This window comes from Rhipicephalus microplus, chromosome 3, assembly GCF_043290135.1.
Source record: "Rhipicephalus microplus isolate Deutch F79 chromosome 3, USDA_Rmic, whole genome shotgun sequence".
Taxonomy (NCBI): domain Eukaryota; kingdom Metazoa; phylum Arthropoda; class Arachnida; order Ixodida; family Ixodidae; genus Rhipicephalus; species Rhipicephalus microplus.
In genome coordinates this window covers 73,911,295-74,024,556 of record NC_134702.1, presented here as the reverse complement: position 1 = coordinate 74,024,556, position 113,262 = coordinate 73,911,295, and the positions used below count along the sequence as shown (strand labels likewise).

General features: G+C 45.8%; 4 protein-coding genes and 1 non-coding gene across 7 annotated transcripts in view; 4 read left to right on the top strand and 1 right to left on the bottom strand.

The window, feature by feature from the left end:
* The first annotated feature begins 21,622 nt into the window (after positions 1-21,622).
* On the top strand, positions 21,623-72,055 carry LOC119160881 (solute carrier family 13 member 2-like). The gene is made up of 11 exons (XM_075887889.1): positions 21,623-21,737; positions 22,072-22,217; positions 25,885-25,981; positions 29,489-29,617; positions 33,115-33,234; positions 36,449-36,529; positions 37,226-37,333; positions 38,202-38,379; positions 44,395-44,556; positions 54,371-54,508; positions 69,790-72,055. The coding sequence occupies exons 1-11, from the start codon at positions 21,655-21,657 to the stop codon at positions 70,000-70,002; spliced, it is 1,455 nt and encodes a 484-aa protein (XP_075744004.1). The 5' UTR covers positions 21,623-21,654; the 3' UTR covers positions 70,003-72,055.
* Positions 65,659-69,009, bottom strand: LOC119184739 (uncharacterized). The gene is made up of 3 exons (XM_075889830.1): positions 68,623-69,009; positions 67,616-67,816; positions 65,659-66,772 (listed from the first exon to the last, which is right to left on the bottom strand). Exons 1-3 carry the CDS (start codon positions 68,936-68,938, stop codon positions 66,621-66,623), a joined length of 669 nt encoding a protein of 222 aa, XP_075745945.1. The 5' UTR covers positions 68,939-69,009; the 3' UTR covers positions 65,659-66,620.
* Positions 72,056-80,454: 8,399 nt separating the features above from the next.
* Positions 80,455-106,868, top strand: LOC119160890 (Na(+)/citrate cotransporter-like). Of its 3 annotated transcripts, none has more exons than XM_075889828.1 (14): positions 80,455-80,575; positions 82,077-82,226; positions 83,364-83,479; positions 83,941-84,071; positions 88,206-88,299; positions 90,182-90,313; positions 90,403-90,522; positions 91,357-91,437; positions 92,513-92,620; positions 93,418-93,598; positions 95,542-95,703; positions 96,230-96,367; positions 99,856-99,993; positions 105,303-106,868. In XM_075889828.1, the coding sequence occupies exons 1-14, from the start codon at positions 80,477-80,479 to the stop codon at positions 105,522-105,524; spliced, it is 1,872 nt and encodes a 623-aa protein (XP_075745943.1). In that variant the 5' UTR covers positions 80,455-80,476; the 3' UTR covers positions 105,525-106,868. The 3 variants fall into 3 exon arrangements, with proteins under 3 accessions (XP_075745943.1, XP_075745942.1, XP_075745944.1); XM_075889827.1 differs by having other exon boundaries at positions 93,415-93,598; XM_075889829.1 differs by lacking the exon at positions 95,542-95,703 and having other exon boundaries at positions 93,415-93,598.
* TRNAV-AAC (transfer RNA valine (anticodon AAC)) lies at positions 85,856-85,929 on the top strand. Its single transcript has one exon. It is a non-coding gene; the product is annotated as a tRNA-Val (tRNA).
* Positions 106,869-111,072: 4,204 nt separating the features above from the next.
* The window catches only part of LOC119160901 (uncharacterized), a 7,455-nt gene continuing 5,265 nt past the window's right edge, over positions 111,073-113,262 (top strand). Inside the window, exons 1-2 of the mRNA XM_075888346.1 lie at positions 111,073-111,160; positions 113,139-113,262. The exon at positions 113,139-113,262 is cut by the window's right edge and continues 788 nt beyond it. Coding sequence (XP_075744461.1) covers positions 111,128-111,160; positions 113,139-113,262 — 157 coding nt within the window. The 5' untranslated portion in view covers positions 111,073-111,127. The remainder of the gene's footprint in view (positions 111,161-113,138) is intronic.

Here is a 113,262-nt window from a genome sequence, read left to right as displayed (position 1 = left end):
AGTAGCGTGGATCCTATCCTCTTTAGCAGCACTGCCCTGCTGGTGCAGTGTATTCACATAGCGGTGCCTTGAAAAAAAAAACATCATCAACTTCATGACGTGACATAACTATAGCTCCAACATCACCGATTCAACGCATTCCAGATGCATGGAGAGGAAAATGTGTTGGAGCTGGAGCATCCAGTGCTATACTTAATGATAGATGATCAAGTAAGCCATTCTTCTGCATGGTGAAGTCACGACAATTTTGAAAGATCTTCCTTCACTGCGCTTTCTCGGCAAACTTCAGTGCGCAGGCTTGCTTGTGATCTTTGTCAAGCGCTCATCTTCAAAGGTTTTAAAGTCGGCACAAAATTGTTCTTTAACGTCTAGTATAACCAACCAGCGCGTTCTCTAGGTCATCACCTTACAGCGATTAAATCCGCTTTCCACCAATTTATGTTACATGCGAGTTGTATTGCGGTATATAGAGTACGATCAGATATTTGTGAAAGACCTGTTCCTTGCAATACACTAAACAAATTTGCCATAAATCGGTGACACAAAAAAATCACATAACTCACATGAGAGCTAGCACGTTTATGCAAGAAAAGAGGAAATAAAACCGCTGCAGTATTGGTGCAATGCTTCCTATCAAACATTCGTGTTAAATTCTCCCCGGGAAGTGGAGTGTGAAATGTTTTTTTTTTTGTCTTCGACCAATCATACATCCCACTTAACGTGATTTTTGCTTTGTGGACAGGGACCTGAATAAGTATTCATGTCGCATGATGTGAGCCGAGTAGTTCAGCATCTGCCACTGCCTTTTGGTGTGAACTTGTGTATATACCTGTATTAAGGCACATACCAACTCAGTCCTACTGACTACTGAGTACACGAGCATCAACAGGTTTTCTCAGATACACTAACCGTAATGAATGGCTCAAGCTGTAACATATATACCGGTTGATAGGAGCAAACACCTTTGAAGTGATGCGGTGCCAACAGCGAGTTGTCAATGTCTGCCAGCAAATATTTTGTGGGCCATTTACATAGGAAAACTTCAAGTGCCTTTTTTTTTAACAAATATGCATTTGCATTAAACAACGGTAGGCGCCGTCGATATATGTTGGTTTGTTGTAGCGACCTCGCAGCGCGTGTATAGGTTTCGCCCAGCCACCCCAGCCAAAAGCGCCCTGCCCCCCTCGTATAATGACGTGACTACTGGCGCTGCAGATGCAAAAGCTGCCTCCGAGCCCGGAACATCTGGACGCCTTCCTACGGCCGCAACCAAGAAAGTTGCAACGAACATACGAGCCATGTTGACGTGTATAGCTCTAGCTTTGAGAACATTATCAAAGCATGAGATATCGTAATGGTGATGACATTTCCGAAATGTCATCGTCGTTGCGGCAGCCAACGTCAGGCCACACCTGTACGTTTTAATTCGTTCACTAACGCAAGAAGGGCAGTCCCCGTCGAGCAAGAAGGTCTTGAGTACGATATGCAAATGCGCGGTGTAAAAATTTATACCCACGAATTGCTACGGTAAATTTTTGCGTATAGCAAATGTGCGGGAGAAGTTATTCATGCAGGCGACAAGGGCGACATCAGTGACGTTCATCTTCAATACGCTTGCAAAATATTTCTACTGCATGCTGTGGATAATGTAGTTACGTGCCTCGCAGGTCCATGGCTATATTCGTACGCTCAAGTGGAGGTCGCAAAATGCGTACAGACCGTAAACAGACTCTGCAAGTTTCCCAATAATTTATTTCTGTGAATTCTCGCAGAGGTGTGCACCACAGCCAGAACAACAATGCCCGACACACTTGTGTTAGGTGTGTCATCGCAGCCGCGTATAAAGATGAGAAGCAGAGTCCAAGTCAATACCGTGGCTAGCTGCTGCTGCTTTATTGACTTGTTGATTGATATATAAGGTTTAACGCCCCAGAACTTTCATTTGATTATGAGAGATGCCATAGTGGAGGGATCCGGAAATTTCGACCACCTGATGTTCTTTAACGAGCACCCAAATCTGAGCACACGGGTTTACAGCACTTTTGCCTCCATCGAAAATGCAGCCGCCACAGCCAGAATTTGATCCCGCGACCTGCGGGTAAACAGCCGAGTACCTTAGCCACTAGACCGCGGCGGAGCCTTTAATGAATTGTGTCCATGCAGAAATAAGCACATGCTTCGTTGCCGAGTGACCTATTTAGTTCACGCGAGTATAATGAAGTTCTTTTGACGCGTCTAAGACTTCTGCAGTTAATGGCAACTGTGAAACATTCCTCGCATATCATCACCTACGACAGTGCTATTCACAACGTTAACATGGTTTGAGGTGAACATTCTCAATACGCCTCCACACAAGGTTTATTTAAAAAAATGCGGTGTGCCACATTAAAAGACAAACGCTTGGCAGAGCTAGTCGTTTTTGCTGGGTTAGCCGCTCCAAAAAAAGAACCGGGGAAGCGGTGTCGAAGGCTAGTATATTGTTGCGATGGCTTTAATAAACAGAAAACTAAAAAAAAAAGACCGAGCCTATCTTTGTTGTGCCCTCCAACGCAAATAACTGTGACAGCTCGTCAGTACACAGTTTTTTTCTTCTTTGCACGTGACAGACAGTGCACGCAGCAGTGAAAACAAAGCAGAAACATTAGTAGGCACGGCTTCTTTTGCCTATACAACGCCACTCTAAACTCTTGGCGACAGCAACACCAAATTTTCGTGATGTATGTGTCCAGTCCAATTTGTCCATGCAAATCCGCTTAAGAATAAGAAGCCTACCTCGCTTTGACATTATAATGTGAAAGTAAAGCCAGTCTTATGAAATAATGTTTTGGATATGCTTCTGAAAAACGTACAATAGAAGATGCCTACAGGCATTTCTATTCTTCTCATTCACGCTATTGTACCATGTATATGTGCATGCTTTAAAACTTGTGTGTGCACGTACTCGACATGTATGTAGAACCCTTTGTATATGCGATAAAGCTTCAAATTTATTCATGTAATAAATATTGACATTTGTGCGATATTTTGTTTTCCAAGTATGTCATTTCAAAGAGCGATTTAAAAAGTGATGCTTTAATGTGTTTGACAAATGTCCTGTACATACATTGTAAAAAAGTGTTCGAATAAAAAGCAACTATAATTTCCATAGATACATGTGTCATAATACCACTTCACCATATAAACACTGAACAGTGCCACTGAAAGTGTTAATATAGGTCTTGAGCGCGTCAAAAAAAAAGCATTTATATACAGGAAGTACCAATGGTGTCGGGTGGCTTGCTTTCCATAAGTCATATCGCAAAATTTTTCTATTATCCTAGTTTCCCATATCACTTGCGTCCACAACGTGGGCTTACCATGGCCATCGATTACTGTGGCACCCGAAAGACAGTTTCCTTGGTTAGGCTCTAAGGTAGCGGTTGGCCTCACGTTCGATCACAGATATGCTCGCGTTATTAAAACCGGGTGTACGCTACAGTTCGCTGACGTGAGTATATTCAAAAGCTTTGGCTGCCATGTTGCTACGGAGACGAACAATTATTCGCCATAGTTGTACGAGCCATAGGGCTAAGTGGGGGCTATTTATTGCATTATGTTGACAACAGATACATAACATTATAAACACAAGGGGCGGGAGACAGGCTTTACCAACACAGTGTACGATAGGCAACCGCTACCCCAACTGCTTATGTAATACGTTCAATTACAATATTATCATGATCGCTTGTTTTGTTATTCTTAGTTAACAGTCTGTAGCACGTATAACAACTGCATAAAGTAAACCACGTCACAAATTTTGATAAGCTTTTCGAATGCATGGGATCATTGTGTTAAGAGAATGCGCAGGACGGGAACAGTTAATTTCATTGCACAGCCTATATATAGCGCAGGCACCAGTAAAAACGCTGTGAGGTTTGCCTTCCGTCTTATGAAATATGGCGCTCTCCGCCTATTATCAAATTATCAATGGCTGATGATTTGTTGACCGCTGTAGCGTGCAGCAGTATTGCTTCAAATTTAAATTTCTGGTTCTCGAGCGCAAGTTCACCCCAATTTGAGTTTCGCCTGGAACACGCCGACTGCAATACCTTCGACAACATCACAGTCACATTACAATATGTGCCGCATGGTTGCTGTATGAGGGTTCATTGAATAAGGTTTGTCGACATTTGCATTCTATATTCAAATCACCAACTGCAATGAATCACATGCCCTTTTTTTTCAGACGTCCCACAACGTCTTTTAAAAATTAAAGGGTTTGCTTTCGCAGCTCTTGTGTTTCGCCTGCAACAAGCCTCGCCGTGGTGATCTAGTGGCTAAGATACTCGGCTGCTGACCCGCAGGTCACGGGATCGAATCTCGGCTACGGCGGGTGCATTTCCGATGGAGGCGGAAATGTTGTAGGCCAGTGTGCTCAGATTTGGGCGCACGTTAAAGAACCCCAGGTGAACAAAATTTCCGGAGCCCTCCACTACAGCGTCTCTCACAATCTTATCTTGGTTTTGAGACGTTAAACCCCACATATCTATCTATCACCTGCAACAAATACCCGCCGCCCGTGGCTGGGCTATGCCAGAATGTATCTAAGTTTCATGACGGGAAGAGTTTCATGACGTATCCGACAGCCATGTGTTGTTCTCCGTAGTATTTTGATACGTTACTCATGTTACTTGTCAGTCACGCTCCTCGTACACTGACGTCCTTCAGTACTGATTTCGTTGTACACCAAGTGAAAGAGATCACCTCGGGTGCTTCTAGATGTACCGCGATAGATAGATAGATATTAACAATCACTGCTTTCTATTTGTTAGAAATGATGGGAAAATAAAAAAATCAAGGGCTTGTTTTTGTTATTAGAAACAGCATTAATGATAAGTAATAAAAAGTGACGCCAAGTAGTACTGGGACTGTTGACAGGGGTTATTGTGGGATGGAATGGAATGGAATGAAAAAAACTTTATTTCAGTCTTGCAGGACGCGCTTAGCGCGTAGCGGGCATCTCCCACGTAGGGAACGACAGGGAGTACCTGGCGGCCGCTTCGTGGGCCTGCTGGACGGCCCATTGCTGGTCGGCGAGAAGTGCGCTCCTGAGGGACCTCTCCCACTTGCTTGAAGTAGAGTCGGGAGGAGTTGTTCCACACTCCCAGAGCATGTGTGCGAGTGTCGCTGTGTGTCCACATGATGGGCATGTGTCGCTGGGGTATGCATCGGGATAACAAACGTGAAGCGTGGCAAGGTTTGGGTACGTGTGTGTCTGTAATAGGCGTAGGGTTAATGCCTGTGGTCGGTTAAGTTTCGGATGTGGGGGTGGAAAAATGCGGCGTTACAGATAAAAGTGCTTTGTAATTTCATTGTACGTAAGTGGTGCATCCCGATTGGTATCTAACCCAGCAAGATGAGGTTGCCCTGTGGCAGAGCGGTCGGTAAGTGCGCGCGCTGCATCATAGGCGATCTTGTTGAGGTTGGATAGGGCACCTGGCACCTGGCCGAGATGGGCGGGGAACCAGATGACAGTGTGGTGCTTCAGGGCACTCGGGTTCGCATTGCGCAGGATACGTAACGCCTGGTCGGAGATGACTCTGCGTTCGAATGCTTTGATGGCCGGCCTGGAGTCGCTGTAGATGAATTCCCATTTGCTGTCGAGCATAGCTATAGCTATAGCTACTTGTTCCGCTACTTCGGGGTTTCGGGTGAGGATTGTGGCTGAGTTAAAAGTCCGCTGTGCGGATGATACTGCGACCGCGGCGAAGGCTTGGTTGTTGCGATAGGCAGCGGTGTCCACGAACAAGACGTTGTCCGCTTCCATGTCTATGGGCTTGAGAATGGTGGTCGCCCGCGCAAGGCACCTGCCTCTGTTGTATTCGGGGTGTAAATTTCGTGGTATGGGAGTGATCGTGATAAGGTCGCGGATTTCCCGGGGAATTAGAGTCAACTCTTGGGGGTCCCTGGCCCTCTAGGAGAAGAAGCCGAGCTCGCGCAGAATATGGCGGCCCGCCTTGGTGGCAGTGAGTCGGGTCTATTTCACGCGTTCCTGAGCTTCGGCGATCTCTTCTAGCGTGTTATGTACGCCAAGATCGAGGAGTTTGTACGTTGGATTGGTGATAGGGAGGACAAGGGCTCGTTTGACCACCTTGCGAATAAGCGCATGGAGTTGATCGCGCTCAGCACGTAGCCATTTGCGTATAGCGGCAACGTAGGCGAAATGGGACAAAACAAACGCGTGTACGAGACGCAGCAGGTTGTCTTCTTTGAGGCCATGGTGCCTGTTGGCTACTCTACGTACGAGTCGTATGGCATTTTCCGTCTTAGTCCTGAGCTTGTGTACTGTTTGGGTGTTGGTTCCGCGGGACTCGATGATCATGCCGAGGACCTTGATGGTGTCTACCCTGGGTACAGTACGACCATCTCTGGTGTGGAGGGTGATGTTGCGTTCCGCCGGAGGTTTCCACCCTTTGGGCATGGCACCCCGGCGTTTGGGCAAATATATCAACAGCTCCAACTTCGCAAGTGAGCACCTGAGACCGGTGTGGTCGAGGTAAGACTCGGTGGTGTCGATAGCCTCTTGCAGGGCGGACTCAATGAAGCCATCCGACCCTGTGGAGCACCATATGGTTACATCATCCGCATAGATAGTGGGATTTACCCCGTCGATTTTTGAAAGTCGTTCAGAAAGTCCGATCATCACGAGGTTGAAGAGCGTGGGCGAGAGGACGGATCCCTGAGGAGTGCCCCGCTGTCCAAGCTCCACTTCTTCCGACACTAGGTCTCCTACGCGGAGGACGGCTCTGCTTCGAGTGAGAAAAGAGCGGATAAAGTAGTAAAATCGATGACCTAGGCCGGGGGCTGCGATCACTTTCAAGATTGACGAGTGCGTTATTGTATCGAAGGCCTTTTCTAAATCGAGACCGAGTATTGCACGAGTGTCCCGAGTGTTTCCGCCATCTAGAATTTGATGCTTTAGGAGTAACATGGCGTCTTGAGTGGATAACCCTGCTCGGAAGCCAATCTTGTGGTGCGGGATGCAGTCGTTATCTTCGAGGTATTGACCAACCCTGTTGAGGACGACGTGCTCAGCCATTTTGCCCACGCACGACGTGAGAGATATGGGGCGTAGGTTATCTAGGCTCGGCGCCTTTCCCGGTTTGGGTATGAGAACCGTGTGAGCTAGTTTCTAAGCATAGGGTATCTCACTTTTTTTCCATATCTCGTTGATAGTGTCGGTGAGGTAAGTGATGGAGGAATCGTCCAGGTTGCGTAGGAGCTTGTTTGTGATGCCATCGGGGCCAGGGGCTGAGCGGCCATTGAGCTCATGGAGAGCTCGGCGCACATCTTCAATAGAGAAGTCGGCGTCTAAGTTAGTGTTGTCGCTGCCAGAATAATCAGGGTGAGGGTCACAGGGCCCGTGGGAAGCGGGAGATATTTTTCCACGAGGTTCTTGACAATATCTTCTGGTGACACTGTTCGTTTAGCCTGATGAAGTATCTTCACGATCAAATGACGTTGATTTGTGCGGGTGTTGGTTTCATTGAGGAGGTGTTTGAGTAAGTTCCACGTTTTGTCATTTCGAATCTGACCATCAATCGAATTACAAATTTCGTCCCATTGCTGTTTTGAAAGGATGCGGCAGTGATCCATCATGGTCTCGTTCAGCTGAGATATGCGTTTGCGTAACCTCCGATTAAGGCGCTGGCCCTTCCACCGGGCCAATAGAGACTGTTCGGCCTCTAGTAGGTGGGCGAGACGACTGTCCATCTTTCGGGTTGGAAGGTCTGTGCTGGTAGTTTTGGTTGCCTTGTTTACATCAGCTTTGAGCTGGGCCGTCCACGTCTCGAGGCTCCATGGGGTATCGGGAGGAGGTCGTTCTGCGCGGGTCCTACGAAGGAGGTCCCAGTCGACCCACGTGTACGATTTGGTCTTCCTGCTTACTGTGGGGAGGTGCACAGCCAATATGAAGTGGTCGCTACCGAGATCTACCACGAGGTTGGACCAGCGGGCGTCGGAGATATTCTTGACGAAGCATAAATCCAGCGTAGTATCTCTTTGCGTGGACGTACCAGTGCGAGTGGGGAAGGCCTTGTCCGTAATGAGAATAAGGCCCATGCCATTCGCATTTTTCCAAAGCTCGTTACCTTTGGGTGTGTCGTACGTGTAGCCCCAGGCGCTGTGCGCGGCGTTAAAATCGCCTGCAATCACTAGCGGGTTAGGCCCCGCGAGACGGACAGCTGTCTGGAACAAGCGTGTGAATCTTTGTCTATGGTGGCTGGGACTACTGTTTACATTGAGCATGTATACGGTTTGTTGTGATATGTTGTCAGGGAGAATTTCGACCATAACGTGTTCAATTTCGGGCACATTGAGACTGTGCGCTGTGCAGGTAATCTTGTTAGCGACCAGGGTGGTGATACCGCGTCCTCCCGAGGGGCCGGGCAACCACTGGTATCCGGAAAACGTGGCGGTTGGTACTACAGTCTCTTGTTATAGCATGATGTTAGGTTCGGCTTCGTGGCTACGGAGGTACTGCTGCAGGAAAGCTTTCTTGTGGGGGAAGCTCCTGCAGTTCCATTGCCAGATTCGCAACTCGTCAATTGGCCTGGCCATCTTGAAGCATTTAGTAGACGGCCTGAGCGCCCGGCGGGTGCATAAGAACCGCTTGATGCGGTGGACTGGGCACGGCTGTACGTTGCGACAATGGCTTACTCGCGGCAACGGCAGGGGCGACGACGTGATCAAGATATTCCTCCACTTGGCCCAAACAATTACCGTGTACCGCGAGAGTAGACGGCACGAGAGCCATGCTTTCGCCAAGAAAGCGAAGGCTTTCCTTAATCGCCGACAGCGTGCTTTTAATGGCGTCTAACTCTGCCTTTAAAGCTGGCTGGTCGTAGGCGACCACACGTTTCTTGGGTGCACTCTCGCCGTCATCGATACCGGCACCTACGGGTTGCGGCTGCAACGGGGTGACTGCATTGTCGTCGTTGTCGGTTGTGGGCGTAGCAGTGCGTGCGTTTCTTTCAGTTTTTAGTTCGGCAATTGCGACTGTGAGTTTGCGTATCGTTTTTTTCATCATCGCATTTTCGTGCTTCAAGATCGCTATCTCAGATGTGGTGTGTGTATCATGCTCTGGGAGTGAACCCGACCCTACCTGTGATGTAGTGTTTCCTTTTCTCCGGATGGCGTCCGCCCAAGTGAGAGGTCCCCGCTTATTCTTGTTGGCATTGCCTGGCGATGGTGGTGCCGATGGGCTAGGCGATCGTTGACGCGAGACCCCGGTGAGACTGGGGTGAGGCCTGGAACCGGCGTGAGGCGCGGAACCAGATTGGGAGCCGGAGCGTGACCCGGGCCGGGAACCTGAACAGGAACCGTGACGTGAACCAGAACGAGACCTGGAGTAGCCTCGCGATATAGATCTGGTTGGGGTCTCACTTCGCGCGCTGCGGGAATGGGTCCGAGGATGGCTCCGGAACCTCGATACATGCATGGTGCGGTTTCTGGGACGACTCCGGGATCGGGATCGGGATCGGCAGCCATCGGATCGACCATCTGTAGAAAGCTTCAAGGCCTGGTCGTCGTCAGCGGTTGTGTTGAACTCGTTCATTGCTTCGTAACTGTTGTGTCACGTCGAGTGTGCTCGCTCCCATTGTCGTCGGCGCACCACGTATGGAATGTGGTAGCGTTCTTTACGTTCCCTGTCAGCAGTGAGGTGGGCTCCTCCGCAAAGCTTGCATGTTGGTCTGCAGCGGTGTTCTTTTTTGAGGTTCGGCACGCTGCAGCCTCTGCAGATAACGTCTCCAGGGTTCGGGCACTCGTTTGGTCGATGGCCGAGCCGACCGCAGGCGTAGCAAATATCTATCTGTCTACGGTATAGTGTACACTGAAGTAGCACCGATCCGTATCGCACAAAATTGGGCACACGATGTCCATCGAAGGCAACGATCACTGCAGTGGTACTTCCGATGCGCTTGGCAGCCAAAGCTAGTGGACTGCGGTCGTTGACAATCTTCGCATCAATGTCCGCCGAACCGTCTTGCACGGGAATCCCTCGAATGACGCCTTTGCATGTAGAATGTGGTGCCGCTTCGTAGGCACTAACTTCATAGGTCTTGTCAGCGATGCGGATTTCTTTAACGCGCACGTAGCGATTAGCATTTTCTCTCTTCGGCGTGCCCCGCCGCGGTGGTCTAGTGGCTAAGGTACTCGGCTGCTGACCCGCAGGGCGCGGGTTCGAATCCCGGCTGCGGCGGCTGCATTTCCGATGGAGGCGGAAATGTTGTAGGCCCGTGTGCTCAGATTTGGGTGCACGTTAAAGAACCCCAGGTGGTCTAAATTTCCGGAGCCCTCCACTACGGCGTCCCTCATAATCATATAGTGGTTTTGGGACGTTAAACCCCACATATCAATCAATCAATCTCTTCGGCGTGCTTGCTACTAAGATATCCTGTTTAATGTTGGGGCAGAGCGTGTCTGCTTGCTGCTCCGATGGGCTGATACCTGCCGAAGCCGAAATGGCTTCAGCGATTGTCGTTGGGCCAACCCTAGCGATGTTAAGACCCCCTCTGGGCCTAATGATAATGCGGATGTCGTTCTTTGGTAGGTGAGGCATTCGGCTTGCTCGAATAATTTTGCTCTTTACATTTTCTCGGTTGCAGGGCTTGTGCTCGTTGCGTTTCAAAGTGCTATATTGTGGGATAAATGTGAAGAAAAAAAAGTAACTTAAACATGACTTGCACCTATAAGAGTGACCAAACCTGCGACCTTCGAAAACGCGTCCTATGCTCTACTAACTGAGCTACAAAACGGCGCACATGCCAACAGTACCCACGACGTACGCGTAGCTCATGTACCCATGTGCAAGATAAAGCACCCTCTCCTTGTCGTGAAAGGCAAACTACGAAAAGATTGCTTTCCTGGTGTTGTTTTACGAGGTTCCGTGCGCGAAATACGAATGTGTGTACATCGGTGTATCCGGAAACATCGAAGTACGGCTGAAACAGAACAGCAAGGATGTAAAAAATAATATGATGTCATCGAACGCCCTCGTCGAGCATGCGCATGCCGCAAATCATGAGATAAACTGGGGCAAGGCACGTGTCGTCGCTACCGAGAAGGAATTGACTTCTAGATTACATCTGAAATCGCTAACAATACAGACAAGGAAGAGCACGCTCAACCACACGGATGGCAATCTGCCCCCCGCATGCGCAAAATGTTTAGGCCACATGTTGATTGATTGATTTGTGGGGTTTAAAGTTCCAAAATCACCACATAATTATGCGAGACGCCGTAGTGGAGGGCTCCGGAAATTTCAACCACCTGGGGTTCTTTAACGTGCACCCATATCTCAGTTCACGGGCCTACAACATTTCCGCCTCCATCGGAAATGCCGCCGCCAAAGCCGGGATTTGATGCCATGACCTGCGGGTCAGTAGCCGAGTACTTTAGCTAGCCACTAGACCACCGTGGCCGGGCAAGACCAAGTGCTGTTGACTATTGAAACGCTTCGATTCCGTCTTTTGCTCTCATTGTGAACAAGGCTCCCGTTCTAGGTGCCCAAACGTCATTACATTTTTCTTTGGAGATCGCCGTTTTTGCCTTTTTATTCAGCATCTGTATTGTTTCAAGAAGCCTACACATGCTCTTGCGACACAGTCTGCAAGAGGTTCAAGGCCACCTACTGGTACCAGGTATATATATATATATATATATATATATATATATATATATATATATATATATATATATATATATATATATATATATATATATATATATATATATATATATATATATATATATATATATATATATATACATATATATATATTATGTGTGTGTGTGTGAGAGAGAGAGAGAGAGCAGATGAAGCGTAATTTATAGTATGCCATGGTGCATCAGTAGTTCCACGTTAAGCGGTGCTATAGCTGCCACAAATTGATAGGCATTGTGAAAGTTCTCTTATATCAAGGTATACTAAACATTGAACTGCTTCTATAAGGACGCGTTTTGTTTTCGTATTACATCGATTAGTATGGCAGAAATACCAACCATGATTTTTTTCACTAATGGCAATTCCCTGATGAGGCATCGTATGATACATAGCACTTGGTACATTTCAGGGCAGTTGCTTGGTAGTATTCCACATTGAGTGGCTCTGTGCAGCGGGAGAAAAAGGCTCGTTCATGCAAAATCTGCTCACATTACCATTTTTTTAACGTTTACTGCCTTTGATTGGACTTGCTGGAGACGGAAGGGCCACGTGACGAAAGCGTCCCACCTCCACGTGGGATGGCAATATGTCGCTTTTGAAGACAGCCTTTACGCAATGTGAGTTGCCGAGACGTGAGACTTTCACAAGGACGTGACGTTAGGGTGTAATAAACGGTGCCGACGTCTGCGTTCATTTTGGCGAGTATCCAGGTCTCATCAAGGAACGTTTCAGGAAGTTATAGTTGCAATGATGACCCACTCGTCACCTGATACACTTGGACTTTGGGACCAGATATGTCCCATTGATAAAGTCGACGCGGAATTCTTTGTAGTTCCGATAAGAGAGGAAGTGTGAAGGAGCCTGTGTAAAAAGGATGACTTCTGAAAAGAAATTGGCCACGAAGAGAGAGATGCACTTATCATTGTGACGCAATAGAGGTCATCTGCCTGTATGCTTTTTTTTTACGTGGTTATCTCATTTCATCTGCTTATCTGCTTCTAGGCAATTTTACTGCTTATCTCATCTGCTCTAGCGAGCAGGTCGGGTGTCGGTGTCAGTCAGCTGTACAAAATTCGGGGGAAAAAAGCCATGTGGGTCGACTCATGACAGAAGTAGCCGCTTCACTCTCAAAGGTAAGAGGCCCGGACATTTCCTTTTTGCCAGTTCGCCAGCCTGGTCGGCTGTTCGGTTCCAGAATTACAGTAGGTGCTGCGAAAACGCGATTGGGCGGAATTTAAACCGGATTGAGTCAAGCGTTCAGACTTGTATTGAGTTGTGGAGCCAAAGCGTAAGAGTGAAATAACTGGAAGAACAAGAATGGGGTGGGGTGCATATGACATACTCAAACTATGAATGAAAGTTTGCCACTATCGCTCAAGAGAAAGGTTCACAGACTGTGTAAGTCATAACGCAGGATGATGTAAAAAGAAAGAATACGGGGTTTAGGCGAACCAAACCTAGTGCATACTGTTCCCAGCATACTGTAAAAGTAACTGCTATTTTTTTCATTATTTACAATGAACCATTTTTCATTATTACATTTATAACTCACAAAGTGCTAACTTATTTATCAAAATGACAATGCGGCAAATGTGCGCATGCCTAAACGACGTCCGTTTGTGCTACCTTCAAGAGCATACTAATTGCGTACTCATTTTATTTTGTTATTATAGAAAGTCCGCGAAATATGAAAAGTAACACGTGACTGCACTGCCAGCCCCAAAGAAAGCAGCGCCTTACTGCAAGGAACCACTTTCGCTCCTTTCTGTTGCCAGAGACAGCGTTCCAGGGGCACAGGTTGGGCGTCGAACATGTGTCGCAATTTTTCAGAATTTTTTTTCGCTTGATTTTACGTCACAATTATTATCCATATTTCAAGCTCAGAGAGAGAGAAATGAGAAAAAAGGAAGGCAGGGAGGTTAACCAGATGCTAGTATAAAAGTTGCCATCAGTCTCAAGCTCACCTGTTCTCATTGATAACGTGCCCACTTTGAGCACTGTTCTCATTGCAGCTTGACTGTAAGATCAAACTGTTGCGTTTTTTTTTTCAGACAAGAAGTGGTCAATTTAGCGTGATCTGTATGTTTAGCGCGATAGCGATAAAGAACTTGGTTCGTGCAAGTTTCGGCGTTTGCGGCGGTGTCGACGTCTTTGGTTGTGAACGAAAAATTATCATATTATGTGTGACCAAAAAAAATGAGAACGATGCAAATAAGATAATAAAAAATCTGCGTCAGAGTGAGGATCGAATCCGGACCACTGGTGTGACAAGAGGGTCTTCTACCGCACGTTCATGAGGCTGCTTGTGAATACAGTGAAAATAGCTTGCTCTGCTTAGAAATGCAGTGAAAGTAACACAGGCTTTACAAATAGACGCATCTTGTATACATGCTTCACAATACAGCATGAAATATTGCAGTAATAATGCGTGGTGTGAGCGGCCATCGCCAGCGGGAATCAGAACATGCGATTATGATAATAACTTCGTGGTTCAGAGCCGGTAACCCACTATAATTAGCGCAAACGTTGTTGCGCCTGTTATTTTAAGGCCAAGCATTCGGTACATAGAAAATTTGAAAAAAAAAGTTTTATACACCAAGTGCTTGATTTATGCACTATGAACAGAACATCGCTATTGCGTTCAACTCCGAAAGGCAAGGCTTGAAGAACCCCTATTTTTTTTCCTTTTTACATTCCTTTCATTGATACTGGCTACCTCAAAGTGAGCCTGTTTGCGGACGCCGCTTTACGATGCGGGCTAATACGAGCAGCAGTCTAGTCTATGTCAACAGGAAGAAATGAGCATGCAATTAGTACGTTGTTGAAAGCAATGCCGTGGAATATAGTGTATATAACTCACCAACACTTATATTTTTTCCAGAATTACTCTCAATCACGTATAATTACGCTAAGGCACTTCTTATTTCACATCGTAGTGCTTTAGTGGACGTTAGGTGTGTTTTATGACACACGTAACCACAAGAAGCGCTGGTTTCTCATTTTCTAACCAGTGGTGCTGCCTCTGATGCCGACGGTCGATTCCCGAGCTTAATGAGGCTTCAACGAAATATGACCCGCAACGGCGCTATAGCGGTTATGTTGCATGATTGCTGCGCTGACAGTCGTACGTTTGAGTTTCGGCCACGCGGCCGCATTTTCAATGGAGGCGAGAATGCCGCAGACCCGCGTACTTCGTTTTAGGTGCCGAGTAAAGAGCCAAAGGTGGCTGACGATTTCGGTTTCCTCCCCTACGGTGCCCTGATGACCATATTGTGGTTTTTGAATGTCAAATCCTAACAATAAATAAACAAAGTACCAATCCCCAACGTGACGGCCGGGTACTAAACATAGCTCACATGCTCTTTCGACCTCCAAATTTTCAGGAAAGCATTATAATCTGCAAGATTTCGAACTTGAGCTACTGTCGCTGCTTGAGTGGCACCCCCTATTCGAGACGTAATTCTTCACTGGGTAGTTTTCATTTCAGCCACCACAGGCCGAAAAATGCAGGGACTGTTCGGGTTCCTCAAACAGTTCTGGCGCCTTATGTACATCCTGTGTGTTCCACTTCTCCTCCTTCCAGTGGCAGCATGCATCGGAGGAAAGGTACGTGCAACTTGTGTTCTCCGTATAATAAAAACCAGACTACGACACGTCTTTTTTAGCACGCAAGTATTTTATACCGGAGTCCATCATAGCTCCGCTGACGTACTTCCGGGAGGGATATGACGTTATAAAATGTATATTAACAGATTGCGAGTGAAAAATTCGGCAGATACCACGTACCTTGGGAATTGATATCAGGCGAAGCATGCGGATGAAAGGTGAACGTGTTTCATTTTTTTTTTATTTGGCAAGACGGTATATGCATGAAGTGGCGCTAAATAATGTGCTAAATACAAATGATATCAGCGAGCGATTTATATACACCATATACCGTTGGCAGCCCACAGAGCTCAGGAATTGTAGCGCGTTTTCATCATCAGTAGTGAAAGATGCACTTTAAGTGCGCTCTAAAGGTCGACACCTCACGCGTCACCTCGTCAGTAATGATATTCGCCGCTACAGAGGTTGCGGTCTCAAGCATAGAGTTTCCTAAAAATTAACTAGAGGGGACTCTGTCGCTGCGATCGTTCAGCGACCACGATGGGTGGTACATACATTTGCCTAGTCTTCGTACTTGTGGGCGGCGAATCGTACTTGCGGCTTCGTTTATTGCCGTGTTTCAGTATTGTTTTGAAAGAAAGATTCAACCCTTTGGAACTTCAGGACCTGATTTTGAAAGGTAAGTCTAAAACAATAAGCTGGTGAAGCGCAGTCGCTGAACATTTGCTGATTTTTGTTTCGTGAGAAAACAGCTCCAAGCCACACGAACTACGCTCGCTGAAGCACCGTGTGTTGCAGCTCCCACAGGCACTAGCGCCAGAGTTTCCTCCAGTGTATATAAGGAAACTATGGTCTCATGAGCGTGCGCTTATCTGATTCTGGCGCTTTGTACGTCTCCTGCTTCCACCATGCTTCTATCACTAGTTTGCCTTAAACTTACAGTGGTTAAAGAGAGAACGAAGGTCAATTCACTTGAGGCCGCAGCCACGTTTACGAAAGGAGCGCGCTGCTAGTGCAAGAAGTAATAACTCAAGCTATGAGAGTGAGCCTGCACTTGTTCTGTGCATGCTTCTTTCGTGCGTGCATTCTGCTTGAAGTGTGCACTGCAAGTTTTAAGCTCCTTGCCGCTCTTCGCGTGGCATTACAATTTGTTGCTGTAGCATTCATTCCTTCGCGCTTGTTGCGAAACAAGGCACAATGAATGCTCAGCTGTCTCTGTGAAGACACGTATCACTTTTGTGGTAAAGCGATTCCTAGACAGAGAGATCAGCCATGTTTTTATCTTCTGATATACTTTTTGTAACCCTTAGTGAAAACGTCCTTGCATGCATTGCGTAGGACTGTCCTACGCAATAGGTTAGACAAATGTGTGTACTACTAATCGCAAGACAACGAATGCTTACATTTGAACTCTTTTTGTCTATGTTATAGCTTCTTTTGTTTGCCCGACTGTATGCGCAATGATTCCCACGGCAGACTAGTTCCTCCCTACTAATAAACTGCATTTTCCAGATCGCCATTTAGTAGCAAGGTTGGTTCTTAGTTTGGGCATCTATTGGTGGAAGGAAAATTTACTTTGCCACAACAAACAAATCAGTTTTGTTACTGTTCTCTGTTAACTATGTACAGTGCTTCATTGTGTTTATCTTTTGTGATTTTCCATCTGCGGATAGCCCTTTTAACTCGGCTTACTTGCTAGTAGGCCCGTCTGTCTTATGCTTTTGTTCTAATGTATACATGTAGATGTCTTAAAATTCATACGGCAAAGCGTCTTTAAAATATTTGGTAGGTATATACATGAAGACTTCACCTAAAGCAAAAGAAGTGCCATTGCGTTCGTTAATTTCAAGAGCGGATGCAGGTTCATTGATCTCCATTCTTTATTGAAGGGTTACCAACATTGCCTGAAGTCGTCATACAGGGGGGTTGCAGGCGGGAAACGAACAATGCCTCATTAGAATAGCACTCTTGCTCTTTCCGCAGCCGGTTCTATTGAACAATAATATGGGAGGGGGGGAGCACGAGTTTTCTGTATAAATTGGTAGTTCAGATTTTATGATGACCTTGTAGGTAACTTATTGGAGGTATATATTCACAAATTAGGAATAAGCGGAGGGCAATCAAGACATTCGAGCTCCCTCTAGTTCCGTCATTGCCTAAGCGCATTCATTCACAGGTTCAAGAAACTTTTCTGGGGAACTAATATATGCTATAGAAGGATGTGAGGTAACCCCAAGTATTTATGTCTTAATGCCAGCTATGGGCTCCCTGAAGTGCCAATGACTGATAGGAATATGTTTTCGCAATAAGTAATGTTTTCTCTCTCTCTCTCTCTCTCTCTCTCTCTCTATATATATATATATATATATATATATATATACATGTATGTATGTATGTATGTGTATGTGTATGTATGTGTGTGTCTGCGTGTGTGTGCGTGTGCGTGTGTGTGTGTGTGTGTGTGTGTGTGTGTTCATTCATATTTGTAGCATGCATGCTAAACCGGAAGCTTTTCACCGTAGTGCATTGAAAATGTGAGCGTAGACGTGGGTGTAAACGCGGCCTTGCTGAATGCATACTCTTTTTGATAGCATGGCCTCATTTTCACTTTCATTTCCGAGGTGTGCCCACATTATGCGTTTAAAAGCTTACCGAGAATGTGGCACTAGATGACGGGAATGGAAGCACAGAACATTATCTCAATATGCTATGTAGCAGGAGAGGTCCTTACATTTGATAACATAATAAGAAATTGACGGTTATTCTCGGCACTCACATACCCGCTAAACAGGGTTGGCGAGTGTTCGAAGCTAGATAAATATGGCCTAGGGACATAATTTTGATGCCATCTCTAACTCTATTTCATCATTGTTGTCGTTGTCATCATCGCCATAATCATCACCACTATGACTTTGCTCTCTGCAGGGCATAGGCCTCTCCCACGTTAGGCTAATCAATCCGGTCATGTGCCTAACGCGGCCATGTTATACCCCATACTTCTTAATCACACCTTCCCATCCAACGTTCCGTCTTCGCCATGCTCTTTTGCCTTATCTGGGAATCAAGTTACATTAAGGGCTTGTTTAACCGTTGATCATTGACGTTGGTTCTAGTGTGGCGATGCACCTCCAAGCATAAACGTGGGTGCTTCTGCTTCAAACAGTGACATAGCTTCCACACACCAATAGGCGTTCGTGGAACCTCTCATGCCAATGTACGCTGAACGTTCAACTACTGGCGTAAGGGCCGATTTTACTTTGGCGTTATACCAATCTCCATGAAAGAGGGATCAACTATAGTTCTTAATTACACTCAAAATCTAATCATACCGAGGTTCTTGCATCTCTCTCCTGCCGAAATGCTGCCAACATTGCCGGGAATCAAATCCGCATTTTCGAGTTTCTACAGCATCGCGAATACTCACGTGATAGCTAACCATGGCACTTGTTTTGTTTCCTTCACCAAATGTTACATGCGGGCTTTTCTCTAAAAGCGACGACCGTATAAATTGGGTGATCGGCTGAGAAGTTCCTTAGAATAAGTGAAATAATAACGTTCGTAATTAAAAAAGTTAACGTTACCTAAATTCTCGACTTATAACACTCGAAAACCGGTGTTCGTAAGCCTTGGGGCTTTTCATGCTTTAATTTTTGTTTCTTTGCTCTGGCGAAGCGAATCTGGGAGGCCACGTAGAAAAAGCGCGTGGTTGAGATTTGCTCCGCCAGACGGCGCAACAATCCCCGCTCCTCGCTAGAAAATCGTGCTCTTCCAATGAACTCGCACAAATAATTTTTCTTGATCAACTCAATAATCAATTCATCTAAAATAAGCGTATTCTTCCATACCAAGTGTGTTCACTCTGAACTTAAGCCAGTATAACGTCGATTTCAATGTTTTTAAACGAGTCTTTTTTTTCAATATTTAAAATCGCAATAGTTGGTGTGCAAGTGGAACTGCTCAAAAAATAAACAATTGAAAGTGTCCCTCTGCACTCGTGCAGCTATGTTCCACCCAAATAAGTCACGTGCACAAGTGTGCGTACTTGCAATCTATACGCCCTTGAGCGCAAAAGAAAAGTGGAGGCGTTGATAATAACAGTTTGCTTATCTCTTTCCCTTTTCCTACACTCAGGCAGGCTGGTGCGCCTACATACTTCTCTGGATGGCCTGCTACTGGTCGGCGGAAGTCGTGCCTTTGGCTGCCACTTCGATGATGCCGCTGTTCCTATTCCCGTTTTTTGGGATCATGCCGTCCAGTAAAGTGACCACCTTTTACTTGAATGTGAGTGATGTCTGTCACCTGACGCGAACTTTCCTTCTATTTGTCTATTAAGTGTGTCAACCCTTAGGGGAGAATAAGAAACTCTACTTTGTACCACAAGCTGTTCCCAGTATGGTGGAAGGCACACAATTGGTCTCAGACAATTATGACAGAGCACACCACTTAGTATTTTATTGCCCCTGCGCTAACGTGGCTTCCGTGAATTCTACAAGTGACGCCGCTTGTGAGGAAAAGTTTGTACCACACTAACTAAGTTATTAATTTTTGTAGCAGGTGGCGCTTGGCACATTTATCGTCCGTTCTTGCTATTTTTGGACAGGCCCACTTCCGTTCCAAAAGAAATGACCCAGAATTTTTTATTTATGTTAGTGCCACCTGTTCCAATAAGTCTTTGTCGCATCAGAGCTTTTAGTGTTGGGTATAGAAAGTCATGGATAAAGAAAAACATGTTTTTAAAATCATCCAATCAATGAAGTGCAGTGAATCGTTTAGTCAATTAACGAACGAATCATTTTTCTGCACTGCCAAGAGCTTGTAAATCAGATTATTCCTTTTCAGAAGCTGTTGGCAGCCCAGGCAAAGGTAGAGCTCTGTCGTCCAATTAAGGCCGTGTAAGCACAGCAAATAGTCCCTGCCCTATCTTAGCAATCTGTAAATATTTGCGCATTACAATCACATGAAGTGCGGCTATTGTTAGGATTGATATTTTGAAGCACTCAAACGGTTTTAATATTTGATGAAATTAATAGAAAAAGACCACATAGATGAAGCTGGGCGGAAGTTTGTGGCGAGGTGGTGATGCGCCGTTTTTTTTTTTTTTTGGAACATGGCATGACCCGAGTTGGTCTTGTGTCGACAAGGCGTCGCACAAACTTTCGCTGGTGAGCCATCTAATGAGAGTCTGTGATCTACCCAAGCTGGTCAAGCAAAAAGACCTTCGTGCCGAGTGCGGGCAGACTGCCAGTGTGGATTCACTGACCAAAGCGATGGAAGAACCTACCCAGTTAATCATGACGGGGTGCATGCAGAAAGAAATCAATAACTGCTATTGCATTGATAGCAGCAAAGATGAAATCCAATAACCATGCTCTATTATGTCAAAAAATACTGCTTCAAAATGACTGATTCTATGATTACTTCGTTGACCGACTCAGTGATATATTTAAATGGACTTATTCTATGATTTATGTAAATATTTTTTGTAGGCCCGTTGAAATAACACCTGAAGAAGACTGTTGTGTGACGAGAACTGATAAAAACAGGTAAAAGCAATATAAAAAGGCAATGTCAGGCCAGTTTTTTTTTTTTTTAAGAGGACGTTGACGCGTTTGAAAAATAAGACATACGGATCAAGAAGGTGCCAAGCGCCACATGCTACAAATTTTAAGAAGCTAATTAATCTGAAACACACTTGTCTAAGTAGATGGTGCCTCCTGTGCGATTCACGCAAGCGACATTCACGTGGGAGCACAATTATGTAATGCGCTCTGCCATGGTTGGCTGAGCTCGCCCGTACTTTCCCCAACACATCCAACAGCATGTGGAACGGCGTATAGTGTTTCGAAAATTTCACAGTACAGTGTTCGTCATTGAGCAGTTTTTTCCAAGAATTAAGAAATCACATTTGCAACATAAATATTTGAGGTTCAACTAAATCAAATAGTTTAGAACAGTAGCTAGAAAGTATGGAATGTTACCGCTTTTCGTCTGGGCTGACTACCAAGTATCATATTGGAAAAAAAAACTTGTTTATTCTTAAATGAAGGAAAGAAAAAAAGATAGAAAGACATAAACACGGCCAAGCGTTAAGAGCTCATGTTTTTGATCAGATCTGAGCACACCATCCCTTGTTACGAAGGACACTTACAGGCGCTAAGTATTCCGCAGCACTCAACACCTATTGAATTTTGGGGTATTTGACATGATCAGCTTGACTATTTTATATGACATACGTTAATGTGCACCTATACACACACACGTGTGTGATGCACGATGTGAGTTGTCTCTGTGGTGATATTTACTTCGTGCAGGATATAGCGTTTGTGCTGCTTTGTTCTCTAGTCATGGCCGGAGCTGTTGAAGTAAGCAACCTGCTCAAGAGGATAGCCCTCCGGTCTTTACTCGCCATTGGAACAAGTAATCTCAGGTATGAATTCTCTAGACAGAAAGCTCGCTAAATGTGATGATTACGAGCCAAAATTATATTCTTTCCAGCAAAGATGGCTTCAGGAAATGCTGTAGCATACAAAAAGCATCAAAATGTTTTTTAATTTTCTTAGTACCCGTAACACGTGGCCTTTGCCCAAATTTCACCGTAAAAAGTACATAGCATGTTGACTGGTTTGACCAAATTAAACAATAAATGCTAATACGTCATTGCGTACCTTGCGTAATAATGTAGCAATGTAACAGTAGGGTGAAAATAGGTCACATTTACTACATTTACTATGACACGTAATTTCCTTGTATCTGCTTTTCAGGCTTTTGCTTGGCTTTATGCTAGTCACCATGGTACTATCCATGTGGATTCCGAACACTGCATCAACGTCCATCATGGCACCCATTGCCATGGCGGTGGTAGACCAGATGCACACCTCCACGAAATCTCATTTTAAGGACGTTGAAAGTAAGTGATATACCACGAATAACTCCATTGCGTACTTCATTCTAAGCGAGATAACATCCCCGGAGTAAAATGAGTACAAGCACTGAAATAGTTGATCGTGAACATTAAGAACGCAGACTTTTGGGTGTGTTGGTATGTCATACTCTAGTTCTTCAACGCACGAAAAAAGACGTGACACGTGCGCATCTCGTGTTTCTCGGTCCCTGTTTCATCCCGTACTAAAACTACAGTGAACATTGGGACGATATTTCTAATGGCAGACTGAAGTTGCATCAACGAGTTCTGAAGCCACTGTAAACGTGTTGGCTATAGTGAGAACCTAAAACGCTCGTGCGATGCACAATCAGTCCTCGGCTTTCCTTTGGTTTTGAAGTCTAGCTTTATACTCTTTATTGCAGCGCTGGCTGTACAAGAGCTTTTTCGGCGGACATTCAAGCAGCATGCTGTAAGCTCCTGTCGTCATATTGGAAAATGAGAATGTCCCGTCGAAAGAAAAGAAGCTTGAGACGTCAAACGGCATAAGTTATCACGAAAGAAGAGGAGTAAATGTGTATGTCTATAGCCAGTAATCTGAGACGGACACATGCAGATCCTAAGTAACAACACATATTAAGATGCACAAGGCCTGGCATACTTTACGTATTCAGCACACGAATACATCGGAACTCCAAATGTTCGTATGGTAGTATGGTATTTCTAGATTCGTGATGTAACTTATGCAACTTTTATACAGTGTGATGCTGCCAGAGATAGCCTTGAAGCCAGGTTCTATGCAGAAATTTTTAGCGTGGTAGGGGGGCACCTATCCCTTTAAGATGTAGGGAGGGGGGGGGGGGAGTCAAGGAAATGGTCATTCTGTCCTATGCATACCTGGCGAAAAAGGCAAAACTATTGTAACGTGATAATCGTGAAACGCAAAGGGTGGAGCGTCGAAGAGAGGCGGATTTGATGCAGCCAGAATCCGGGATAGAGTAAGCTTTTGTTTCATGGCTGTCATTGACACTGAGGCTTGTTTGCTCGTGCGCTGTATCACCGTCTTCTCTTCACTATATTGTAGATATGCCTTGAAGTAATAGGTGGTGCCTTACTAGGAAGTTGGAAGTGCGTTTCATGAAATTTTGATGCCGGAATTCCGGCGCCTAATAGGTATTTATACAGGTCTGGTCAGGTGCCATTTCCTATTGGCTTTTACTGTCAAGAGCCGGAAAACATGAACCATTTTTTTTAACCTATTTGCCGACGTTTCACAAGCCAGAAGATTAAAAAAAAGACATTTGGCAAATTATTAAGAGAATAAGCACTATTCCTAATTCTGAAATTACTCTTTTCCTTGGGGTTCTCCTTTGAGCCACAGCAGCAGGAACGTCAGCAGAGCAGTTTGCGAATTTCTTAGAGACACAAGAAGATTTACTTGTTAGGTTATTCTAATGAAATTCTCATTCTTCGGAATTCTCATTTTTTCATTAATTTCAATTAGGAGTTCTGTACCTATTTCATTCGTACGTAACGCTATGATTGTCCACTTTTATATGTCCTTGATGGCTGAATAATTCTTTATGCTTCAGCAAAGTTTTAGGTACCTTTTTTTTTATTATATAAACCGCCAGTTTAAAAGCCGATCCCGCGCAGTGGGTACATAGGCTCCATCTAGCAACCAAGCTGCACACATAGTAATCATGCATAATTCGTTACATTGTTCTTCTTTAAGCTGAGGCGTGGTCTTTTCAAAAAAAAGACTACACCCTTTACGTCTTTTCTATTTTCCTTGCTGTCTCCTCGCAACAGGTCATTGCACCGGATCATTGCATTGCTTTGAAAGGCACACTTCAGAAAAACAATAACCATGACGTCACATGAAGTTATGTATAACATTCAAATAGGGACTGATTTCGCAACAAACCAGTGAGACCAACGTTTTTTTTCAATTTCTGTGCTACCCTCAAGACATTCGTTCAACACAATTTCACCTCAAAAGTGTCTAGCGTCAATTCCTGGTGGTGTAAACATAAAAAAAAACTTTTGTGGTGAACAACATTCATGAAGGAAAGCATTAAAAAAAATATCGGGCCCTCGGAACGATAATACTTGTATAACATTCTCGTAGATTTTTCGCCATCAAAAGTGCACACTACAATATATCATTTATTCATTTTATTTATTCTTTACAATGACGCAGTCAACATTATTGACAAATAATTCTGTCTGAATTATTGAGACAGAAGGTGTGGATACAAATGTTCAACACAGTGAAAAATGCAGTTAAACAAAATACATGATTACGCAACTTTTTTTTTTCAAATTGCTAAACATCGAGCGTGCGCAGAGACCTGTCAAGCTCATTCATATACTTCAAGTATTAGGACTACCTCTAAAGGGCGTAATATACAAGGGATCAAGTCGTCAGGTACGCCGTACGGAAGCTGCAACGAAAGAAATGGGAGTTAAAAGATTGGCCCCGTATATGCATGTTTCTGCAAATGTCGACGAAATACGATAGTCTTGCGTGTGGAGAGAGTGAACAAGAAATTTATTGGATGTTCTGCGCAAGAAAATCGGTCAGTGGTATTCTAGAGGCGCTGCGTTAGAGTGCCTCGAGCGCGCAGCGGAGGCAAACGAGCGCATCAACTCACGTCACACGTGATACATGAGTGCCATCTGGCAGTTTTATTAGAAAACAAACGCGTGGCTTTGAGACGGGTGTGCTCGCCCATCTCAGAAGTGACAAGGTGTAGAACGCAAGGCGACGGGTAGGTGCCACCACCGTCTCGTCTTAGCAAAGCGTTGGAAACACTCCCCGTTCCGTGCAAGCGTTGCATGGTCAGCGCACTGTGATAAGCGCTACGGTCCTTGAAATTACTTATGTATGCTTTTTCTAGCAAAATAATATATACGTATTGTTATGGTGCCCCAGACATGCGCAATGATTGCTTTTTTAATTGTCAATTGCACAAGCATGAATGCTCAACCTTGAGCAACATTAGAGGGTGCTGCGGATGGGGTCAGCCGTTTCAAGTACCCGTTAAGAGCAGACAAACAGACAAATGTACAGACAAACAGACAGACAGACAGACAGACAGACAGACAGACAGACAGACAGACAAAACAAAATTATTGCGTTGAAGGTCCCTAAGAAAAAAATTAAAATTCAAGCTGCTGTGGAGTATCTTATGCAAGGAGATGACACGATCGCAAGTAGCCGTTGATCGAGAGACTGTAGCGATAAAACATGCGCATGTGAACTAGACGAGAACCGCCCATCATATCGACAAAACATAAACCTTATTCATTTTTTTTTTTGAACAGATTCTAACATAGCCATCTCAGGGAGGGGGGGGGAAGGGGGATATGGTGAGGTGACCAAACAACCGATGCATTGCATATTCGAGTAGGACTGACGTATTGTAGCCCTGACTTTCGGCATTAGGAAATACGGAACAACAAGCAATAGGCAGCGCTGTCAACTGCTTGGGCTGCTTAAAGTATCAGAAGTTTTAGTTTCCTATGGTATATCAAACGAGCCCCATCTTTAGGTGTGACGTGTCTTTCTGGATAGTGGCTATTAGACAAATGATAGTTCAGAGCTCTAGTTGCACTTCTCAGTCAATTTTCTTCTTTTTTTTGCTTATGTGAATGAAGAGTGAAGTAATGAGTCACTTGTATGTTGCAGGTTCGGACTTCGAATTTCTAATGAAGCAACAGGAGCCAATTCACAAATATAACAAGATCTCAAGCAGAAAAGATTCATCTAACGCTGCTGATTCTCAGTAAGCTTACACTTAAATGTATGATTTTTTTCGTTCCTCGAGTATACAGGTCTATCAATACCGTGTGACATTACCGAGCAAAATTTGTCCCTTCATCCATCATAATATGTGGTACATTATTGAAGGCAGACAATAATGTGTACATGTGCATTGTATTTATGTCGCGAGTTTGCCTTGCTATATCCCTGCCCTACCTCTTTCGTCTTACGTACGTGCCTTTAGCGCTTACATAAGTTATGGATCAATACCAACTGGCGCGAACCATGTGACTTCTTTCTGGAAGATACCTTTCGCCTGCCATGGTACCTTAGCAGGTAAGCGTCACTCTTCAAGGCTCGGAGGTGTGAATTTTGTTCTTCGCCACGTCGACTTCATAGCGAGAACGACCACACACCCTATTTAGATAGACAAAACTATTCCAGCGGCCCTCATACGGCGTGGCTACTTATCATGTCATGGTTTTAGTATAGGCCAACCAACATAATGCGTTCTTATTATCCGAAGAATTTTTTTCTAGACATTAATCGGAAGGCGGCAATTACTCATGGCTATTTCATGGCATCCCGAAATTGAACCGCTGCTGTTACGTTGAAAAAATATTTTAAGAGTGTGTTCCAAATGAACTAGGAGATAAAATCCCTCTAAAATTCCAACTTCCTGAAATGAGTGAAAAAATCAACATGTGTGTGCATACTATTTGCTGTTCAACTCTAATGAACCATAATGCCGCACCGAGTGCATAAGAACATAAGCAATATGTGTACTGTGACCTATATTTCTAATGCTGGCATAGTAATGGAAGCATAAAATTTTGCTACCGTGTTTTGTTAGGGAGGAGATAGTCATGGTTGCAGCTGACGGTTTAAGTATTCATTAGGCGGAATAATGCAGTGTATGTGCGTCCAGAAAAAAGAGCGATTCAGAATAATATTCGTCCTCGGCAATTTGAAGCCAATTTAGGGAACTGTCTATTTAACTGAAAGGGAGCGTTAAATGACCACAAATGTTTCAGAAACAGGCGTGTTTAGAAAAAAGAAAAGGGCGAATGATTCAGATAATCTTGTTCTCCTATTCCTGGACACATGTACTGTGCACGAGAAAAGCTTGTTGAACATTGCTTTCAGCTGAGTATATCCTAAAGAAGAATGCTCTGGGGTTTTTAGAGCACTGAAGAGGCGTTAGACGCCTTAATGTGGTCACAGTCTATCTGTTACTTGAACTGATGGGGCATGATTTGTATAATATCACGCCCTAATAAACTGGAGGTGATCAGTAGAGGGCCCCTCTAACTATGTAGAAACACCTATCTAGCGTATTGTTAATTCGTGATGAACTGAGGCCCGACTTCTTAAACTTTACTATGAAAGAGCGAACGCCTACTGCATGCATGTTAATACTTCGCACCAATTCTAAGTCACCAAAATTGTTTCAAAACCAACATAAATACCAAAACTTCAGTGAAAAGGGTTATGTAGCGCATAAACATTGTAATGAATATCAGATTTCATATGCCACTACGTTGACTGTATGCCTTCACACACTGTCTTCACCCGCAGCAGTCATGTGTTACTATAAATTGAACCTTGCTCATAATGGTGACATTGCAATAATGGTGACATTACATGGCAGCATTACATATAGAATGGCCGTGGTTATAGCATGTGCTGGCCTACCTAGCCAGGTATACCACCCTGCCAAATAGCTAACTAACCTGCCTCACGTGCTCGGGTACTAGCGGATGAAGACGACAAAGAAGACACACACCGGCCGAGAAGCGCACTAGATTGTTCAGGCTGACCGCGGTGACGTGCCCTCAGGTTTTCGCACGGTCGTGATGTCGTGAGGCTCTCGGCCGGAATGAATCTCAGAGACCACCATGCTTATTATTCTAAAGCAGACTTATTCCCCGCCGCAGTGGTCTAGCGCCTAAGGTACTGGGCTGCTGACCCGCATGTCGTGGCGGCTGCATTTCCGATGGAAGCGAAAATGTTGTAGGCCCGTGTGCTCAGATTTGGGCGCGTTAAAAGAACCCCATGGAGGTGGTCGAAATTTCCGGAGCTCTTCACTTCTCTCATGATCAGATGGTGGTTTTGGGACGTTAAACTCTACATATCAATCAATCAATTAAAGCAGATTTAGTGCAGGCATTCGAAGCTTCAAAATGAATATAAACAGCTCGTGCCTTTAGAAAACATCATCAGAAGAAGCTTCTGACAAATTTATAGCATGGGTGCACTTTTGCACTCAGTGGAACGAAAAAATAAATGAAAGAACATGCCTCTGGTTTCACAACACCGCCCAACTTTGTCGATCGTCCTTGACGTGATGCCGGGTTCCATCATAACCAATGAAACGCAGCGCGCTTAGGGGTGAATTTGACTTTTTCACACTGTCAGCTCGTTCAAAAAGGGGTGTCAACAGAGCTCGGCAAGAACCTGCGTTTCGCCAAGCTCGGACGATCCTGCATAGTGCCCCTAAATGTATCGCCCACTTGCGTGGAAATGATGCCTTGTAAATGTGCTCAGACCAAGACAGTTAAATGCGTGATAGCACTTATTGGCCTTCAAGTGTCACTAAAGAGATCTTGATAAAATGCAGGAAAAATTCTAAGGCCCGGTTCAGAAGCTGAAGCAGGCTGGCTACTTGCCAATGGTCATGTGTTTTGTGGCAGAATTATTAACATCCTAAACAAAGATAAGACCCGTTATAATACTTTACAACGGGCCTAATGTGGCTGTGAAGTGCATTGTTCTGGTTGTATTTTCTGCTCACAAGAAACTGTCTTCTTTGTGCGGAAAAATCGATCCAACGAAGCGAAAAATAGAACAGTGCGAGAGAAGAAAAAGCATAAAAATTACCGTTGAATGTTTAGTAGGTGTTGTTTATAAAATTACACTGAAATTTGGGACGTAATACATCGGCCAAACTGGCCGATGCATAAATGATCGTGTTCGTGCTAATAAACGTGTGTTATGACATGGCTTGGTCACTCTCATTCCACGTCATTGCAAAGTCTGCGCGGTGAATGAAAAAAAAATTGAAGCAATACTCAAACAAAGATCTTAAACAAAAGCAAACACAACACAGCTCGTTCACTGATTGAAGTTTTTTATAATGATAGACGTGGGATTGGTTGTATGGGTGAAATCTCGGTTCCTCTCGGTTCCTACTTATAAAAATGAATGTGCATTTGTACGTGCATTGTGCTCAGACACAACATTTAATTCTCTATCTTCTTTTTTCAGATTAATTTGCTCAATAAGGGGTCCCTCCTTTCTCATTTTTCGTCCTCTCACAGCTACATATATTCACTCGCCTTAGCTGTGAATAAAACAGTTGCAAGATTGCGAAGGAGTCATCGCCTTTTTTTTTTTTTTAGGGCGTTGTGTTCCTGCGCAGTCCTTCCTTTGTGATAGGCTCATTAAGTAACACTATTTACTTGTCTCACTTGATGTTTTCTTCAAAGTTTCAATTTGAGCTGAATATAACCACAACTCATCTTTTCAGGGGGCATTCAAGGCAGAAAAAACTCCGTACAGTTATGCTACTCTCCGTGGCATATGCGGCTAACATCGGAGGAACTGGATCTCTCATTGGCACGGGCTCTAATCTTGTACTCAAGGGTCTTATGGATGAGTGAGTGATGCATGACAAAATTTATGCATTCAAGATTATCCCCACTGCGAATAAGAGGAAACGTGAACACTGTTCTTTTCGCAATCAATCAATCAATCAATCAGTAAATCAATCAATCAATCAATCAAAATCAAGTGTAGCAATGATGCTACACTTGTAGACAACTTTACTTGGCGATAGGTATGTTTCAATACTCGCCGTAAATGGCTAATTAGGCAGCTAAATAGACGGCGGCCATCTTAAACCCTATCTCAATTATCACGTAGCTGGCTAAATAGACAGCTCCTACGAGACCACATCGTATGCAAACAAATACGATGCAGGCTACTTTGCTGTTCAAACAAGATGGCGACTCAGCAAATCTCTCAGATAGATCAGATCTCGCTGGAATTGTCGTCTGCACACAAGCTGATGCTACTTCAGACACTCAATGTGAGTGACGTTTAATTTTTTTTAGATTTTAAGACAAAATAAGCCAGAAAACGCAAGATTTACCTCTATTTATTTTACCTCTCTCTTCTCGACGTGAGGTGGCGCATCGTCGCGTAGAAGCCGTCCAGACATGTTCAATTTCTCCGACAGCATGGGCTCAGTGCTGTCTTTTATGTTGTCTTCGTAGAGTATCGACGTGCTGTCTGAGAATTGCAACAGAGCCAATGAAGGGAAAGCTACAGGCGCAGAGACACTGCACATGTACTTCTCCGATATGTAGTCCGGTTCGGCTGGCGTTTCAAAAGACGTCCGCGTTCGGATAACACTGTCGCATACAATTAGTTACGTCTGCTCAGTCAGCCATTAGTTAGTGAAGTTTGTCACAACCTCCTTTGGCAAGTCATCCGAATAGCTGGTGGGCGACGAGCGCTCATCTAAAGATGAAGACGCCTTTTTCACTGTGAGGTTCACATGAATCGTCCCACGTATTCACTCGTGCAGGAACGCGAAATGGCACCGCATAATGTGGAACCACTAAATATAGCTCCTTGGTGCGTGCTGCGTCTCCACAAGCAGCATCCCGTAAAAAATAAAGCAATGTTGTTTATGATTTTCGCACCAAAAACACGGACGCAATTGTGGGTCTATATTCTTCATCGGTGGCACACGCCCACTTTGGCTGTGTAGCCTTGGCTTTATTGCGAGGAAACGCTGTCCGTGAGCATAGATGAGCGAGTTGTTACAAGGTAGATATAACTGGTAGCCGAAGTTCTGTAGAAACCCATACGGTCAAAAATGGCGACTGATGAACTCCTCATGGGGCTCAGCGCCATCTCTGTGGGGAGATAGAACAAAAAATAAAGTGGGTGTGACGCAAAAGCTCTTAAATAAGAGACGTCATTTAGTTGTCTCTAGCGCCAAATGTTATCTCAAATTACTTTTCATAGGCCTTTCTCGCTAAGGACTCGTGCTAAGGCGATTGCCGGCCATACCTGAATAAGTGCGCTCCAAGACAGCGCCTGCTTATCTAATATCGATTCATCAATAGATAGTGATGTTTGAGTGTACTACACTCAAGTTTGCCGCGGTTTTACAAGAAAACTTATTCTTGGAACTGTTATTCGGTGCTTGTGGCATTTTCCGCCGAAGGATTAAAGAAACCAAGAGCGTACCTTTTATATCTTCAGCGTTGCTTATTTGCTACGCGCATGTGCAGGTTCTTTAGCGTGAACAAGGCTTGTGAAAAATGACGCCTTGTCACAGCAAAATTATGAAATCTAAATTTTATTCATTGGTCACAATAACTCAAGCCTATAACGCTGTACAGAGTGGTAATAAGCCCAAAAACTCTGTGGACAAAACCAGCGCTTTGTTTTGAATTATGCTCCAGTATAACACCACTGCACATACGCGAATGCAGGCATGTGAATTGTAGTGCGATAGACATACTTGGCGATCAGCGCACTGATAACACGAATAATACCAGTCACTGCGTGTTCAAAAAGGAAACCGCGCCGCAGGCATACTGATGCATGAAAGTGTAGCGAGCACAGTATTCCGAACCGTTGCCCTTGTTTCTTACTTAGAAGACATGGGTCGCCAGGCATACGTTCGTTGCTACTGCATCCTTGCACAGCACATCGTTTCGGCAGGTACCGACGCAAGCAGTCGGCGTTAAATGTAATCTGCATCATTACGCTACCCGTTTAACACTGCTTAAAAGATGTTCACCAAAGATAAAACGCACCTCACAACTTCGTGCACAGCAGAAACTGCAAGCAAGTGCGGGACAGTAATGCACAAAAGGGGGTGTGGCGTCGCAGACAAATTTTATGAGCGTGACTATCCACGCAGAGCAAGGGCTGCTCCGAGAAATAATGGCGTGAGAAGAAGAAGCTAGAAAAACATTTTTTTATAATGAAACTGTCACAAATTTCTTGCTCATTACACGTATACATAGTATTGTTGGGGGGAAATGTCACTTGTAAAACATAAACATTGCTTCGCCTTTAATAAATCTTGGTTGTTCACTATCAGTGTTTGTTCCCTCAAAACATAGTCGCACTTCAATCACCGCAGCCATAGATCCGCATGCTGATGTCCCTGGCAAAAGCTTCTGAACCGCTTTTCGCCCGAATGTTCGCGGCCCATTTCAATAGACCTTGGTCGTTATCTTAACAGAACTTTGACTCTAAGTTCAGTGTTCGTCATGTCTAGGTCGTGCGTCTTTCTTTTTTGTGCTCGTGTTTTTCAGTTACTTTTAACCCAATATTAACCATCGAGTTCATTTGCTTTCTATAGGTAGTCGCGATGAAAAATTCGCGCTATCTTCCTAGGAGCTCGAGCAAATACTCTAATGCGGTAACATGTTGATGCGATGAAGTGATCAATCAGTGAAAAACAAAAATTACTAGAAAGTTAGGTGTAATATAAGGCTCCACTTTGATTGCTTTAGTTTGGTGGAGAGAGGGAGAATAAAGTGAGGTAAAATCAGGGAGATGAACCAGTAATTGGAGTATTCGGTTTCCTACCCTACACTGAGGGAAGGAATAATGGGTAATGAAGATGGGAAAGAAAGCGAAGAGCGAAATTTAGACGCGCGAGAAAGAAGAAAAAAATGAGTGGGGGCTTATTGAATAGGCCACTACCACGCAAAAAGTTCAATAAGCCTTCACAGATTTTCTGTGCGAAAACAAATCTTGTGGCCTTTCAGTTTGGTGTATGGACCATCTTTCCAGAGGAATGCAAGGTAATAGCCTGAATGCATTTTAAATCGTACCAATAAAAAATAGACATTCACTGGCGTCTCATCATAGATTTAGTTCTGACGAGATGTCGGAGACCTGTACACTAATAATTATGATTTTTACATGAAGCCCCCGATATTGAAATTTATTATCGGTATCATTGATGATGGGATACCCAAGCCGCAAATGGAACCATGGATGTCAAATTACGTAAAATAAATTACCCAGAGCAGATGCATGTTGGCGAATGTCTGTGCTCGCGCTATCCCTTAATACACTTTGGAAAGCCTGAAATATGGTTTTGTCGCTGAATTGCAGCATGTTTCCCGAGTCTACTGAGTTGACCTTCACCACGTGGATGCTCTACAATGCTCCGACCATGCTGATTTGCGTACTCATTGGATGGGCCTGCCTACTGGTCTTCGCGAGGAAAGAAATGTGAGATTTCAAATGCTTTCCCGTCTTGTTTTTTGTTTGTATCAGAGTAGTCTACATTAGGACGTGCGTGAGAAAGAAGTGTTCGTATTTTTTTATTATCTGAACACGCTTTCATGTTCCAATGAAGCACTAGAAGAGACAGCGCCCGAAGATAGACGAGGTGCTGCGCAAAATCGACTGTGAGTAAAAATGTTGATAGATTGTCGACAAAATCTTCAAAAACATGTACACTACCCTGTGACTGACAAGATGAGCGACATGAATCTAGGTTTCATGTAATACTGATGTGTGAGAGAGACGCCGCCTGAGAACAAGTACAGTTATATCTGAAGTACTTCCAAGAAAGAGGATGTTCTGAGCGGTCAAAACAAAACAAAAAAAATTGAATGACCCAAGTTAACCAGCCTTACACGATAACCATAATATAAGAATGCCACGCAATTGCTGTTCGGTATCGCATTGAAGAAAACAAAAAAAAATGTTAGAGCGTCAGTTAAACTAAAGAAAACAAGAAGTTCCAAAATATTGAGCCTAATGCGTATAGTACATTGTGCTACAAGGAGTTTAGTAGAGAAATTCCCACCATAATGGCATTGCCTCCTTAAAACTTATGCCATTTACGTTTAGCGGTAGCGGATGATTATGCATCCGTTGCTATAAAGAGGAAATGCGAAGGCTGAAACGAATTCGGCGGATCCTACGTACCATGGGAATCGATGTTACGTGAAGCATGTGGGGGGAAGGGAACTGTGGCGTAATTTATTTCATTTAGCGAAACTTTACAAAATAACGCCAAGTACAAATGTCGTACATACAAATTTCGTACGCCCAAACATATGTTTAGCCCCTCCGCAGGGGTTTAGTGGCTAAGGTACTCGACTGCTGACCCGTAGGTCGCGGGATCGAATCCAGGTGCTGCGGCTGCATTTTCGATGGAGGAGAAAATGCTGTAGGCCTGCGTTCTCAGATATAGATGCACGTTACAGAACCCTAGGCGGTCGAAATTTCCGAAGCCCTCCACTACGGCGTCTCTCATAATCATATGGTCGTTTCGGGACGTTAAACTCCACATATCAATCAATCAAACATAAGTTTAATAGCCGCATGTGTTTTATATAACCAGTTTTTTTTACATTTACGTGAACTGGAATAACACATTCCGAGTTAGTTTGCTGTTTACACCGAGGCGAAACCAGCGCGTATTGATGATAACGAAGACACAAGGAAAGATATAGACACAGGCACTGGTTAACAACTGAAGTTTTGATGCTCATACGGCATGAAAATAAATAGCCTGCATCAACCCAGAAACTAAAAAGAAGAGAGGCACATCAAAAGACGCAAGACTTGGGAGAGCATTCAAATCAGTTGACCAAGTAGGACCGGCATTATCTAGCGCCCGATTGGAAGGCTGTCTCTTCATCTAAAAAAATCAGAGCATATCCTGGGAGTGCATGAGGAAGGGTGGGGCGAAGCATCCGTCAATATGTCTGGGCTGCCGGCCGTCCGTTCGTTTCGTTCGTTCTTGCTTCCAACCATCTATGCGTCCAACTGTGCGATCATCCGTCCATCCGTCCGTGCATCGGTTCTGGGCTTTTCTGGCTATGCACGGCAGAGTTTTAAGCGCCTCCTTTCAAGATTGCATTGTCAGGCGAGTACTCAGATTTGTCGATTATTACCTTGTATTCCTCGAGTGCCGACTGGAAGTCATTCATTTGGATGCTACAAGTATTATTTCTGAGTTTTGTAGTGTTTCAAAACCTTTGATTATCACCCACAATCTGTCATGCAATGGTTTCATACGATTTTTAGAATTAGCTTTATACTTCAGCAGAAATCATGTGTGTTGAGCCTTAGATGATCCGGCAAACAAACCACTTCTTCCCTTCAAATCAGTCCAATCTATGTTGGTTAGGAGGAGCATTGTATACCCTCGTGGTTCTCCAGTGCTATCAGACAGACAGACAGACAGACAGACAGACAGACAGACAGACAGACAGACAGACAGACAGACAGACAGACAGACAGACAGACAGACAGACAGACAGACAGATAGACAGATAGATAGATAGATAGATAGATAGATAGATAGATAGATAGATAGATAGATAGATAGATAGATAGATAGACAGACAGATAGATAGATAGATAGATAGATAGATAGATAGATAGATAGATAGATAGACAGACAGACAGACAGACAGACAGACAGACAGACAGACAGACAGACAGACAGACAGACAGATAGATAGATAGATAGATAGATAGATAGATAGATAGATAGATAGATAGATAGATAGATAGATAGATAGATAGATAGATAGATAGATAGATAGATAGATAGATAGATAGATAGATAGATAGATAGATAGATAGATAGATAGATAGATGTGCTATATGAGCCTGCAGTCCGCTAAGTTATCCTTCGCATTTAATACATAAGCTGGTGTCAAAGGGCCCTGCAACACTTTTCGAGCAGGGTCAGAAAACGCTGCCGATCGGTAGTAGAGGCTCCGGACAACACGCGAGCCGAATATTATAGTGCAGCACCCGGCCTGGAATTCACAATAAATTATCAATGTCAGCTAAAATTGCTTTCTTTTCTCTCGACACATCACAGAATATGCTCAAAAATCACACGTAGCAAACCCATCTATCAGCCATTGGCTGATTTGAGCATGGCGCGCTCGCTCGTTACAGACATCGCCGTGGGAGGCCTCTACTTGTCCACACGTGTGCACGCGATCACGCTGAAGAAGCCGCGCATTCGAGGAAAATAAAAAAAAAATATTCTCAAGGTTGCGAGGCCCACGTGACGTTTTCTGCCTTTTTTTGTGTGGCCTTGCCATTTTCCTTTGTTTAGCTTCCAGCGCCTTCGTCGGGACGAGAAAAGGGAGAATGCAAATGCAGCATGCGACAAACCTTTGTAACTCCCCTCGCAGTGGACGGATTCTTAAAATTTTTGCGGCGTTGAGTTCGTGAGCCAATAAGCTCTTCCAGTTAATTCCATGGTTACGTGAAAAAGTGTTTCGGGGTCTCTTTAAAGACAAACGAACCAGTGAGATTAGATTCACCCTACTGCGTGGTTGGGCGCGCTAAAACCACCGTGCAAAACACACCGTCATTTCTTTTCCTGTATGGTGGATATTATTTATACCTCTTGAGATCCATTTGATAGGGCCCTCTAACACGGTAAACTGCAAATTTATTGCAGGAGAATGCCCTTGTCAGATGCAGCGGCAGAAAAAGTTCACGCGGAAATCACTGGACAATACCGGAACTTAGGTCCTATCAGGCAAGTATTGATGTCGCTGACACTGCCGGTTATTCGCATCATAATGTTTTACTGGCTATGTACACATTGTGTTTACACACAATTTCTCAATTTTCAGACAGCACGTATACACGCACAACGTGGTTTGTGTCAATGTGCGCGCGCGTGCGTTTTGCAATTGTCATTGCGACTGTCACAGCTAAAACTACTTATTACAACACATGTTACTATAGAAAGGCACAGAGTAAAGAAGGAAAGCGCAAGTTGGCAACACCGCGTTATAGAATAGTTGTCGCTGTTTCTGTAAAGAATTTTGATGTGCCAGGTTGATTTCAATGAATAAGAAAAGTGAGGTCTTATGCTGGGTGAAAACGAACACATACACTCATGAGAAGAGGCACCTTCATGGGCATGCTTCTATATAGGTGAAACTGAATTTTTTCTTCGTATAAGGCCCTGCATTGTCGATTAAAGGTACGTTTAAATGAGCATTAACTACTCCTTTCCCTTGATAGTTTCATTCATTCTCATAGTTCGCTGATCACCAAAACGATCGAGTTGCTGCAAGTTAGCTTACTTATGTCACCCACCGTTATGTCCCGTGTTGGAAAATGATAACACGGGACCACCAGGCATAGAATTATGGTCATCATTTTTTAGTTGTGGTTCTTCTCTGCCTTTGTGCGCCTACAGCGTCTTTTCTTTATTTGATTGCAGTTTTTCTGAGTGGTGCGTCATGTTCCTAATGTCTTCAATGGTTCTTCTCTGGTTCACAATGAAGCCCCAGATGTTTCCTGGCTGGGTCGAAATGATCCCTCATCAGACGTAAGTCTATGCAATACGTGCTTACATTTCGCTTCCTTCTACGTTAATCTTGGTTAACTTCAATTGCAAAGGGATGTGCTGAACGATTGCAGCTGTAGAGAGTTTGAAGTCGAGTGAAGTGACGATTCTTGCACTAGACGCAGCGCGATTTAGAGAAAGTGGGCCTCGCCCCTAATGTTTCGAATAGTCTCTCTCACAGAAAGTTTTAAATTCCCCTGCTCAGGCAGTTAGTATTCAAAGACATATAAAAAACAATAAAAGCTAGCATGACAATAACTTTTGCACATAGATTTCAGTATACGAAACAAAATGTGAAGTGAGCACAGGTGTACTGCCCAGTACAGCTTATTTCCATCTTTAGACGACGGGTAGATTCTTAAAATACTAGATTATTTTGCCCGCAGGTACTGAAATATTGAATTGTAATATTTGTTTGCAATATGCTTGCAGTTTCGATTGCCATCACCCAACTATGAGCGGTAATTTTCATGCAGTGGGACATTTATTAATTTATTTACACGGTTCACAAAGACACAGAAAAAAACAGGGAGAGATCAAGCTGGTGACTGCCTCTTAGAGGAGGGGGGGGGGGGACAGCGCCGGATTACCCTTTCGGTAGGATAGACGAGACAGAGGAATGGAAGGTAGGAGGATAGAAAGAGGAAAGAAGGGACGCGGTTTCAACAAACAGGGCTTCATTCATGCCGGGACGATCGCATCATATACTACTGGAGTTTCCCCAAGCTGCACTTTCTCATTTGATTACTCGCGTTTTATATGAGTTTGTCGCAGCCTCTTGCGATATACAATAGCCTTTGTAAAATGTCCGTCACAACAAGGACTTTTCACGGAATACATTTTTGCGCAGATTCCTCAAGCCGTCTGCACCCGCCGTGCTGGTGATGTTCTTGCTGTTTGTGATTCCCAAAGACCCCCGTGTTCCCGGTGGCCGAGGCCTTATCACATGGCGGGAAGCCAGCGAGCGTGCTCAGTGGGGGGTCATTATTCTCGTCGGAGGTGGCATGTGTCTCGCTGAGGGTTGCAAGGTACGACACTTTTGGTGCTGCCGTGCATTTCCCTCTGCGTCCAAAACCTATCGAGAATGAATATTCGATGCCATAGCGGTGCATTATGCAACCAGGGCGAGCGTTTTGTAGTGAAGAAGAGGAGCTTCAGCGGCATTTCTCGGCGCATCAGGGGCACCGCCATCAGCATAAGCTCGTGCTTGCTGCGCTTGGCCGGACGCTGCTGACTGCTTCGCTTTCTGCGTTCTGCTCTGCAAATAAACCCCGTTACAAGTGGTGGAGGTGCTGGGTTTCGATCACACTGGAGCTTCGGAATCGCATTTTACCATCCATTATGCCTACCGACGCAAGCGCCGCTCCAACTCCTCCACCGGCACCGCCTACTGCTCTCTGCGCCGGTTCTCTGCGTCTGCGAGATCCCCCTGTTTTCTCAGGCACAGAAGACGAGGACGTTGACGACTGGATTTCAATGTACGAGTGAGTGAGTACTCACAACAAATGGGATGACGCCACCAAGTTGGCCTACGTCTCCTTCTACCTGTCGGACGTGGCCAAGCTGTGGTTTATAAACCACGAAGCGGAACTCCCTACATGGTCGGTCTTCAAAACGAGCCTCACACAAGTTTTCAGGCGGCCTGAGGTACGCAAACGCCGTGCCGAACAACGCTTACATACTCGGTCCCAGCAGCTTGGTGAGAATTTCACAAGCTATATTGAGGACGTTGTGGACCTTTGCAAGCGAGTCAACGAGTCGATGTCCGAAGAGCTTAAGATCAAGCATATCATGAAGGGCATTGAGGACGACACTTTCCAAATGTTGCTTTCTAAGAGTCCTCGCACTGTCCTAGAACTGACCGAGTTGTGCCAGAGTTTTGACGAGTTGCGCAGGCAACGTCTTTCCACCCGACGTCCCTCAGTGCTCGGCGACTCTTCGTCCAGCCTTTCCACCCTTGGCATAGGAGAAGACCATGCCCCTCTTCTCTTCAAGATCCAAGAGTTCATCCGCGCTGAGGTCACTCGTCAGCTCTCTTTGATGTCCTGCGTACCCGATCAACCACGCAGATTGATATCTACACTCCACGACTTCATTCAAGACCAGGCCGCACAAGTTCTTCCTCCCGCCTGTGAACCACCCCCAGTCGCCGCACCTCTCACGTACGCCGAGGCCGTGGCTCGACCTCGACAGCCTGCGTTCCAGCCAGCGCCTATGTATTCGCCGCCGCCCTTTTCGCCGCCGACCTATTCAACACCGCCTATGCCGATACCACCTCGGCCGCAGTTTTCTGCCCCCCAGCCGCAAATCGGAGTCTACTCCGACCAACGGCGCACCTACGACAACCGTCCCATATGTTTTGCTTGTGGTGGTGTTGGCCACGTGGCACGTTATTGTCGTCGTCGCCAGGTTGCTTAGAACGTTCGACGAATGCCCTCTTTCGACCCTCAGTTTGTTTCTACGCCTTCAAGCCCTCCTTCCTCTTCCTTTCCTTCTGATCGTCCACACGGCCCGACCCGCCACTCCCCATCTCCACGTCGACGTTCGCTTTCCCCTATGCGTCGCCGTTCCGGAACCACCGACCAGGAAAACTAACGGCCGCAGTTCCCGAGGCACGAACTGCGTCCCAGTTGCCATGCACAAGTTCTCGCCCCTGTCCAGCTAACGTCATTGAAGTGTCAGTCGATGATATCGTCGTCATGGCGCTTGTCGACACCGGAGCCGCTCTATCCGTCCTTTCCATCAACCTGTGCCGCAAACTCCGCAAAGTTCTGACGCCATTATCCAGCCTCTCTCTTAGAACGGCTAACGCACAAAGTGTATCACCTCTCGAGGCCTGTACCACACGAGTCGTCATCGAAGGGATTGTGTATATCGTCGAATTCGTAGTGCTGCCCTCATGTTCCCATGACAAGATACTCGGCTGGGACTTCCTTGCGAATAATAATGCCGTCATTGACTGCTGTCGCGCTGAACTTGAGCTATCTTCACTTCCCAATGTTGACGCTGTCGAAGCCTACCTGCCGTGTTATAAACTGTTTGTTTCCGATGACACCACCATACCACCGCGCTCTTCTCTGCTGGTGACTGTGTCGTGTGACGCTATTTCCGACGGTGATGTTTTATTCGCGCCCTCTGCCCTTCTGCCCTGTTCATTCAACGCAAATGTTCTCCACTGCCCATTGCTCTCCTTACTCTCCACCATGGCGTCACGAAGACGCTCGTATACAATACGCTAGAAGGGCCTTTACCTTTATTCTATGGTGAATATCTCGGTCACGTGCATCCGATCGACGCCCGTCACATTTTTGACGCTCCATCTAGTTTACTTTCTACGGACCTCAGCGCACTCATTTTTGACTCTGTTGTTGACCAGTCACTTCTTGACGCTTTCCACCGCTCTATCGATGTCGCAACGTCTTCTTCAGAACGAAGCCAGTTAGTGAACCTGCTGCAAAAGTCTCGTACTTTTTTTGACAGCCACGCTTCTGGCCTCAGTCGCACATAGAACATATCTCACAAGATTGACACAGGAAGCCATATGCCTCTACGGGAGTGCCGCTACCGAGTCTCAGCGTCGGAGCGCCGTGTTATTGACGACCAGGTTGCTGACATGCTCCAGCGGGGTATTGTACAGCCTTCTAACAGTCCCTGGGCGTCACCGGTCGTTCTTGTTAAGAAGAAGGACGGCTCCATTCAGTTCTGTGTGGACTATCGACGTTTAAACAAGATCACCCGCAAGGACGCTTACCCGTTACCGCGAATAGACGACGCCCTTGACTGTTTGCAGGGAGCAGAATACTTCGCTGGATTTACGGTCTGGATACTGGCAAGTTCCTATGGAAGCATCTGACCGACCGAAAACAGCATTTGTCACACCTGATGAATTATACGAGTTTACCGTTATGCCTTTCGGCCTTTGTAACGCTCCAGCCACTTTTGAAAGAATGATGGACACTATTTTACGAGGCCTCAAGTGGAACACATGTTTATGCTACCTCGATGACGTAGTTGTCTTTTCCACCAATTTCGACACCCATTTAAATCGTCTCAAGCACGTCCTCACACGTCTCACCGACGCCGGCCTTCAACTCAACCTCAAGAAGTATCGTTTTGGTGCCCGGCAGCTCACCATTCTTGGCCACGTCGTATCGCGGGACGGCATACTTCCCGACTTCGCCAAGCTTCGAGCAGTCACCGATTTTCCGAAGCCAAAGAAATTGAAGGAACTTAGAAGTTTTGTCGGCTTGTCGTCATACTTCCGGCGCTTTATTAGAAATTTTGCTTCCGTATGTGCGCCCCTTACGGACCCTCTTAGCGGCGACAAGGACCTTTCCACCTGGTCACCAGCATGCGACGATGCATTCACCAAATTACGCCACCTGCTGACTTCACCACCCATCCTCCGCCACTACGATCCTGCCGCTTCCACGGAGGTTCACACTGATGCCAGCGGTGTTGGACTTGGCGCTGTGCTCACGCAACGAAAGGCAGGGTTAGATGAATATGTCGTCGCCTACGCAAGCCGAACTTTGATGAAAGCCGAGGCTAACTACTCCATGACCGAGAAAGAGTGTTTAGCTATTATTTGGGTCCTTGGAAAATTTCGCCCTTACCTGTATGGTCACGCATTCGACGTCGTCACTGACCACCACGCCCTTTGTTGGCTATCCACACTTAAAGACCCTTCCGGACGACTTGCTCGCTGGGCGCTCAAACTTCAGGAATACGACATCCGCGTTATTTACAGATCTGGTCGTAAGCACACGGACGCCGACGCCCTTTCTCGCTCACCCATATCGGATCAAGGTGTTTGCCTCTCTTCCCTCGAGCCTGCACTTGCGTCATCCGCCTTGCGCAACATGACGGTGGAACAACGAAAGGATCCCTAAATCAGTGGCCTCATAAGCATTCTTTCTGATCCTCTCACTCCTTCGCCGTCTCGCGCTCTCCGCCGCCAGGCTAGCAACTTTTTGCCTAAAGGACCAGCTTCTTTATCGACGCAACTACCTTTCTGACGGTCGCAAGTGTCTCCTTGTGATACCCCGCCATCTTCGAGCTGCTATCTGCGAAGCTTTTCACGCGGACCCACAGTGCGCCCACGCAGGCCTCTTCAAGACATACGCTAGGCTTCGACTCAGATTTTATTGGCGTGGAATGTATAACTACGTGCGGAAATTCATTCGCTCGTGTGCTCAGTGCCAACGACAAAAGTTACCTCCCGGGCAAGTCTACCCGTCACAACCTCTTCCTTGTCCTAGTCGACCTTTTGATCGCGTCGGCATTGACATTTACGGACCACTACCATCAACTCTAGCTGGTAATCGCTGGATCATTGTTGCGATAGACCATCTGACATGCTATGCCGAAACAGCCGCGCTGCTCACTGCCATAGCCCGTGACGTTGGAACGTTTCTGTTGCAACGTTTCATTCTGCGTCATTGTGCCCCTCGCGAGCTCTTAAGTGACAGAGGCCGTGCCTTCCTTTCTGACGCCTTGAAGGCATTACTCAACGAATGCCGAATCGTGCACCGCACAAGTACAGCGTACCACCCTCAAACGAATGGCATGACGGAGCGCTTCAACCGTACTCTTGGCAGTATGCTGTCGATGTACGTAGCCTCTGATCATTCAAATTGGGACCAAGTTCTCCCGTTCGTCACCTACGCGTATAATACTGCCGTACAAGCTACTACTGGGTTTTCGCCATACTTTCTTCTGTACGGACGAGAACCTTCAAATACAGTAGACACTATTCTTTCATATAAACCTTATGAGTCCGAAAGTACAACTCTGTCCGAAGCTGCCCGACATGCTGAAGAATGCCGCCAGCTTGCCCGCTCTTTTTCTACCGAGGACCAGTGGCAGCAGCAAGCCCGCCAGACTGGGGACCGTTAGGCTCCAAACTTTCCACCTGCTACCGCGCCTGGCCGCTCCGCAAAACTTCTTCCCAAATACATCGGGCCATACCGCGTTGTAGAGCAAACGTCACTCGTCAACTATATCGTGGAGCCCACCATCCCATCCACAAGCCTACGCTACCGCAGCCGCGACACTGTCCACGTCTCTCGTCTCAAGCCATATTACGACCCATTAGTCGTTTCTTCTCCCTAATCTGCCAGGATGGCGTCTTTTTGTGCGGAGGGCGATTGTAGTAAAGAAGAGGAGCTTCAGCGGCATTTCTCGGCGCATCAGGGGCATCGCCATCAGCATAAGCTCGTGCTTGCTGCCCTTGGCCGGACGCTGCTGACTGCTTCGCTTTCTGCGTTCTGCTCTGCAAATAAACCCCGTTACAGTTTAATAGTTGTGGAAGAGAAATTGTTTCGTCAGAAAGTTGGTGGGCAAGAAAATGAGCCTTTGTCAGTGCAGTGACTGCCTTGTACCCCATTTCCGTAAACAGGCCTTAACGTTGAAACGGATGCGCTAAGGGATATCAATTACGGGGCTCAATTGGAACTCGCTAACGTCGTACTCCTTGTTTGAGAGTGTAGTCATTCATTCCTAACTTCATTTTATGATCATGTGAACTTATCTCTGCGTAAACCTGGACATATCACGCAATTCCCTGCTGCGTAACAAAAATAATAAACATTATCTACTCCGTACATTTCTCTTAATCTTTTCTGGCCATAATATCAGAAACGGGCACTGTCTCTAAATATATGGGCTTTCAATGTTGCTGACATGCTTATATTACGCCACTAACTCACCATGCAACACTTATGTCTGAAATTCGTCCCACGTTTACTGTATTTTTCCGGGCCCCTCCCTCTACCCTCAATGTTGTTCCTCATTCTACGCAGCTCTGGAACAGCTTAGAATATTGAGATACCGATTCTTGTGAGCATCAGTGATACAAGCCTTTCACTAATACGATGCAAATAGGCCTACTGGAAGAATGTACTTGATTTCGCTATGTAAATTCAGTGGCGTGAGTAACCAACTATCGTGACATTCAACCGACTTTTTAAACAGCAGATTGAACTGCGATTGTTTGTAAATTATAGTCTCATTGAAAGCGCTCTTTGATCCTATTTTTCTAGCAATCCGGCCTGTCGACGATGCTGGTGCAGCACCTGAAGAGTCTCGACTGCCTTCCTAATGTGGTGACGGTGTTCGTCCTATGCTTCGCCGCCTCCATGTTTACCGAAGTGATGAGCAATCCGACTGTCAGTTCAATACTCTTGCCCGTCGTCTGCCAAATGGTGAGAATACCAAGAGAGATGCGGGCGGAATACATAAAAGTGAAAATGTAGTTTGCACTGCACAGAGAGAACGAGAGATCACACAGGCAGGAAATTAATAAAAAACAGCCGTTCTCGTAGACCGACCAAGCGCAAGCTCTGTTGGCGGTCTATATGCTGAGGTATATGCAGTAGATGGTAGGACCACAAGCGGCCTTCTTATAGCACGCAAACGCATGTGAGCACGTACTGTAGCGTACCAGACGTATAACATAAGATTGTGTTGAGCTACTGTTTGCGTGTGCTTGACCCTCAATTAGTTGCGATGCAAGCTTATTCAGATCAGGAAGATGACACGGAGCATTCCACGCTCAAGTTTGAAAGAGCAGCCCCTTGTTCGATTAGGTTTGTTACTTGGTGTAAGTTTACACACACACACACACACACACAAACATATATATATATATATATATATATATATATATATATATATATATATATATATATATATATATATATATATATATATATATATATATATATATATATATGTTACACGCAAGAAGTACACGAAAAGGTTGAAAAACAGGCGAGCCTGGATGGTTCGCGTTTACTTCCACAAGGGGTCTCGAGACAGCACACCCAACGTCGTCTTCCTTCTTCACCTTTTTTTCTGAATGTTCATTCGCGCTGTATGCGCCGTGCATTGCAACCGCTCGTGACATTTCCCCGTTGGCAGACGAAGCCCGCCGGGCGAGTCACTCAGTGGTTCGTGCATTGCATAGCTTCATGCGAGCGACGTGCGCCACTTCTGTTTTAGCCGAGCGCCGTCCAGTGCTTGTGAGCCGTGCTATGCGGTAGTTGACCTCACTGAGGCGTTCGAGGATAACGTAGGGCCCGACATAGTGAGCGAGAAATTTCTGGTACAGGCCACGTTTCCGTAAAGGCGTCCAGAGCCACACCTGATCTCCAGGATTGAAGTGAACATGTCGGTGACGGTCGTCATAGCGGATCTTTGACCGGTCTTGCGAGGTGACGGTGCGTAGCCGAGCGAGGCGTCGCGCTTCTTCTGCTCTACAGAGAATCTCGTTGATCGGCTCACTGTGATGAGCAGAGTAGGGAAGCATAGTGTCAAGATTATAGCGTGGTGGACGAGCATAAAGGAGAAAGAAAGGTGAGTAACCAGTGGTCTCATGTCTTGCGGTGTTGAAAGCATAGGTGATGAAAGGCAAAATTGTGTCCCAGTTTTTGTGCGCGGAGTCGATGTACATGGACAGCATGTTGGCAAGCGTTCGGTTCGTGCGTTCCACTAGACCATTAGTCTGTGGATGGTATGGAGTGGAATGGCGGAAGCTTGATGAGCACAGACGAAGGGTCTCTTCGACAACATCCGCGGTAAATTGCCGCCCACGGTCGCTGATTACGATGCGAGGAGGTCCGTGTCTGAGGATAACTTGAAACAGCAAGAAGATGGAAACGTCTTTTGCTGTGGCCGACGGCAGTGCTGCCGTCTCACAATAACGGGTTAAGTGGTCTACGCAAACGATGACCCAACGATTGCCGTCTGTGGATCGCGGAAAAGGGCCCAGAAGATCTATACCAACTTGCTCAAAGGGGGTGCTAGGAGGCGAAACAGGCTGAAGGCGACCAGACGGCGCGTCAGTTGGTCGCTTGTAACGCTGACATTGGGTGCAGCTGGCGACGTACCGTTCGGTATCATTGCGCATCCGGGGCCAATAAAAGCGTTCCTGAGCACGGTAGAGTGTTCTTGTGCATCCAAGATGTCCGGAAGTTGGTTCGTCGTGCATGGCAGATAATACGTGACTGCGAAGGCTCTTGGGGACAACCAAAAGGTAGCGCGCACCGGTAGCCGAGAAGTTCGTCTTATATAGGGCGCCGTCACGTAAGCGAAAACGATTGTCTGCAGCGGACTCCCGCGCGGCCGCGAATAGCGGCTGTAAGCTGTCGTCTTTCCTCTGCTCTGATATGAAGGTATCCATATCCGGAAATCCCGTGGACACAAAAGCGATGTATTCATCAAAGTTGTCCGCGTCACATTCAGTCGTTGGGAGTGGCAGGCGAGAGAGACAATCAGCATCAGCGTGTCGCCGGCCGCTCTTGTAGGAAACAACGAAATCATACTCCTGCAGACGGAGCGCCCAGCGTGCTAGTCGACCAGAGGGATCCCGAAGATTCACAAGCCAGCATAGAGAGTGATGATCCGTGACGACAGTAAAGGGGCGCCCGTAGAGATACGATCGAAACCGTTGCACAGCGAAGACGACCGCCAGACACTCTTGTTCGGTGACAGTGTAGTTGCGCTCGGGGCGACTCAATGAGCGGCTAGCGTACGATATCACATGCTCGCTGTCGCCGACACGCTGAACTAGTACGGCGCCAATGCCAACACCACTAGCATCGGTATGAACTTCTGTCGGTGATGACGGATTGAAGTGGCGAAGAATAGGCTGGGACGTCAACAGTAGCTTTAGCTGCCGAAACGATGAGTCGCATTCCGAGCTCCACTCGAAAGGAACACCTTTTTGGAGAAGGCATGTGAGCGGATGAGCTATGTCAGCAAATTTGGGAATGAAACGGCGAAAGTAGGAGCATAACCCTAAAAAACTTCGTAGCTGCTTCACAGAGCGAGGTGCCTCGAATGCCTCCACAGCTGTTGTCTTTTGTGGATCTGGTCGTATACCTTCTTTGTCGATCAGGTGTCCCAGCACAAGTGTCTGTCGTTCACCAAAATGGCACTTTTTAGAATTAAGCACAAGGCCGGCCTTCCTCAAGCAGTTCAGTACCAAGTCCAGGCGCTCGTTATGCTCACGAAATGTTCGGCCGAAGATCACAACGTCGTCTAGGTAGCACATACAAACTTCCCACTTCAAACCGCGAAGTATAGTGTCCATGAACCTTTCAAACGTTGCGGGGGCGTTACAAAGCCCGAAAGGCATCACGTTGAATTCAAATAGTCCATCGGGCGTTACAAAAGCGGTCTTCTCTCTGTCATCCGGGTGCATAGGGATTTGCCAGTAACCTGATCGTAAATCCACAGAAGAGAAGTAAGAAGCCGCAAAGAGGCAATCGATGGCGTCGTCAATTCGTGGGAGTGGGTATACGTCTTTCCTAGTAACGGCATTTAGGCGACGGTAATCGACACAGAATCGCCACGTGCCGTCTTTCTTCTTCACCAGTATCACTGGAGCTGCCCAAGGGCTAGACGATTCCCGAATTACTCCTTTACCCATCATTTCTTCGACTTGAGCGCTGATGATCTTTCGCTCCGCAGAGGACACACGATATGGTTTTTGACGAATCGGTTCAGCGGATCCTGTGTTGATGCGATGGCGAGTACGGGATGCAGGAATCGATGTGGGGCCGTCGTGCTGTGCAAAGTCGAATATTGAAGAGTGTTTCGAGAGCAGGGCCATCAAAACACGACGTTCATGGTCACTGAGCGATGTAGCTACCATTCCGAGCATGTGTTCGTTTGCGGTGTGCGAGACACTGGTTTGTGCTGTATCCGGTAGTTCTGTAAGCACTGCCATAGGTATAAATGACTCTCCCTGAAACGTAGCAAGTTTTAGGCCTTGAGACAGCACTACGGCTTCAGTGGAGCAATTTAGCGTCCATAGCCCTGCGCATCCATCGGTAACTGAAACCATACAATACGGAACCAACACATTTTTCTTAAGACAGTTTCTATGGACCGGTTCCACCGCAACATCGAACGAAGTACTAACAGAAGACGAACAAACAACAGGAACGCGCATCGCGGATAAAGCGGGCACAACAGTGTCTTCAGAAACACAAAACACACTCTCTTGCTGGGATGATTCTTCTAAGAGCGCAGAGGACACACTTCCGCAAATACTGAGTTCTCCTGTTCGGCAGTCAACATTGGCGCCACACAATTTCAAAAAGTCAATGCCGAGAATTACATCGTGTGTGGAACGCGGAAGCACGGTAAACTCAGTGTTAAAGGTTTGACCACCCAAGGAGACATCCACGTTACACACACCAACCGGGTATAATGAGTCCCCACTCACTCCACGAAAGCTTGTGCTGTGGTCCCAATGAAACATAACCTTGCGTCCCAGCAGATTTTTGAACACCACACTCATGACAGAAACAGTTGCTCCCGTGTCGACTAAAGCCATGGTAGAAACGCCATCAATAAGTACATTAACCTTATTCTTCAGCATGAAGATAGGTGGAGGTATCCGAGTCGGTAGCAAAGATTTTCCAGCGACCTCACCTCCATCGGCCGCGCTGGCTAGTTTCCCGGCGGTGGTGACGCGAAGCGGCGTCGAGGAGATGATGACGTCACACGCCGTCTGGGAGATGGAGATCGAGACGCTCGGAAAGCTGGTGGTGGTGTCAGAGTACGTTCGGAGGCAGGAGAGCGGTAACGGTTTCGATACCTTTCTTGTTCTCCAGAATAGCTGTCCAGAGGGAAGTGACGGCTTCTTTCTTCTCGGAAGTAGCCTTCAAAAGTGGTGTTTCCTGGCCTATTAGTGTCCATTGCACGACCACCGTGTTGCATAAACGATCCCGACTGTCCATTGCTGAATGCCCGACGTCGGTTACAATACCTAGCTATGTGGCCAGGCGTGCCACAGTTGTAACACACGGGCAGAGGGCGAACTTCCGGACGCTGATTGAAATATTCCACAGCGGCCACAGGCTGAGAGTAACTCATCCCCTCCCCTTGGATGTCGTAGGCAGTGCTGGGTCTTCGTGGGCGAACGTCGCGTGGATGCTGATCAAAACGCCGATCAATCGAGTCGTAATGGCGTTGTTCGGTCTGGCCATAATGCGGGTCGTGTCGGTAGCTGTTACAATCCGCAGCATTCACCGAATGCTGCCAAGTAGCCGGAGGAGATGCGCAGACGGCGTCTCGGAAAGCGACGGAGGCGCAACGCGGCACCGCATAACGCGTTTGTTCTTCGTGCCGCAGGAGCTCCTCACGGACAATCTGCCGAATGGTAGCTGAGAGGTCTGTCTGCGGACTCGCGTCAACGCTGGCCACAGTCGTGACATTGGCTAGCCGTCCAAACTTCGGCGTGATTCGGCGAGTTTTCAGCGCCTCGAATGTGCGGCAGTGCCGAATCACGTCTGATACGGTGTTCAGGTTGTCTTTTCCAATGAGGAAGTTATAGACGTCTTCCGCAATACCTTTTAAAAGGTGTCCCACTTTATCTTCCTCGGACATTCGAGAGTCGATGGTCTTACACAGCTTGAGAACTTCTTCAATATATGTCGTGCAAGTCTCGCCGATCACCTGAGCTCTCTGAGCTAAAGCTGTTTCCGCTCGTTTCTTCTTAGTGTCCGAGTCGCTAAAGCACTTCTTCATTTCTTCAATAAGACTGCTCCATGTAGTAAGCGTGTCGGCGTGGTTTTCATACCAAACCAGGGCCGTGTCCGTCAAATAAAAAACGACATGCCTGAGCTGGCTGGCCGGGTTCCAGTTGTTGCATTGGCTTACCCTTTCGTAATGGGTCAGCCATTCATCGAAGTCTTCCCCTGGCTTTGCTGAGAACGGCCGTGGCTCTCGGTAATGCTGATACAGCGGTGGTCTTGCCGAGGCATTGCTGAGGGGGTCATTTTGCTCCAGAGACATGTCGGGGCGCGATGGCGAAAGTCCGGCAAGGCGACGGCTTCTACGAAGTTCTGGTGCTGACGGCTCCGTCGTAGGTCGTGGGAGGTACCCAGCACCTCCACCAAATGTTACACGCAAGAAGTACACGAAAAGGTTGAAAAACAGGCGAGCCTGGATGGTTCGCGTTTACTTCCACAAGGGGTCTCGAGACAGCACACCCAACGTCGTCTTCCTTCTTCACCTTTTTTTCTGAATGTTCATTCGCGCTGTATGCGCCGTGCATTGCAACCGCTCGTGACAATATATATAAGGGAAAGAAGTGTATACCTAAGGGCTCGTTTTCCGTGTTTTTAACACAATAATAATGAGATATAACAGACAGTAATGCCAAGGAATGTACAGGGGAAGTTATTAACATTAATGGAATGTAAATAAGAAGAAAGAAAAGTGGATGAAAAAATTACCAACTGTAAGCAGGAATCGAACCTACGACCTTCGAATTACGCGTTCGATGCTCTAACCACTGAGCTATTACAGCGGCACTCCCTCCATCCACTTTTTTGGGTTTTTATCTGTGAATTTTAGAAGTAGGAGCGACAGTCAGCGCCATCTATAGGCCAAACAACGAGTGTGAAAACACTCTTATGCGCATGTTTGGCGTCACGTAGCACGTGAACTTATTATGAGCGGGCAGCTGATTAATTGTCCCTCTTATACAACCTAAACACACCAAGTCTGCCAGTACGAGACCCTCGTTCAATGAAATAAGGGAAAGAAGTGTATACCTAAGGGCTCGTTTTCCGTGTTTTTAACACAATAATAATGAGATATAACAGACAGTAATGCCAAGGAATGTACAGGGGAAGTTATTAACATTAATGGAATGTAAATAAGAAGAAAGAAAAGTGGATGAAAAAATTACCAACTGTAAGCAGGAATCGAACCTACGACCTTCGAATTACGTGTTCGATGCTCTAACCACTGAGCTATTACAGCGGCACTCCCTCCATCCACTTTTTTGGGTTTTTATCTGTGAATTTTAGAAGTAGGAGCGACAGTCAGCGCCATCTATAGGCCAAACAACGAGTGTGAAAACACTCTTATGCGCATGTTTGGCGTCACGTAGCACGTGAACTTATTATAAGCGGGCAGCTGATATATATATATGCGTGTGTGTGTGTTTATAGAAAAATAAAGAAGGGTGTTGTATAGTCAACTTCGGGGGAACTAAACAAACACGTTAATTATGTAACGTTAATATGACTGCGCCCCAAAAAAATAGGCAAAGGTACGTAGTAATCGTAAACATCGAGGGCCAGCACGGAATGGCTTTAAGCTCTCCTATAGAAGAGTACCAAGTGCTCTATATCGTTACCCACTTTTTCTAAATCCAGAAGCGGCTTACACAGTAATGTGTGCTCATCTAAGCAAATGTTAACCATTCCTTAAAAGTACCATGAAAGGTAATTTAAAGGTCAGTAGAAATAAATTCGCGCTTTCAGAAACAAAGAAAGAAAATAAGGATTTATAATAGAGTGTACTTTATTTAGGTGAGCTGTGGACAGCTGCCAACGCTTTGCAGAAGTCGTGCTTGAAAAATAGCTTGGTTCATCGCTCCGTCAAAGGAATCGGTACAACACGAAAGTAAAACATGTCCTTTCTGAAGCACTTGAATGTTTACTGTACGTCGACCTAAAACAGCTTGCATAATGTATATTGGTGTTTGTATGCCACTGTTTAACGTGACTGCACACACGTTGACGATTGATGGTACATCTTTTTCTCGACAGCTAAAGTCCATGAACAATTATCGAAAAAAAAAAACCATTGTGGCAGATCACACCGATAGAGTCACCTGAAAAAGCAGTGTGACAGCCAAAAGAGCGTCACAGACAAAACATATATAACTTTCGCAAAAGTTATCATAACGCGCCATGTTAAAAATTCTTTGAGCACCGCGGTCACACTAGAGGGAAACACAACGCGATTCGGGTTTGCCATTAGCCCAGCCGCGATTTTCGTTTTTCGTTGTGCCAAGTGCAAGCATGGTCACAGCCAGGCTATTTCTGGTATGGGTGGAAGCTATGAGCAAGGCTAGCAGTCACAACCTTAAGGTGTGTTCAGAAGTAGACAAAAGTACACTTATCCTACTGGAAACGTGCTGAATGGGACGGACGCGTTGTAGGAGCTAGTCGCGGAGGCCGTTGTGACGATGCATAACTTCCCTTTAGCGCTCCCAGATGGCGACACCATCACGCTCACTAAGGGCACTACGAGAGGAAGGTGTGTGATTAAAAAGCCGTTTGTAAAGCCTCCGGTTTGAGTGACTGTGGCGCAGTGTATAGCATGTCCGGCATCTGTTCTCCTGGAAAGAGTGGTAGTGTGTTCGACTCCCGTCAAAAGAACTTTTTTTCTTTCCTATCTAATCGGGTACATTTTTTCGCATAATTTCCGTGACAGAAATACGTCACTGAAGTCTTGGTCTCCGCTTCACGGCAATAATGAAACAGTCAATTGGTGGCGTTCTTTTCGTGAGAGTACCACATTTTTAGTGAATCAGTGTTCTCTGTTGAACACTGTTCAGTTTCAGATGGTAGTATAGTTTCATTGCATCTTTACTATGCCACTCATACACAGGTTTACAAAGAAGCCTTCGCTCAAAATGCTCCGATATTTTTCATCCCTGCTATTGAGTAAATACTCTTTGTTAAGCTTTTTTATTTTTTTCCTCATTTTGTAAACACAAATTATCAAGAAACAGTGGCGTGACGATGGTAACGCTCATGCCCTTTTTTGAGCAAACTGTTGCCTTCTTTCATTTTAGTAGAAGTTGAGTGAAGTGGGATTTACCCAGTTTTTATGGCGCGTACGTGTTTTTAATGAATGAGGATAGTTTTCTGATAGGCCACGCAGGTTTCTATGTGGCACACCTATTTGTTGACTTAACCGTTGCCTTCATTCTTAGCACACTAAAGCAGCATTGCGATACAAGAGTAAAATGACGGTATCTTGGAGGTACTTTTGCCTATTTTAACTGATTTGTCGATACACATTGGCAAAATGTATTCGTATCTCGGTAGTGAAATACTTTTAAGATGTACTGGTTGTATCGCGATACTGTACATGACACGGGTATCTCGTTATTTTTTGTCACGACTGTGCTTACCCAACTTTACGAAAGAAAAGTATGCTTTTTCTGCTACGCCACTGGTCGCCGACGCAGTGGAAGGCGGCATAGAGCTCCTCGCACGCACAGAATGGCGTGTACGGTGAAACGCCCTACGCTGAGATAGAAGAACCACGGCAGAAGTCGTGCTCTGCTGGCGACGCAGTCGCGCAATGCAGGTGGTGCACATCTATTTTTTTTTTTGTGAGCGGTAAGCTATTTAGGAAGTCTTGTGCTGAGGTGCAACTAGCGCTGTATCAAAGACAACCCATTTGAGCAGCTGCTGTTGCCTAAGTGCAGTTATCGCAACAACCATCTCAGCAAAACAGATTTTGTGTCTAGAATAAACGTACACTATTTGTCGCTTTCCTGTTGTTGTATAGTGATGTTAGCGATATGCTTGACATTCAAGTTTCAATGCGGTGACAAATTTAACAGCAATATTGTCTTGTGACCAATTACTGCCTTTGTGGGGCATCAATATTCCTGAAATCAAAAAACTTATTCTTGTAATTTGTATTCTTCTATCCGTATTCCTGTACTTGTATTCCGGAATACTTTTTCGAGCTTTTGCAAAAGTATTCCTTAAATATCCCGTTACACCAAACACAAATGTATCCTAGCGTCTGCATTTTAGGCCTTTAGTGCTTGTATTTCGGTATATGTGTTATTGGATATTTTTATGGGTATGTCTGCACAGCCATGATTTTTAGTCGACCAGTGAAAAGTCCCGTTCTTTACCAAATGTCAGTGGCTCCTAAGCGTTTATAGTATTCACAAGCGTAACCGCGGATCCCGGGCATGAAACCATAGACCTAGGACAGCTTCACTGTTAGAAGACCAAGTGCTTTGGCGGGATATGTACTCTACAGTGTATAGTGCTCTAATTATCCCGCTGTTGCCGCTGGAAGCTGAGTTATGTAAGTGTTATTTTTTCCCTTTTATATGCATAGTTTTTGCTGAAATTCCTTGAATTGGGACATTTTAACTGAAACATATTGTACTGACCTACTTTATATTGAGCATTCAGAAACAATACATGTGCATTTTTTTTTTCAATCCAGGCGTTAGCAATAGGCGTGCACCCACTGTACCTGGCGATGCCGGTGACGATCGGCTGCTCCTTTTCATTCATGCTGCCTGCTGCCACGCCTCCTAACGCCATCGTTTACGAGCTGGCGAAGATGAAAATCCACGACATGGTGAGTATTTTGTCACTGAAGCGCGAATATTCAGCATACCGGCTTGGACACTCACATGCTATTTCTCTCGTAGGGACAGTGAATGCTCCGGATGTTCTCGTCGGCATTATTCTTTATTCCAGGTCGAAAGACTGAATTATAAGGTTAGCTCCCAAGGCACGCATCAAAAAACAAGGCCAGTTTTACTGGAAGGGTGAAGCACTGAGTGTGATAGCAACATATTTCAATGCTATACGAAGTGAGGCTGCCAGCTAACACTTTCGGATGTGATCTCACGCAACTCTACAAAACACTGGTTAGAGTATGGACGCTCCGTGTGCACCTTTTGCCTCGTCTCTTTGCGTTGAGAGCGCATCCCCGAGAAGGATATATGCGACGTCAGCCAGATAACGCACTCATGACTGACGATCATACTCGCGTTATCAAAGGTTTAGCAGTTGCTGCTCGAGCCCCCCCCCCCCCCCCCCCTCCTTTCTCCCCTCGCGTCTTTTCGAGCTCGTAAAGACGGGCGATGCGTTTCCTCTCTGCTTCAGCATTCGAAGGCCCGTACAACAGGTGGGGAAAGAATAGTGTCGCATGGCGTTCACCATGAGTTTCAGGGCACGCGGGGAGTACGTGGACACGTTAAAATAGTGCTTGTAGTGCACCTCGCCGTGGCTGTGCTACCAGAGTCCTCTAGTGTAACAGAGTGCTTCCCATGCAGCTGGACAGGGTGGCGCGTAAAGCAAATTGTAGGCGGGCTGCCTGGGCGGCGCTGGCATCGCGTACCAAGAACTATTTACTTCGTACCTGTGCCTCCAGAAAGTCGGAAGCTTAGTGTAGTTATTCCGTTGCGAGAAGTTGATGCGACCACCTTTTCTTTTACTCATTCATTGGGAACCTTATTATTTTTCGCACTCCAATCAGTTGCCGTGAAAACGGGGGAGCAAATTTTCACCACGGCGCCACCCTTCCCGCCACCGACTAATGCTGGACACAGCCAACAATGATTGAAACATAATTATTTATAATATTCGGCGAAAAATTTTAACACGAAAGCGTTTTATGCCGGAGCCCACCAGGGCTCTACTGAAATATTTTTGTAATGAATATGACTTTAAACATAGACTGAAAGACCGCAAACATAAAAAAAATTGGTCCCGTATCTCCATGTTTCACTGCAAATGTCGCCTAAAACGTCATCTTTCACACACGCAAGACTATATGATAGTCTTGCGTGTGGAGAGAGTGAACAAAACGTTTATTTGATGGTCGGCGCGAGAAAATCGGCGAGTTGTATTCTGGAAGCGCTGCCTTAGAGAGTCTCGATTCGTGCAGCGAAAGTAAACGAGCACATCGAGGCACGTTAGACACGAGCGCCATCTGGCAGTTATCTTCGAAAACGAAGGAAGGCGTGCGCGCCCGCGGAGAACGATGCGCGCCTGTCTCGGAGGCGATGAGGTGTAGAACGCAGCAAAGGGCAGGTGTCGCCACCGTGTCGTCTTAGCAAAGCGTTGGAAACACTTGCCTTTTTGAGCATCGCGTTGCACGGTCAGCACAGCGTGATAAAGGCTACGGTCCTTATATTTACTTGTGTGTGCCTTCTCTAGTATAATAAGGGCACACATAATAATCACCGACGTGTTGTTATGGCGCCTCAGATGAGCGGAGTAATTGCTTTTTAATTGACGATCCCACAAGTTTGAACGCTGAAACTTGAGCAACATTGGTAGACGCTGCGGATGGGGTTGGCCGTTTTAGGTATCGTTTGGTGCTATTACAGCCATTAGGAAAATCATTACCGCTGACAAACAGACAATTGTATAGAAAAACATACAGAAAGACCAAATTTATGTCGTCGAAGGTCCCCCCAAAATACTACCTTTAAAAACGAAGAAACATCTTCATCACTTGAAGTCGCACCGACGACTTGTGGCTGCGCGACGCGCAGCTCGAAACGCCACGGCCAGAAAACGCCCGTTTATCACCTTGCTAATGGAATTCGTGCTCATAGATTGTCGACATCGGCATGTTCTTGTTTGCATTGGCGAGATGGCACAAAGTGTCGGCAAGGGGCACTCTAAAGTGCCAACCACTGGCACGCGTACGCTCGCGTCTACGCGTCAAAAACGTCAAATGCGCCTCTCGGCGTCGACGTCGGAGGGGCATACGCGAGCAGGCGCGAGGGATCAAGCCGGGCTTGATATTTCGCCTCGCGTACGCTACGTCACCACGCGTACAGCGGTGCCAGCCAGCCAGAGGCCGCGATGACTCCAAATGCTGTGCCTAATGGCCGCCGCTTCGAAGGCACAGCCGAGTGCTGAAAGCAAGCATGAAAACTACTCCAAACGTTCCTGAATGACCGCTTCGTAATCTAGAACGACGACGAACGACGGCGAGTGCTACCAGCGTGACGCTATTTCGTGCTGAGTTCGAGCGACGCCGACAAATCCAGCGAATGCCGGCCGGCTATGCTAGCGCCGGTCCCGTGTGCGATCGTCGGCCGAGCGAAAGGAGCATGTCGGTGTTCTTGTGCTTTGATCTGTGACTTTCTGTGCCAAAAACGAGTGTAAACAGACTTCGGAGGTTCGAAGGTTTGAGCGTGAGCCCTCACCTACCGCGGAGGCAATTCAGAGCGGTGTCATCTGCATCCAGCGCAGGCCTCTACCATCTAGTTTGTATGAACCAGCACATGCGAGGCACATCGGCTGAAAAAACTCTACGGTAGTTTCCGTCGCAACATAGACACCATATACGACGCCCGAAATATCACGTAGTTCATACGGAGGAGTTTTTATCTGCACTGTGTTTGTTTTCAACATTGGTATTCATCATCGCTGAAAGCGAACCTCGCACTAGCCAACACATTTCCGTGATGTGAAAACGTACGTACTGATATAAGTGTATTCGCGAATTGTATGACGCGGAAACATTCGTTGGCTTCGGTGCTAATCGTTTTCGTGTGTTGCCAAGCTAATAACAAGCGTGCGCTGGTTGGTAGCAGTGAGATGTGACTTCGTGTCGGGTACCAGCGACGCTGACACATTGAGCTGTCAGCGGTCTCATTTCCATTCACTTACAAGACAGAAACTCGAGCGTGCGTTGCTGTGGTGATCGAAAAAGAAAGTTGCATGATTAAGTGCTGCTGGTATTGCCTGCTATTTCACTTCTCGCTTCTTCTGCTTCTCTGCCACGCTCAGTAGCACATACGTTGTTTGGAGGCATTCTAACACACACATTCTTAATTTATAGTTCATTCTGCTACTCATTGCTATAGGCATACAATGGCGCTTCTCCGTCGTTTTACAGTTTACTATAACATAACGCGCGTTCTGTTTACAGCTGGACAGATAAGTGAAAACCTTATGAGAAGCACCTGATTTGAAATCAGCTGCACGATGACACGATTGTTGGAAGAGAAGATCACCACATGTATGCACAGAATTAATGAAGGTGCACTAGTATGGTACTGCACTTTGTATAGAAGAAATGCAAAAAGTATCTCATGTGACTTACGAGAGCTTTCTGAGCTGTGCATGTAATTATCTGTTCCTCCAGACTGTAATGAGCTGAAGATATTCGATGGTTCCGAACATTGAATATTTGTATGTGTTTCCAAGGAGTCCTTCATTTCTGTTCAGTTTTTTAGTAGATGCATTAACTTGGATTATATATACGCATGCACTTAAACATATTCAGTTTATTTCTGTTGGAAAACTTGCCAAAACTTCGGTACGGTGCTCTGGTGCAATACTTTGATCGGTATCTGTCCCATCAAAAATTTTTGGCATGCTTTATTGCATTAGAGGGTATTTTGACAATTGATGACATGTGAAAGCCACAGTGCTTGGCTGTAATCTCAAAACAAATGTCTGTCTCATCAAGAAGTGTCAGATGCATTTTGTAGATGTTAAAGGATATTTAAATTACCAGCAGAGTGCTGAAGTCTTCAACACAGCACTGATCTGCAATCCCCACCCAGCTTAGAAGTCATTTGTAGAGCTCTCTAACACGTTCAAATAAAGTTATCAAACACTGGATTGATCTACTTGGTTTGATTCCTAATACAAGTGTGTCTGACTTTTTGGAGGCACTTGTATTATAATAATGTCCTATTTCTCTCATTTATTACAGGGGTGCACTCAAGGGTAGTGATATTTGTTTACCTTGGCACACTTAACGTGATATTACTGTTTAAATCCTTTCATTTTGTATATATGTACGCCACTTTCGCTGTAGCCTCACAGTGAGCAGCCGTATTTGAAAATAAATATACCATCCGAAAGTGTTCCACGCTGTGCTCGGTTCCGATCTGGTCACTAATATCTGTTGCATCATGATGTGTCGGGTGTGTTTTATTGCATTGGAGAACATTTTGGCTGCCTTCCATGAAGGGTTCAGTTCCAGTATTATGACCGATATCTGTGACTTCATGAAGAGTTGGGCGTCATTTGTCATTTTGGAGAATACTTTGAATAAAGACAACGTCCAGAAGTCTTCCATACAGGGTTCAGTTCCAATATGACCGATATCTGTGACTTCATAAACAGTTGGGTGTCGCTTGTCGTTTTAGTGAATACTTTGACTGAAGATAACGTCCAGAAGTCTTCCATTAAGGATTTAATTCCAATGTTATGACCAACATCTGTGACTTCATGAACAGTTGGGTGTCGTCTGTCGTTTTAGAGAATACTTTGACTAAAGACAACGTCCAGAAACCTTGCATTAAGGTTTCAGAACTAATATTATGACCGATATCTGTGACTTCATGAACAGTTGGGTGTCATCTGTCGTTTTAGAGAATACTTTGACTAAAGACAACGTACAGAAGTCTTGCATTAAGGTTTCAGTTCTAATATTATGACCTATATCTGTGACTTCATGAACAGTTGGGTGTCATTTGTCGTTTTAGAGAATACTTTGACTAAAGACAACGCCCAGAAGTCTTCCATACAGGGGTCAGTTGCAATATTATGACCGATATCTGTCACATCATGAAGTGTCAGGCACAGTTAGTTGCATTAGAGCACATTTCGACTATGGAAAATGCCCGAAGGCATTCTACGCAGTATTTGGTTCCTATCTTATGGTCAATATCAGTTGTATCAATAACAACCAGGTGTGCTTTGTTGCATTAGAGGATATTTCGAACACACACATCAGCCGAAAGCCTGCTACTCTGGCCTCAATTGTAGTCTTATGACTGACTTAAATCTGTCAGATCATGAAGTTGCAGGCGTGATTATTAAGTTGACTGATATAAAATATGTTGTGTAAATATACTGAAGATACCAGCATATGCACGATATTGTTAGTAACTTTGGTAGTGCAGGCATAGAAACCCGGTGGTTTGTAAACCTGATCAGGAGGGCAGCCACGCTTCATTCACCGCAGAGAGGAGGGGGGGGGGGAAAGCTCAATGTCAACTCAATATATTAACATAATAGGGAGGGGGTGCTAAGTCAGCCCTGGGGAGGGGCACTGGGACAAACTTTTGCCCCCCAGCCCCCCTTAAAGAGAACCCTGCACACGCCTATGATAGACGTACAGTATGCTAGACGCGAATGTTCCTTCGCGGGAGCGGCGCACGCACCGATGTTGATTTCTGGTGCATACCGCTGTAGTTACTTTGGGCACTGAAATGTCAATTACTTCCAAAATAGTCTAAACTGTGGTGGTTGAAGCGCTATCAACTTGTTAACGTGTTCTCATATCCTCTAAAACATACATTCCCGCTCCAGTTGAGAACGTGCCGTTCTGTGCTGAACTTGGACAGTTCTAAGCCAAAAGATCAAGCAACATTGTGCATCGGCCTTGGACGCGTGGGCGTCAACGCGGTCGACGCGTGCCAGTAGTTGCGCGCCCTTTTTCCCCACAGGCGCGACTACACGCTTTTGACGCGTAGGCGCGTGCATACGCATGCCAGTGGTTGGCACTTAAAGGTCGTCGCCCCTCCTGGTCCCAGACGTTGCGATGGGCTTGTGCCTCAACAGGGTGTGTTCGCTTGCGTGCCCACACTTATATCGTGATCGCTGCGGTTTGTATGTCTTGGGCCTTCACCGCTATTGTGCGTTAAAGTTACAGGGGGAACTAAGGCGATGCCACCAAGAAGATTATCAGGCCCGCTCACTGCCGCCGCGACGTCACTCGTGTTGTCCGAGCGAGCGCGCGTACGGAAGTCTGTGACTTCACTGCCACAATCGTCTCCCGTTAAAAGACAAATCGTTCGGGGCAGGTTTTACTTGCTTCACCGCTTCATTCTGCCTTTTGGGTCAAAAAAGGTGCTGGTTGAAGTAAAATATTGCGCTTTAAGGCATTTGGAGACTCACCTGTGAGCCATTTCTTGAACGAAAAAGCCAAATATTGACGCTATAGAACGTTTGGTCGATCCATAAGTACAAATTTTGAGGAACCAAGAAATTAACAAAATACATGCGGTAACTTTTATTCTCTCTCACACACACACACACACACACACACACACACACACACACACACAATAACTACGTGTCTACATAGACACGTAGTTATTGAAGAGCGAGTGTGCTGCTGCCAAAAGTATGGTATTCAGCACAATATCAGGGCGATGACCATTGCAACAGAAAACGAAATATTTGATTCACGAAAATCGCTTGCGACCGACAAAACAAGCGGCATTTCCTCTTTTGGTCTGGCCCCTCTCGCAGTGGCGCGTAGTCGGCCATATAACTTCGGACCTGGGAAAACTGTTAGCACTGGGTCTATACTAAACCGTGTAGCCGCCGTGCACGCTTCTACCACACTGCCAGCTCTTGAATCGGTATATTTTTGGCAGTGGTTCTTAATTATTGTAGCTTGAAGTAGAAATTACGTGCCTGAAAACCAGTTAAGAAAGCATTTTACCGTGTCTTACACGTATCTTAAATTCAAGAAAACGTATTATACTAAGTTGCTGGCCGCAAAAGTACTGCAATAACGTAATATGAATACCGGCAAGAAAATACTATGCACAAAACCAATGCACTAAGTAATGCAACAGCATTCCTTCCATTTCTGTCAACCAAATGGACAGAGATAATACAAGTCCACGGCACTAATCGCCAATAGCAAATGTTTACTGACCCCGAAGAAAAAAACTCCTGCTATAAAAATGTTCTGCTACACACGTTTATTAATTTATTGTCAGGGCCTATGCCTGCCGAAGTCAGACGCACACCTGGCATCTTTAATTCGGAGCAAGAACGGAACATAGTGGCAATGGGGTCATTGGAACGACTTAAAATACGTTATACGAACACACGCACTTACATACCTTCAGTCACGAAGAAAACGGATGTCGACGTCAGCTTGACGAACGACACGTTCCCATTTCGTTCTTCGGTTGTCCTTAGGAAACGAGAACACTCGCAGCATCGGTCCCCTTGCCGCGACGATTCGCCACGCAGCATCGCACAACCGTTCGGATTTCCTGCCGCACAGATTGCGAATATCCAGTACACAAAACGCATCACATATCCACGCTGCAGTTCACGGACACAGAAAAAAATGGTCCGCTAAAGTCGCCAACAAGAACACTAGCACGCCACGAAAACTTTCGTCGGGCTTGGCAATCGATGTCCGTCGAGCGACGAGAGCAAGCGTAGGCACGTCTGGGCAGCGAAACTCACTGGTCAAAACGGAGTGACGCCTGAGCCAGTGCTCGACACAGTGAGCAGGCCTGAAATTATCCAAGTGGCATTGACTAAGGCCACTTTGGCCGCTGCAGCGGCTACACTTGCGAGAGAAGCGCGCTGATCACACACAAATAACAACTGTGCAAATTGTTCGCCCCCCTTTTGCACTTGCGCGTTCGTACAGTAGGTCCTTCTGTGTGTTCGAGCACAGTGGTCTAAGTGTCAGGTGGTGCCAATTGTTAGTTCGCGCTCATCCTGTACATCATATTTCCGTGCGCCCTTTTTGCTTGAAAAAAGTGCTACGCAAATTTAAAGTGAATTGGCGGTCTTTGCATGACATTGCAATTTGTTGCTATAACATTCATTTTGCCAGTCTATATAGTGGCCAAACAGTGCACGATAAGCACTTAACTACCATTCTAAAGACACATTTCACTTTCGTATTGCACTGTTTCCTACGAGAGATCAGTTATGCTATTTCATTTATCTTCAAGCGCGCAAACAATTTCAACGGACGTGATATCCCTTCGTCATGACGGGTAGAAATGAAGATGTTAGCTTATTAACCCTTCCGGCCTTGGCGGAGTCAATTGACACCACCGCACAACATTTCCCCTGGTATCTAGGAAACGTAACCAATACTGTTCATTCTTGGGGGCATGATTCTTCAATGATCCACACTGATATTGACATCAATATAGTGGCACGTTTGCAGAGGTAGCAGTCACAAAGAGGAAAAGCGCGACCGAGGTTTTCCGTGAAGCCGAGGTGCGTAAGTTGAGAGGGATAAGCGCCCTTTTAGGGACGACGTACCAAAGCTGTTTCAGTGATTATTAGGCTGATAATTAAGACGTCGGTTTTCATTTTGTGTATACCATTGATTGGCAAAAAAAAAGCCATTTTTTTCTTTTTTCAATCACTGATCCAGATTGCCTAATTTGAAGCCACCTTAATTATACCAAAAATGCTTGTATTAATGGCTCAATTTTTCGTTTGCGGTCTTCTGAGGTCCTTACTACGAAAAAAAAAAACGCGCACAAAAAGTGTATCCAACCAAAATAAAAACTTCAGGGCTGAAAGGACTAAGGCCCGTATTCACAAACGCTCCTTCACTCGACCCTTCACTCGAAACGCTCCTTAAGTGGCGTTTTCGCATTCACAAACCGCCCTTCACTTGAAACGCTTCCTTCACTTGAGAAAATCTTGAGCGTTTCCTCGAGATTTCCAAGGAAGCGATCGAGCTACCTTGAATCATCCCTCGAGCCAAGTATCATGGCGGACTACGCGTCGTTCGTCGATTATGTTCTCCGCGTCGACGAGCTGTTTGGCGACGTGGACGACTGTGTAAGCATACCATGCCAACAATTGAGAGACCGGTTGAACCCCACGGAGCACTTCACAGACAGGGAATTTCTCGCCCGCTATCGCTTCTCCAAGAGGAGCGTGAAGAAGTTACTTGAGTGCTTGCCATTTGAGGAGAGCTGTAGCAATCGTGGCCACCCTCTTCCACCTGTGATGCAGCTTCTGATTACGCTGCGCTTTTATGGAGCGGGTACTTTTCAAGTAGTGATGGGCGACTTGGTGAGTGTGTCTCAACCGACGGTGAGCCGCGTCATCGAACGTTTGTCACGGCTGATCGCGAAGCACTTGTTCCCGGCTGTCGTGAATTTCCCTAACTCCGATGACAGGTTCCGTGAGACGATGGTGGAATTCTACCGGATCGCCAAGTTTCCCGGTGTGACAGATTGCATAGATTGCACCCACGTCCGTATCAAATCACCTGGTGGGCCGAATGGCGAAGTTTACCGCAACCGGAAGGGGTACTTCTCCATAAATGTTCAGGTAACTTGCTCATTCTTCGCTGCTAACGTTGAAAGCTTTGCAGTACTTCTAAAATGTAGTAATTCAACATTAACATTGCACAAGGCATTCCATGGGCTGCATATTAGCAAAAAAAAACTTCATTGTAGATAATTCGATTATAAAACCCCGTGCATGCTATTGTAACAACGTGGCGTATTTTTATTATTTTGTTTAGCTTGTTTGCAACCCAGTAAAGCTGTATTCACAAGAAAGACCAAAGCGCGATTTAAACCCATGGATTGCTTGCTGCAACACCAAACATCACATGTTATCTCGCGGTCCTCTTTCAGTCCGCGCTAAGCAATTTGCGAGATGAGCGAGCAGGCCCAGGTCTCATTTGCAATGCTAGGGGTGGAGTGGAAGGGGGGGACTGAAGTTTTTGGTTGCAGTGGTAATTCACCCCTCTCTTGCGAGTGCTGGCTGCAAAGCGATCCGAATGGCGTCACATATATTCCATGAGTTTTTCGTCTGCGATGACGCCTGTCCCGTGAATGCAGCTGATATTGGCCCACAAAAGGAATAGCTTTAAATTTTTATGACGGTAGCTTTGCACTTTGAAACATAAGTGAATACTACTGCACTGAAACAAAATCATGCAGGCATTAAATACGTTCGTAGTAGACGGCTGCTTCAGCACAAAAACACAGTATAACATGTATTGCATTTTCGATAGGTGATTGCAGGGCCAAAGCTACAATTATACGACGTCGTTTCGAGCTGGCCGGGATCAGTGCATGACAGTCGTATTTTCGACAACAGTCGTGCACGTGTTCTGTACGAGAAAAAACAAGTACCAGGTATCCTACTTGGCGATGCCGGATACCGCTGCACGTCTTTCCTCATGACACCGATGTCTGACCCGCCACCGGACAGCCCTGAGAGCCGGTTAGTACGCCTGTATAACCCTTTAACTTTCATCTCCAGAATGAAGCGTGTACGTGTGTGCTACCTATCGCGCTTGAAGTCTTTTATTACAATAAGCGTGGTACATGTATCGTTTTTGGTGCCCTGAATATATCCCACGTTACAATAGAATCGGCATATTAGCAGCAACAGTTTTGACTAGCGGCCTGACCATAATACTCAAGTGTATCGTTTAATAAGTGTAGGTTCGTACAGTAATACGACAATGATTTCTTTGCATAGGTATCAAGCAGCTCACATGCGCACTAGAAACACGATCGAGCGGGCCTTTGGCGTGTGGAAACGTCGCTTCCCATGTTTAGACATGGGGCTACAAAACTTGGCGGAGCGCTCCGCCGTCATTACAACGGCCTGTGCTGCCCTACACAACCTTGCAGTCTTAAGGCAAGACGCGGAACCACCACCTGTGATTATTCCACAACACTCAAGGCGGCAGCAGCCTGATGTGGCGAACCAAGCCGACACCCTACTCGGATCTCAATGCCGAATGCGGCTGATTACTCGTGCATTTACCTCGCCTAATGAATAAATTGTGTAACATGTTCTTTTGAGTAGACCAACAACCTCAGATTGCGAAATCTATGCATGTTCAAATACGGGAGCATGCTGAAAAGTTCCTGAATTCGTCACGTTTTAGGTTTTCTTTTCATCCTTGCTGACTCGCAACAATAAATATTTTTTATCACACATGGAGCTGTTGCAGATGTCTTTTGAATAAAAGCATCAGGTGTGTGAGATTGCACACATGCTTTATTTTTGTTCCGGCTGGGTTTCTATGCGCTGCTGTTTTTTCTGTAGTTCAAAAAGGAGCTTCTGGCGCTCGATGTTGAAGCGCCATTTTTGCTGCTCCAGCTGCTGCTCCAACAGCTGCACTTGCATTTTATGCAGCTCCTGCTCCCGCTGCACTTGCATCCTGTGCATTTTTCGTTGGTGCAAGAGCTGCTGCTTACGCAAGCGCAGCTCCAGGGCATGCAGCTGTGCCTTGCGCTGCTCATCATTTTTCAGGGCCTCCATTCGGGCCGTAGCTTCTGGGGCGAGCACACGCTCTATGGCTGCTAGGCGGCTTCGCGTTGATTTTGGCCGTGGGCGTTCTCCTGCACCAACTAAATTTTCTCCATTTTCTTCTGGAGCTGCTGCTGCTGTTCGTGACTCCTCGTTTCCAGGAGCAACTACTGCCAAGGTGTCAGAGGGACAGCTTGCGCAAGCACCTTCCATGGGTGGCTGTGTAGTATGAGGTCCTGGGGAACCAGCACCCTCGCTCGATCGCAGTTGTGGCTGAATTGTCTCGTCTGCACACACACAATACAATTGCATAAGGTAGGGAAACGTAACACGTGTAAGCATTGTCAGCATGACTGTTATATGCTGCTGCAAGTATAAATACAAGCACGTTTTATATCACGCATCAGGCCTGAAAGTAAAAGATAAGTGTGGCAATTTATCCGGGTCATGCCTGGCCTGTTACTTGCACACATAATTCATAATACTGTTCTGTCCAACCTCAATATCGCTATGGCAGTAGCTAAGAGACCTTTACTGCGGAATACCTCAGCAGCATTTTATTTAAAATAACTTTACCCACATCCTTTTTCTGAAGTGTGTGATATACGTTAACCACATATTTCATGCAAAAGGCAGGCTTAATTTTACATAAAACTGTAGAAATAACTTATCTTCAATATTCCTGTTTTATGTTAGTCACACAACCCGAGAAGCCATGTCGCCAGCACTTTTATAGTTGCATGCAGTTGGGCCGTATGACTAGCGGTGCCTGTGCTCCCGATGTCGGCAAACCCATAGCTCTTGGTGACTCCAACAGCTGGCCATGGCATGAAATTGGTTGTGTCTGCACATACAAAAGAAGCAGAACTGGTGCTCTGCTGGCATGCGACGTAATCAGAAAAGCCTCTTTATGGTAGAGGCACAAATATTTGTGTGTTTCCAAGCTTCTACGTGAACACGCGACATTTTTAACAAATCAGTACGTGATGGAAATATAAAAAGTAATAACAGTTGTAAATATGAAAATAAATAGTGTGAGCTGGTGGCATGCAACACCGCCACTCTGCAAACATGCAAGCCCCTTACCAGTAATCACACATGGTGACAGATACTTCATGTGCATGCATACGGTATCAGACACAAACACAATAAAGAAAGCGACTGTCCTTCACGAATATGAGCTTCAGTTGTAGCAAAAATATTGATTAAATTGGCGAATTCTATCCCTGGCAAATCAAGAGTACTAGCTCGTGGGCTAGTCAGCCTCTTGCTGCCGGGAAGTGGCGCTGGGAAAAGGGCATCTGCACACAAAAGCAAAGTTGAAATACAATTCCAAAGTTGGGCTTATTATAAGGCCACCCATGATGTGAAATGTATGTGTCCCACAAGTACTTGCTGAACCACGTCAAATTATGCTAGGAACGTTTTAAAAGAGTAATAGCAGGCTTATTACATAGCATTACTTTCTGTTAACAACATGGCATGTTCTTGTAATAAGAATGAGAATTATTTGTACACGTAAATTTTAGTAAAATGTATATGCAAATGGTAGGAACAGAGGCATTAGTCACAAAACAAAACAACATTGAAACGCAACACCTCCCACATTGTATACATGAGAAAGTTGATGCAATATAGCAGCACGACCGTTGCTACATCTGACAGTTTTTGCCCATTCGTCTTTTACCAAGCAGCTCTTCCGTGTTGTCTTGGCTACCAGTGAGCATGCTCTCGAAAATCCGCGACGGCGATAAAGAAAGCACTGGCTGATTGAGGTGGACTCCATCGCTGTCATAAGGGTTCTGGAGCCGTGTCCCCATGTGTGATGCCGCCGCTCCAACTAGCGCCAATGAAGGGCTCATTGGCCGGCAGGTAGATGGCCCGCCCCCTAAGGTGCGAAAATGTTGTTACGTGGATACATTGAAATTTCAAGTGACAGCACAAAGAAAGTGCTTAAGGAAGACAACGCATATGCGAGAGAAATAGGCAGCGAAAATGTATGGTACACAGATAACTATTTAATGTACTACTACTACTACTACTCATTCATTTATTTATTCATCATACGTTACAAAGCCCAATACGGAATCGAGTAAGAGGGGCTAGTACAAAGTAAATAAAGAAATATACATCAGTAAATACAAGAAAAGAAATTAAGAGAAAAAACTGTAAAGTGATATAAGTTCGAGAAAAAATTATGTCCTGCAAAAATAGATAGAAATACTGACAAAGAAACCAAAACTTGCACTTATATATAATATATATGTATATAGAGTGCAAAGCACGTTCAAACTGAGCAAAAGCATTTCTCAATTCATAATGAAATGACACACTTGCCACCCGGTGGCGAAAAAAAGTGCAGGAAGATTTTGCCGACAAAAAAAAAGAACGATGACGACGTGATGCTATTTAAAAAATGTTTCTGCAAGCGAAAAACCGTCACCCCCTTCCCCTGAAAGAGAACCCTGTGCACGCCTATGATTCGCACAATTCTCGCAGGTACACATTTATTTACGACATATAATTCAGAGCGGAACCTATGCCCTTATTAGGGCGTTTTCAGATCGCTTACGCAAGAGACGCAATTTGAAAACTCATATATGACCCCCATACGCAAACGCTACGCCCACGAGGCCTGCTAACTTAGTGCTATTCGAAACTCCCGATTACAGTAGTAAACAAACGTAAACTTACCTGTGGCATACAAGTTTCGCTTTTGCTCTGACTGTTTCTTCTTCCACTTGGACTTTTCATTGTCCCACAACTTACGCAGCTGTGCCACCGTAACGCGACGAATGCCTGGTTGGCTGTTGTATTCGCTCGTCAGTTTTTCCCAGGCACTGTCCTTAGCGCGCTTGGTGAGCGCGTCAGTTCTCTTGTTTTCGATAACTGCCTTGTGCCGCGTCACCAGATTGACAAGCAGTTCACGCTCCTCACGCGTGAACACGAACCGCGTTGCGGTGGTCTTCCTGCCGTCACGCGCGACGCCACCGTCATCGTTGAAAGACATTATTGCACCGTTCGTCACTACGGCACCACGACACGAGGTGCAACAAAACTTCGTTCACACGTGCAAACGAGTCTTCGCAAAACCGGCATCTAATCCTGGCGGCTTCGGCTCTGGCGTGGCTTGGCTAATATGGTGCCTGCCTGATATCGAAACTAGCTTATAGTATTTGAAATCTCGCTTAATACTTCCACCGTATACACATTTAATGACAGTCGACAATTTTTTAACCTATCCAAAGTGTTTCGACCTAAACTTTTGTTATTTAATGTGGTATTTTATCACATACCCTCGCTACCAGATGCGTCTTGCGTAAGTCAAGTGAAGGAGCGTTTCTCGAGTCGGCCCTTGGCGAAGGAGCCCTCGAGTAGCGTTCATGAAACACATCGGCTCCTTGAGTGGAGGAGCACGCTCCGCCTTGACTTCGTCAAGTCGAGGGGAGCCCTTAAGTGAAGGAGCGTTTGTGAATACGGGCCTAAGCCTCGCTAAAATTGTTGCCTTGATTATCGCGATCAGAGTCTATACGCGAGAGCTGTGCTACCACAAAAGAAGTAAATATATGGCACACTTTGGGTTCATGTATTATCAGCGTCAAATGAAACCCGAACAGTGGCAAGCCTTCGCGATGGTATAGTGCGTGCCGTTATGTTATCACTACGCACAGGCACGCAGATATGCGCAAAGCTGCCGAACAGGATGAACGCACCTGTTAATGGTGATAACTGGACGGCACGCACTATACTATCGCAAAGGCTTGACCCTGTTCTGGTTTCATTTGACGCTGATAGTACAGTATATTGTGAGAAACTTTGAGGCGCTTCGCTGAAAACTTTCTTTTTTAATTTCTTTCACAGGTGAAGCCAGGTTTCTTCATGAACATGCTCTGCGTCGCTGTGGAAGTCTGCATGATTCACGCGCTAGGATTACCAATCTTCGGTTTGGGAGCGTTGCCCGAGTGGGCCAGGCACAATGTGGCGACGGTCTCTCCTACAGCTGCACCAAACGCTACGAACGTTTTCACATTACCAACAGTACTGACTACATTAAATTATACGCAACCCACGTGAAGAAAAAACATGCGTCACTGATATCACCGTATTCGCGTTCGTTTGACGTCCACCTTCGATGATGTCTCATATCGGCAACGGCGCTGTAGCTCCCACGTGTAGCACAAATGAGCAACTAGCTCATTTGTGCTAAAATTCGAAAAAAAAAACGTGTGCCTTCCTGTAACAAGATATTGCTTAGTATTCACCAAGGCACTCTTGAGCGGGTATGTTCCACAGGGGATGCGAGATGGCGGTACTTAGAGTTTTCTTTAGATGGACGCGCGGACGGATGGACAGACAGGCTAGTGGACGGACGGATGGATAGACTCGCGAACGTAGGGATTGATGGACGCACGAACAGACAGACAGACAAATGGATGGACGGACTCACGGACGGACGCATGGACAGGTGAACGGGCACATGAATGGACGGACGCACGGTTGGTCACGCGGACGGACGGGAGCAAGAAAGAAGGGATGGAGGGAAGCACGGACGGGCTGATCGACGCTTCGCCCCACTCATCATCATTCAGTCCGTGGATATGCTGTGGTTTTTTTTTTTTTGTCCCTGCAGATGACGTTGTACAGACACAAAAAGTTTTTCCCGTTTATGACGGGACATTACAGCAGCATCGACATCACTGAAGCAGTGCATCTCACGTATCCGTAGAGGAAATAGCTCGGGGAGGAAAGAATGTTGAGAATGGAGCTGACAGAGCTACCTAATTATTGATCATTAGGCAGTGGAAACGACGCTTCTACATGACGAGTAATGGGCATGTCAAATAACCTTCTACATGCTGTTGTTTCGTGAAACATTGGTGCGCATGGTTCCTTGTTACCGTTCTTTGCCAGGCGCTCACTTTCAGCACTTTTGAACGTGACACAACTTTTGTTCGGTTGCGTCAAGTATATATAAACGGCATACGCGTACTCTTGGCCGTAAGCTTACAGAGGTTAAATCAGCTTTGCTGTGATTTATGCGTCTTCCGAGTAGTACTAAAGTGTATTTAGTACATTGAGAGCTATAATTTGCTTTACAACTACTCTCTGGCCATTTTAAACGAAACGAAAACGTGATAAATATGCAACGCAAAGATTTCGCACCGCTGACGTCGGATCTAGCATGTTTATACAAAAAAAAAGAGAAAGAAAAGCAAATTCACTATCAGCAGGCAGGCACCAATTAATGCGAAATTCTCAGCGACCAATGGGTTAACAATTGTTATTTTGTTGTTGTCTTCGGCGAATTGTTATTTACACGAAACACCGTACCTCATGCGTTTTTTTTTTGGTAGGGGGAACATGAAGAATCATTCAAACGCATCTAATGTGAAACTATTATAATAGATTTTGTACCTTCCATTGAAGAAAGGCTTGTGTATAGTTGTACATACCAGCCATAGCGACAGAAAAGGTTGCGTGCAATTGTACATACTAGCCATAGCGACTGAATCACACTGAGTGCACGAGCATCAGCCGGACTACTTCACGACATTGGCCGGGTGAATGCTGAAGTTCTGATAGACATGTCTATAGGAGTGAATATTTTTGAACTGGTGTTAACCTTGAACTGATGTGATCGCAACTCGTCAATGTTCGGTGACAAATCTTCTAAGAACCGTTTGATATCTAGAAACGTCTGGAAGGCACTTTTTCACAAATATTTGCATTCGCCTCCACAAAGCCGCTTGAAAATAAAAAGTTGATGCTGCAGAAATGTTTTATTTGGGGTGATAAGGAGGGGGGTGGGCAGTCTTACACAATATTTTTGCATATATGCTCATAACAGACATATTTAAGGACTCCTTATAGGCGTATCGGTTCTTCCCACTTTACTAGTCTGTTACGTATGTGCTTGGCTGATACGAAGGGTTGTTACAAAACAGCTGCCCATCCCATTAATTGTACTTTTCATGCATCAAGAACTCGACATGTATGGAAATATTTACGACTTTGAAGGATATATATGCAGTTCATTTGCCGCTCTATTCGTTTGTCTTAATTTTGTGCATTAGTTTTGGGTGTCTTGTCTTGCGCATGATCTTTTGCGCCATAAGTGATGCTTTGTTCTGTCAACTTTCGCTCTGTACATGCAGCGTAACATTTTCTGCAATAAATTAATTTTCATCCAGAGATGCACATTTCGTTATGCCATGTGATCATTCATGCAGTGAATTTTGACACCGCAAAAGGTTGTGCGCGTGGATGTGCGCATGGGGGGGGGGGGGGGCAGGGGTAGTAGTTACCTTTTGGGCACCGAAAAGAGGGCCGCAATTTCAGTCTCACACATTGGCATAATAGGGAAGGGGGCGTTGTGACTCTGGGGGGGGGGGGGGGGGGGAGCAGGGTGGCGCTGCAATGAACCTTTGCTTAATCAGCTTAACTCCCCACCCCCCTCACTGCAGAGAAACACTGCGCCCGCCTATGGTTGTGGGCATCATATCAAAATTAAAGCGTCCGTAATCACCCTTTCGATGATTCGGGGTGACCTTCTTTTGTTTTAGCGTAGACGTTTTGATTCATAGCAAGGGCCGTTTGTGTAACGCAACTTACCTATATCGGGGAGTATCCCCAAACAAATCTCGTCTCGGTCAGCGGAAACAACTGGTTTGCAGTGTTCCAGCTGATCACACGCAATGTGGGAAGCTCTTTCAAGTAAAGCAGTCAGCAATTCGCTGCCATTGGCGAATTGTTTCGCTTGAAGGCAGTCATTCTTAAAGCTGAATCAACTTTTTTTCTGCATAATCAGCAGTAGTGTGCACAGTATCCAAGCTGTCAGCACGCTGGCGCAGAGCAGCTTAGGCTTCCGGCAGAAGGATGGCCTTCACGTCAGAGTACAGACGTCGTCTTGTGGAAGTGCAGTTTACGCGCGCTTATAGGAGTAGTATTAGTAGCTTGCGGTGTCACATTTCTGCAGTTACATGGAACGTGTGTTTTAGAAGTACAGACACAGCGTCTATTATGGTGTTATCAAAACGGACCACCGACATTCCTAACACAACTGACATTGCACACGCGGCACTGCTACAGTTGACATGTAGAAGCTGTCACCATAACGGTTCAAGCAATACAATTACTTGCAAAAGGTACAGCGTGCTTTTTATCGAACATTGTTAACTCACGTTTTTCAGTGTCGTAATAGCAAAGGGTTAAGCCATGGTTCACCAAGACTTCAGTGACGTGAAACCGTAATCGACATACGTCAGTGAAAATATAGGTAAAAAAAAACTAGATTATTTTTGCGCTGAACTGGGAGTCCAACACACATTATCTATTTTCGCTGCAATATATTTTATAAGTGCTCTACCCACTGCGCTATTGGCGCACGTCCTTGAACCTTACAAACTTCTCTTGTATCTCACACACCTGCTTCTTCTCATGTATTCATGGCTCGCAGGGCCGTATCACCATCTTGATAATATATGTTATTTAACGGCACAGTATGTGTCGTCACCTTGGAGCGGTGAAATGGTGTGTGGCATTATGATGATACTTACGTGTGTCTCCATGGAGACTTTCGGTACAGTGTCAGTGACGAGGAGAACCCCTCTCAATCTCCACTTCCATTTCATTTCAATAAAGTTTGCCAGAAGAACACGAAGCCCCCGTGGCGAATGTCAGAACATTGCGAGAGGTGCGAGGCTGCTCAGCGCAACTCGCAACCGACTTTACAGCTCCGGACAGTGGGCTGGGCCAGAGGGCTACGCCGAAAGTGTCCGGCCACTTAGAGCGGCCCGAGGACCCGTTGTACTCCAGCTTCCACTGCCCCCCTCCACCCCCCTCAAGTGATTATTTCGTGAATCAATAAAGTTGTTTACCTGCCTACATATAAACATTGACTGAGAAAACTGCAATTCGCTGGAGGTGGTAAAATAATAGTTTTACTCAAGACAGGTTTAGCGAAGTCGAAGATTGAGATTAAAATAACTAAAAGAATAATAATGGCGTGAAAAACATTTGAACGACATTCTCACTATGGCTCAAAAGGAAACTATGTAGCAGCTGCATTTTACCGTTACTTACCCACGCAGTCGACACCTGGAGGTTTACAAAGCGGGTTCATCTCAAATTGAGGAAAGGGCAGCGAAAAGTAGAAAGTAAAATGATAGGGGTAATCTTGGGGAACAAGGAGAGAGCAGAAAGGGTAAAAAAAACACAGTGTTGGTACACTGTAAGCAAAAGCTATCCGAGTTTGGGGTTTTTCCGGCTCATGACCTCTGAAAACTCTCTCGCGTTTAAAATTACTACCTCGCGTAGGAGTAAACGATGGTACATGACATAGTTTTACCACCACCTCTCAGGCAAGTAGTAAAAGGATGTCACAATCCAGTTTTACCACTTAGGGAGTTTTCTATCACGTGATTTTTAACCTGCGTTTCAGAGTTTATTTTCACGTGACTGCAAGGTGCAGCTGCTTCGGCGGCTTTTGCCCCATACCCCCCTCGTGACGCTCTCAGTGAATACTGAAGGTACGCGAAGCCCACAGATGTTTTTTTTTTGTTTTTTTTTTTGCATCGCCGTGCCTCTGGACTGACCTCGAGTCTGCGCACTTTTACTGGAACTGGGGGCAGCATAAGCACAACAAGCGAGAACAGCATTCTTTGAACAAAAAAAAAGAAAAAGACGGGGGGGGGGGCTCTCAAAAGAGAAAAAAAAGAAAGAAAACCTGCTGTGGAAAGTTGTCCTGCATATTTTCGCAAATGGTTGCTTTTGCTCGGCGGTGGCTTTGGAGAAAGACAGTGCAAGAAGCTCGGTATCTGTGTGTCTGGTTGGGCTGATGGATCTCACGTGTTTCCTACATCATCGAGCGACCGTGCTCTTCCGAGCGCCTCCGAACCTGCACGTCGCGAATATCTCCAGTTCGCGGATATCTCGAGATCTGCCAGTGGTAACAAAATCAATCTGGTGTCATCGTCCGTGCTTGCCTGCTGGAGAAGCAATAAGCAAAATGCCTCGCTCTGTCGTCGGCACCGAGCCGCGGCCACCAGTGACCAGTGGGAGTGTGTCGCCGGGGCAGGTGAAAGAAGCATCGCATATATTTTGTTCCACAGTAGGCGATGTCTGCACGAGTAAAGTGCTGCCCGAATTGCCCACCTCATGCACCAACTGTTCTCAAACATGTAGCACGAAGCCGATACGAGGCAGACGGAAACAACAAGCGGCGGCCGGTGAGCACGAAGAAAACCCGGACCTGCCCGGATGGTGGTCTTTCGTTGGAAGTATGCATACACTGCCCCGTCCCCGCAAGATAGCGGTCACGTGTTCGTTTGTGCCTGAAATTACGACGAAATTCGCACAGGATATGTGTTCTGTGATTGCCAGCTGTGTTTCATCGGATAGCCGTGCTCCTCGAAAAGGCCTAGAACGCCGTCGGTAAGCAGCTTGTATGCAGGCGTGGACCGCTCTTCTACGCCCGTTGTGATGAATACGTGCTGCTACTGTGTTTGTGCACCGTCGCCGAATGAAAATCATTGAGCTACCATGCTTTGTGCGCACTTAGGTATATTTTATGGACTTGTGCATCAGCAGTGCTAAGACGCGTGGGGCAAAGAGCCCGGTGTGCCAAGCAATTATTGGATAATCAAAAAGGTGAGATCGTGTAGATTAATAATAAAAGGCTGGTGTGACATTTAGTGCCCTGCAGCCCACCTGAACCTTACGCTTGCACCTTCAAGCGTTGTTGTTAATCGATGCAAAAAAAGAGCTCTCCTACCGGTACTACATGGCCGGTCAAAAAGTCGTGCCTATATATATACCGGATTGTCGAAGTGTAGTCGAGCAACGAGCAACGCGTGCAGCCTGTTCTAGTGGTGTATTATTCTGCATTTGTTGTGTGTGCGTGTTTGTCTGTATGTGAATGTATGTGTCACCAATTCTGCCGTTCAATAAATTCAATCAATTCTGCTATTCAATAAATCGGTCGTCCCTGGGCGAATGCACCCGTCAATTTTTATTTTTTTACCACCAGAAATAACTCCCAGTAATCACCTCAAAAACCTTGTGAAGGTAGTAAAAATTTACTCTCTCTATACTCGCTGAAAACCTCACTGGGGTAGATATTTACTACTCTCCCTACGTTTAAAAACTCAGTTAGCACGAGAGTAAATTTTTACCTCGGTAGTAGGTGGTAAAAAAAACCCAGGAGAGGTAGTGCGCCAGAGGACAAATGGTTTACCCAGTTTTTGAGGTTATTTTAGGTCATTTTTGTTTAGTGTGTACGTACATAAGCATTGAAGTTATAGAAGACAAATGTGCTTCAGAGGAATTGTATTGTGTAGACAATTGTTATTCAAGAGTAACAGAGTAGATTCCAGAAGACGACAAACTTGCGAGTGGAAGAAGTGAGGTAGGCAGCTGAGGCTAGAAGTTTACGGGTTTAATGGGGCCGCGGCAAGCACAAAACCGATTCGATTGGCGTAGAAGGAGAGGTCTTTTTTCTGGCGTGGGCGTCACCAGGCATATAGTGATGATAATGATGATGACAAAAAACTGTTTCATTAAGCGCCACAGAAAGATAATATTGTCAGGTGAATTTTGTGCGAGCGAATGCTTTTGTGCAAAGGTAGAACTGCCACCAGGCAATGGGACACCTTCACGCACTGACGGCTGACACTACGACCTCTGGCTCTCACAATCCTGAAACACTGTGTGCTCCTGTATGAGTAAGCAGAAGTGTACTTGACTGCTGGGCAGTGCACACCTAGCCATTACTCTCTTAACGACGACTTCAATCAGTGCATATTGATTACCAGGCTACATTATCTGCTGTTGACGTCATCTTTGTGAGGGTTTTGCCATATACTGTGCCCGAGTCTATGTTACTACGTCAGCTACCACGAAGCTGCAACCGCCATAAATAACGTTAATCGTTCGGATGAAGATGTATTGCACAGAGCCAGTGTAAGTGCGTTCACATCAAATCGTGTTATAGCCGCCAAACTTACGCACTCTCTATCCACAGCGCACGGCGCTACACATTGGGCCACGGATCGTACGTTGTGAATTTTGCTAACATCACACAATTTATATACACCATATGCTACTTGGCCGGTATCAGAGCTCCGCAATTTCAAAGCATTCTCGTCCTCAGTAGCGAGGTGGCGCTAATGGCTCAATTCAGGCGTGCTATAGTAAAGGTCATCGCCTCTACCGTATCGATGAGCCCCACCACAGTGGTACCGCCTCCACGGAGCGTGGTCCCTCCTCCACGCGCGCTTATCAGACTTAGAGTACGGGAAAGCACAAAGGTCACTTCAAGGATCACTGCCAGTTGGGCATGTTGGCATATGTTCATAATGAAACAAGTGCCAATATACGAAGACCTAGAAAGGTGCGTGAATCATGGAATGTACGTGTTCTTTACACATCATCTCACATCCATGTTGATGTAAATGACGCCTGTTTTGTGATCATCGTTATTGTATTTCTAAAAACAAAACGTTCTGACGTCTGTGACAATAATTTTTCTAAACAGAACACAGGACGGAGTGCTCGATAAATATGTATATATATATATATATATATATATATATATATATATATATATATATATATATATATATATATATATATGTGTGTGTGTGTGTGTGTGTGTGTGTGTGTGTGTGTGTGTGTGTGTGTGTGTGTGTGTGTGTGTGTGTGTTCCTTGTCCTAACACCAAGGTGGTGGGATTATTTTATTTCGATTAAAAATAACCGTTACAATGATGCTTCAAAACCAGGGAAACCTAACAAATGGATTACCGAATGTCTCTAGACATATTGTATTCGGTTGCCCACATGTGTAGAGTTGTGAGCATGAAGGCTTGAATTCATTTCGAACCTGGCTGCTGTTTAATCGAGTTCTATTATTATCGCACATAACACAGCAATGTCTCCGGAGCGCGTAGCCTTCGTAGTATAGCGCGCACGCAAATACAGTGAGCTGTTTGCCTGCCACTCTGTAGGGCGACAAACTTGAGCTTGCCTGCGTTGTTAGAGCTCGTGGCAAGGAGGTCTAACTTAGAAGCGATAAGAGCGTGCGTACTGTCAAGGGTGCGCATAAAAGCTAACCGCCCTCGTAAAAATGGCAGGACGCATTCTTGAAGCCGCACTAATTATCCTCGAATATGTTCTTTGGTAGCCACGTGTTGGCTGCTTCTTTAACTGCTCACTTGTCCTTGTTCTGATTGCCAGGTCATTGTGTCGCTTCTATTTTAGTCTCATAGACAATGCATGTGGCCGGGAAAGTAACACGTGAAAGCTATAACGTTAATATCCGTCTCGTTCTCCCCCTTCCCTCAACTTATACACAGCGCAACATTCGGTGGTATAGGTCAATTCAACTTCCTCAAAAAGCTGTTCAGGTGATCAGGTTCACGGTAAATAAGGAAAATCCAGAAAGGGGACGTATATTTTAACGTCGAAGCTGCCTATAGGTTAGCCGTGATCTGGGCGGCCTGTCAGGCAACGCCTTTTTGTGGACATTCGCAAAATGCTATCGCCCTTGTTAGCGGATGTGTTCCACGTAAATTGGGTAAATGCTGCAACTCATAACTGCTCTTCTAAAATAAAATAAAAAACGAGCGGTTAGGGTAACAAGCGGGTATATGGCACTGTGCTGCTTATGAGAAAACTATCACCGTCATAAAATGGTATGCGCCACAGAAATTTCTTAAATCCTCCTATTCACAACTTTTACTGAAACGGAAGCGTGCTGCAGTTAGCCCGGCAAATGGCTCCGAAGGATTGGCAGCGAGCCCAAGATGCCCAGTACGTACAGCGAGAGAATACTAGGGAATGTTAAAAGCACTGTTATTCGCGAGTTGGTCGAGGAGTGCTGAAAGCCGTATGCCAACGGTGACGTCGTGCCCGTGTCATGTTTGTGATTCTAAGCCGTTTTACTCTAGCCTCCCTGCGCTGAGAATCAACGTATAAACAACTTAGCATCGCCTAGCCAAGCAAAGACCTGGAAGCAGCCTATGAAGAACCTGCATCACCAAGCTAAGGTGTAGAAGCAACCTAAAAGCAACCAGATTCAGAAACGCGCAGTTTCGCTGTGTCAATGGCTTGCGTGGCTCAGTGCACGGCTTCTCGAAAATGCGCACGGAGTTCCTTGTAACTTCGCGCTAGAATGAATCAAAATTTCTTGATCTCGTGATGCACATTGAATAATGTCTTCTTACCTGGTGTGCTACAGTGCCCCACTGTACACTGAATCGTAGGATGAGATGGAGAAGAGTAAGTTTAGTGAATGTGATTGGTGTTAAAGAAAGCACTGACCTAAGGTTCAGTTGTACCTCTCATTGATAGTAATACTCTTACAGAAGTGCCAACCGACATGTTTGCGATGACCGTGTGTGGAATCGCAGCAATGTGAAATATAGTACCGGTGCACTTTGTGGAGAGTTTTAGTGCCGGGACACCCTGCAGAGGTTTGAGTATCCAGGATTTGAATTCTTTTGTGATATGTTTGGGGAATGGACTGGCTGGCGTACGAAAGCTTGTAAATTACAAAACAAAGACGCGGCAGTCATACCCAACGGCTTGGAATTCCGGGCACCCAAAACTCTTCATTAGCGACGCTCCGTTGCGGTGGCGTGGACATCAGCAGCTGTTAGCGATTTCATATTGCTGCCGTTTAGGTGCAGTGAGTCAATGACTGATAGTTACATCGTGACCTTCGAGTCTGCGTGCATTTTGGGCAAGTTGTTTCGTTTTGTCTCTCTTTCGCTTGAGCACGCTCTCGGCCTTTCTAGAACAAGCAGTATAAAGCAGTGATAAGCGGTGCGTGCGGGCAGATGCCCGACACGTCATAAACATTGAGCAGGTCGACAAGAGATCAGCCTCGTCTAGCCGGTAGCCTCCTCTGCAGAGACCCAGGCTCTTGGTTCCTGTCAAGGAAGATTTAGAGGGGCAAGTAGCGTATACCTTTCATGCGAACTGACATTCCTGTGTCCATTTAGGCCTGCGTTTTCAGCGTAAACAAAGTTCGAGTTCAGTAAGAACAAGTCAACCTTACAGATGGAGCAAGTGTCATAAATATAGCGAAGGGGTTCCTTGAAAGATGCGGTTTAATTATCACTTAATCATTAGACAGTCTGATTTTCCTTCTTTTTTACAGGCTTTTCAGGGCGTCATTTGCGAATATTATCGTGGGCGCAGCCACAATCGACCATCTGTTTATTAGTGTAGTTTTTATGTGAACGCAGAGGCTTACTTTTCTGTAATCACAACAGCTATTGTACTACGCCACCAATCGCACATGAAGAGTTAGAGCATAGGAAATTCAAAAGCGCTTGACAAAAGCGTATAGAGCCCCTCACGTGGATGAAACTTATTGAACAAAATAGGTGCATAGTAAATACATTATTATTTACTCCCGCTAAATGAAGTCAATCTGTGCGAATTCATGATCTTATATAGTTCGCAATGGCCTACTGTCTGTATGCAAGCTGACTACATGAAAACTTCGTCATGTTGCAGGCACCAGCGTTATTCTTCTCGATGCCATGCCCATCATCAAAACAATGTGGCTGCGATGGAGATTCATATCGATATTTGCAACGCCCATGTTCTTAGTTCCACTGGCATTTGTCATCGGTGGGAAGGTGTGTATTTGAGATGTGACTTCAAAACATGATGATTATTAATTGGTATAATTGCGCAACCATTTTGCTCCATGAGCTATCGACAGCACGTCACAAGGCAAGTGGCTACACGGTCAGAGGGGACGTGGGATGTTGTCACTTTCTTAATATGGAGCAACTAGACTTGCGTAATAGCGCTAACCAGCACCTGTGTCTTTTTCGATGAACGACTAATTTCTATCTATCTATCTATCTATCTATCTATCTATCTATCTATCTATCTATCTATCTATCTATCTATCTATCTATCTATCTATCTATCGTTCTTGCGAGGTACAGTCATTGTGTGATCAGATCCCACCATTTCAGTGTCCATCCTTGGGTCAACTACTCAAAAACATAACAAGAATAAAAGGGAAAAAATGTTTCTCTCGCTCTTTGAGCCAACTCAGGCATATCCTTTTAAAGCTAACAGTCTTTTCATGAAATATCGGGATCTGATTTGTGGTAACCTTTATTTGTTTACGCCTTACGTCACACCAAAGGTAGCATCTAGCTGCTACATTGCCTCACCAGCAGTCAAGAACTTTCACGTTGGCTCCCAGCTCACCTGTGTTTCTTAGAATGACACACGGGAGGGCAAGCTGTAGTTTACTGTCTCCTTCATTCAGCCAACTGTCTGAAGCATGTAACGTAGGCCTTTGCAATATGAACTACCGCTCGCATCCTTGCTTCAGATTTTAGTAATCACGCATTGTTTTGATTGGTCTAGCAAAATCTTCGCTATTTTAACCCTCGTTAGCGTGCCCAGATGTCTCTTTGGTTATGGTTACACAAATATAAGAAGCCAAACAACAAGATGCACAAAAACATCTTAACAAAGCATTACCATGGCAGAAGCGTTCATTGGCTAGGTGAATGCGAATGGTGCCACAATTGAACGCACCGGCAATTGATTGATTGATTTGTGGGGTTTAACGTCCCAAAACCACCATATGATTATGAGAGACGCCGTAGTGGAGGGCTCCGGAAATTTCGACCACCTGGGGTTCTTTAACGTGCGCCCAAATCTGAGCACACGGGCCTACAACATTTCCGCCTCCATCGGAAATGCAGCCGCCGCAGCCGGGAATCGAACCCGCGACCTGCGGGTCAGCAGCCGAGTACCTTAGCCACTAGACCACCGCGGTGGGGTCGCACCGGCAAAGTCATAGTCTTGAGGAGCCAGAGATTTCATACTTATGTGTTACTAGAAAGCTTTAGCACAGTGTTTCTGACATGAAGATAGGTGCGAAAAATTGTTTAGTGCCAACGTCGGCATGAGCGAGAAAAACATAAACGTGCGTAACAATTCACAAAAGGTTTTACCTCTACACCCTTGAACCTGTTCTAAATAGAGCTTGGCGTTACCGCTCGACAATGCCTGCGAATGTTTTCGAGTCGTTTTGGCAAGATTGAAACACGCTGTAGTTCAAATGCGGCCTTTCTTGTGTACTTTTGTTTCTCTTTTTTCTTTCTCAAGGCGGGATGGTGTGCCTTCGTGGTCATCTGGATGGCCATCTATTGGGTGACTGAAGTTATCCCTCTGGCAATCACGTCACTCATGCCTCTTGTGCTGTTTCCGCTGCTCGGTATTCTTTCATCCCAGCGAGTAGCGTCATTTTATTTAAACGTAAGTACTACTACATTTAGCTATAATCAAAAAAGTACCCGTTTTTCTTAGCGCATTTACGCGGGGGAGCAGACATACACGTCAACGCTGATTAGCCTTCCCCCTCTCAAACCTCTGTTTCTTCTCTCTCTCTCTGTTTCTCTATCTTGCTTGTTTTGTCAAGATCGAAGTGTACATTATTACTTCGTTTTTCTTGTATATCTTAGGTTGACTTTCTGCTACAAGTGTTTCCTTTTAGACGGCGTGCTGCTTATCCAGTTTGCTTTGCAAATCTTATCGTAAATACAAGCATTTGATAGCCAACGCCAGAAGACATGCCGATTGTACTTACCCCCATAACATGTTAGAACAAACTGCCTTTGTCCTATATACATAGCACCTTGACCACTCAACCTAATAAACCACGAATGCTCATTATTCGTGTGACGCAAAATATCCCGTTAAAGACTCATTTGTACAAACAAGTAAAAAGCTGCTCTGCCATCTGAAGTCGCAATGACAGGGATAAGCGACGAACCCTCCAGAGATCGAGCTAAGTCAGACTAAGTCAGGCTTAGTCTGTTACTCCGAACGAGAGAGGAGCCCACCGCGCGGTAGTCGCGCCCCTCAGGACTACTGATAACCTAACAACTTATTTATTTGCATGTTAGAATAGGTTATTTATTTCGCTCTTGTCCGTATTAACTTTGCTATGTCTGTGAGTAATAGCAAAGTGGTCTATTACAAGATTAGTAGCCACTTGATTACGCAGTACTTCATATTTGCGCTTTTCTTCTGTACAGGTATGGTAAACATATTTTTGTGTTGCCAATTTTCAAAGAGTCTGTGAGTTGAAAAGCTGTGCATTCTTTAATTCCCGTACTCTTCCTCAGAAAAAATACAAACATTGATTGATTGGTATTGAGAATAATGCTTTCTGCAGCATATCAAGCATTTCTCAAATGCTTTTATTCTCTTTTGTTCTTTTCATTCGTTATCACTACTCCTAACTGCCATAATAGTCATCATGTGGTTGCAAGAGACAATTCGCTTACTGATATTGAACAAAAAAAGACAAGCAAATGCTGCTGCCGAACGCACTTTCAACTAGAGTTCAACTCCAACTAAATCCCACGAATGACGCATCCGTTTATGCAGGACATCGGAATCATCTTGGTGTGTGCAATGATGGTGGGAGTTGCAGTAGAAACGAGCAACTTGCACAAAAGGATTGCGCTCAAGTCCATACTTGCAGTGGGAACAAGTAACCGCAGGTACAAACGTTTTTTGCCTGTAAGTTGCATGCACAAATGATTCCCACATCATCCCATCCTGGGGCGGGTAATTCTCATCCGTCAGATGGCGTCATATGTGTCCACTATGCCTCCAGTAGGCGAATGTAGTGCATTCAAGCAAAATTCTGGTTAACGTATATTCTGGTGTGGTCAAAGTACACGAATAATTGGGCTGCACTATTGCCATTTTGTGCACTACGCTATCTCGTACTCAAGATACAAGAAATTGTTGATTATAGATGCAGCCACACTCGGCCCTCTTCAGAAAGGATTGTGAGTGTGCAGGTTCTGCTAAGGATTCCACATAATTATTTGTTTTTATTTTAGTGTGGCCTCAGCCAAATGCCTTCATTTCTTTTGTGTATTTCCTGTTTATTGTGTCTTACTTCATGGAAAGTGAAGAAAATTTATTGAGATTTTTCTTTTTAACTTTCATTTAGGCTCTTGCTGGGGTTGATGCTTGTGGCAATGTTCCTGTCAATGTGGACCCCCAACATTTCCGCAGCATCCATCATGATTCCCATCGCCATGGCTGTTGTCGACCAGATAAAGGAGAGCTCGACGACAAAGTGTGAGTGGTATAACCTCTGCCACATGTAAAATTTGCCAAAAATGAAACGATTTATTCTGAATGACCTTTATTCTGTGTCTCGCGCGCCTAATAATGTCACTGCAAAAACTGTTTCCATTGATGTGACAATACCATGACGTAGGTCGTGAAAACTCTTTCACTAGGCCCATGTGCCCTATATATCATAAGTGCGTATGTGCCACAAGTATGCGCCAATGCGCTACAGGTGATTGACAGTTTATACCATACCCAAGAACGGCGAAAACAGACATTGAAATTTCTAACGCGAGAGCATTTTCAAGAAGCTGGCATCGGCAGCATTCACCCGACGAATGCAAAGAATCAATGACATGGTTCAGCAGGTATCGGCTGATTGATTGATATGTGGGATTTAACGTCCCAGAACTACCATAAGTATATGAGAGACGTGGTAGTGGAGGGCTCCGAAAATTTCGGCCATCTGGGGTTCTTTAACGTGCACCCAAATCTGAGCACACGGGCCTACAACATTTCCGCCTCCATCGGAAATGCTGCCGCCGCAGCCGGCATTCGAACCCGTGACTTGCGGGTGAGCAGCCGAGTACCTTAGCCACTAGACCACCACGGCGGGGCCAGCAGGTATCGAATTCAAGGATTGTGCATATCAATCTACCAGAGAGCCATGCCTTGTACCGAAACTGCTCTATAAATATGCCGTGTTGTTCATAAAATGTGAAATGTGGTTGCAATGCTCTACACCCAACTTCATTTAACTTACATATGTGCTCCTAGGACGCAGCCATCACGTCGGGTTAATGTTAACTGTGGTTGGGTGTCCTTCACTGATATTAATATGCGAAGCAGTGTCGACGGCTACCATCCTCGTAGGTACAAGCGCTACGTATCAACTTGCCGCTTCTGATGTTGCTAATACCCATGTTGATGTTAGCATGCTTACGCAACTGTAAACAATTGGTTATATGAAACAAATATGAAAGATTCAACACTTGTACGTATCTTTAACGTCATTTCGTAAGGTTTCGCTCAATAAAATTGTTACACCACAGTCACCTTCCCTCCGCATACTTCACATTACATGGATTCCCGAAATATGTGAGATCTGAGGAAGTTTTTTTTACATCCATTTGCACTCGCACAAACGGGTAAAACAGAATTATGTTGTAATACACAACAAACAAGAGCATATCCGCCACAAATCACTACGTTAACCTTAGAACTGAGATTGATTTACTGTGATTCAGATAAAGGAACAGCCAAACAGTTCTTTAAAGACGATAGTCTTTCTTGGGGACCTTCGACGGAAAACTTTTGGTCCGTCTGTCTCTTTGTTTGTACATTTGTCTGTTTGTCCGCCCTTAGCGATACCTCAAACGTCACCAAACGGCCAACCCAATCCACAGCCCCCACCAATATTGCTCAAGATTTTGCGTTCATAGTTGTGCGATTGTCAATTAAAAAGCAATTATTGCGCATATCTGTGGCGCCATAACAACACGCCCATGTTTTGTATGTCTGCCTTTATACTAGAAGAGGCACACACAAGCGACTCAAAGGACTGTAGCGTTTATCGCGCTGCGCTGACAGTGCAACGCGATGCTCGAAAAGGTAAGTGTTTCCTACGCTTTGCTACGATGACACGGTGGTGGAACCTGCCCGTCGCTTTGCGTTGTACACTTTATCACCTACGAGATTTGCGCGCATCTTTCTCCGCGGGCGCGGACGCCTTAGTTTTCGAAGATAACTGCCAGATGATGCTCGTATTTAACGTGCCTGCTATGTAACACGGTCTGCTAGCTCAGTCGGTTAGAGCGTCGTGCTAACAACTCGAAGGTCGTAGGTTCGATCCCTAAGCAGGTCACTTCCTTTTGCCAAACAAGAAAAGCGCATTGAACAGTCATTACCAGCATTGATGTATGCAGATGATAGAAGTATTAAAAGCCGACAACAACGAAGATATGCAGGGATTGATAGATATCTGTGGTGATGAGAGAGACAGGTTAAATTTTGAAGTTCAGCAAGGAAAAATCGGCAATCATGATTTTTAATGATAATAAAGGCAGTGAGTATAACATACAGGAAGTCACGCTATAAATAGTAGATAAATATAAATACTTGGCGTATTGATAAATAACGGGGCTTAGTATCTAAGGGAGCACGAAAGATACTTAATGACTAAGGGAACCAGAAACGAGCTGTAATGAAAAATAGGGCACTGTGGAACTACAATAGGTAGGACGTTGGGAGAGTGATTTAGAAAGGTGTCTTGGTCCTGGGCTTGACGTTCGGCAATGTGGTCTTGTGCATGAAATCAGAAGTTCAAGCAAGATTGGAAATCAAACAACGTGGCACAAGTATACTCGCTTTGGGAGCACACAGGAATACCCCAAATTAGGGGCTACAAGGAGACATGGGATCGGCATCGTTTGAGTGCAGGGAAGCTAACAGCAAGATTGAATTTGAGGAGCGATTGAGAAAATGGGAGAGGAGCGTTGGGCTAGGAAAAATTTCAGTTACTTGTACATGAAGAATGTTGTTACTAAATGAAGGAAATGAACTCAAAAATTTTCAAGCAAGTATTTAAACAACAGCAGAATACCAAGCCAAAAGAAAACATCGGTTAAAGAGAAGGGGAAGGAAACAGAGAGGAACATGTGGAAGATTGGAATGCTTACGAAATCATCACTGGAGATTTAACGAACATTTAAGCAGGAAATTGCAAAGAAAAAGATCTACGATCGTTCTCGGGGTAGTTCTCTGCTCTTCGAGGCTAGAACCGAACAAAATACGAAGGCACAGACATGGTGTGTAGTGCTTTTGGAGAGGAGGAAACGTCTGAACATTTGATATTGTTCTGTAAAGAGCTCCACCCTATTGTGGAATGTAATGTCGCCGAATTTTTCAAAGCAATGGGGTTTAGGGGCTGTGAAGACAAAATAATCTTTAAACGAGTAGAAATAACCAGGAGGAGGCTGATTTGGGGATACAATCGAGGCGCGAGTGAAATTCATTTCTTCAACACACAAAGATAGTACTTAACTTTATGGCTAAGTGGCGAGAGCCACCGCCTGATCTAAATGGCACAGCCGTATACATCCACCCATCCATCCTCGAATCGTTCGCCTCCGCTACACGCTCAAGGCACTCTAACGCTGCCCCTCCAGCATACCTTTCACTGATTTTCTTGCGCAGAACGTCAAATAAACGTTTTGTTCACTCTCTCCAGACGCAAGACTATCGTCTTTAGACGACATTTGCAGTGCAACATGCAGATTCGGGCCAATATTTAAGAGCGCATGGCTAAGGTAAAAACTGCTTACTAAAATTGTGAGTGCGCATATCTCTCACGCAAGAATGCCTGAGAGCGGTGTATATGAGCGAGTAACTTTACACGCCAAAATCAATATATGATTATGAGGCACGCATTATTTGGAGCGCTCGAAGTCATGTAAACAATCCAGGATGTTTTAACGGACCACTAGGCATGTATACGTACAACATTCACAAATTGAAACAACAGTGTGGGCATGGTTTGTATCAGGCGTATTGGGATACACGTGTACTTTATAATGACTACATTTATCGCTAGGGATGACAATCCAATGTCACCTTAGTATATAATGGTCGGCTACATATAAGCTTACCGCTTCTAATAGCACGCTGCTGTTGGCATGATTACGCAATAGTAAACATGCCTTTGTTTAACATATGTCTGTGCTAACAACATTTGTATATAGCTTTAGTGTATATTCTTAATGTTTCCCTAAATAAAAATCACAACACAGTCACTTTTCCTCCGCATGCTTTGCATAACATCGATTCCCAAAGTACATGGGCTCCGTCCAATTTTCAAAATAAATGGTTAGGGTTTGTGTATTTTATCAGTTCCTTGTGGCCTCTGTGTAGCTACAATTGTAATTACTACATATTTGCTTCACGACGTAGCTCATTCGCTGTCATGTACTCTTTCTAGTGTTACTACTGAGAAGCATTCCCCGATTTGCTTTATCGCTTGTATTTCAATAAAGCAACTATGAGTTCTGTCTTGTTAAACACGGCATTTGAGTTTCCTTAAATGATTCGCCTACATTGAAGTCACCTTCAATAAAGTGATTTGTTTCGATCTTCATTTTCAAGGTGTTGCCGTACATGTCCAAGGTTTTGAAGAAAAACGGCTACTCGAGCACCGCGAAATCACGGCTTCAACTGTGCAGGAAAATATTGCACCCAGGTAATACTCCTTTTATTTCGATTTTTTAGCCCGAAATTGTTTTCAGCTAGAGTCCACTACGGCTGTGCTAACGTATTTCCCTCACCAATATGATGTTGTAAAATATATACCAACAGGTTGCAAAAAAAAAGGTGTAAAAATAGGTTCTGTGCATTGAACCAGCAATTTCTCGTTTCTCAGCGCGTGGCGCAAACCACTACTTCTCTAGGCGTACGTAGGGAACGCGGGGCCGTTCATATACATTATATGCCGTTGGAGGTCTTCAGAGCTCAGCAACTTGAACGCGTTTTCATCATCAGTGGCTAGATGGCTCGCGATCTCGCTACGTCGTCGCACTGAGCCTGCCGCGCGTTGCGATGCACGCGCGCCTCCACATGGCGTGGTCAAAGTCACTCACTTGCTCGCTCTTGTCTCGGTGTTTGGGCGCTGTGTAGCTTTTGTGCATCCACAGCAACTTTGACCTGAAGCTACAGTGGTTAAAGAGAGCACGAAGATCACTCCACTCGCCGCCGATGCCGTGTTTACGAAAGAAGCACCCTGCTCGCACACGAAGAAGTGAGTGTTCTGACAGTTCTTCGAGATCATTCTTTGTATACTTGTGCGCACGTTTCGTGCGCTTTCCTTTTGTTTGAGCAGTGTGCTTTAAGTGTCAAGCTGTGACAATCGTTTGTCCGCGCTCATACGGGCTTGCCTCATTTCGTGCGTGTTTTCTGCTTGAGGTACGCGCAGCAAGTTTTGAGCTGTTTGGCATTCTTCACTTGACATTGCAATTTGTTGCTGTAGCATTCATTCCTTCGCCATTGGGGCGAAACAATGCACAATAAACGTTCAGCTAACTCTGAGGTGCGCTTTACTTTCTTGTTATACCAATTCATAGCAAGAAAGATTAGCCACATAATTTTTTTTCTAATTATGTAAGTAAAAGGCAACTCACTCATGTCATTAACTCATACGGTCCCCTATGCATTTGTCTAAGACGACTGGGTAAAAAGGAAAAGTCCTTTTCTGGCTGTTATTTTTCAACACATAACCCCCCTTCCCACTTCGTAATGTATTTAGGCCCAAGAGCTTCTGCATTGCCATCGGGATAGATAACCGGACGCGCGTCTCATTCGCCTTCCCTTTTTTCCTCCCTTTCCATCTTCCTTCCTCGCTTCGTTCTTTCAGGAAACAGATGCATAGGAAAATTTCTGTCCTTCACCGCCGCCATGGTAGTTTAGTGGTTAAGGTCCTTGACGCTCACTCGAAAGTCACGGAATCGAATATTTGTCATACCTCCCACATTTTGATGAAGGCTAGTTGCTACATGCTCTTGTGATTAGATTATAGTGCATGTTAGAGAAACTCAGAAGTTCATAATTCGCGGACTTCTTGCCTACGGCACCCCTTAAAACAATTTGTATTATTATCTCTGCACCTCACAGCAGTTTGCAGCATACCTTCTGGATCTAAATAATTTAGACCAAGGGACGATGTCATGTAGTGATGTCGGGTTATGTGACGTCAGGATAACGTCACAAGGTTTGGTGACCTGTAGTGTTATGATGACGTTGTAAAGTGACACCACTGTGGCATGATGATTTCTAGTGTCACTTGTGTTCATGCAAGTGCTGCTGATGGTATATTGATGCGCTCTATGACGCATGCAAGTTTCGCCCGTAATACCAGACCAAACTTGAAAAACACTCCTGTGCCAATGCCAACTTGTGCTCTCAGCGTTGTCTTTAATGTTTTCTTTTCACCTAAGCACACATCTTGATTCAACTATAGTTCGCTATCCTAGTGCGCTGCGTAGCAAACTAAGCTCGCGCCTCTCTCACCTTCTTGCGTCTGTTATCTCTCACGATGAAATTGTGCGCTGCTTTATCTACCTTCTTACCAGGACTCACGACAAGCGTACCAGGCTGCTCCGCACTACGATGGTGCTGGGCGTATCGTTCGCAACCAGCATAGGTGGCACAGGCACACTCATCGGGACTGGGCCGAATGCCGTCCTCATGGGCATCTTCGACGAGTAAGTTCTCACCGATTTACACGCCCGGACGATAACATCACTTCTACATTGTGCGCTTCCGCTCACGGTTTTCATGCGCACAAATCTAGCTTGTTTCCAGGTTCCACGGAGATAACTTTCGTCACATGGTTCCTGTACAACGCTCCGACGATGCTCATATGTACGCTACTGACCTGGGCGTACATGCAATGGAACGCCAGAGAAGCCATGTAAGTACATCAATTAAAAGTAAAAAGAAACTTCTAAACTTTCTTGAAGAGGTCTAAAATTAGCCTAAGGCTAAAAGACAAAGCGTCCCTGGTGCTTGGTATGAAAGAAATAGAATGATTAAAGCGTATTTTTTTTTGTTAGACAGAACCAATAAAGATAAGAAAACATAGGGAATATTGACTGATGTTTTTAGTTGTTGTGTAATTATTCTGGCCTAAACTGGGAGGAATTAAGGTGGACGAAAAATCGTCCTTTCCGTAAGTGGTGTCTAAACCCACAAACTTCGAATAACGCGAATAAGGGCTAAGATCCATCATCGGAAAGTGTGTTATTTTGTCGACCACAATTCCTCTCAGTTAAGGTGCAAGTGATTACACTACAGTTAAAAACAGCGAGTATTCTTGTCTATGTTTCCTTAGATTATTTGTGCGTTACATGCATTCGTTGTTCCTCACTGTTTGTATTCCAGAAGTGTTTTTTCGGATATGAGATTAGTGCACATAACCTGAAATATTATGGAGCTCAAAATACAAAAAGCCATACGTTATGCTTCACTTTCAATGCCTGATCAAGTTACTGTTTAATAAACACTGAGAAACATACCATGACCATATTGAGATAATGTCCAGCTTTATCTTCTCTCACAATTTTCTCACTTGAACAGATTACATATAATTGAAATGCTTTATCAACTGCTCAATATTTTGCATCAGAAACAAAGCCAACAATCTAAAGCTCTGTTACAGATCATCTATCGGGTATAATGCACTTGAGTACTCTCTGAGATTTCACAAACTTAAATGTGCACTTTTTTTTTTTCTTGAACATGGCAGGAGAAGCGACGCGGACGAGTGTGCAGAAGAAAAAGTGCGGCGAGAAATCACCTGGCGATACGAAAAGCTAGGAAAGATCAGGCACGTATATATATTTTTGCCCATCACTCATTTCTGTGACCGTGCTGAAGTGACAAGAACTGTTGCCTGATGCGGTCTGAAAGAAAACTTATAGAAGCGAAGTTGGCGCACCCCAATTCAATAATGGAGATCCAGCGCGCGCTTGTTATTTTTCAAGCACAGAACAGGTTCAACCGGATTTGCTTTTGAAATGCAAACAATGTGCTCACCATCAGTTGCACATTTAGAATGTCCAAATTGATTATAAAACTGTCCTCATTATTCACGATTTCTTGCTGACTTAGTTTTAAGGAAGAGCCCGAACGTTCCTATAAAGAGTTACAGTAAAATGCAACAATTTTCTGTGCTGGAAATATGGAAAAAAGGTGCCCTAGCAGCAAAAGTTTACAGGATGAGAGATACACAACGAATGTTTATTTCCACTCAACATGTGCGCAATGATTCTAAAATAGCTAATGGCTGTATAGGCTGCAATCCCGACAATAAGCTCGCCCCGCTGCGGTGTTTCAGTGGCTAAAGTACTCGGCTGCTGACCCGCAGGTCACGGGATCGAATCCCGGCTGTGGCGGCTGCATTTTCGATGGAGGCGAAAGTGTTGTAGGCCCGTGTGCTCATATTTGGGTGCCCGAACCCCAGGTGGTCGAAATTTCCAGAGCACTTCACTACGACGTCTCTCATAATCATATGGTGCTTTTGGGATGTTAAATTCTACACAACAACAACAACAACAACAACTACTACTACTACTACAACTACTACTACTCCTACTATAATATAGGGCATTTAATTGGAGGTGACATTCCAGGGCAAAGCAATAGCGACATTTCTGGAACCTTCCGAGTACAACAGTTTTTTTGCTGTTTGGCATGCATCCACGGTGTCCTGATTGTGGGGATTGCATAATTGCGCACACTTTTTCTGCGTAACGATTTTAAGGATACTAAAAGTTCAAGAACAGATGTGTATATTGCTGCATGCACTTGAACTCGCAGTCAGCAAAAACCTGTTGTAGTCAATAGTTACTGTCACAATAATTCATTTAGGTAAAATGAATACTTCTCTCTCTTGTTTACAGTTTTGCTGAGATCAGCGTGAGCGCAGTGATTGTGACCATGACAGTGGGCTGGTTCGCAATGAAGCCACAAATGTTCCCCGGCTGGGTCGACGCCCTTCCTCACGGCAAGTGAGTGCAGTGTCCGTAAATCACTTCCCCGCTCTGTCTCTCACACTAATGGTTCAAATGAGAAAAAAAGCCGAATAAGTTATTCATACGAGGAAAACAAAAGTAATAAAAACATGCGCGCATAATATATATATAGCGAAATAGTGAACGCATATAAGAAAAATGTACTTTTTATCACAAAGCTTGCGTATGAAGAAGCTACGGTTTTGAATGGTTACAGACTATATATGGCCTATATACATCAATAATACTGACTAACTAACCACTGGTTTAGTATCGCGCCCTAAACTGAGGTTAATATTTATCGAAAATTTGATGTAATACTACGCGGTACGTTTCAACAAACGTTTGTTTATTTCAATTTTATTTTGAGTACACTGTATCAAGCCGGCTGCCATCTAACTCGAGCTTCGTCTTTCTGCTTGCAAAGTACTTTAACAATATTTAGGTGGTAACTCTACAGTTGCCACATGAAGAAAGTGTAAGTGAAGTCAGTGAAACTGCTGTTCACGCACCTTTTCTACCGCCTTCACCAACACAACTTGTACAATCCTTGAGTACATGATATGACGTGTATTGCGTAGTAGTGCAGGTGACCGCCGCAGCCGGTATCCGATCACGCGACCTGCGGGTCAGCATTCTAGTACCATAACCGTCAGAATGGCATGTGTAATTTCAGTGATCACTGTCTGTATCTGAGGGTATTTGCCAAAAGGCACGTCTAGGAGAACCACACCCGTGTTTCTTTTTGGTGATGTGCGCAGGATATTTTAATCTTCCATCACTTCTGTTAGCAGACTCGTGAGACCGAGCTCCGTGGTCGCGCTTATGGCCCTGCTGCTGTTTGTGATACCCAAGGACCCCCGAAACCCGTGGCAGTCGCAGGCCCTCCTCACGTGGGACGAAGCAGTCCATGGTGTTAAATGGGGTGTCATGCTACTCTTGGGAGGAGGCATGAGTCTGTCCGAGGCATGTAAGGTGCGTGAATCCAAGTCAGTCCTATACAAACAAGTATGGTGTGGCGGTGGTCGTGCGTGTGTCCGGTCACAAGTTCTTATGCCATCAATGTGGCATGGGCACTTTTTTACTCACCTTCGATTGCCATATAGATCCTTCTTATACAGTAAGCTTACGTTGCGGCCCCTACAATGGCATTTTTAACGTGTTCGCTCTTTAGCTTTATCTTTGCGTTTTGTGCGTGGTTGTGGCCATGCCGTTTCATATCAATGATAACATCAAAAACAATAAAGATAAGAAGGATTCGCCAAGGGTAAAACAACTTGCTCAGTAAGTTAATCGACTAATTTAGCATTTTGATTACCCTTTCTGCATTTTGGGGGCACAAATTCATGCAGAGACGTTGTGTAGCCTTACATTACTTGTCGCACGTGCAGTTTCCGAAAATTTTCCGTGCCCAAGTGCCTGTCTAGTGTGCTTCTCCGGCTGGGGTCTAAGCATATCAAGGTGTCTTACCACACGGGTGATGTACTTAAATAGCTACAGCCGAGTAAACTCGTACACGTAAAGGCACACACAAGATAATTCTCAGAACCGTAGTGGTGGCTACTTGTCGGTGGAGCGTGCCGTTGACAAGGCAGCGTCACAGTCTGCGCATGCGCAATATTCTTAGCCAGCTCGCCTCTCTAATCAGCATATCTAGATAGATGTTAATTTGCTTCAAAAGAAATGAGTTGTGCACGTTTTATTGTTTCAAGGATTGGCTGTGGCAATGCAGTCCCTCTCCCTGTGCACGCGTGTGCACACGACAGAGCAGTCGCATTTGGCCTTTGAAAAGCGAAATGGTTAGCTGGTTCATTAATCGTGCAATTTGACCGTCCGGTGACGTGTCGCTGACAACACTTGCAGTCTCAAGTTCAGAAGGTAGTATACTAGAATTCTATAGCTCAATAAAGCATGTTATTTGCACCAAGTAACTTAGAGTGATCAAAGAATCCAAAGACCCATTCGAATTGGTTGGAAAAATGAACCAACACACGGACATCAGACGGCACCTTTCTTTAGTTGTGCTAAAATGTACTGCTAAATAAATAAACAGACTTACTTACAATTGAAGATAACGAAGTCTTGCAAACAGTATTAAAAAATTTACTAGAGACTACTCAATATCACTTCTCTGCGGTAAGGCTGGTCATGCCAAATAAAACTGATCAAGTGCGAAATAACAATTAGGTTGATTAGGTACTAAGGTAAATATTAAAAGCTCTAATCTGAGAGATGAGGTCGTGCCACAAGCACTACGCGTGCATTTGGAGATTCCGCTGGATGAAGCGAAGGCGCGCTGTACCCTACAGGTCCCGACTAGCCCATTGCCGGGTTCTTCGTCCAAGCGCTAAGAGGGACGAACCGCATGGTTTCTCACGCACAGCAAACGCTCTTCTAGGTGCACTACGGAGCGAAAGTGCTACGAACGCGCAGATTGGCCATTGGTCTATCGCTCCGCATTATTTTGCGGGCACCTTGTACTACATATAGTCGAAAATTGATATCATATAGAATTTGACGAAGCATTAGGAGACCGAACATGACGGCGTGCAAGAAAACTCATTCAAAAGGACCTTTAGCCTAGATTACTCTACAGAGTCGGCTGTATAAGTAAACCTATAGCATGTAGAATAAAATACACTTCAACGTAGTGTTACGCCCAAAATGCACACTTGCTTCAGCAGAGACGAAATCCGATTGCTACTAGCTACTTAGGTTCGACGACGGCACTAATAGAAATAATAATGAAGGGTGCATGAACTCATCTCTTGCGAATATACTTTGTTCATTCGCTCCCTAATTCATATTTCAATGACGAAGGCAAGCGTGCAGTCACGCAATCACACAACGTGGTGCTTTACATTGTGTTGCGCACAAGTAATCGTGAAAGTAATGTCTTTTACCCATGATATCTGCAGATATCGGGGTTGTCTGCGATGCTGGTTAGCAGCATGAAGGGTCTCAACGTGCTGCCACCGGCTCTGACGGCCTTGCTTTCCTGCTTCGCAACGTCTCTGTTCACGGAGATCACGAGCAACACGGCCACCAGCTCCATCGTGTTACCTTTCGTCTGCGACCTGGTAAATAACTCATAACTATGACAATAGATTACCATTGCCTTATTGTATTTAGTATCACACTTCAACATTAACAATCGTAATAACCGTTATAACAATTCTTCTATACGTACCATTCCTCCTTGATGATTCGCGCTTATGCATATTCGTCTTTATCACAGTCGAGAAAAGCACCAAAAGTAACTACTGAATGGTGATCAGTATTATCAGCAAAACAAAGCTTGTACCAAAACAGCGGTACCGGTGAATGTTGCACGTATAAATTTTGTTCTACATGAATCGCACAGTTATATCGCCTATATTAAACTACGTCATTCTTTTCATGAGTCAGACGCATTTCTGCTCACCACGTGTCGCATGCGTGTTCCATGAAAAGCTCTGATATTGCTGAGAACATCAGTGTTTTCTAGTGGAGCTGAAGGGCGACAGACAATCTAACTTTGTGTGTTCTAAATCGCTTAGGTATAATCACTTGCTATTGATACTTATCTATGCCGCTATATCATATTTTCGTGCGCGAATGGCCCAGGCTATACTGCTGAGACTGCACCCTCTCTACCTGGCCATGCCTGCAGCTGTCGCCTGCTCTTTCTCCTTCATTATACCTGCTGGGACGCCACCAAACGCCCTCGCCTACGAGCTGGCCAAGCTCAACATTCCGGAAATCGTAAGATCCTGATGCCTATAGACCTTACTCTATTTTTTTGGATTGTTATACGAAATCAATGCGTATTGCGACTGTCATTTTACTGGTGTGCGTAGGAACGAACGTTTTCTATGGGCGGTTCTAAACGGGGAAAATCCTGGAAAAAGATCTTTCCCTGCTCTGGATCCTGTAGCAGAACTGGCTTGAATGCAAACATGTGCTGTTTGTCTAAAGAGAAACGTCCCTTGCACACCTTCCCAATATTTCTTTAGCGTGGCTTTTTGTGCTACCTCGTCTTTGCCAAATTAGTCCCTGAATGATCCCTGTCTGGTCGAGGAATCAATTGTCTTACATCTAACTCTTGATCATGGCAGACTGCTGTGACAGTCCACGTCCACACGTATGCTTAGTTTGACCTCATTTCCTGTTTTATAAGCGCTGCCACCGAGGAGCGGTGCGGCGACAGTTATGTTTGCGGAATGGTTGCAACAAGGGTTGCACGATAGCAGTGTTCTTTCTCACGACAGTCAAGAGAGATTAAACCTTTCTGTTGTCTTTATTAGGTTGAAAAAAAAAAACAGGGAGCTGTGGGAGAGCCCTACAAGAGCTCTGCTCCCTTATAGATGGTCGGGAGACTTTGAGTCTTGATGGTGTTGTACGCTTATGCCACAGGAGCGAAAGAGAGACACGCCTGAACGATAACCGATGCCAGCCCGGAACGTGAGCCGTGGCTTCACGTGCACGGCCTAGCGCCTTCTTTATTTTCTTCTGTCGCCATCGCGCGCTCTCCGGTTTGCGCGCCGCCCGAACGAGGGCGTTACAGGGCCCCCCGTGTAGACTGTAAGTCGGAATGTGACATGCCGTTCGTGGTATTCTAACGGAAGATCAATCGTAGATGAGAGGCTTTCTAGGGCGGTCTCCAGGTACGCTGGCTTGAGTCGGTCCAAGCTGACTGTCTCTTCGCGGCCGTTCTGAAGTAGAGTGGCAGTTTTGGGGGTGCGGTGAAGGACGCGGAATGGTCCGTCGTAGGCTGGTGTCAAAGGTGGTCTGACCGCGTCGTGGCGCCCAAAAACATGTGTTGCAGTGTTGTAGGCTGAGGATAATCCTGAATTGCTTTAACGTGGGACCGGAGAGGGCGTATTCCTTTGGATGATATGTGATGGCCCAAGAACTCGAGCTCAGATGCGCCGAAAGTACACTTAGAGGCGTTCACAACGAGGCCGTACTACTGAAGACGTTAGAACAGATCGCGTAGATGGTGCTCATGATCTTCAGGTGTGCGGCTGGCGATGAGGACATCGTCAAGGTACGCAAACACAGTAGGAAGACCCCGTGTGACCTCAGAAATGAACCGCTGGAAAGTTTGAGCCGAATGGCGGAGTCCAAAAGGCATCCGCACGTATTCAAACAACCCAAAGGGCATCGTGATGGCGGTCTTAGGTATGTCGGTGGGCTCGACAGGAATCTGGTGGTACGCCTTAACAAGGTCCACTTTGCTGAAAATTGTGCAGCCGTCGAGGCGCGATGTAAAATCCTGGATGTGAGGTAGAGGATAGCTGTCGTGGACAGTCTTGGCGTTCAACGCTTGATAGTCCCCACAAGGACGCTGGTCACCAGGATCACGCTTTGGCGCCAAATGCAGCGGGGAAGCCCAAGCACTTGACGACGGGCGGATAATACCGAGCTGCAGCATGTGGTCAAACTCCCGTTTAGCAATAGCTAGGTGGTCTCCGAACAGGCGGCATGGTCGAGCGGCTGCCGGTGGACCCCGGGTGACGATGTGGTGTGTCACCGTATGTTTAGGTGGCTGAGTGAGGTTGAACGGTTTAGTTAACTCCGGGAAACTCGCCAAGATTTTTTCAAACGGTGAGGAAGGTATCAGCATGCGGATGGCCATTGGAGCGATGTCGCACAGGACTCCCGAGATAGAGAGACGAGTCTTACCATCTATGAGGCGGCGCCGCCGCACACTGACGTCCAAATCGAACTATGAGAGGAAGTCCGAGCCGACGATCGGTTGAACCACGTCTGCGATGACGAAAACCCACCGGAAAATGCAGCGAAGGCCGAAGTCGAGAGTGAGAGATCGGAGCCCATACGTTGCTATAGACGAGGCGTTGGCAGCACGAAGCACTTGCCCCTGTGACTTTGAACGATCAGCCTTAGTTGGAGGCACAACGCTAATTTCCGCGCCCGTATCTATAAGGAACCTGGCGCCCGATAGCTGGTCCGTGACCATGGAAAGGCGGCTGGGACGAGAAGGGAGATCACACGCCGCCGTCAGTGATCCCGGCAGGCCTTTCTTTGCCACGAACATGGGGGTGTACACTTCGTGGCTCGGTGTCGGAAACGCCGGTGGTACCAGCAGAGGGGTGGAGGGCTGGGACTCCGAGCATCTCGTGTGCGTGGAAGAGCTCGACGACCGGAACGAGGCGAACGAGTCTCCTGCAGGGGGCTCCGGAGTGCGGCAATGGAGGCGGCGAGTTCGTCGATGCGGGTCTCAAGGCGCGAAATCGCTGTGTCTGCTGGTGGTAAGACAGCGTTGACAGATGGGGAGGTCGCTTCATGAACCTGATCGGCGAGCTCCGCCAGGCGGTCGAGATTGACGTCGCCGGCCGCCACGAGGACGAGGCGGATTGGCTGAGAAAGGCGTTGGAGGAAGAGCTCGCGAAGCAACGCTGAGTGGGCAGAGACGTCGTGTTTCCCAAGAAGCTGTCGCATTCGGCGCAGTAGTTGGGAGGGGCGCCTGTCGCCAAGGTCCCCCTCTGCAAGGAGCTGTTGTAGGCGGACGCGTTCCGAAGGCATGAATCGTTCCAGCACATTGGTTTTAAGGTGCTGATATGGCGTAGTGTCCGAGGGGTTGGAGAGGACGTCGGAGAGCTCGCTGGCAACGTCAGGAGGAAGGACGGAGGCTACGTGGTAGTAGCGTGTCGTTTCCGAGGCGATGCGGTACAGGCAGAATTGCGCCTCGACCTGATGAAACCAAACTTGCGGGTCCTGTGGCCAGAAAGATGGGAGACGCAGTTGCACGGCCGAGACGTCCTGCGGACGTGAGGCTTGTTCGGTTGAGGGTGCATTCGAATCAGTCATTGTCTTCGTCCGAGGTCACCATTTGTAGGCTTTGCCACAGGAGCGAAAGAGAGACACGCCTGAACGATAACCGATGCCACCCCGGAACATGAGCCGTGGCTTCACGTGCACGGCCTAGTGCCTTCTTTATTTTCTTCTGTCGCCATCGCGCGACAGAAGAAAATAAACTACGTCATAGAAAATAAACTATATTAAACTACGTCATTCTTTTCATGAGTCAGACGCATTTCTGCTCACCACGTGTCGCATGCGTGTTCCATGAAAAGCTCTGATATTGCTGAGAACATCAGTGTTTTCTAGTGGAGCTGAAGGGCGACAGACAATCTAACTTTGTGTGTTCTAAATCGCTTAGGTATAATCACTTGCTATTGATACTTATCTATGCCGCTATATCATATTTTCGTGCGCGAATGGCCCAGGCTATACTGCTGAGACTGCACCCTCTCTACCTGGCCATGCCTGCAGCTGTCGCCTGCTCTTTCTCCTTCATTATACCTGCTGGGACGCCACCAAACGCCCTCGCCTACGAGCTGGCCAAGCTCAACATTCCGGAAATCGTAAGATCCTGATGCCTATAGACCTTACTCTATTTTTTTGGATTGTTATACGAAATCAATGCGTATTGCGACTGTCATTTTACTGGTGTGCGTAGGAACGAACGTTTTCTATGGGCGGTTCTAAACGGGGAAAATCCTGGAAAAAGATCTTTCCCTGCTCTGGATCCTGTAGCAGAACTGGCTTGAATGCAAACATGTGCTGTTTGTCTAAAGAGAAACGTCCCTTGCACACCTTCCCAATATTTCTTTAGCGTGGCTTTTTGTGCTACCTCGTCTTTGCCAAATTAGTCCCTGAATGATCCCTGTCTGGTCGAGGAATCAATTGTCTTACATCTAACTCTTGATCATGGCAGACTGCTGTGACAGTCCACGTCCACACGTATGCTTAGTTTGACCTCATTTCCTGTTTTATAAGCGCTGCCACCGAGGAGCGGTGCGGCGACAGTTATGTTTGCGGAATGGTTGCAACAAGGGTTGCACGATAGCAGTGTTCTTTCTCACGACAGTCAAGAGAGATTAAACCTTTCTGTTGTCTTTATTAGGTTGAAAAAAAAAACAGGGAGCTGTGGGAGAGCCCTACAAGAGCTCTGCTCCCTTATAGATGGTCGGGAGACTTTGAGTCTTGATGGTGTTGTACGCTTATGCCACAGGAGCGAAAGAGAGACACGCCTGAACGATAACCGATGCCAGCCCGGAACGTGAGCCGTGGCTTCACGTGCACGGCCTAGCGCCTTCTTTATTTTCTTCTGTCGCCATCGCGCGCTCTCCGGTTTGCGCGCCGCCCGAACGAGGGCGTTACAGGGCCCCCCGTGTAGACTGTAAGTCGGAATGTGACATGCCGTTCGTGGTATTCTAACGGAAGATCAATCGTAGATGAGAGGCTTTCTAGGGCGGTCTCCAGGTACGCTGGCTTGAGTCGGTCCAAGCTGACTGTCTCTTCGCGGCCGTTCTGAAGTAGAGTGGCAGTTTTGGGGGTGCGGTGAAGGACGCGGAATGGTCCGTCGTAGGCTGGTGTCAAAGGTGGTCTGACCGCGTCGTGGCGCCCAAAAACATGTGTTGCAGTGTTGTAGGCTGAGGATAATCCTGAATTGCTTTAACGTGGGACCGGAGAGGGCGTATTCCTTTGGATGATATGTGATGGCCCAAGAACTCGAGCTCAGATGCGCCGAAAGTACACTTAGAGGCGTTCACAACGAGGCCGTACTACTGAAGACGTTAGAACAGATCGCGTAGATGGTGCTCATGATCTTCAGGTGTGCGGCTGGCGATGAGGACATCGTCAAGGTACGCAAACACAGTAGGAAGACCCCGTGTGACCTCAGAAATGAACCGCTGGAAAGTTTGAGCCGAATGGCGGAGTCCAAAAGGCATCCGCACGTATTCAAACAACCCAAAGGGCATCGTGATGGCGGTCTTAGGTATGTCGGTGGGCTCGACAGGAATCTGGTGGTACGCCTTAACAAGGTCCACTTTGCTGAAAATTGTGCAGCCGTCGAGGCGCGATGTAAAATCCTGGATGTGAGGTAGAGGATAGCTGTCGTGGACAGTCTTGGCGTTCAACGCTTGATAGTCCCCACAAGGACGCTGGTCACCAGGATCACGCTTTGGCGCCAAATGCAGCGGGGAAGCCCAAGCACTTGACGACGGGCGGATAATACCGAGCTGCAGCATGTGGTCAAACTCCCGTTTAGCAATAGCTAGGTGGTCTCCGAACAGGCGGCATGGTCGAGCGGCTGCCGGTGGACCCCGGGTGACGATGTGGTGTGTCACCGTATGTTTAGGTGGCTGAGTGAGGTTGAACGGTTTAGTTAACTCCGGGAAACTCGCCAAGATTTTTTCAAACGGTGAGGAAGGTATCAGCATGCGGATGGCCATTGGAGCGATGTCGCACAGGACTCCCGAGATAGAGAGACGAGTCTTACCATCTATGAGGCGGCGCCGCCGCACACTGACGTCCAAATCGAACTATGAGAGGAAGTCCGAGCCGACGATCGGTTGAACCACGTCTGCGATGACGAAAACCCACCGGAAAATGCAGCGAAGGCCGAAGTCGAGAGTGAGAGATCGGAGCCCATACGTTGCTATAGACGAGGCGTTGGCAGCACGAAGCACTTGCCCCTGTGACTTTGAACGATCAGCCTTAGTTGGAGGCACAACGCTAATTTCCGCGCCCGTATCTATAAGGAACCTGGCGCCCGATAGCTGGTCCGTGACCATGGAAAGGCGGCTGGGACGAGAAGGGAGATCACACGCCGCCGTCAGTGATCCCGGCAGGCCTTTCTTTGCCACGAACATGGGGGTGTACACTTCGTGGCTCGGTGTCGGAAACGCCGGTGGTACCAGCAGAGGGGTGGAGGGCTGGGACTCCGAGCATCTCGTGTGCGTGGAAGAGCTCGACGACCGGAACGAGGCGAACGAGTCTCCTGCAGGGGGCTCCGGAGTGCGGCAATGGAGGCGGCGAGTTCGTCGATGCGGGTCTCAAGGCGCGAAATCGCTGTGTCTGCTGGTGGTAAGACAGCGTTGACAGATGGGGAGGTCGCTTCATGAACCTGATCGGCGAGCTCCGCCAGGCGGTCGAGATTGACGTCGCCGGCCGCCACGAGGACGAGGCGGATTGGCTGAGAAAGGCGTTGGAGGAAGAGCTCGCGAAGCAACGCTGAGTGGGCAGAGACGTCGTGTTTCCCAAGAAGCTGTCGCATTCGGCGCAGTAGTTGGGAGGGGCGCCTGTCGCCAAGGTCCCCCTCTGCAAGGAGCTGTTGTAGGCGGACGCGTTCCGAAGGCATGAATCGTTCCAGCACATTGGTTTTAAGGTGCTGATATGGCGTAGTGTCCGAGGGGTTGGAGAGGACGTCGGAGAGCTCGCTGGCAACGTCAGGAGGAAGGACGGAGGCTACGTGGTAGTAGCGTGTCGTTTCCGAGGCGATGCGGTACAGGCAGAATTGCGCCTCGACCTGATGAAACCAAACTTGCGGGTCCTGTGGCCAGAAAGATGGGAGACGCAGTTGCACGGCCGAGACGTCCTGCGGACGTGAGGCTTGTTCGGTTGAGGGTGCATTCGAATCAGTCATTGTCTTCGTCCGAGGTCACCATTTGTAGGCTTTGCCACAGGAGCGAAAGAGAGACACGCCTGAACGATAACCGATGCCACCCCGGAACATGAGCCGTGGCTTCACGTGCACGGCCTAGTGCCTTCTTTATTTTCTTCTGTCGCCATCGCGCGCTCTCCGGTTTGCGCGCCGCCCGAAGGAGGGCGCTACAGTGTCTTTGGCCAATGAGACTGCCCAGATATTGGTAGAGAGCGGTGGCATCATAATATTTATTCGAAATCAGAAAAGTATAAAAAGGAGACCTAAAGATACGCTGCTTCATCCATTCTATTAGAAGACACAAGGGTAGGAGGCAGCCTGCGCAGGTGCAGGCTACCTTCGTTATTTTACTAATGAGGGCTAGGGCCCTTGACGGTGGAGATAGAAACCAAGACAAAAAATTGGCCACGTGTCTGCATGTTACACTATAAATGTCGTCGAAAGACTATTAGTCGTGCGTATGGAGAGAGCGAACAAAGCGTTTATTTGATGTTCTGCGCAAAAAAATCGGTGAATGGTATTCTGAAGGCGCTTCGTTAGAGTGCCTCGAGCGTGTAACGGAGGCGAACAAGCGCATCTAGGCACGTTAAACATGAGCGCAATCTGGCAGTTATCTTCGAAAACGAAGGCATGCACGACCGCGGAGAAAGATGCGCGGCAGTCATGGAGGTGATAAGGTGTAGAATGAAAAGCGACGGGAAGGGGCCACCACCGTGTCATCGTAGCAAAGCGTCGGAAACACCTTCTTGAGCATCGCGTTGCACTGTCAGCGAAGCGCGTTAAACGCTGCAGTCCTGAGGGTTACTTGCGTGTGCCTCTTCTAGTATAAAGGCAGGCATACAAAACAAAGACATGTTGTTATGGCGCCTTAGATATGCGCAATATTTGCGTTTTTAATTGACAAACGCACAACTATGAACGCTAAACCTTGAGCACTATTTGTGGACGCTGCGGATGGGGTTGGCCGTTAAGTGCCGTTTGAGATATCGTTAAGAAAGACAAGCAGACAAATGTACAGACAGACAGACAGACAGACAGACAGAACAAAATTTTTCCATCGAAGGTCCCCAAGAAAGACTATCTTCTTGAAAAGAAAACAGCACCCGGAGGACATAGCCTCAGGTTTCATGTGCGCTATGTTTCCAACCTGTGCATCGGCAGCCGCTTGGGCGCTCCTGTATGTCATCGAGTGAAGGCCAAGCACCCGAAAACACATTGTTCCGAAAGCCATTTTTTCTTCTTGAACCCCCGTAAGACTGGTTGCATTCACAGGCACATTAGTTTCCGCCTACAACAGACCAAAACAAACTTGACAAAGCAATTTAAAGTGGAGTCCAAGAAGCATCACTTAGAGCACGAACCTCTACAATATATGGGAAGCAAAGCTTAAGAAGTGGTCTGCAGGTCGGACACGTTGCACCCACTGACAATCTTACCTTTTATAGTCAGCGACTCGGACTAAATTTCAAGCATGCACAGAACATGACACGAAACTGGCGTAGATGACCAGCAACCACTTCAGTATAAAAATTTTCCACAAGCATTTCACATCAGGCATGGCCACACTTCTATAGTTACTTTGAACACTCTGATGGCTGGAATTAGAAGGTATAGTAATCCAGGAGATAACGAGGCATTCGATGTGTCAAGAAACTATGGGCCTATGGTTTATACCAGTCAACAACACTCTAAAAAAGAAAGACATGCAAATTACTATTTTCAGATGGTCCTGGCTTGCCTCCTACATCACTCTCTTTAAGGACACGCCTTAACTCCCCTTTTACTCCCACGACTCTCCTAGACAAGTGATATACAAAAAGAGTTCATCGATGTCTCTAAGGAGAGAGTCACATAAGTGTCAAATAGGGGCTCATCAAAATAGGTCAAAGGACTCAACTTTTTGTAAAAAAAGAACTGAATGGTGCCTCTAGAAAGCTACTCCATTAACCCCCACTCTGAAGCAACACAGAAGCAGCCGGGATGACATTTTGTCGTATTTGTAAATATACATCAGCGGCTACTTTGCTTTTGATATGTGTCACGTTCACCAAGATATATGCAGTACACGTAGAGTACATATGCAGTACATGTGATATGGGACCGTACACGTGCTTTTTATTTTCACCACCGCTTCCGCACTCAGATAACCCTTTCTTCTGTCATATGAACGCAAGCACAGCGTGAACCATTTCTAATCGTCGTTTCTTTTTTCTTCTCTTGCAGGCAAAACCGGGATTCTTCGTCAACCTAATATGCGTGTTCGTCGAAGTAGCTATGATACACGTGTTGGGCATTCCCATATTTGGCCTTTCGAAGTTTCCAGAGTGGGCAGAACACTACAGGGACGCTGCTACATCAAGCACGCCGAGCCAGACCACTTTAGGCTTTTTCGCAGAAACCAAAACAGGTGCTGCAGTGAACATAGACAATGGGACAAATCAATGAACACGAACATCTCGAGATATGTAAAAAAAAGGCTCGCTTTACATGCACTGTGTCTTGTCAACGTGAACTGAAATGCCGACCTTCCAGAAAGAACAAGATGCTTGCAGATGCACCTGCTGGCAAAGAAGTGCGATTACTCGTTCCCATGTATACATACATGACTGCCGACCAGATATACAATCTACGTTATGTTCAGTGTAGAGTTACCGCATATGCTGCATTTAGTTACAAAAGGGTAGTACATACAGCAACTCTAGGTCAGATAACAACGCACCATCTCACGAGCCTCAAACCTAATGTGCCGCTCACCCAGATCTAACAGAAGGTTACAGTTCCTAGTAAAATACTTCTCAAAAAAAGAAACGAAGGGAGGTTAAAGAAGACACAGAAGCTGTCACACTTCAAATGAGCACTTCTATATGGCAATGCCTTAACAAAATTATCACCCTAAAATTGCGAGAAACCTGCCTGTGCATCAGCACTCTACCCGATAAGTAGAGCGGCCATGTAAGTAGACGTGAATGCACACCAATATCTAGTAGAAAATGAGGCCATAAATTTAAAATCAAACCGCGGTTGAGTAGTCAAAACAATTACGTGCTATGTCCTTGACGTGCTCTCGGAACTTCTGCCCCTTGTGCTCAAGAAATCTTACACTATATCGCATCACCTGGCGCCATTCAAACAATGCCCCATGCCTGACAGATACAGAAATGGGAACACGAACGTTGTAGCAGTGGGAGGCTTCACTATACAGCTTTGGCCTAGCCGACCAGCAAGCCGCATACTGGGGAAAAAACAGTGCAGTCTTCCACTGAGGCTCCTGTCATAAGAACCACACATATTTTCTAAAAGTGTTGTTCTGCTATTTCGTTCAGTGGCTTACGGCGTCTGTCTAAAAAAATGAGAAGGTAGATAAAACACAATCTTACAGAAATAAAAGTTTACGATAACTAGTAAATAAGAATCAAAATAAAGAATCGAGAGCTACCATTGAAAAGCCCCTCTTTCTACAGCTTTCTACAGCACTTACGACCTCTAGCGGATGTGATCTATACTACAACCACTACGCCATCAACAAAGTTTCTCATCATTATTGAGGAGGCGATTTATCTATCTATCTATCTATCTATCTATCTATCTATCTATCTATCTATCTATCTATCTATCTATCTATCTATCTATCTATCTATCTATCTATCTATCTATCTATCTATCTATCTAGCCATCAACGTTTGGATGCTCTCTTGATCAAGAATATCTCTGGATGATCATGACGTGAATAACGTGAAATGTATGCTTTCTTTTCATGATTCTTTTAATAAACTTGTCAGTTGCGAGTTAGCGTTGTGTCTACTTCTTGTCTTGTAGTTTGCGCTGCTTTAAATAGAAAATGCGAAAAACTCGTCTTGCACGTCATCACAGGTGTGGCGCATACCGTCTACCACAGGCCGTGGTATGTGAGCATGCGCCACAAGTGTTTGACAGTTTATATCTACATAGGAATGACGAGAACAGATACTGGTAATTTAAATGCGAGGGCGTTAAGACAAATTGACATGGGCAGCGTAGACCAGATTAATGCAAACAATAAACATCATGGCCATAGCGGGAATGAAACCCAAGCATTCATCGTGGAAATTATTACGCACACCCGAGCCACGCCAGGTTTCAGAACTGCTTTGAAAGTATAGGCCCTACGCAGGCGTAATGTTAGTGAAATTTCATTTGTGTTTGAAGTGCTGCATATCTAATTTTATAAACATTACACATGTACACCTACGATGCAGAGTTAATACCGGGTTGAAGTCAATTGTATACTGACGCACCATCTATGGAAGTTGGTCTACGTAGCATTGTTCAGGCCAAGCTGCCTCGCAAAGGCAAGCGCTTATATCAGCTAACCGCTTCTGGTGTTGGGGATACCCATGTTGCTATTACTATGGTTCCGCAACTGTGAACAACTGGTTATGAAAACTAACTCGACTTTTGAACATATTGTTACGGCATATGTGATTTGGGTATGAGCCTCTGGGTAGCGGGGAACAGGCAGATTAGAGAAGAGCACGTTCGGCTAGCGAGATAGGCCTCCGGTGCACGACACCTTCAAGTGCACCAGTGTGCCACAGCGGAATCAACACATTTCTAAACGTAACGATATGTTTGCGCTTATAACACTTGTAAATATTTTAGCGTCGTTATGAAACGAGTTGCCCAATAAGAAATTAAACCACAGTCACCTTCCCTTTACATGCTTCGCATATCATCTATTCTCATGGTACGTGAAAATGTCACAATTTGTACAAAACAGAGATGCACCAATATAGCTCAAATGATTCAAACTCAATTGTTTCAGTTATTTTGCCAATTAATGGACCCTTCTGTACATTTTTAACATGTTAAGAAAACCCTGCCAGTTGATAGCTGAGGCTACTGCAAACACGCGAGCGAAACGTCGTGTCACAACGAGTGGCATGGAATTTTGAAATAAATTTTAATATCGGCAAAAAATTAGCTGCTATGCTTTTTTTAGATAATAACATACACTAAAAGGGACTGCGTCACATCCCCGAAAGGCACATAGACACAGCCATTGGCTGCTTTGGGAATTGTGACTGCATATTTATGGAGGTTGGAAGCTTGAGCATGTTGGCGACACATAATAAATAAGAAAGAACAGCGCAATGGACATTTATAATTATTATCGGATTTTGGTATACAAAAAACGAGAAGACACGGAGTAATTAGGAAAGAAAACAGGCTGACAAGTGCCACCTGGAAAGGCGCAACGCCTGCCCGCATCTTCGGGAAGGAGAAAAACTGAGAAAGATTTGTGAAAATAAAAAGAAAAAGGAAAAGAGAAGGTAAAACGAAGAACACGGACGTAAACACAACTAAGTAGTCACACAAAAGTAGTCAGAAAACACATCACATAGCACTCCCAAGGTGACGTGCCCGAGCCACACTCTAGTGTGTTCGTGATCGCGCTGAAAGCGAGCCGATCGTTCAGACAACAACGCCCAAATAATGCGCTCAAGATCATGACGTGCTTCAATGTGCGGATGCCGCTTATCGTTCATCACTCCTTTCGTGTAGCTTTCGGCGCTGTCGCTGGGACGCAAGGAGAGATAAAACAACCAGAGCGTGTGATTCATTGATTATTTATATGTTTGGCTTCCCGTCCCAAAACCACCATATGATTGTGAGAGATGCCAGTGTAAAAGGCTCCGAAAATTTCGACCTGGGGGTTTTTTAACGTGCACCCAATTCTGAGGACAAGGGGCAAGAGCCTTTTCGCCTCCATCGAAAATTCAGCCGTGGCATCCGGGACTTGATCCAGCGACCTGCGCGTCAGCAGCTGAGTACCTTAGCCACTAGACCACCGCTGTGGGGCCTAAAGCGTACGACTAACCACTGTCACTCAAGTGGTATTTGATGGATTCCAAGTATTTGTTGCCTGAGTCGATTTATGAGGCAATCAACTCTGATAGTGACAGAATCATTTGGATCAGTGTCTCAGGGTTCTATTAAAATATCCATCATGCGTATGCGTTCCTTATGGAAAAGTGGAATGCCCTCTTGAAATCTTTTTGAATAGAGCACCCGGCCACAATGATGTAGCGTCTACGGTACTCAGCTGCTGAGCTGAAAGGATAGCGAGTTCCAGAGCTATCTCAGTGGTCGCATTTTGCTTCACTTGTGGCGATTTCTGGTTGCTGGACTCAACACAGCAGCGTGAATTGACGCATTGGACCAACGCTGTTGAAATGCACCTCTAAATAAATGCTTCATCCTGGCAGGCTCGTCATTATATTGTAATGAAAACTTATTTTTTATTGGGGCTAAGGTTCGTCACGCTTGTTTTCCGTGCCGTGCTAGGAGAAATGGACTGAGAGAGATGGCGCGATAACAACACATGGCGTTTATGACAAAACACAGAAACGAAACATAGAAAACACTGAGGCAGAAAAGGTACATACAACGCAACAGAGAGAACTAAGCTTGATTTAAAAAATGACCAATTAGCGTTCAAGTAGGAACGTTCGAAAACCTAAGAGCCAGATCGACGGTACGACCGACGCCGATGAACTGCAAGGCAGGAGGTGGTAGAAAGGCGCTATGGAGTGGGCTCACTTGCCGATGTGTGCCGCTCTCGTGGCGACTGTGCTTGACGGTGTGGGTGCGACCACGGAGCAGTCAACCCGCATCGGAGACGCGATGCTCCATGCGTGTAAATGGCCAACCCATCCAGCGAACAGCTTGCGTCGAGACGCGATGATCGGCGCAACCGTGACCATTAGCCAAGCCACGTACGTTGCTGTGCCGAACGTCTGACCACGAAGAACGCCTCGCCGAGATCCGCGATGTCCTCGGCAAGGAAAAGAACAGCAGGCCAGGCCGCACCCCGAGATGCAGTACTCGTGCCGGCAACGTCACCCCAGCTGGTAGTTGGACGGCAGCAGCGTGGACGGCCGCGTTCCCTGGCCGGAACCTGGATCGCCTGAGTCGACGCTTCGGCCCGCTGTCTCCCGTCTGCCGCTGCCTCAGCTTGTCCCCAGCCACAAAGCTTACCGCCACGTAATGGTCATACGTGGCCCAATCGTGGCACGCCACCTCTATGGGCCACCGCAGGTCATCAGCTGATTGGCTGACCTCATGCACACAGTTGGCTCAAAATCCCATGCGCCTTGCCCCGCACTTCCGTCATTGTCGTCGTTTTTCTCAAATCCTCACACCTTCAATTAACGAAGCCGCCAAGCGAGAGCTCCTATGTACTGGTGCATGAGCAGTAACGAGGTCATGCAGTGGACCACACTTTAAATTCAATCTCAGTCCTAAATTGTGAAGTTGACCAGTCATAAAAGACACACGTGCGCTACTTATTCTTTATTGTCATTGAAGTTAGGCATTCGCGCTGTAAGCCTAAGATGGCGTATCATCAGCAAGCATAATCGCCAGCCCTGCTACGTGAAATTTCATGGTATAGTGTTTTACATGCCGGAAACATCATATGATTAAAAGGCAAACCCGCATATAACATGTTTGTACATGAGTCTGTTTACATTAATTACGGTCTCATAGAAAATATGAATGCCCGTGCTACAGCTGAGAATAGAATCCATGCTACCAAACGTAGTGGTGCAACACTACTAATACGATTTATTTATTTCGCGTGAAGACGGTGAACACATTGGCTAGGCGATAAAAAGCTGCCAACAAGCTGCAAACTCAGGAGTAGCAATTATTAAAAAAATTAAATGTGCCAATATATAATTCTTCACGATGTCACGTGGATGATCAACGGAGGTTGCTACAACTGCGACAGATAAAGGAGATGACTCTAGTGGTTTCTAGAATAATGCTGTGCCAGGCTCCTGCCTAAAATATAAACCGGTAATTGCTTGGCTCTATAAAAAATTAAGCGGAGCATTGCAGACATTCCTACGAGTAAGTGGTTTAGAATATTCGTTTGACCGGGCACTGGCGTCGGGGAAAGGAGAAGACAAAGATGAAGACGAAGTTTCCCCGTTCACCGCACGCGGATCGAGCAAGCAGTTCTGCTAGGTATATGCAGCCCGTTTTTCTGCGTCTAAATCTACGCGATGGAGCAGCAACCTTCTGTGCCACCAAATCAGGTACGCAGACTTTCAACAATATCGACAGAGGGGCGCCGTGGTGTGTTTTAATATATATGGTAGAGGTCTACAATGCCACTTTCGTCATTCAAGCAAGGGCACGCTACGAGTTCGAAGGTCATTGGCAACGACTCTAATAATCCGACAACGTCCTGGCATCTCATTCTTCCCATACCTGTAGTATCTTGGAAAGGCACAAGGTCTGTGTTTTCCACCTAGACAAAGTATAAAGTGTCATCGGCACTCGATAATCACACCCATGTAATAATAGGTGGGAAGGGTGGCGTGGCTCTGTTACCTGTTGTCCTTAAATTCTATGTTAAGTTCTAGGTTGGATTATGAAAATTGATATTTCCATAATCCATAAAAACAAGCACCGTAGCAGTTACTTCCATGCTTGTCTAATTAAAACTGGTGCCCTAACAGCGTACGAGAGAGCAAGCGATGTTACAACAATATGCATTACGCGACATGTCAAGGCAAAGACATGTGTTAGCGATGCGTAGGGCCGTTTTTCTATGCCGGCGTATTTGTTTAGGCATATGAACACAAGAATCACCCCAATGATCTGAGACAATAGAAAAGATTTACTCTCTTGAAAACAGGCGTGCGCTATTGGAGAGGATGGGGTTAAGTTCTCACTATATCTTTGCTCAGTCGGACTTGTCTCCCAACTCTTTAGTTTGAATGGTTATGGCCTTGCATGTTTTTAACAATAACGGGTGCCGGCGACCCGTGATTTTGCATTTTTCGAATGTTCACTTCCCACCATTATACGTCCGACAATCTGTGGGTCATCGGGTGAATAAAGTATATCATTGCGTATTTTTCAGTGCTATGACGGTAGCCCTTGTATGGACACTCTCAAAGGTGTTTCGCCATCGCTGCCATTTCCCGTATGAAGTACTGATTCGTAACAACCTCCGTGCATTTTGCCCTCTGCCCGTGGGTAAAAGTGCGCGAGCAGGGTGAATGAACGCAGCTCTGATCTGAAGGGGGCAGGATGTGGTCAAGAGTCATTTGGAGCTTTTCATGCAATGGAGAGAAAAACGCCAGCCAAGAAAGACGTATGATACTCCCCGCCGGGAGATTAAGACGCGCAAGAGATCGTCCATTCTCCTCTTATCCGTGGGCCAAAGTACCTGTGAGAGGCGCCTCGCACTCATTGCCCTACCTTGCTGATAATTCATAAAACACGATGACTCACCTCCCCCCCCCCCCCTTAAGAGGCCCGCCAAGAGCGGTAAATAGTAGATATGAATAGCTTGCTATTTGAACGTTGAAGGAGGTACCTCTCGGTGGCTCATTGGTTAACGCCTGGCATTCCCGACACGAAGGTCCCACGTTCTATTCCGTGAGCCGGATTCTTTTTTTCTGCATTTTTTTTCTTTTTTGAGTTTTCATATATATATACATACGTAAACTTATACTGTGCATGACATTGACGCCAACGCCGGCGGCAAAATCCAGCCGAGAGTGTCAATATAATTGCTATTGCAATAAAACATTTTCAGGAATGAGGGGGGGGGGGGCACGGGCCCAGTGTGTCACTCCTGGCTACGCCACTGCCCAAACAAATGTCGCGATGGGGTCCTACTATTGCGTGAATGCCACATCGTAAATGGTGCATGTGTTATCGTCAATGGGGCATTTACGCTCTCTTGTAAAAGGTGTGGACCCGCTACCTCTCAGCAGCAGCCTATTGGCTACATAGTGAGTGAGTTCTGGCCATTGTGAGCTAATATCAGCATTGTGATCTTACGCGTGCAATCATCTGTTAAAAAGCGTCATTACCTTAAGTTACTCGTGATTTCATCATGTTATCGCATGCACATACACAACCTGTATTGTATAGGCTATGCCAACATTTTTTATTAGCTCTTCAGGTGGCGTTAGGCTAACATTTACCTTCGCGTTTACACATATAACTAACTTCTCGGTTCCTAACTACAGCTACTCTTGTTCCCCTTAAACCCAGAATAACCACGGCGCCAATTCACAGCAAGGTTTGTCTACCGCACCTCAGTCTACGCCTGTAGATGCATTAGAGGTCAAGGAGGAGTCTCCTGAAGTTTCACCGACGCTACTGCAGTCACCACTCC

Excerpts from the sequence above, each read along its gene's own strand:
- LOC119160881 (XM_075887889.1), top strand. The coding sequence starts at position 21,655 with ATGGCCGGAGCTGTTGAAGTAAGCAACCTGCTCAAGAGGATAGCCCTC. Across the intron at positions 33,235-36,448 it reads GTCTTCGCGAGGAAAGAAAT|GAGAATGCCCTTGTCAGATG; the intron begins GTGAGATTTCAA and ends AATTTATTGCAG. Across the intron at positions 36,530-37,225 it reads CGGAACTTAGGTCCTATCAG|TTTTTCTGAGTGGTGCGTCA; the intron begins GCAAGTATTGAT and ends ATTTGATTGCAG.
- LOC119160890 (XM_075889827.1), top strand. The coding sequence starts at position 80,477 with ATGCCCATCATCAAAACAATGTGGCTGCGATGGAGATTCATATCGATA. Across the intron at positions 82,227-83,363 it reads TAGCGTCATTTTATTTAAAC|GACATCGGAATCATCTTGGT; the intron begins GTAAGTACTACT and ends CCGTTTATGCAG. Across the intron at positions 91,438-92,512 it reads GAAAAGCTAGGAAAGATCAG|TTTTGCTGAGATCAGCGTGA; the intron begins GCACGTATATAT and ends TCTTGTTTACAG.
- LOC119184739 (XM_075889830.1), bottom strand. The coding sequence starts at position 68,938 with ATGTCTTTCAACGATGACGGTGGCGTCGCGCGTGACGGCAGGAAGACC. Across the intron at positions 67,817-68,622 it reads GCGAAACTTGTATGCCACAG|GGGGCGGGCCATCTACCTGC; the intron begins GTAAGTTTACGT and ends TTCGCACCTTAG. Across the intron at positions 66,773-67,615 it reads CAACACGGAAGAGCTGCTTG|ACACAACCAATTTCATGCCA; the intron begins GTAAAAGACGAA and ends TTGTATGTGCAG.